This window comes from Vombatus ursinus, unplaced genomic scaffold (genome assembly GCF_900497805.2).
Source record: "Vombatus ursinus unplaced genomic scaffold, bare-nosed wombat genome assembly UNPS02014792.1, whole genome shotgun sequence".
Classification (NCBI taxonomy): domain Eukaryota; kingdom Metazoa; phylum Chordata; class Mammalia; order Diprotodontia; family Vombatidae; genus Vombatus; species Vombatus ursinus.
This window is the reverse complement of record NW_020954570.1, coordinates 16936207-17080385: the sequence shown is the minus strand read 5'-3', so window position 1 is coordinate 17080385 and position 144179 is coordinate 16936207. Positions and strand designations below refer to the sequence as shown.

At 35.2% G+C, this 144179-nt stretch overlaps 1 protein-coding gene, 1 non-coding gene and 2 pseudogenes across 2 annotated transcripts; 1 reads left to right on the top strand and 3 right to left on the bottom strand.

Annotated features, from left to right (window-relative positions):
* Positions 1–17462: 17462 nt before the first annotated feature.
* On the bottom strand, positions 17463–21067 carry LOC114048315 (annotated as a pseudogene).
* A 15238-nt stretch (positions 21068–36305) lies between these two features.
* On the bottom strand, positions 36306–83739 carry LOC114048314 (annotated as a pseudogene).
* Positions 83740–83869: 130 nt separating this feature from the next.
* On the top strand, positions 83870–108467 carry LOC114048313 (U6 snRNA-associated Sm-like protein LSm6). The gene is given in 4 exon segments (XM_027869190.1): positions 83870–83964; positions 92461–92599; positions 108215–108312; positions 108314–108467. Coding segments are annotated over 4 exon segments (486 nt in total).
* A 5359-nt stretch (positions 108468–113826) lies between these two features.
* On the bottom strand, positions 113827–113929 carry LOC114048368. Its single transcript, XR_003569743.1, has one exon. It is a non-coding gene; the product is annotated as a U6 spliceosomal RNA (small nuclear RNA).
* Positions 113930–144179: the final 30250 nt, after the last annotated feature.

Below are 144179 nucleotides of genomic sequence, written 5' to 3'. Positions count from 1 at the left end.
CCTCGTGGAATTTATCTCTAAAATACCAATTTTGCGTTCCCACTTTCAAATAATTTCTACATTATTGCCTTTTAGATCCTCCCCCCATTCTATCTTTTTTCCCCTATTGTGCCTCATTATTAGATGTATCAAATCCAGTGACAGTTAGAAGGATAGACATGTTGCTTTATAGTAAGCATTCCCTTCTATTTCTGATGTGCAGTTAAATTCTATCTTCTGTCCTCCTTAGGATCATTTTCTTTTTCATATGCCATGGAACTTCCTCCTTGTGCATATGCTCTTTCACTCTTTTGCTTGCTGGTCATTCCAGCACCTTTGATTTGCTTTCTTCTGAGAAGATGCTATTCATGGAGGCATGACACTCTCTCAAAGAAAGTAATTTCTATGAAACTTTCATATTATCCCCATTAGATCCCAGTCTCTTATTATAGAATAAATTCTCCCCCATGTAACTGTTCTTTAGCATGGTTCTCACCAGTATGTTGAGATCTCTTCCTTTCTTTCCCCATTTCAATCCTTCTCTGCCACCTCATTTTCCTATAGCTCTTCTTCTTTCTGTGACATTATGTGTGTTATTTTCCTTTCATTATTTACCATTAATTTGAATATGGTTCATTGGACATTTCCCTCTAACTTCTACCTCCCTTCTCTTCTTTTCTTCATTTTTGCATTCTGCCATTTAGTCACACATTCATTCACTTGTAAGAGGTAAGTTGTAAGGTTTGTTTGTGATATTTCAGTCCTGTTGTACTATTACTTCTCCACTTTCATCTTTATCCCCTCTTTTATTAAGATTCCATATTTCTTATATTTTCACCCTCTAGGCATATTTCTTTCTACTTTCTTCTTTATAATGATAATAATATTAGCATTTATATAGCACTTTAAGTTTTACAAAACATAATGCAAATATTATTTATTTCATTTTATCCTCAACTATTCTGTCAAGTAGGTGCTGTTATTATCCCTATTTTATATGTGAAGATACTGAGGCATATAGGTTATAAGACTTGCCCCAAGTCCCAAAGTCATGTTTCTAATGTCTGAGACAGAATTTCAACTCAGATCTTCCAAACTCCAGGTCCAGAACTCTATCTACTCCAACAACTAACTGCTTCATAATCTCTAAAAATGGGATTAAAAAAATACAGGTACTTTCCTTATTCATTGTTTTTCTCTTTTTTATGTTTCTGTTCTTTATGATATTAGCAAGTTTGAATAACCTATTCACATTTTTTTTACCCTGAGGAATGTATCAAATGTGCCCTTTTGTTGAATGACCATCTTTCTCCCCCCCCCCCCCCCAATAATGATTAGGCTAAGGTTTGCAGAATATGTCCCCTTAGGTTGCTCATGGATACAGAATGGTCTTGTATTACTTGAATTTCTTTTTTATTTAGTGTTTTTTTTCCTGGTCATTAGCAGAATTTGTTTTTTTTTATCATTCTAATTGTTAAATTTAATCACTATGAGTGTTGGAGGTTTTTTCTTCTTTTTGTTTTCTGGTAGCAATAAGTCGATTTTTTTAAGCTGGTATTTTGTTGTCTATATTCAGAAGTTCTGGGCAGTTCTCATGTATTATTTCTTGTATTATGTTCAGATTAAATTTTATGTTTGCATTCTGTCTTTGGGATCAACATGTTTTACTTATGCAGTGATCATTTGTGATTTTAATATTATTGCTTTTTGCTTCTCTCCTTCCAGATTGTCCTTCTCTTCATTTTATTTGTATTCCAAATCAGTTGTTCCCTCACTTCTTTGGAGAGACTTGTCATCCTGGATTCAGGTTTTTCTATTATGTTAATTATTTCTGATGTGTAAGATATCATTTGTTCACCTTTCATTCTGCTATGCAAGCCATAAATTCTGTTACTCATTCTCTATTCTTTTCTTTCAAGATTCTGATTTCTCTCTCAAATCTTTTGGGAACATTTCTACTGTGCTTCTCTGCTCTCTTGGCAATTCACAGTGTCCTCTATTTCAACAGTTGTTGGTTCAATTTTCTTTGTTGTGAAGTATTTAGTTAGAGATGTTTTTACTTGTTCAGATGTCTTAATAACCATCTTCTTTTCAGTTTTAAAAATCTTTTCTGTTGATGTATTGTTTTTGTGCTCTAGCTTTTTAACTGTTTTCCTTCTCCTGAGATTTTTGGTGGTCTTAGTTTTTTTTTTTCCTTCTCTTCCTTGTATTCCCTTTTTACTCTCTTTATCACTCTATTTAATGGAAGACAGCCCCTCCTCCCATACATCATCAAAGCTGACTCAGCTTTGTCCTACATTGAAGAATTCACTTTTCACTATCTTTGGTCCCTGGCTCAAGTGGTTTCTAGGATCCCACTGGATGCCAACTTCTGTACTTCAGACCTGATGCAGCCCCACAATCACAATGTTACCTTCAGCCAGTTCCCTTTATTCTCTAGTTCTCTGGTTGAATATTACCATTCAGGTCAGAGCACATTTTCCCACCTTCTTATACCACTTCCTCCACTGCAAGTGGCTGGGCAAAGCTGAGGTCTGTAGTTTGTTTCAACAGAAAGGAGTGTAAGGTGAGGAACATAGTTCCACAATTTTTTTTCTGTAAAGAGAAAGAGTAGTTTTCCAGCTCCATATCATTCATGTATGGTTACTTCCTTTCTCCTTTCTTTTCTCCCTTCCTTTCCCTTCTTTTCATTTTTTTGGCTAGACAATAGGGTTAAGTGACTTGCCCAGGTCACACAGCTAGCAAGTGTCAAGTGTCTAAGGCTGTATTTGAACTCAGGTCTTCCTGACTCCAAGTACATGGCTCTATCCACTGTGCCACCTAGCTGCCCCTTTCCTTTCCTTTTTTTCCCTCTTTCCTTCCTTCTTTTCTTCCTTCCTTCATTACATTTTTCCTTCCTTTTTCTCATTGTAGGTTCTTATAGCAGATTAAAGAGGGCATATATAAAGCTTACATATATGTTTATGGGTAACAATATTCATGTCATTCTTTTTTGGAGCATCAGAGAGGATGAAATCTCTGGCTTGCATGCCTATTGTAATATAGTACTCTTACACCTTTGAAATGATGAAGAATTTCTTCATTGATGACCAAATAGAAAGAGCCAATGGCTTAGTGAACCTTGAAAAGGGAGAGAGCTTTTGGTTCAGTCTCTTTGCTTTGACTCCTCTATGAGGCAAGTAATGCATCTTGTTTCTAAACTTCCCCAAGTGGGATGGCAGGGATTGACTGTGCTCTTTTCCTTCCAACCTATTGCTACTCCCATGGGAAGAATGTACTCAGATGAGTTTCTACCTGAGCTTATGGCTGCCTTTTCTGTTTCGTATTTAGTTTCCCAAATAGATGATCAAAATTGTTCTAGAGACTGATATATCCCAACTTGGAGGAAACCTGGTAAGTTTGAGAGTTGTAAAGGTCATAGAAGACTTGAGTTTACTTCTAGCCTCAGACACTTACTATCTATGTGACCTTGGGCAAGTCACTTAACATCTGTTTTCCTTAATTCAATGGAGAAGAAAATAGCAAAACACTCCAGCATCTTTGCCAAGAAAACCACATGGATAAAGAGTCAGACAAAACTGAATGACTGAACAAGATCAAAAATCTTGGGTCCTTTTAGGTTGGAGCTTTTGGTGGTCTGGTGAGGAATTTCCAGCAATGACTCCAGTATTCTTGAAAAAAGAAACCACTAATAAATGAGTTGTCCTGTTTTTACCAGTAGATATGTCTCTGCAATAGTTTGGAAAATGCGGAGGCAAGATGACATGTAAAATGCTTAATCAGAAGTTCTGCAAACTCTTTTATTATCTGATGATGTATGATTATCAACTTCCTTAGAAGTGGTAAAAATAGTTAAAATAAGTTACTTAATTCTCTTTCTTTGTATCAATTTATATTTTTACATTATATACATATATATTATATTTGTATATTGTTTGTTGGTATTATTTGTTAATTAGTTATTTCTAATTCTTTGTGGACCCCATGTGGGATTTGCTTGGCAAAGATACTGGAGTGTTTTGCCATTTCCTTCTCTGGCTCATTTTACAGATAAGGACATAGAGGCAAACAGGGTTAAATGGTTTGCCCAAGGTCACACAGCTAGTAAGTGTCTCGGGCCACATTTGAGCTCAGATCTTGACTCCAGGGCTGGCACTCTATCCACTGTGCAACCCAACAGCCCTATATTTATATGTATCTTTACTTTATAGCTTCTATATATTATTATTTTACTCACAGATATACTTTATATGAGTATATATATATATATTTGTGTCATTAAATTTTTGTATTTCCTTTGTGTTTAAGAATTAAATGTACAACTTATTCATATTGTACACTGAATAATTTTTACTTCCCCTTTTGAGGAACCCTAGACATAAATCCAGGTACGGTTAGGTAGCTTCATGAGTTTAAACCCGTCCTCACACTCTTAAATGTAACCCTCCCATTTGCTGGCCAGCACAAAGATCTGGCTCCTCTCAAAAAAATATCCATCCGACAATAGTGGAAGACAATTGTTTCTTCTTGAGGGGATTCTCCATAAATGAAATCTATTTTCAAAAAGGTTCCAAGGGAGATTCATATCAAGAGTTTCTAAAGTCTACTATGGGGACACAGTCAAATAAAGACTCATTACTCTGAGATCTTATCAAGTTGGTCATAGAAATACCCTGATCAACCCCTTACATTGAAAATAATATTCAATTTATTTTCCCCAAACTTTTTTTTCACATTGGTGGAAGACATTTAGTGAATAGTTAATGTGTTGAAAAGTGGAGTAAAGAAAAACAGCAGAATGTAATTAGTTGGATGACATTTTATGTTTTTTTTTTAATTTAAAATGTGCTACTTCTTACTGTTTGTGTAGTGGCATGTGGAAGGGTTTTAGAAAAAAATCTAATCTTTATAAATCACAAACAAGTCAGTATCCCTAAGAATTTTGATTATAGTTGAAACTTTCTCTTCTTGAAGTAATGTTTCTATTCATATATAAACTATTTCCTTTCCCCGGAATTTGAAATTTCTCTGTCAGCACAAATTTCTTCTGTGACATGCCATCAACACATTTGTCATTTCAGTGTTACACTTTCTTTTAGTGTTAGAATTTATCTAGAATATCATTTTCTGGGCATGTTCTGTTTACTGGATGACACTGGTCTGAAAAATTTAATCTTCAAAACTATGATCTTAAGTATGTATTTATAACATGGGCCAAAGTATCAACTAATCAATTTTTATTCTGGATCCCCAAACAAATCTTTGTATTTTAGTATAATCCATTTCCTGATCAATAATGTGGAGCTCATACTTTCTGTTGAGTTCAGTACTGCTCATCTAGTCTTATTGAGATCAATTTCTGAAAAGCTTCACTACATAATCTCTTACACATATTAGACAAGATAAATGTATGTTAAATCACACACATACAGATAAGACCCATCTGTTGTGTAAAATTTTATCCAGGCTTATGTCCATAGCCCCATTTTCAAGCTATGCTGTTTTTACATCAGAGTGGAATTATTTGTTTACTTCTGGAGGACAAGAGAGGAAATGGATGGATTTTCAGCAAAATCATACTAAACAAAGGATTTCTAACTTTGCTATGAAGGTGAACTTAATTTTTTTCTTAAAAACAAAATCTTTGGCAGTGTGTGAGATTAGGATATTAACAATATCAACATAATAAGAGTTAAAAGTATTTCCTATTCTCATCAGTTAATTATTTAGAACCAAAGATGTCAAAACAGCATTGCAATAGGAGTTGAAAGACTAAAAAGTTTTAACTCTGAGGCATTCTGCTAGCTTTAGTTGGCTGCTGCTTGTCTGCATGTGAGGGCTATGCATGCCTTAAATGAGCTGTCAGTCTCCCTGCAAACCAGTAGATAGCTCTGAAAAAGTTGGATAGTTGAAGTCTGGAAGATAGCTGTAGAGAACACTAAGATGACATTGCTAGAGGCCACTGGCAGCTCTGTGGTGTGGGAGGTGTGAGTTGCCTTGGCTTCATATCCCATTGTGTATGGCCTCCATAAAGAAGTTTTATTCATCTATGTGTTCCTGATCTATGTAAATGCTCTCTTCTTATCTTCCTTTAATATGTTGTCTTCCCTCATTTGAATTTAAGTTCCCAGAGGGCAGGGACCATATTGCATTGCCAGTTTTTAGAAAGCATTTGACAAAATGATTGTTGACTGACTGAATGACAGTGTCACTGTTGTATAAATTGTTCTCCTGATTCTTCTGATTTCATTCCTCATCAGTTTATATAAGTACATATGTGAAATAGTTCATTTTTATAATATTGGTACTACAATATAAATTCTTCTGGTTCTGCATTTTACTCTATATCAGGTCATTTTAAAATTATTTCCTCATCTCATATGAAACAATAGTATTCTATTAAATTAAGATGTCACAATTTGTTTAGCCATTTTCTTCAGTTTCCAGTTTCTTTTATCACCACAAAAAGATGATATAAACATTATCATACACATAGGGCCTTTTCTTCTTTCTTTCATCTGTTTTGGGTATAGGCTTAGCAATAGTATAGCTGGGTCAAATTATATGCAAGGTTTCATAATTTTTTTGTGCACACATTTTCAAATTGTTTTTCAGAATGGTTGTACCCATTCACAGCTCCATCAAGGGCACATTAATGTGCTTTTTTTCTTATAGCCCTTCAAGCATTTTCTTTTTCTTTCTTCCTTTTTTTAGTCATCTTTTCCAACCTGATGGGTGTGAAGCAGAATTTCAGAATTGCTTAAATTTGTATTTCACTAATTATTAATGATTTAGAGCAGTTTGTTTTTATGACTATAGGTAGATGGGATTTTCTTCTTTGAAAATTGCCTGTTGATGTTCTTAGACCATTTGTTAGTTAGGAAATGTCTCTTAATTTTATAAATGTGAAACTTTTCCCATATATTTTGATATGAATACTATATCAGAGGAACATGCTGCAAAGATTTTTTCTCAATTGATTTTTTCCTTTTAATGCTTGATTTACTTGTGAAAAAACCTTTAAATTTTGTCATTCAAGTTAGCCATTTTATCTTCTCTGATCCTCTTAATTGGTCACAAATTGTTTTTTCTACTTATAGATCTGATAGGTAATTTTTTCCTTGTTTCTCTAATCTATCTATGATGTGACATTTTATATGTAGATTAGATATCCATTTAGAATATGCTCTAAATATAGACTTTCATACCTTATGACAAAATGTCTTTCCTTTTAAACTAACATATTCTCTAATTGTCAAAAGAAAGTAAAAACATACACAACAGCTCATGATCTATGGTTTTGAGCAGGTGCAGGTTTTTTTTATCTTGAACCCTTCCAGCTTTTGGCTAATACACACAGTACTGTTGTGAATAATTTGATATTTGTTGGGCTACTGCTTGGGTAGAGAAGTCTAGCTAGTTAAAAAAAAACTCAGTTCATGGATTAGACAGATTTATCACTTGACAATTCCCCAAACAAGTTAGGTTCTTTAATAATATCAAACATTAAAAACTACATAGACATTCAAACCACATCCAAAGGGAAAGTTGAGCACATGTTTCTACCATACTACTCTGCCTCCAAGATGACCCTTCCCCCAACTCCAGGCCTAAGTTGCATGAGCTTATATTAACTCCCTATTAGGCCTCTAAGTAGAATTTGTATGATCCCCCAGGTCAATAGAATGATGATCATCTTTCCTTCCTTGTTCAGGACAGCAAAATGGACCCAAAAACCCCTTGTTGGTACAAGATATCAAAGACAGCTATGTAGGAGGCATCTTCTCTCCAAATCCAATTTTTGAGTATATTTATTCTCCATTCCTCATAGCAACATGGAAGTTTGGGGTATGAAGGGGAGCAGCTTCTGGTCATATATTATTCATTTCTGGGTTGAGTCCTCATGTTTGTCTGGTGAGCCAGCATTCCATGGATATACTAAATAGGTAATGTACTCTTTTCTTGATCTCTTTCTATGGATTTTAAGAGCAAGGATGATTCTCTAATCTAATCTGCCTATAGGGTAAGGTGTGTGTGTGTGTGTGTGTGTGTGTGCGTGTCTATAAGATGATCTATACTTCTATGCAGCCATAGTCCATGAACACATATCTTGCCTAGGCAAGCTGGTGCCTGGGGTGAAGCCACTACCCTTTTTTATCTTCTTCCCTTTGGTACAGTGCCAAGTGAGAACTTCAAAGACCTAGAGTCCTGTGGTAACATTGGCAGTATCTCTGACTAGTCAATTTTGATTCTACAAAATTAAAAGAAATAAATAAAATCAATGCATTGAAAATCAGAAGAAACATAGATTAGGAAAAAATATTTGCATTAATTATCTCTGATAAAAATTTGACACTCAAAATACGTAACTAATTGCTACAGATATTAAGAGTATCTCCCCAATTGATATATAATCAAAAAAGAAATAAAATCATTATTAATCACCTGAAAAAATATTCATAATCACTGAAATACAGTAAAGCACATTAAAATTACCATGAAGCATCACTTTATATATCTCAAGCTATCAAAAGGGGAAAAGATAGGAATTGTGGAGCAAGATAAACATGCTAATTTACTGCTGGAAGAACTATGGATTATTTCAACCCTACCATAAAATAGTACTGAATTATGAAAGAAAAGATGCTAAACTATTTATGTTCTTTAATCCAAAGTTCTTGGATTATATCTCAATTTATTGAAGAAATAAAAGATGCATATGTACAAAATATTCATAGCAAATTGTTTGTATTAACAAAAACCTGTAGACAAAATTTTTGTTTTACTATCTTAGGATGCAATATAGTCTTATGTGATTTAAACATCTTTCCCTTGATATGTAAAAGGTCTTCTCTCAGCTATTAGAAAGACTTGTTTAAGTCTGAAGCTCTGGACATTGACTACAACTTCTTTGTGTTGGTGACAGGATTTTTATTTACCTTTTAGTGTGCCTTTTGTTTCAAACTGTTTTCTTGTGTGATTTTCTAAAGTATGTTCTTTATTTTACTTTATTTTATTATGCTTTCTCCTCCTAAAAGGCCAATAATTCAAAGATTCTCTCACAATTAAGTCTTCAAGAGGAGTAGATTTGATTTGTAGATATCTGAGAAATTCTTTAATCCTTATACTGTTAGATTTTTATGACATTCTTCTATCTCAACATTTTTCATCCCAAACATATGAATTCCCTTTTTAGATAATTTATTGTTTTAGAGAGAAAGAGAGGGAGAGAGAGAGAGAGACAGAGAGAGAGAGAGAGAGAGAGAAAGAGAGAGAGAGAGAGAGAAAGAGAGAGAGAGAGGGAGAAAGAGAATCCGTCATTTGCTTTGATATTTACTCTCTTATTTTTTCCCATTCTGTTTTTACAAATTATTGTTTAGCCTATATCTTTTTAAAATTTTTTTATTTCTCATTTGAACTGTTCTGGCAGATCAAGAAGTTATTTTATTATTTTAAGCATCTTTATGGTGGCTTTTGTGGCACTTTTCCTTTCCTAAGATTTCCAAATTTGAAGCTTTCTTCTACATTATAGGACTTGTTCATTTTATTAAATCCCTCTTCTGGAAATACATTCTTGCTTTTGAACTTTTTTATCCTGTGAAGTTTTTCCTTTGTTTATTTTCTATCCCCTTTTTATTTGGGCAATTCTTTTACTCTACTTGGCATGTTTCTTGCTATTTTAATGTGATGGAGAAGGACTGGGTTAAGCTATGACATCTTATTTAGCCAACTTGTTCCATTTCACCTAGATTTTTTCAAAGCATTCTAACAAAGTCTCATTTTATCTTTGTGGAAAGATGTGGGCTAGTAGATTTAGTTAGATTCAGGGATAGTTGAATGGTGGACCCAATGAGTTATTAATGAGTTTATGTCAAGGAAAGATGTTCCTAGAGGGATGTCCCAGGGATCAGTGTTTGGGGACATTGAAAAAGTTATCAATAAACATGGAAATGAAGGTGATATAAAAATTAACATTAATACAACTTTAAGAATAAATTTTAAAAGATTATTTGAAGTAATCTGTGTGTGTGTGTTGGGGAGGTTAATGTTTAGCCTGGAGAACAAAAATGAAAGAGCTCTTTCCAAATATTTAAAGAGATATCACATGCAATAAAGATTGAAATTGTTCCATTTGACTTCAGAAAGCACAAGTAGGAGAAAAGTGTGATAGTTGAGAGGAGACAAAATTAGGTTTGGAAAATTTTCCTAACAATTAGAGTTGTCTAACTTTGGAATGGATTTTCTTAAGATGGAGGATCATGAGAGATCTTCTAACAAAGGTTGAATGACTATTTTCTGTGTATGTTGTAGAGGGTATGTGAATTGGTTTCTAAAGTTCTTTCCAGCTCAGATTCTATGATTTTGTAATTTACATTCCATAACTTTAATTTTAAGACTGCATCCTTTAAGGATTCCTATCTCCTTTCCCTATCTCCAAAATAAGAAAACACATTTTATATCTTAAGCAGAAAATGAAGATCACCACTAGTATAAGGAATTCTCTTTTGTTGGACCTATTTTAGACAGGATTTACTTAAAGAAACCAATAAAACAGCAACAACAATTTTATTTCCATGGAGCAAATGCCCTATTAATATCTGCTCCTTACTTCTCTGAAGGCCAAATCCATTATGGTCTAAAAATGAGTAGATATTCTAAATGGAGGATATGTGGTTGGGATGGTGCATCAAGTACATTTTTTCATATTCATGCTGTTGAATGTATGTGAGGGTTGGTTTGGTTCTGAAGCTCTGTGGCAATTAGATATTTTAGTGTGATGGAGAAGGACTGGGCTAAGCTATGGCCTCTTATTTAGCCAACTTTGTTCCATTTCACCTAGATCTATTCTTAGGAAAACTTGTATAGGTATAGTGGAAACACAAGTGATATTAATTTCATTTTTTCATATAGTATATTAGTCTTAGTTTTAACCCTGGAATTAGAATCAACATTTTTTTAATGCATGGAAGGTGCAGAGTACTATCCTCAGAGTTAAAAATGGCTGGCCTTTCCAGAAATCCTTTTGACCACAAAAAAGCATTTACCAACTTTACAAGTGATGAGAATTAAGTAGCAGTTTCATTGCTTTACTATATTAGAGAAATAACAAGACATATTACAAATAAGTGAACAAAGTTTACAAAGTGCTTCATGTATATCATCTCTTCTAATTCTCATAACTCCCATTTACAATAGGCACTACAAGTACTATAACCCCTAATTTTACAGATGAGCAAACAGAGCTGGTCAGGGTCAAGTAATTAGTAAATTATTCAAAGTAGGATTTGAACTCAGAATTTCCAGTTTCTAAGTCCAACACTCTATCAACAAAGCCACACTGTTTCTTGATGTAAAACTCTGCTAATAAGATGAAAATACTAGTTAAGGACCATATCCTCTTTTGGATAGCAACTGAAGATGCAAGATATCTGCCTATTACCTCTTGAATAATGTCATCTGTGGCAGAACAATTGGAAATTATGCAGCCATTATCTGTCTTAATAGTTTCTCTTTTGGAAAACAAAACAAAACAAAAACAAACTACCATCTGGATGTGGAAATACTCTCGATTATATATTTACATGTTGTTTAGCATGTATATAGTGATTTTACAATCATTTGTCTGCTTCTAAGCTAAGAAATAAGTATATAATCATTCTCCATTTTGTAAAAGAAGAAAGTTTGAATTCAATGATGTTTTTAACAAATGCTAATTATGTGCCTACTATGTGCAAAGCAGACAGTGGGCATACAAAAACAAAGAAATAAAAATTCCAAACAATAGTCTCTATAATCTAGGGGTAGAATTAAAGGAGAAGTTAATACCATGAACATATAGCATCACTTAGCAAAACTAGAAATTTCTTGTGTGTGTGTGTGTGTATGTGTGTGTATATGTATACACATGTGTGTATGTATGTATATATGCATGCATGCATGCATGTATGTATGTATGTATGTATGTATGCTCAAAATGTAATATAGGCAAAATTCCTTGAGACATTCTACCGAGTACTATTTTTAAAAATAGAAGTTTATAGTTAGAGAAACTGCCCTTTGGAAGTTCATAATCTGAAATAAACTCAAAAGAACAATGGATAATCCTAATAGTGAAATCCTTCTGATTTGCCATCCATAGGAAATGTACTTAGAGTTGCCTTGGTTCTTCTGACTCATATAAGTGAAGATAATACTGCATTCAGTACTGAAGCAAAGTGAGGTCAGGGAGTTAATTCAATTATTTCAATAATTTAGGTGAAAAGAACTTTTATTTGGCATCCTGAGGTTATTTATTGTTCATGAAATTCACCAAATAAATGAGGTTTCCATTCCTAGTCTGACTTCCCTCTGAGGATACTTCCAATCTATTCTGAATATTTCTTGTTGGTACATAGTTGTTGTTTTTTTTTAATTGTCTCCCTCACTAGACTGAACTCCTTGAGAACAATGACTTTTTTTGTGTGATGGAGGGAGGATGAGAATTTCTTTTTATCTCCAAAGCCTCAGCAGAACACCTGTCCATAATAGGCACCTAATAAAAGTTGTTGACTGACAAAACTCCTTAATAGAGGAGAGAAAGATAGACAGGGAGACAGAAAGACTGAGACAAGGAGACACAGAGAGACAGAGGCAGATGAGAGAGATAGAGACAAATAAAGACACAGAGATAGAGTATTTTTAATTTGTAGATTTATTTAATAATTATTAAAACTTAATTTTTCTTTTACTCAAGTTGAAATAATCATCTTGAGTGCAAAAAAGACTAAGAAAAGAAAATGGGCTTTTCCTAGTAGTATGAATTATAGTTTTCTTCCTTTATAATTAAGGCTATGTATTTGCAAGAAAATAGGCTGGACTTCAAGCTTTAATCTGTTGCCACAGAAAGGTATTCCTTTGAGCAAAGGGCTAAGCTGGGTTTGAGCCTTATTACAAAGATACACTATAGAGCCAGAGGTGGAGAACCTACAGCCATGAGGTCACATGTGGCCTTCTAGGTCCTTGGGTGCAGCCTTTTGACTGAGTCCAAGTTTTATAGAACACATCCTTTTATTAAGTGAACTTGTTCTGTGAAGTTTAGATTCAGTTGAAAGGTTGAACTTGAGAACCTAAAGAGCCACATGTGATCTGGAGGCCGCAGGTTCCCCATCTCTGTAGTAGATCTATGACTTCATTGCCAAAGGGAATTTCAGGCAATGAAACTCCCTCTAGCCAGGCAAATCAGAACCTATCTGAAGCTTATAGTCTTAGTGAATTGCCTCCATAATGGAGAGGTTAAGAGCCTTGTCTATCCATGGTGACAAAGCTTGTTACAGCGGGACTCAAACACAGGACTTCCTTCCTTGCCTGATGTCTATTACATCACCCTATCTGTCTTTAGTCTTATTAATATTCTTTAATGAACTAGACTTTTGTCCTTACTATTCTACTGAAAGAAAAGATCATCAATGTCCTTCTAATCACTAAATTAAATGACCTTTTATTACTTCTCAACTTCCTTGACTTCTTATTAGCGTGTGAAACAATTGAACCTAGGTCCTTGAACTTCCCTGCTTCTCAGTCTTTTGTGACACTATACTTCACAGGACTCCACAAGAATAACATGATTGTGTAAAATTTAGGTAAGCTATACATAAAGTTATTGACTTTAATTATCTTCAATTCTCTCACTGCTTAAAGCCTTTGTAATCTGATTTCTGACCTCTGTAGTCAACTGAAACTCTCAACCAAGATATCAATGATCATCTAATTGCAAAATTTACTAGTTTTTTCTTAACTCTCATCTTTCTTAACCTCTCCAACATTAGCCACTGTTGTTTACCTTCTCCTTTATGGTACTCTCTTCTTTGTAAATTATTATTAACCTATTTTGACTTAATTTTTATCCAACATATCTGATCTCTCCTTAGTATCCTTTGCCAAGCATCAACCATAGTTTCTACTTTCCCTTGAACTATGGGGTGGCCTTGTCCTAGGTCTTCTTTTCTTTTCCATTTATATTATCTTTCATGGTGATCTAATTTGCTCCAATGTTTTCACTTATCTCTATGAAGATGTTTTCCCAAATCTATATATAAAGCCCTAATCTTTCTTCTGAGTGCATGAGCACCTCACCCTCAGCAGAGTCATAGAACTCATTATATTTTCCCCACCTTCACTCAAATTTACTCTCCTCCTTTCTTCCCCTCCTTCTCCTTTTCCGCTTCCCTTCCTCTTTCCCCTTCTACTTCTTCCCTTTCCTTGCTTTCCCTTCTCTTCCCTTCTATAAGTGTTAAAAGTCACAATGGACTGACATTGTCAAGGAAAGATAAGAAAACATTTTTTCCTCAATTGGAAGAAAAAAAGAATAAAATAAGATGGAACAAATATGATGTCATGGTGAAATTGGCTTAAGAAAAAATGGTAAAACTGTCCAATTCCCCCCCCCCCTTTTTTTCTGTTTTCTCTGTCAATGATTTTTAGACGGGGTAGCAAGAATAAACATGGATATTAGGGAATTGATAGCCAAAGTAATCTAATATTCATATTTACTTTGTCTATCAATTCCCTAATATCCTAACTGTCAGAGACATCCAGATGACACATGGATAGAGTGTATGACCTGAAGTCAGGAAGACCTGTGTGACCCTGGAAAAATCACTTAACCTGTTTGCTTCAGTTTACTCATCTGTAAAATGAGGATAATAATAGCACTCTACATCCTACAGTTGTTATGTGGATCAAATGAGATCATTGTAAAGTGCCTAACAGTTCATCAAGTGCAGCCTGGGTCCTAGGTCCTCAAGGGCAGCCCTTTGACTGAGGCTAAACTTCACAGAACAAATCTCTTTAATAAAAGGATTTGTTCTGTAAAACATGGACTCAGTCAAAAAGCTGTACCTAAGAACCTAGAAGGTCACATGTGGCCTTGAAGGCACGGGTTCCACACCCCTGTGCTGGCCACTGTGCTAAATGCTGCAGATACAAAGAAAGACAAAAATAATCTCTTCCCTCAAAGAGCTTGAATTTTAATGTAGGTGCTATCATGTCAATCATTAGGCACATAAAAACGACCTAAAGTGAAATAAGCAGAACCAGGGGTAACATTGTATACAGTAACAGCAATAATGTACAATGATCAACTGTGATTGACTTAACTTTTCTTAACAATACAATGATCCAAGATTATTCCAAAGGACTCATACTGAAAATAACTGTCCTCTTCCAGAGAAAGAACTGATGGAGTCTGAATACAAATTGAAGGATATTATTTTTCACTTTACTTTTTAATGTTTTTTGGTTTTCATTTTCTTTCACAATATGACCAATATAGAAATATGTTTTACAAGATTGCACATATCTGACCTATATCAAATTACTTACCATTTTAGGGAGAGAGGAAAGGAGGGAAAAATTTTGGAACTCAAAATTTTTTAAAAAAACGAATGCTAAAAATTGTCTTTGCATGTAATTAGAAAAATAAAATACTATTAAGAAAAAATATGGTTTACATGGTTGCACATGCATAACCTACATCAAATTGCTTACCTTCTCAGACAGGTAGAGAGAGAATGTGGAACTCAACTTTAAAAAAATCATGTGTTAAAAATCTTGTTTTACGTGCAGTTGAGGAAATTTTTTTTGGCTAGGCAATGGAGTTAAGTGATTTGCCTAGGGTCACACAGCTAGTAAGTGTCAAGTGTCTGAGGCTAGATTTGAACTCATGTCCTCCTGACTCCAGTGCTGGTGCTCTATCCACTGTGCCATTAGCTGGCCCCAAAAATATTATTTTAAAAAGAGTAGCTGGAAGATTACCTTCAAGGAGAAGGCTTTAGATGCTAGGTGAACTGAGAAAAGTTGTTTGCTAGAGGTCACGTTTGACTTGAATGTTGAAAGAATTGAGAAAATCTAAGAGGTGGAGTTGTAGTGGGGAGAGCATTCTAGGTATAGGTATATGGCCAGTGACAAGGCAAAGAAATGGAATATGGAGTGTCATCTGGAAGACAGAACAAGTAGGCCTAGATGGTTGGATTGCAAAGTAGACACTACAAAGAGGCCAAGTATAAGAAGACTAGAAAAGTAGGAAGAGAGGACATAACATTTGATCCTGGAGGTAAGGGGGAGCCACGGGACTTTATTGAGTGTTGGGAGGGGATGTGGGTACGTGTGAGTTTTGAGGAGTGTAACATGGTCAGAGGAGACAGCTAGGTGGCTCAATGCATATAACACGGGTAGAGTCAGAAAGACCTGAGTTCAAATCCGGCTTCAGATACTTACTAAATGTGACCCTGGGCAAATCACTTAACCTCTATTTGCCTTAATCCACTGCAGAAGGAAATCGCAAACTTCTCCAGTATCCTTGCCAAGAAAACCCCATAACCGGGTCTTGAAGATTTGGACATGACTGAACAACAACATACATGGTCAGACCTATGTTTAAGAAAAAAAAATGTTTGGCAGCTAATTGGAGGACAGACTGGAATGAGAAGAGACTTCATTCATAGATTAAAAACTACTAGGTCTATTTCCAAGATGATTGGGGAAAAAGTAAAAGAGCCTATATGTTCTAGAATGCTTAAAGCAGCTCTCTTTGTGGTGGCAAAGAACTAGAAATTGCAGGGATGTCAACCAGTTAGGGAATGACTGAACAAGTTATGATATGTGATTTTTGATGGAATATTAAGTATTATAAGAAATGATGAGCTCTTGTTGGCCAAGATGGCAGAGTAAAAGCAGTGACTTGCTTGGGCTCTCCCCCAAAGCCCTCCAAATACCTGTAAAAATGACTCTAAACAAATTCTAGATCAGCAGAGCCCACAAAAAGACAGAGTGAAACAAATTTTCAGCCCAAAACAACCTAGATGGTTGATGGGAAAGGTCTGTTGCACCAGGTTGGAAGAGGAGCACAGGTTAGCATGGGCTGCACATGCAAAGATGGGGTCCCAGAAAACCTGGGGTAGGCCTCAGGGGACTGAATGAGGTCAGCTGTGGTGGTTTCCAGACTCCTCAACCCACAAATGCCAAAGCCAACTTAGAAGGTCAGTAGGAAAAGTCTATCGGACCTGGATGAGAGAGGAGTATGGTACAGCCCCAACCCTGGTGCAATGCTGGGATGGTGGTGCCAATGGCTGCTTCTGGAGCTCTTGGCCCACAGACAGTAGAAGAATTGAGTGGCTGATCAGAGGGGGATTGCAGGGATCTCTTTGCTGGCACTGAGGAAGAATTCTCTTCTTTGCCCTTACTTGGTTCTGGGTCACAATCCTGGGTGGCAGTCCTGGGGCAAGGAGGATTGTTGTAGTTGTAGAGTTTGTGGTGGTGGTGGAGAGGGAATCCTCCTCACAGTTTCAAGGCAGAAAAGAATGATTGTGGTCACTCACAGACCAGAGCACAGGCCTGGAAGGGTATAAACACCTCTCCTTTGATCATACCACCTTGGAAAAACTGAAAATTTGCAGGTCCCTAGAGGTATCTCTGAAAACAGCTGCACACTGTGCATACACAATACACAATGCAGGCTTTTTAAAGACTTCTCTTGTGTTTAAAGCTAAATCAGTGAAATGAGACAACAGTGCAAGAGGCGGAGAGATGTTAGATGACCACAATAAAGTCCGTTCCAGTAAAGTGTCTCTAAGGCTATAAGAAAGGGTTGGTTGATGAACTTCCTGTAGGAAACTGTCCCGTTGGTGCACCAGCCATGAAAGGATTACTAGACACTCCAGCAGCTGCCACTTGACCAAAAGGGGTCACCACAGGTTTACTTTGTCCAAATGCTGCAAAACCTGCACCATTGGGCTGCTGAGAAAAAGCTGTTTGTTGAGGAAAAGCTGCTTGGGCTGGGAAAGCAGGCTGCTGGAAACTGCCACTAAAGCTAGTCGGAAGACTGTAGGAGGCAGGCGTTCCAAATCCTGTTGGCATACTCATGGATGCTGTTCCAAATGTTGCCACTGTTGCTCCTCTGGCGTTAGTCTGGAATGGGTTTGTAGATGACGCCACAGAAGGACCAGGAGTAGCAACAAATGGATTTGTGGAAGGTGTAGCTCCAAATGGAGCAGGCACAGTTGAAGATGCAGGTTGTGTCTGTGTAGCAGCACCTACTGGTACTGTTCCAAAAACATTGCTGCTAACATTACTGGTAGAAGTATATGCATTACTAGAGGTTGCTGTTGAGCTGAAAACACTGTCTAATTCTGCTAGAGCTGCATACTTGTCTGACAATACGGTCGACTGACTTGGCGTTGAAACGGTAGCGCCTGTTGGAGCTTTAACTACTGTGCCGAAGCCACTTCCTTGGTCACCACCTTGCCCAGCACTGAAGATATTGTCTAAATTAGCAAGTGCCGCATATTTGTCAGTTGTCTGAAGATTAGCTTTTTTCGGTACAACTTTATTGATGGCTGTTGTAGTTTGATGGCTCTGGGAAGAACTGAAGGCTCCAAAATCAGCACTGGAGGATTTGGGGAAGTTATCAAAATGGGCAAAATTAGCATTTACTGATCCCACACTTCCACCTGTAGGTTGGGGCTGAAAAGGAGAGTGACTTGCTGTGGGGAAACCTCCAAAATTACTCGAACCACTAGACTGTCCAAATGCATCAAAGTTTGCAAAATCTGCATTTGCAGAATTCTGAGCTGTATGACTGTTGAAATGTGCAAAGTTAGCAAAATTTGCTGTAGCAGTTGACTGTGGAGTTGGAGCATCAAAGATGTCTGAGCCAAGGTCACTCAAGGTCACTTTATTAGAGCACTGCCCTAATAAAGAGTTAAAAAGTCAAGTAATTGGCTGGGAACATGAGCAAACAGCAGAAAAGTACTTGAATTGTAGAATCTTACTTTGGTGACAAAGAAGATCAAAACACACAACTAGAAGAAGACAGTAAAGTCAAAGCTCCTACATCCAAAGCCTCCAAGAAAAGTATGAATTGGTCTCAGTCCACTGAAGAGTTCAAAAAGGATTTTGAAAAGCAAGTAAGAGAAGTAGAGAAAAAATTGGGAAGAGAAGAAATTGCAGAAGAATTTTTAAAATGTCTGCACGTTATGATTTCTCAAGGTATCTTCCACATTAGGATATATGAGTTGATGATAAGAACATTTCTAAAAGAAAAGAAAGCAAACAAACAAAAAATAAACCTAGTAATAATCTGATTTTTTTTGATAAGAGGATTTGAGATTTTGAATGGCATACAGGATATACACATGAATGATAATCCTCTCAATGTTGTTCACAGACTTCCCTCTGTCATATCAGCAAATTACATCCAGTTCTTTTCAAACTGTAGAAATTAACTTCGCAAATGAAAATTTGTATAAAAAGCACCAACACAAAATGAAGGTCACTGGTACAAGTCTGAGCAATGAGATAATGATCACTTTCACATTGAAAACTATGTCTTCTTTTTTTTTCTTTTCAGTAATTACATTCTGTAAGATATTTCCTTGATTCTTATGCTTCCCCTTTGTGACATTTTTTGATTTGTTTGATAGCATGCTTTATTTCAGGAAAAAAAGGATTCCTGAAACAGAGAACTATACAGAATTAATCATACAGTAAAATGACAGATTTTTTTTTTCTTGGATAAGTTTTAAAAGGGCACATGCAAAATTCGTAATATAATAAACCAACTATCAGGGGAAACATTGAAAAAGCTTACCGAAGTAATTAATTTTACTTTAGATCAAGTCTTCATTTTGATTGTGAGTGAATCAAAACAACATGTTTGACCGTAAACAAAAATAGATTGAATTCTAATTTCTGAAATTTAATTTGGGAAAGAAAGAATAAGAAAGGGAAGGGAAGAAGGAAAGAAAGAAAAGGGAAGGAATCAAAAGAAAGGAAGAAGAAAAAAGAAGGAAAAAAGATGAAAAATAAAAAAAGAGAAGGAAGGAATGAAGAATCAAAGAAAACCTTTATTTTTAATATTCTGTCAATAATAAAAATGAAAATTTCCTTTAATGTAATCTTTTGTGTAAAATTTGTCCTTTTCTAACTTATTTTCAACACAATTAAGGTGAGGAAAAATATTCAATTTCTATTTAACTGAGTTCTTCCTTTCCATAAATTGTCTTGTCTATTGCAGTAGGGTCACTGCTGCTATGACTAAAACAATACTTTAAAAATATCACAGGTGATACCTTCGAACCTCACTCTGGTCTCAATTTCCATAGAACTTTACACAGCATTGTGTAGATATTAAAGACTCAATAAATGTTTGTGAAATTGAATGGAATTACAAAATGATGAAATTGAACTAGATGATCTCCAACTTCCATTTCCAAATTTAAAATTTTCATTCAAGATAATGCTATGTAACATTATAAATTCTGTGACCATTTTATATATAAGTGGTTAATGCTTCAAACACTAGCCCTGGGTGGCCCGAGGACTATGAAATATTGAATTCTGCACATCACAAATATAGCTACTTATCACATGCTGTCCGTTCAACTTCTGCCATGTCTCTTATGCCAGACATTTTCAGTCACGCCATCTACACTTCACTAAGGCCATTGTCTCCATTTCCTTTCCCTCTGAGAATATGAATCTGTTCAGGAGTCACCTAGGGCTTTAAAGGGTCAGTTTAGTCCTTATCTTGCCTTTACTACACTTCTTAGACATCTCCAGCCTCTTGATGGAGCCGTGTTCCTCCAACCTCTCCATTTCCAGGTTCCTAGCTCCTCGTTGTTAGTTTTCTTCCACCATTAGAATGTCAGCTCCTGAAGTGCAAGAAGTCTGTCTTTCTCTCTCTACCTCTGTCTCTGTCTCTCTCTCTCACACACAGTCTCTCTCCAAATTCTATACACTTTATTCCGACTACCATCACCCTTGCATAAACCCTCATTATTATTATTTTATAATTTATATAACATAACTTAATGTAACAAACATAACATAAAATAAGATAACATAATGTAACATGACATAACAAACATAACAAGATAATGTAATGTGACATAATATTACATCATAATATAATATAACATAACATAACATAACATAATATAATATATTATTATCCAGTGTCAAATATAGAATCCTCCTCACATACCTTGTAACCTCTACTTTCCATTCCATGCTTCACAAAATCATGCATAGATGTCGCCATGCCACGTGTCATTCGCTCAAAAATATTCAGCATTTCCCTATTGCTTACCAAGTAAATATCATACAACTACTGTGTGTAGTATTCAAGGTCCTCCATAGCCTGGCGATTTTTTTTCTTTCCAATTTTTTCTCAAGTTATTGCTCTTCACGTACTCTATGTCCAAGCTTTCTCACTCTAGCAAAGATACACTGACCTTAACCATCTGTTCACAGTTTCTTCTGTTTGTAGTACATTTCTACATAGCACAATGAATATAACGATGAAGCTGAAGTTAGGGATACCTGCATTCAACATGTGACTTTGGAAATTTACTAGCCGTGTAACCCTGGACAAGTCACTTAATCTCTGTTTTCCTCAGTTTCCTCAACTGTAAAATGGGGATAACAATAGCACCTACTTGCCGGGGTTGTTGTTCTACCTAGAGGTAGAAATAGCTGGACTTAGAAATTGTGGTGAAGAAGATGGGAAGACAGCAGGTTTTTTAGGCCATGTTTTTGCCTTTCTTTGTATCCCCAGCACTTAGCACAGCATCTGATACATAGTACATGCTTAACAATTGCTTGGTAACATACTGACAGAAAGGCATTTCTGTCTGTAAAACTGTAAAATACTTAGCACAGTGCCTAGAACACAATAGGCACTTCTTTTCTTCCAGTTTCCTCCTCTTTTTCCATGTACTCATTCATTCACCAAACATTTTCTAACTTCTTGCTGTATGTCAGGCACTGTGATAAATGATGAGATACAAAGTCAGAAATGAAATAGTCCCTGCCCCCAAAGAGCTTATTTGCTCCTGGACAGAAATACATATACACATGTATATGTATATGTATATGTATATGTATATGTATATGTATATGTATATGTATATGTATATGTATTTGTATTTGTATATGTATACACACATATACATAAACATATATATATATATTTACATATATGTATATGTAAGTTAATACATTTTTTGTCCTAATCGATGGTTTCATAGAGAACTCTCAGTGGCGAAATTATCTCCAATAATGTATTTGCAAGTGCTTTTCAATTTATAGATAATTGACTGAGGTACTAGTAGGTTAAATGACTTGACCAGGGTTACACATATAGTATGTGTCAAAGTATGTGTTGAACCTATCTATGTCTTTCCCATTTAATGCCAACACTCTTGATTCACTCTACTATACTTTCAATTAAATATATATGTACATCTGTATGTACATATATATGTGTATGTCTACATATGAATTATAGAGATAAATAGAGACTATTTTATGATTTCATTGGTCTTGGAAATTCCCAATTAAGAAAATTATTTCCAGTAATTCAGATTGGCACTTACTCTGCAACATATAGTCTCAGAGAATTGCCTACAGAATTGAGAAGTTAAGTAACTTGCCTTGGGTGATACAAGCACTATAGGCAGGGTTTGAAGCCTCATTTCTCTATCTTTGAGCTTTTCTCTCTGTTCTCTACAACATGCTGTCTCTATAATAAAGTGTAGCCAAAGTATATTCATGAAAAAAGGTGTATTCAAAGTATATTCATGAAGGAGGTGGCAAAGGAGATAAACCTGGAAGGAAGCCAGGTATTTATTTCAAGAGTAGGAGGTGAGATGGGAATATATTTCAGGCCCAGGGGCAGCATATGCAAAATGCACTGAGGTGAGAGATGGAATGCCATGTATTAAGAAATCAATAGTAGGCCAGTTTGACAGAAATATGGAGTGTGTGAAGGAGAGTACTTTGCAATAATCTTGAAAACATAGTCTGGTGCCAGTCTGTGAAACCCTTTAAATGTCAAACAGAAGAATTTACATTTGATCTTAAAGACATTTGGGAGCCTGTTGAATTCCTACCCATCCTATAATGCCCAATTCAAATGCCAACTCTTGCATGAAGCCTCTGTGAATCCTGGAGTCCATAATGATCTTCCCTCTCAGACTCTACATAGCACTTTGATTTGTAAATTTTAATGCATTTATCATGCAATAGTATATATAAGTTGTCCCAAAAGCTCCAGTAACTAAACTCTACGCAAAGACTGGGGACTCTCTGCATTATAGCCACCTGTGTTCAATTTAATGCAACAAACATTTATTTTGCTTAATGTATGCAAGATACTAGGTATTGACAATACAGAGACCTTAAAAAATCATAATCCATTTTCTAAAGGAAATTAAGGTCTATTATGTATAAAAATAAGTACATTTCAATATAGAATGTGATGGGAGCAAAGATCAAATAAAATATTCTAGAAAAATGTAAACAAGTAGAGATTGATGTCTTGCATCTGTGAGGACAAAAAAAAAGATTTCATAGAAGAGTAGTGACATCTGCTCTGACCCCTGACAGAAAATAATTTTTTTGAAGGGTGGGAGTGACTGGGGGGTGCTACATTGTAGGTATGGAGATGGGTTAGGCAGGATTGCCTATTAACAAATGTAGAAGAGTAAATAAACAGCTAGTTATCCCTTTGGGTTTGAATGTAGAGGACATGAAAGGGAGTAATGTGAAGTATCATAGGAAATTTAGTGTAGAAGTCAAATTGTAGAGTCCTTAACTGACACATTAAGGAGATTTTATTTTATCCTAAAGGCATTAAGAAGCCTGGAGGCTTTTGAACAGACTAGTGATATGTTTAGATCTGTGCATTGAGAAGATGATTTTTATAGTTGTGTCAAGGGTGAATTGGAAGGTTGAAAGCCTGGAGGCTTGGGTGGGATGGAATGGAATAAAGGGGATGAATGGAAACAAAGGGACAGGTATATACACATAATGTTGTAGAGGTAGAAATACCTGGACTTAGAAATTGTGATGAAGAAAATAGGAAGATGGCAGGTTTTTTAAGCTGTGTTTTTGCCTTTCTTTGTGTCCCTCGCACTTAGCACAGCACCTGATACATAACTGACTGACTGAAAAGCTTGGCTATGTTAAGTTTTGAAAGTTTGATAGTTTTTTCTTTCTCTATAATTCTATCAACAGAAATTAAGTAGTTGGAAACAGGAGAGATTTAGTGGTGTGTGTGTGTGTGTGTGTGTGTGTGTGTGTGTGTGTGTGTGTTATGTGGTCAGGGAGGGTGGCAAGGAGTGGAGGGGAGTTCCGTGTTGAAAGTTTTGAATTTGAGGTGCTGGAAAGAAATTAGGTGAGGATAAACAACAGGTTATTGGAAATGCAGGACTGGAGCTCAAAGAAGAGCATATGGCTCAATCTAGGTTTGGGAGTCACCAGTATAGAGGTGATTACTGAACCCAGAGGAGCAGAAGTAAATGCCAAAGGAGAGAACAGAAAGATATAAGATTTGATCTAGCACAGAGCCTCATGCTACAGATCGAGATGTGAAGATCCACATTTGGGTAGAATAAGAAGGGGATAATAAGCGAGTGAAGAAGATTGAGAAGAAAAAAAAGTTTTTCTCCTATACTGTAAACTACTTTAGGGTGATGTCTGTGGCTTTTAAACTTCATAGATCTGCCAGTTCATAAAACGAGGCCCTTCACATTAAACTTGAGTGCTTATTAATAAATCTCCTCTGTATTATACTGTCTCATATTCTAAGAAATTTTTTGCTTTCAAGTCACCTTCCAAGAAAAATTCTGCTGTTAAAAATAAAATTCCCAATAAAAATAGATTACATTAAGGTTTCATTTTATAAATTTCATGAGATGTTCCAAACGTATTTGAGGAGAAAATAATATGGTTAATTATAATTACTCAAATTCATACAAAAAATTTAAAATCATTAGGTATCTATTATTTGACTGCCATTTATTTATTAAATACAGATAATCTATAAACTTCTTGAAGTTGGGGCTATTTCTTTTAGTTTTTGTATCCCTAACACTTATCATAGTGCCTTGCACATTTTTTTGGGGTAGAGGGAATTTTGTCTAGACCTATGATCTCATTTCATTGATGTGGAAAATTTCCATTCTGGGAATGTCCTACACTGATTCAGACTTGTCAGAACGACCCCTTCCCCCCACCCCATACACACACACACACACACACACACACACACACACACACACACACACATACATGTTAAAGTTAACTTACCAAAAGTTCACATTGCTTGTATGACAGAAAGGAAGAAAGAATGAGTTATTAAGTGCTGTGTGGGAAGCACCGTGCTAAGCACTGGCAATGCAAATAGAGAAGAAAATCCTTGCTGCTCTCAAGGAGCTCACATTCTAAGACAACACATGGGGGAGGTTTTAGCTGAGAGTTAAATGGAAATGTCCCATGGTTCTTAGGGTATAACAACAAAGCTGGTAGATTAGTTTGCCTGCCCTGAGATTGCCAGAAGATTGGCAGTTGGGCATGGCTGGCCCCTTTCTCCACAAGAATCATCTCCACAGATGAGAGCTGTGTGGGATGGGCTGGAGGTAAGATCAGTGGTCTGGCAGGATAGAACCATTCTCAGGGCTTTTAGGACTATCTAATTGTCTAAGCAGTTGGTCAGAAGTTTTTGGTGATATTGAGCATGGCAGGCCCCTTCTCTACAGTGGTTTTTCCCTTTATTGATGGCTGGAGGGTTGAGGTAGAAACAGATCTAGTGTTTTGGGGGACACTGCTCATGCCAAGGCTCTTCTATTCAGGGTCCCGGCTGTCTGTATCAAGGCTCAAGGAGAGAATGAATGGGGTGGTCAAGGTGCTGATAGTGGTTAGACATGTCTGGTATACGCGCTGCCTCCCATCCCCACCCCACCCCCATCACCTGTTGTCCTCTAGGCTGCCTCACCAGTCCTGTGAGTGGCAATTATTTGACAGTTGGTCCACATGGCTGGACTCTTCTTCACGAGAGCTGAATTCCCAGGTAATGACTGTGTCTAATGAATTGGCAGCAGGACTAGTATGTGTATAGGTGAGGGGAGTCATGTTACCACTCTCAGGGCTCTCATGCCTATTTTTTATGAATCAAAGGCAGAATGTGAGCCTAAGCATTCCTCCCTCCAAGGTTTGTCCTGTATACACTAGGTCATACTACATCTTCCCTGTATATGTTAGGTACTTAAAATGATGAAACTGAACTAGATGATCTCATGAAATTAAATAGGGAATTGCTTTGATAGTCTTTAGCTCTAAAAAGATGAAAAACGGCAGTCACTGCACTCAATGATTTTAAAATCTAGTCATGGGGAGAGTGAGGATAAAATATGTACATAGTAACTATAACACAAATTTAAAATATTAATGAGTACAGAAAGATACAATAGAGTTGTCAGAAATATATGTTCCTAGGGAGATCAGGAAAAGCTTAATAGTATCTTGGAATAGAAGAAGCATGGAGATGGGTAGCAGTTTCTAAAGGCTATTTTAGCCATAATATGGGCAGGGGGAGGGGAGAGTTCTGTCTGGGGTGTATTGATATAAACGTGTTGGCATAATATTAACATGGAAATGTCCAGAAGAGGACTGAGAAATGTGGGATATGGTGATGTTGCTGTTATGGTTATATAAAGATTTCCTATGTATGCCCAGGTCACCTAACATGGGGGTACTATGCTTCCTCGATTTCCCCTACCACTGGTATAAGTAGCTTCTTTTGATTCTCGGCTTATCCAGGACAGGATCTATCTTTAAAATTGGCTAAACTGAGACAGTCATACATGTCTGCCAGCTTTCCACCTGCATCCAGAGGGTAAAGAACATACATAGTTCACCCTTAGCATAAGATGCCATGAATTGAATCTTGCGGGGAGATATAGTCTTCCCTCATCTCTTTCATTCAAGCTCAGAGAAATGAGCCTGGGAGTGCATGTTTCTGTTCTGTCTCTCAGTTTTAGGTGCCAGAAATGATCCCCACCTGACTCATAGTTCAAATCATGGAGACCTCAGAGCCAGAGTTGCAGGGATGTTTTGGTTAGCCAGCCAGCCTAGAAAAGGGAGAGGGGGAAGGATTATTCCCCCCAAATTATGTGGAATAAGTTGTTTGTATATATTTATTAACTCTTTAAAATTGTGTATATTTTCCCAATTACATGTTAGAACATGTTTAATTTTTTTTAAGTTTTGAGTTCAAAATTCTATCTCTCCCTCCCACCTCCTTGAGATAGTAAGCAATCAGATACAGGTTATACATGTACAATAAAGCAAAATATTTTCATATCAGTCATTTTTGTACAAGAAGACTTGAATAAAAGAAAAAGAATGAAAGAAAGTAAAAAATCGCATGCTTCAGTCTATAGTCAAACAATATCAATTCTTTCTTTGGAGGTAGATGGTATGCTTCATCATTAGTCCTTTGGGATTGTCTTGGATAGTTGCGTTGCTGAGAAAAGATGTCATTCATAATTCTTCATAGTACAATGTTGCTATTATGATATACAATGTTCTTCTGGTTCTGCTCACTTCATTTTGCAATAGTTTATATGTCTTTCCATGTTTTTTTTCTAAAAATCATTCTGCTTGTCATTTCGTATAGTACAATAATATTCCATCACAATCATATACCACAGCTTGTTTAGCCATTTCTCAATTGATGAACATCCCTTACAATTCCAATTCTCAGCCACTACAAAGAGAGCTACTGAAAATGTTTTTGTACAAATAGCCTCCCCCCCACACCTTTTTTGATGTCTTTGAGATATAGATCTAGCAGTGGTATTGCTGGATCAAAGGGTATGCACAGTTTTGTAGCCTTTTGGGCATAGTTCCAAATTGCTCTTCAGAATGGTTGGATGATTCACAACTCCACCAACAGTGTATTAGTGTCACCAATTTCCCACATCCTCTCCAACATTTATCATTTTCCTTTTTTGTCATATTAGCCAATCTGACAGGTGTGAGACAGTACCTCAGAGTTGCTTTAATTTTCATTCTCTAATCAATAGTGATTTAGAACATTTTTTTCATATGTCTATAGATAAGTTTAATTTTTTTGTTTGAAAACTGTTCATATTTTTTGACCATTTATCAATTGGGGAATGACTTTTATTTTTTTATAAATGACTCAATTCTCTATATATTTTAGAAATGAGAGATACTTGTTGTAAAAGCCACTTTCCAAGTTTTCTGCTTTCTTTTTAATTTTGGTTGCATTGGTTTTGTTTGTGCAAAAGCTTTTTAATTTTATATAATCAAAATTCTATATTTTACATTTTGTGATGCTCTTTATTTTTTGGGGGGAGGATTCTAAATTTTTCTCTTATCCACAGCTCTGAGAAATAAACTATTCCATGTTCTCTTAATTTGATTATATCATTTTTGTATGTAAATCATGTACTCATTTTGACCTTATCTTGGTATATGGTTTGAAATGTTGGTCTATACTGAGTTTCTGTCATACTATTTTCCAGTTTTCCCGGCAATTTGTGTCAAATAATGAGTTTTTGTTCCAAAAGCTTGGATATTTGGGTTTATCATGTACTAGATTATTATGGTCATTTAATATAATGTAATATGTACCTAATCTATTCCACTGATCCACCACCCTATGTCTTAGCCAGAACCAGATTGTTTTGATAATTACTGCTTTATAATACAGTTTGAAATCTGGTATGGCTAGACCACCTTCCTCAACATTTTGCATTTTGTTTTGATTGGTTTCCTTGATACCTTTGGACTTTTGTTTTTTCCAGATGAATTTTATTGTTTTTATTAACTCTTTTAAAGAAAACATTCTTTGTACTGCTAGCCTCAGTGTGATTGCAGTAGATGTTTTTGGTGCAAAAGTAGAGATTGGACATGGAGCAAGCAGGGCCACTGAGAGCACTATAATACTTACCTTGAATTTTCTTCACTGTCTGAGCATCATGGTATGTGTTTGGGGGAGGGGTGAGGAAAGGTAGGTATGGGTATGGATATGAGGGTGGAAATGAGTTGGAGAGGTTTTGTAAAGAGAGGTACTCTGGTATTTGTCCAGTCAGAATTTGTGTCCTGGGTTGCTATTGTTCCCCATACTTCCCATATCAGTATTTCCTGAAAAAATTTTGAAAGTTGTAGAATTAAATTCAGTTAATCTGATTACTAGGTACAACTGGGATTACTTCTGGTTTCATTCCCTAAAAAAAGTTTCTGAAGGGTGTTGAGGCATTGGATAATTTCACAGTTAGTAGGCAAAGGGGAAAGAATAAATAGAGAGGGAGTGGTTGATGATTACACAAAGGGTGGGGGTGATGGATGACTAATGGGAACTTATAGAATACTTTGAATCTGGGATAGCTTGTCTGGGCTGAGATACCCACATGTAGCCTAAAATTAATCTCTTCCTTTCATGACTTCTGAATCCAAATCTAACACTCTCTACAATCAAGCATGCTAATCTATTTTATGAGAATTTATGGTAAAAGAACATCACATCTAAGAAAGTTTTAGAGAAGGCTTCATGAAGAAAGTTACATATGACTTGGCTTGGTGGTGCATGCCTGTCTTCCCTGCTGATGAGCAAGACTGAGGCTAGTGAATTACTTGAGTTGGGAATTCTGAGATGCTGTAGAGCTAAAGTTGATATGGTATTTAGCTCTGATGTTGTGAGTACCAAAGAATGGAGGACCACCTGGCTTCATAAAGAGAGGTGAACTGGACTAAATTGGAAAAAATGGAGCAAGTTAAAGGTTTTATGTCAACGATTATTGGTGTTAGTCCCGTGAGTGGTGACTGTAGTTCAAGTTTGGATAGGATAGGGAGATATGAATTTTAAAAAAAGGAACAAAGAAAATAAAAATAAAAAAAATTTAAAAAGGAAAAAAAATACATATGAAGTATGTTGTGAAGGATAGGACTTCCACAGCCGGAAATCAGTTTGGAAAACATTCCATATTTAAGTTATAATGTGAACACAAGAATGGACATGGGAATGTGCTTAGGGAATAGTAAGCAGCCTGGTTTGACTCTAGTACAAGACATGTGAATCAGAATAATGTAAGATAAACCTGAAAACATATTGTTAAGGTGTTTAAATTCTATTCACTAGACAATGGCAAACAATTCAAGACTTATGAAAGTAGAGTCATCAGATCTATGAATTAGATTTATCTGGCAGCAGTATAAAAATGAATTGATGGTCAAAATAATTGGATAGTGAGAAAATTGTACATAGATTGTTGTAATAGTTGAGTCTAGAAGTAATGATGACTTACACTAGGCTGATACTAGTAGGAAATGAAAGTAGGAATATGTCAAGTGATGATACTGATGCAGAATCCATAGGATTTGACAAAAGATTAAATATGGGCAAGGAAGAAGAGGGAGTCAAAGGTAACATTGATTTTTTGAGTCTGTGTGACTAGAATAACTTTGGCACTACTAACAATAAATAGCCAAGTCTGAAGGATGGATGAGGTTGGGGGAAAGCTTAAGGGCTCCATTATAGAACATGCTGAACTTGAAATATCAGCAAGGTATGCAAGACATGACCAAGCGGGGAATATCGGTGTGGAACTTTAGAAATGTATCAGGGCTGGAAATGTGTTTCAAAAGAGGTGAAATTATAAGAAAATAATAAAAGATAAGACATTTACATAGTGATTTGTGGTTTATAAAGGACTTTATACACTATCACATGAAATTACTGAAGAAGAAAGTATAAGGAAAGACACCACAGAAGAAGCTTTAGATAATGTCTATGTAAAGTGTATTACAAATTTGAAGAGGTCTTGCTAATGAATTTACATATGAAAGGTCAGTAATATGATATAGGAGGTAATAGACATAACTTTAAACCCATGGGTGTAATTTTGCCAACTTAGATTTTCATGACATTCATTTGCAAAGAATTTTGGGTACCCAAATATAATGCAAAAGATACCCATCCAACTCTGTGGTGTCTCTGTGGCAGAGTTCCCCTAAAATGAATTTGTGTGCACAGAATTCACAATGGGGAATTAACCAGGGTGCAACAAAGATTGTCCAGTCATAAGCTGGATTTGGGATCTCTCTTGGAGATAAAATATTCATTAAAAAGGAAAAATAAAGAGTAAAAATAGATTTGTCTTAAGGTCCTAATTAGTTGAGAGTGAGTCTTCTCTTTTTCCCAAAGAACTTGGTGTTTAAGGCAAGGGCTCTCCATCTGGAGATCACAATCTTTTCTAGTCAAGATTCTGAAAGAGACAGACTCCCCAGATGGAAACAAATATACAAAAAGGCAGAGTCCCTACTTTACTCCCCCAACAAATGTGTCCCTAGATCCCAATTCGATGACTGTTTGTTTTGCCCCCTTCTGAAGGAGCTATAGAAAGGAAAGTCTTGTGGCTTTAAAGTAAGAGTCATACTACACCCACTTCATCCCGTTATAAAAGGTAGCATCTCATTTTAGGACTCCAGCTGAAGCTAGAAGCAGAGGGAAGCTCCGCAAAGAAAAACCTAGTAGACTCATGCCTGATAGCATCCAGCAACAACCAGGGGACCAGAAGAATAATGATGATAAACAGTCTCAAGAGACTATCAGAGAACAATGGCCAGCAAGGACTTCACATCCAGTAGAGGAAAGATGTCCAGTAGATGCTCCAGTCTACAGGAGACCAGAGGGGAGCAGGTCTGGCAGGAGCAATAAGATCATATCACCAGATGACATCAAAAGTTCTGTAACAGAAGAGGCATGAATTTCACCAACTGTACATGCATCCTAGTCACATCTGTTTTATATGTGTATGCTTCTCCTCACATATGCTTTGGTTATACATGCTTCCCTCCACTTGTCTCTTCACATATGTTACAAAAACGTTTACATCTTCCCATTTTGTATCTGTTGAAGAGAGTCTCCCAATACTATGAGAGAAATTGTATTTTTTTTTTTACTATTCTAGTTAATTGAATGCCTTTACTTCGCACTTATATCTTCTGACTGAGTGGAATGAATTTAGTCTCTGTGGTTAAAGGACATGGATTCCATCACAACTACTGATGCCCAGTGACTCTGATTTTACATCTGTAAAATGAAGGGTTGAACTACATGGGTTAGCTCTTCATACACTCTACAGTCAAACTGATGTTCTCTATCCTACATCCATGCTTTTGCATGGGTGGGCCATCCTTCATTCCTGGAATGTACTGCTATCATACTTCTGTCTCATAGATTCCCTTATTTTCTTTAAACTATAGCTCAAGTTCCAACTTCTATCAGAAGCTTTTCCATGCTGTCACAACTTTTAATATTCCTCCTCCTTGTATTTATTAAATACGTTGTATTTATTAATATTTATTAGTATATTATTATGTTTTTATTCTCTACCCCAGTAATCACTGTATATTTATTGTATACCTTTACATGAACACCTATATGTACATGTGATCACTGCCAACAGATGGTAAGCTTCTTTAGAGCAGGGATTATTTAATTTAAAAAAATATCTTTGTCTCTTCAGCTCCTAGAACAATATATGACACATAGTAAGTCCTTCATAATTACTTGCTGATTGATGATTGATTGGTTGGTAGAAGGCCTTGGAAAGCCATGATCTTATGATTTTTACTAAATGTGTAAAAAGATTAGCAGGCACTTCTGTAGATGTGGACCCAAAATAAATTGAACTGAGGTATTAGAATATTATAAAATGCTGTTTCCTATATAATACAAAAATATTTATGGACCATATAGAATTTGTGAGATCAAATCCGTCTGTGAATTCTGTGAAGACTATTTTTTTAAAAATTCACAGTGTTTACATAAAAGCAACCCTGTAGTTTAGTGGAATTAGTGCTGAACTTGGAGTCAGGAAGACCTAAGTTTATATCCTGTATCATATATTTACTAGGTCTGTGACCCTGGGTAAATCACTTAGCCTCTACCTAATTCTCCTTATCTGGGGCTAATAATTGTACATATCTCCCAAGGTTGTTGTGTGAATAAAATGTTTGCAAAACTCTTTGCAAACATTAAAATGCTATAGTGCTAGCTATTATAATTATTAAAAAAAGCTAAGCTATTTTATCTATGAGTTCCAAGTTCTTACAAATCAGTGGTCTAATGCTAACCAAGAAGTATGAATTGTGGGATGAGGTGGGAGAAGGATGACTACATGTACATATAGCTTTTAAAATGAGAAGGGTTGCCAGAAAAAGAGGCAAAGAAAGTGTATACAGAGAGAAAGGCAAAGGACAAAAAATAGTTTGATGTCACAGAATTCAAAGAAAAAGTAGGAGTGTATCTGCTAAAGTAAAAAGGTCACATTTGCATAAGGATTACTTATTTATTATCCTGTATTACACTATACTATACTGATTCAAATATAGGTTTTATTTAAATGTAGGTCATACTCCTAAAATGGAACTCTTTGAAAGGAAAATTAGATACAAATGATAAGAATATAGATTACATACACCCACACACACAAACACTCAAATTCAAACTTGTGAATTTTGGTCATCATTCTGTATTTAAGAGACCAGAACCTTAGGTATTGCATGTGTATCTTGCAATTTCTTTTGTTAGCAGATTTTCTTTTACACACCAAATATGACTTTTCTCATGACAAATATTGAAAGAGGAAGAAGGAATGTTGTTTTACAGCATTCTTATCTCATTCAGATTACAATGCACATTTTCAGAATATAAAGAGAATGGTTTTTTACCCCCCTGTGGAGTAGAAAATTGTCTTTTCATATTTTCATGCTTATATTAATGATGTTAGTGCTGGCACTTTCTCACCACATAGTTCATGTGAATACAGATATGATTCACAGTCCTGTACAAACTGGTGAAATAAACAAATGCGAAATCTACATCAGAGGTAGACAGGTTTTGATAGATTGGAGTTTTTCTTAATGTTACTAGCAGGAGAACATAATGGGATAGGTGAAAAATAAATATTGAACTATCAAAAAAAAAAAACCAAAACAACCTCCTAAGTTGTGTGATACCAAATATTTACTCACTGTAGTAGTTAGATCAAAATTTTAATATGAAAATGTAACTGAGAACATTTGAATTGAAAAATGTCTCATATGATGTTTTAAGTAGGGCAAAAAGTAGATAAGTCAGAAAGAAATGTGCTATATTCATCCTTATTTGACTTCCTTTGAGTCCAGGCCACATTCTTCAATAAGAGCTCTTTGAAAGGCAAAATATATCTCAGTGTACTGAATAACAACTGTATAATATTATCATATATTAATATATTTTCTATGAAAAGATTTCTTAAATTTAGTTCATATAAAGATTTTCCCCCATTTTCATAAGGTGTGTTCTCCTGGTCACAAAGAGAAGAGTGCCAATAAAAATGAACAAAAGTGAGATCCAATCTTAATGACATTATATTAGGGTTAGGGATACAGCTGATATTAATACTAATTTTTTTCATGTATTTCTGTACTTCAATGAGACATGCTTTCATTGGTTTAAAGACTCTCTTTGTCAATACAGACTTGGTAGACAGTCTTGAAGAGTTTCCATGGTTTAAAAATCCAACACCCCAAGGCAAATCAGATGATGAACCTTCCTAAGTTTACCTGGGGGTCTTGTATCATATATATGTAGGTCCATACTGGAAATTCTTTCTGTAAGATCTGCCAGAGGTTGGAGCCCTCTGGCCTACCCTTCTAGAAAGCAGTGTTATTTTGTAATCCTCTTCCTCCTCCTCCTCCTCTTCTTCCTTCTTTTTCTCTTCCTCCTCCTCTCTAGTTTATATCTTTGTGTATGCATGGTACAAAAAATTCCATTTTAAATTTGAGAATGTTTGCTTTCATATTGAAGTAGTTGTGTAAAATGCTTACTGAAAAACAAAGGGTAAGAGGAACCAAATTTGAGGAACCACTGAAACAGAGGCTAGAACATGAAAAGAAAATGAGGACAAAATACATGGATTCTACTTCCTGATTGCCTGCTTGGGTCCCAACAATAACACACTCATTAACTCCAAGGGAAAGAAAGACATATTGTCTCCAACAAGGTCTCTTTTAATTCATAAGATATCAGAGAACGCCTTTACTGAAGAATTTAGACCAATAAGATATTCAATTATCATTCAACATATTCAAACTTTTCATCATTAAGTGTTTGTTTATAGAATATATCTATGGTGTATGCTTTATGAAGTATAAGTAATATTTGAATACAAATTTTGAAACTTTTTTGTGTTCACTAGTATGGAGCCACAGTGAAATTGTCAATGATTTTCTTGTGGTATATAGAAGGAACATTAAGTCCTGGGTACTAGTTTTGACTCTATTAAGTCTCTGTGACCTTCTGTAAGTCATTTAATAGAATCATAAGATCACAGTGTAGGTGTTGGAAAGGATATTAGATGCCTTCTCAAACCTATTCATTTGATCAGGAAACTGAGAAGGCAAATAAACTAACCAATGTCACAGAGGTAGAAAATGGAAGAACTGGGATTCAAACTAAGATCTGTGACTCTAAATCCAGAGTGTGTGTGTATATTTGTGTGTGTGTGTGTTTGTAAATATGTGTATGCATGTGTGTGTTTTCTCCTATACCACTCAGTATCCTCATTTATAAACAAAGGAAATAAATTAAATGACAACTAAATATTTCTTCAATTTATAAGATTGAAATGAACATAAGTTGAAATTATGTTCAATTCATAATATAAAAAGAGATTAATGAATATCTTAAAAATTAAAAGCAATCCTGAGTACAATAAAATATATAATAGTGTATAATTCAATTATATTTAATGAATATAAATAACAAAGGTGTTATCTGGAAGAAACTGAATAATATGGACTCATATTTAAAAAAAGACATAGAAGAGATGAAAATAGTAAAGTTAGTTGGGGGGAGAATTAAGAAACAGACTTAGATCTTAGTGCAGCAGAGAAAATAGGCATCAACTAGAAAGTTTATGAGTCAGTTGCCCTAAGTCAAGGGAAATTCCAAGAAATAGTTCTACCAAATGAATAGAGTAAAAAAAAAAACTTCTTGGAAACAGGTTAAACAGCATGAAACAAATATCAATAATTGTAGAGTGTTGTATGAAAGGAAAACCTGGTTAGAGGTCTCACACGCAAAGCTTCATCTTGGTTTAGCAATGTGTGGTCTCTATGATAGCACCTTGGAAATTCTCCAGTAGCAACCCATTAGTTGTGAAAAGAGTCCTTTGAAAGTCCCCTTTATAAGTCTTAACCAGTCCTCTTGATTGGGTGATTACCTTTCAGTCTGTGAATCAAAAATATGAGTGTTTTTAAACTTTAAAAGTCAAGGTCATCAAAAGTTGCCCATAATTAACATAGTAAGTCAGTAAAGGCCATTTTATTCTTTTGGAAGGCTGAACATCTTTTTTTTTCACATTTTAGTGGCTTGGAGAAATTGTGTTAACATTATAATATAAATTCTAGTAATTTGACATTTTTCAGCCTTATTGATTCAACTTTGGAGTCTATTTTGGATCCCATTCCTCTTCCTTTTGTACCTTTTAGAAAGTAGTATTTGAGTTGTTGGGACCAGTATTTGTCCTAGAAAAACTCCTCTGGCTCTTCCTTTGCCTCTAATTCACAAAAAAAGTTCCTCTGGCTCCACTGACTCCTGGAAAACCTGAATATTCTTTTGGTTCATGGTGGGTTTTAAACTCTTTTTCTCTTTCCTTCTTACTTTCTTTTTCTTCTTGAGAGCTTGCTGAGGAAAAGGATGATGAAGAGGATGAAGATCAAGAATAGTTTTGCTCTTTGCTTTTATTTTTAATGTCATCTTTGTAAGATTTGTATTCTTTGTAATCTTTGGGCATTTTTTTTCTTGCTTTCTGGATCCACTGGATTCCCTGGAGCCCTTGGAATCACCCTGTTCTTTAATCCTTCTTTTCTACAGTGGTCAATGTCATGTCAAAGATCACAGAATCAACATCTTAATTTTTTTTATCTCCCCTTTTATTTTCTTCTTTAAAAACTCTCTCTTATCCTGATAAGCAGGTATGCTTCTGGGGACACTAGGAGAAATATCAATTCTCCTGTGTATTTCTGGGCTTTTTTGCTGGGTGCAATGTTCTTCAGTAGCCTTCTTATATGAAGTGAACCTTTCATTTAGGGTCATTGCAGCTGATCTGAAGTATTGCTCTTTAACATGATGAACCGAGGATACAATGTTCTGAATAAATGACTCTGAAGTGCCATTTTTGGCCTGTGGCAACTTAATGAGGTCAAAAATGGATCAGAATTTTCATTGTTTCTTGACAGAATAGACAAGTACACTAGCAAGCAGCCTGTCCTTAGTCAAGGAAACAGGTCTGTTGGAATCATCAAGTGGTAGAGGTGCCATTTTGAGTTTGGCTTCAGGGTGATAAGAATCACTGGCTAAAATTTTGATCCTAAGTGGGCTCTCCTCTCTGAAGGTAGACTTTTCTCTCACCTCCAGATTCTTGTGTAGAGGGGGACTGTAACCAAAGAGTTGTTTGAGCTTTTCAGACTTTACCTGCTCAGGTGAATGAGTTTCTTTCTTCACCATTACTCTTTCAGAACTTTTGTCATCTTCTTTGTGCTTATCTTTTATAGTAAATTTATAATTCTTCTCTTCTCTAAATTCATCACTTTCTCTATTGCCCTTGAGTGAAACTTTAGATTTGTACTTGTTTCTTTCCTCCTCAACATTCTGGTGAGATTCAGCAGCAAAATTTTCACCCTGATCAGCCAAGACAGACTTCCTGAACTGTTTTGTAATCCTCTGTCTCCTCTGTGTCATCCCTTTATGAATCATTAAACATTCATTTTCTAGCCTCTTTATCACTGAAATAATCTAAAGCTTTCTGATCTTTCTGTTCTTCCTCTGCCCTTCCTTTTTCTGTTCCATTCCTCCTTGGGGCCTCTTTCTCCCTGGTATTACCCCTATCAAGCAGGTATATTGTAGACTCTTCATCTGTGTACTTTTTAAAAAAACTTCCTAGTATTTGAAGTTTCCAGATCTCCACCATCAGGAGAAAATGAAAAACACATTCTAGTTTCTTCCCTTGGAATAGTCTGTAGTGGGATTGTCTTTGCAGGACTTCTTAAGTCAGGTATCACCTCCTTAATTCAAGAGTTCCTTTCTGATTTCCTCATCCTGCATAGATGTAAGTATTCAATGAATAGTCAGTTCTAGAGAAGTGGAAGAATAAGTTTGAAAAAGACTGAATGAATTAGTAAAAGTTTTTTTTTTTTAATCTGAAATGTGAATGATGCAGGAATTGTGGATGTAGTGAGAGGTGACTTAAGGCATTTCTGGGTGTTTTCTAGAAAGAATTAATTTTTTATACTAAAACATGTGACACATGGTTAGTTAGAGCCAAGGAATAGCTGGTGATTTGAATATATCTGTATTAGTCAAATTCCTAGTTAATGCCAAGAGTAGTAAAGAGTTACAAGTGATAACCAGCTGCCAAACTAGGAATCAGAGCCCATGGTTTTCTGAAAATCAAAGTAGATAAGGAAAATCAAGATTTATTTAAGAAATAAATGAGGGATGAAATTTAGTGGGAAAAGGTATACTTCAACTAATTAGTAATTTCATCAGTGTAGATACTCCTATCAATTAGAATACCACTTTACCTCTCACCTCCTTCCCCTCCTTACCACCAGCATGACTTAGCAGAAGAAATTTCATGATTTCATATGGTATAATACAGTAAATCCCACTTGGTGGTCAGCCTTTAGGTGATGATTTTTTTGTTAATTTTGTTAAGTTGATTGTTGGAAGATGAAAACATTGGCTCTTGCTAGGCTTAAAATTTGTGGTAATACCAAGAAAACAGAGAGGCTATCCATCAGTCTTCCCTTTCTCTCACTAAGTGAACCATTCATTTCCCCCTCCCACCAGTCATACATTTCTCATTTCTACCATCTGCTTAATTCCTCAGTCTGTTCTCTCCCTCATAAGCCTCTCCATTGCCCTTTGTATGATACTCAACTCCAATTCATCATATCCTATTTTATTCTGTGAATTACAGCAATACAACATCATTGAAGAATATTTCTTTTGAAAACATTGGCTTTAGTTTCAGGGAGATATTGAAATAATTAAAATATTTGTATAATTTCTAAAATCTAATCCAGCCTTTTCTCTTCCTGTAGGCCAAGCTAAAGTTCCTATTATCCACTTGTGATTTTCTTCCCAGATTACATACACATGCATATGTGTCTATGTGTCTGTGGATGTTGGTGTATATTATATAAGTTTTCCATTTGACTGGATATCATTGTTTGGACAATCAGTCCATCCGATAATAGGCATTCTTCATTAATTTGTCTTTTCCTGTATGTATTATTTAACCAAATTCTTTAGAGAGAGATCCTATAACATTGGGTTAAAGATAATAAAATTAAATTAAATAGGGATAAATGTAAAGTTTTATACCTGGGGAAAACAAAAGCAACATCATGAGTAAAATGTGATTAAGGCATAGTTAGATAGAAGTTGTTCTGAAAAAGATCTAGAGAATTTACAGCCCTTAAAATTTAATATGAATCAATAGACTGATAAGGCAGCCAAAAATAAGTTAAATATTTGCACTGCATATTAGTCTAATCATATGGATTGACAGGAATTGCTTCTAAGAATCAAGAGGTGATCATCCAACTGCTTTCTGTCCTCAGTGGGCTTCATCATGAGTATGGCATTCATTTCTGTGATCCATGTGATCCATCTAGCTAGAGGGTAACCACGATGGTTAAGGGCCTTGATTAAATGTCGTGTGAGAATTAGTGAAAGGAATTACACATACTTAGCATGTAAAAGAATAGGCTCATGGGGGACACAACATTTATCTTCAAGTACTTGAAGGTTGTTGTGTTGAAAAGTGACTAGACTTGTTCCCTTTGGCTCTGGTGGGCAATGTCTAGAAGCTGGAAAGTAAATCAATTGAACTTGATGTCAGAAAACAAAACATAACAAAACAAAACAAAAAAAAACCTCCCTAACAATTAGAATGCCTCAAAGTAGAATGGATTGCCTGGGGAGATGACGAGTTTCTTTCACCTAAAAAGCCTTCAATCAGGAATTGTATGATTATTTTCTAGGCTACCATAATGGCAATTCATTTGGTATATGGATTGGATTAGATAGCCATTGATATCCCTTCAAATTTTCAAGTTTGATTCTGTGATTCTTCTCTATGCTTCACATTGACTAACTAAGAAACATTCGAGATGACTTAGGTAATTTTCTTATGGAATCAGAAGTTTGTGGGCTAAAGCTAAAACAAGGATAGCACATTCCTATAATATTTACAAATTACTTCTGCCTGGTGTTTTCAGAGAATAAATTCTACCCTGTTAGCACCTGTGAAGCATTAGCTAAGACCTCTAAATTCTTTCCCACTGAATAAACATATAAGAGTTTCCCAAATCAGCATGCCATCAAGAAGAGTAGCTAGTTTAGACTCATTATACAAGAATGTATGGATTCCACTGTCAAATGGGGCATCATTTTCACTCATTCTCACTGCATCATGCTTCATATTGGTAGGCATCCAACAGATGGATTTGGTAATTGGCTCCTATTGGGATTATAATAGACCCCTGATAATGCACCCTACAGATTAAACACAAGGGTTAAGTCAAGCATGCAACATAACTGTTTTGGGTTAACAAAAAAATAAAATAAAATCTTTTGACTACAAATGCACGTAAAATCTATGTCTTCTGAAAAGAATATGACCCTTGATTCTCATTTCTATTTTTGGCAGAAGCATATATTGCTGTATGTTTAAATAATTTGGCTAAGAAGGCAATGACTGAAAAACCTAGCAATTTCAGTGATGAAAAGGATTTGATTTTTTTAAATACTCCAAGATTAGATATTAGCTCATAAAGCTAGCAGCTTGAAACTCCTGAAAAATGCATTTTCAGTTAGCCTCTGCTTGAAAACCCCTTCTGATTTTTCTTGATTTTTCAACAGAAATATTTATAGATTATTTCTACATAATGGTTTATAAATGTGAAATATTGCTTGACTTGCTTTGTAATAAAGTTCCTCCTATTTTTCTTTCTGGCACAATATTTCTGGTATTAATGCTACTTTTTCCAAATAAGTTCTTTTTTTTTTAGAATTTAGTTTCCTTTTTAAGAATTCAGAGTTTTAATTTCCTTAAAAACACTCTTAATAAATGTGAAAAAAATTCAATCTTTTGGGTATTTGTCATTTTCCCCCATCGTAACACTGCTAACCTTTTGCTCAAAATTAAAGTCCTTCCTACAAACAAAAGGGACTCCATTTTGCAAATCAAATGAAAATGATAACCCAATGTTAATTTTTTAAATTGTTCTCCATCATTTTGGTAAACTATTACTTATATGAATAAGTCAAGCCAAGACTCAGAAACTAAAACTTACATTAGAATTTTTAATGATACTCTGTTTCAGATCTAGCCCTGGCCCAACATATGGAGGCCAAATTTAGCATCCTCACCACTCTTTCCCATTCCCCTTATCCATAATTTCCTTCAGAACTTTGTTCTCAAATACTTCTATCCTTTATAACATCCACTGGCTGCCCATTACACTCCAGTGCAAGGCAGTAACTTGTGATATTTATCATTCCCTAATGCTTCTCCCTGTCACTCCATCAGGCCCATATGAGCCCTCTTGTCACTATTCTTCAAGATAATAGTGTAAAAAAGGGAAGGAAGTTAATCCAAATTATTCTCTGATTACCCTGAAAGGGAATGGGGATGGTCCTTGCTTGGGAATTTTAGTTGTATCTTCTTAGGGAGAAGATATCCCTTGAAGTAGGGAATGATCTTGGAATTTAGAGGGTGGAGCCACCCTTTGTATTGAACTTCCTCAATATTAGATTGGGACTTGGTCCCTTTTCAAAGACAGAACAGAGCTAAAAGCAAACTTGCATACTGGTAGTGGGCTGCAGAGTCTTTATCCTTGTCTAAGTTCATACAGGCCGACAAAAGTCAGAGGCAAATGGGAAATGCATATGTTCTTCTGGACCCCAAATATCTTGCCTCAAGGGCTTTCTGTAGAACTAAGGAAAGTTCTTGGGAAGTGCTATCTTCAAAGTTTGTATAAGGCCAGAACTTCAAGGGTTCAGCCTTGGGCACAGAACACTAATCATTTGCATATGCTTCATTCTTTATCAATAGACATGTGATTTCATTGAAATGGGCCCTCTTTCCAATATTGCTGATTAAAATTCACTCATTTCTTCCTATTTGATGTGACTCTTGTTTAAGTCTTTTCATAAGTCTTCTATAAAGACATTACTCAACATGCTAGAAGCTTTTCTTCAAGTCTTTTAATATTTCACGAGATCAATATAATGCTTGAGTTGTACATATGTTGTTTCCCATTCTTATTACATGACTGGGATTTCTTTCTTTTTTCCTATTATACTAATTAATAATTGATAACTAATTAATAGATGAATTTTAAAGTTATTAATTGTTTACTATTGCCAGGAATTGTGCTAAGTTCTGGGGATACAAACATAAGTAAAAACGATAGCCCCTATCCTCATGGAACTTATTAGTTGGAAAGGGTATGAGAGAGGATGGTGAAACAGCATGCTTTGCAGATGGCCATCAACTGGTGTAATGATCTGGTTCCAGTAAGATAAGGTGAAAACTCATGAATCAGAACTCAGGTTCTTGGGGGTCAGAATCCAAGTTCCAATAGGAGGAAGAAGAAGAAGACTAGAGTGAATTGTAACATGATTTGAAGATGTCCAGGAAGTGTTGTGATGACTTGGCTTTGGGCTACATCAGGTGAAAGTACATTTATCAAAATCCAGTGTCCCAGGATATAGAAGCTAGGCTATGATAAGATGAAGAGAAGACCCAAAGTAAAAGCAGCATGTTTTGGAGATGGATGTAGAGAATATCTTTTAAACCAATTCTGTAGCCTATTTACACCATTTGTTTATCTTTCTATTGCCTTTTGGGTCATAAATAATTTTAATTCTTGATGATTATACAGTTCCATGATCCATAGACACAGTTGTTAGAAGAATATTTGGTGCTGAAAAATGTAGATTTCTGTGTTAGGGAACAGATTGCAGTCATTGAAAGTGCTGTACAATTTCCCAAGTGCTGTTATCTATTCCACTCACTCTCTTCCTCCTATTCAATTAAAGGCCCAGCTCCTTGTCTGTCTTCATTGACTTCACTATATATATATGTCTTGATAAACTAACTCAATGGATTACCCATTCAATTGAACATCATTATATCTACAATAGGCATTCTTCAGATGTTTAGTGTTTGAATGGTCACAGATTGCACTGAGGCTTGAAATAATCAACATAATCATCATCTTTGTTTTTGCTTTTTTTTTGGTAAGGCAATAGGGGGTAAGTAACTTGGGGGTCACACAGCTAGTAAGTTACAAGTGTCTGAGGCCAGATTTGAACTTAGGTCCTCCTGACTCCAAGGTCAAAGCTCTATCCACTGCATCACCTAGCTGCCCCACAATCACCACCTTTGAACAAGACTATCTGAAGTATTTTATCATTTGTAGGGAGTGGCTTCTTACATCTCAGTGACTGAATATTATATGATTAAGGGAGTTGCTTTATTGGAAAAGAAACTTTAAGCATGTATTTACTCTTGATTCAAGAAAGAGACACTTTGGTGTTATCAACAAATGAAAAACAGTTGGATTCTACATTCTTTACATCTTTCAATTGATTCTGTGGCTATAAAGATAGGGCCTATTACATATAGAAAATTATCCACAAAATACTCCTTCTTATATTTTCATCAAAAATAATTTTAATATGTATGTGGTTTATATTCATAAGAATTTTAAAGATAAGAAAGTAGATATGGAGTGGTAATTTATGATGCCCCTTTGATATTGCCAATGTTATAACCTTAGGCTTCTATTTATTTAAAGGAATTAATCAATGCTTACAGTTGTTTCTCAACATTGGTGGTGGTTGCAGGCACAAGAGGACCCTTGTGAATGTGAAAAAGCATGAATAACTCTAGGCCCCACCCCAAAATTTTGTTTTTAATCATTCTGATCACATTTATTTAACACATACAACACATACAGTAAAACAATACACTGCACCCATAAAAAAGTTACAGTTTCTATATGACAGAGATTGGTACTTCATACACTATGCAACTTTTGCAAACACCAGTGCAGCAGCAGCAACTGCTTAACGAATTCTCTTCTCTTATGAAAAACACAAGAGACAATGATCATTGCTGGAAAAAACATGTGACTGAGTCTTGATGGTAGAGAGACAAAGAGGAGGCATTCACAAAGGAAATGTGTAGCTCATAGTTCTTTAGCACATTGAAACTTTTAATAAAATTTAACTGTGAATAATAGATACTTAAGAATACTTATGATAGTAAATGTAAACTAGATTAATAACATAGTATTTATGCATTTATGACTTATTTTTTTGTTTTCTTTACATACATGCATTGTCTGTGCTTTTCTGTAGCACTCTTCAAATCTTTAAAAATTCCCATTTAATTATCATTGGTCAACTCATAAATAACCAAAACTCTGAATGTTGAGGCATGACTAACACACACAAATGTGTGTGTGTGTGTGTGTGTTTAGATTTGGAAATAAATTTTCCTTAGAGGGCCTTCAGCTTCTAAAGTAATAAAATTTCTAACAAGGAAAGAGAAAAGCAAACATACCTTTAAAAATACATAAATATATTATTATAGAAAAAAAGAAAAGAATGATATATTTTGGAGCAGAAATATCATGCTTAAGCTATCCTATGTGGCAGATAAAAGATGAAATGGCTGAGGAAAACAAAGGTTTGAACTTCCTAAGATATTGATTTGTTAAGCAATGCATACCAATTGCATAATAAATAGGTATCAGTCACCTTCCTCTGTTTTGGCATGGGATCCTAAATACAAGAAGAGACAGATTTTATGCATTAAGACAATCACATAAGATCAAAGAAAACAATGAACTAGGATACAAAATTAGGCAATCTGATTTTTAATTAGAAGAAGGATTTGGGATTTTCCAAGTTAGGGTGGGGATGGGGTAGGTGGGTGATGATGGTGATGAGCAAACAGGTGCAATTCCCTGAAATCAGAAAAAGAAATGTCCCCTCCTCTCTCCCCAGGTGTCTGTATTCCATCAAAAAAAAACATGGAAACAATAACTAATTGACTAGTACAGGGCCAGCTTTCAGATAAGATATATGGGTTACCTGAGATGCACAATTGTGAGAAAATTCCTCCTATGAATTGTCAGATCTGACTGGGTTTCTATTAGCATAATCTAGGCCTTTAGTGAAGGGCTGTTAACAGCAGGGAGAGGTAGTCCAGCTTCCCAGCCATACAGGGTTAGAATCAAACAATGCAATAAGGTATTCTCACAATTCTCACAACTGAATAAAATTTTCTCACGAGACAGAAATTGGACTAGACCCATAATTGAACAGAAGGAGAACTAAGCTAGAGCCAAAACTAGTCACAAGATGGAGTTGGTGTGTTTCAGTCAATTCCCACTATCATTTGCTGTTTTAATTCCCTCAATTTTCCCTTTTGATTCATAAAGGAGGGGGCCAGTCTTCCCCCATGGATTGCTTATCTATAAGCTACACCTATATTTCTTATATTCATAATCAAATTTCTGTAAATCAGGTTACAGATCAAACTATGTAGAGGGTTCACAATGGACTAATTTTGAGAGGAGAGATTTACATGTCACCAAGGTAACCAAGAAAACTCAGCATAAACAAAATGAAAGAAAAGGCCAAAACAACACAATGATGATAATCAATATTAAATATCAAGTCTCCTTGTATCCTAATAACCCATTCCCAATGTCCATTTAATCATTTTATTATTGTCTTGAATCTCAGATGTTCCATGTAGTTATCTAGTCCTTGAAAATATCTTCTCTTTGATAAGGGGTGGGGAACCTGTGGCTTCAAGGTCACTTGTGGCCTTCTGGATCCTTGGGTACAGCCTTTTGACTGAGTCCAAGTTTTACAAGACAAATCTTTTTATTAAGGGAAATTAATAAACTTAATAGTAATAGATGTAGACATTCTAGAATAAGACTCCTTCTCAGGACAGCTTTAAAGGAGGCTTTGTTTCTCTGGTTCCAAATCACTTGGAGAAATTCCTAGATAATTTTGTTAAAATCTGCCAGTAACAATATTAATTGTTAAAATTAATCTGCCAGTTAAAAAATCTGCCAGTAACAAATTAATACAATCTCTTAAATTTGTTTTTTCAATAACTACTTCAAAACCAGCTCAAGCCTTATGTTTATTATCCTATTGACAACAAAGTTATAAGAAAACATCAATTAAGAGCCCATAATTCACCTGAAAATTAAGAGAATTTCAGTTTTTATATACTACTTGTTTTTATCTATACCTACAAACTATACCTGATATAAGAATCTTTTTAAAAAAATTATGAGGGTCTAACCGTAAAATGAATTCTTCTGTCTCTTAATATTATGAGATAGATACTTTAAAATTGGAAAATAATTTCAATTTCTATACAATTATTAATATATTTTATATGTAAAATATTTAATCCAATTTTAAGAACTTATTATAAAACATAATCTAAGCAAGAATTTTTATACTACATACATTTGGAAGTCAATCATATACATATGTATATAGTTCTCAGAGAAAGGTCTAATCCTATTCCTTTCTTAATATTTACTACTTCATTTATTACTCCAAGATTCATTACTCCAAAGAAAACATTCACATTACATCTTTGTCATATTACTTTGTCTAATCATCCCTTTAGGAGGATATCATTTTCATATTATAATCTGACCACAAATGCAGACTGCAATTTTAACATCTTTTTCATACTTGCATCATATTATGTAGATCATAGATGTTCTGATTTCGATCTATTGCTTAATGATTTTAGTATTGTACTTACAAACTTCTACTGCTTACTTGGCTTGATTACAGAAATATGATTTGAGAGGAAAATGATGTACGTAGTTATAAGAATATCAAGACTCTTGCCTCAAGAATCTGACATATAGTGTAACATGGAAAAAACTCCCTTAGCTCTGTTTGATTCTAGAGATGAATCATATTTGATAACCAATCACATAATCATAGGGTATAAAAAACCAGGTTCAGGATTAATCAGGTAAGGAAATTTCCTGTTCAGAAAGGAAATAGCACAATGGGGAAACTGATCAAGAGAATTATATCTTATGCCATGGCTAGGTTTCCTCCCCTTTTCTCAGAGACAGACATATAGTTATAGCAGTTCTCAAACTGCAGCACATGGCATTTTCTACTAGTGGCTTCATGACAATTCAGACAGGCAACCCTGTAATCAAAACTTGAAACAATAGTGGATCATAGTCCCAAGAAATTTTTACCTCAAATAGCACAGCTTAAAGCTTGAATACTATTAACTTCTATCATGTTTCTCTAACAGTTACTTTTCATTAAAGTTCTACTTGTAAATTAAAACTAACCACATTCTGGAGTTTCATACATACAGAAAATACACAATAGTTGACTCATATTAATGTACTGAAATTATATCTTTAAATGACCTCATACATTTTCCTAATTTTTATAAATGAAAAGCAAAAATTTTCCAATGAAAATTCAATCTTTGTTATCATAAGCTTATTATTATTTTTTAAAACAAAATATACCCCACCAAATATTCAACAGATTTTAAACATCCATTTTATCACATTCTTTTCAGAGCTCAATTCATAACCTAACAGCATCCAGATAAAAAGAGTTGTTTTTCTAACAGCATTTCTGATGCAACAATTTCCTAAATTTAATAATATGAAAGAATTTAGAAATATAATAACAGCATACAAAATATCATGGATTTAAAACATGAAACAAAACTTATTACCAATCAGATGACTTCAGTTCAGTCAAATGTATTTCTGAATTGCCTTACAGAGAAAATTATTAATTTTACCACCTTTTGATAATTTTTACTAATGACATCTAAAACTTGATGTAGAGTTAACAAATATGGAACAATTAAATCCAATTAAAGAAATGATAATAATGACAACAGTCAATGTTTATATAGTGCTTACAATATGCCAGTCATTGTGTAAAGCATTTCAAATCATTCTGTCATTTTGATCCTCACAACAAACCTGGGACATGGGTATCATTATTATTTTCCTCTTTCCCGAAAGAAACTGAGAAAAATAAAGATCTTATGAATTAATAGTTTCTTTGGTAAACTTGCTTCTGATTTGCCTAAACAATTAATTCTGTTATTTGAAGCTTTGAAAGTTATACTTTAGGGAGGAAAAACAGTGACTTGCTTGAGCTCTCCCCCAAACCCCTCCAAATACCTGTAAAAATGGCTCTAAACAAATTCTAAAGCAGCAGAACCCATAAAAAGACAGAGTGAAACAAATTTCCAGCCAAAGACACAATGAATGGTTGATAAGAAAGGTATATCGCACTGGGTTGGGAGAGGAGTGCAGTTTGGCGTGGGTGCACAGGCCTCAACGAACCTGGAGCAGAGGACTGAATCTCAGGCAGCTGTGGCAGTTTCTAGACTTCTCAACCCATGAATGCCAAAGACAACTTAGAAGGTCAGTAGGAAAAGTCTGTGTCTGCGGTGACAGAGAGAAGCACAGTCCCAGCCCCCAATCCCAGAGCATGACCCTGGGGTGGTGGCTGCCTCCAGAGCTTCTGACCCACAGACTGAGGAGGAATCAAATGCCTGATCAGAAGGGGATTGCAGGAATCTCTCTGGTGGTGCAGGATTCTCTTGCTTTGCCTGTGCTTGGATCTGGGCCACGGTTCTGGGTGACTGTCCTGGGGCAAGGAGGAGTGTTGGCATGGTGGAACTTGTAGTGGCTGTGGAGAGAGAATCTTCCTCATAGTTCCAAGACAGAAAATAGTGCTTGTAGTCACTCAGACCAGAGCACAGGCCAGGAAAGGAGTAAATACCTCGCCCTTGATCATAGCACCTTGGAAGAACTGAAAATTTTCAGATCCAAAGAAGTATCTCTGAAAACATCTGCACAAAACCCCTGAAGGTTGGGATGGTACATTCTCCACACTGGAAGCAGACTCCTACCTTAACAAATAGTTTATAATTCAAGTAATTGGCTGGGATCATGGGCAAGCAGTGAAAAAAGAGTCAGACTATAGAATCTTTCTTTGGTTACAAAGAAGATGGAAACATACTACCAGAAGAAGACCACACAGTCAAAGCTCCTACATGCAAAACCTGCAAGAAAAAATATGAATTGGTCCCAGGCCATGGAAGAGTTCAAAAAGGATTTTAAGAAGCAAGTAAGAGAAGGAAAGGAAAAATTGAGAGTGATGCAAGAAAATCACGAAAAACAAGTCAACAGCTTGCTACAGAAGGTCTAAAAAAATACTGAAGAAAATAACACCTTAAAAAATAGCCTAACCCAAATGGCAAAAGAGGTCCAAAAAGCCAATGAGGAGAAGAATGCCTTAAAAAGCAAAATTGGCCAAATAGAAAAGGAAGTCCAAAAGCTTACTGAAGAAAATACTTCCTTAAAAATTAAGATGGATAAATTGGAAGCTAGTGACTTTATGAGAAATCAAGATATTTGTAAAACAAATCCAAAAGAATGAAAATATAGAAAAAAAATGTGAAATATCTCATTGGAAAAACAACTAACCTGGAAAATAGATCCAGGGGAGAGAATTTTAAAATTATTGGACTACCTGAAAGCCATGATCAAAAAAGGAGTCTAGACATCATCTTTCAAGAAATTATCAAGGAAAACTGCCCTGATATTTTAGAACCAGAGAGCAAAATAGAAATTGAAAGAATCCACCAATCACCTCCTAAAAGAGATCTCCAAAGGAAAACTCCTAGGAATACTGTAGCCAAATTCCAGAGTTCCCAGGTCAAGGAGAAAATATTGCTAGCAGCCAGAAGGAAACAATTCAAGTATTGTGGAAACGCAATCAGGATAACACAAGATTTAGCAGCTTCTATATTAAGGGACCACAGGGCATGGAATGTAATATTCAGGAGGACAAAGGAGATAAGATTACAACCAAGAATCACCTACCAGCAAAACTGAGCATAATCCATCAGGGTAAAAATTGTACATTCAGTAAAATAGAGAACTTTCAAACATTCTTGATGAAAAGACCAGAGCTGAACAGAAACTTTGACTTTCATATATAAGATGCAAGAGAAACATAAAGAGGTAAACAGGAAAGAGAAATCATAAGAGACTTATTAAGGTTGAACTGCTTACATTCTGCATGGAAAAATGATATTTATAACTCATGAGTCCTTTATCAGTATTAGAGTAGTTGGAGGGAAAAATTATATATATGTATTTATATACATACATATATAGATAGATAGATAGATAGATAGATAGATAGAGGGCACAGGGTGAGTTGAAGATGAAGGGATGATTTTTGGGGGAATAAAATTAAGAGGTGAGAGAGGATTATACTGGGAGAAGGAGAAAGGGAGAGGTAGAATGGGGTAAATTATTTAACATAAAACAGATAAGAAAAGACTATTACAGTGGAGGGGAAATGGGGGAAAGTGAGGGGGAATGAGTGAATCTTATTCTCATCAGATTTGGCTTAAGGAGATAATAACATACACACTCAATTGGGTATGGAAATCTATCTTGCCCTCAGGAAAATAGGGGGAAAGGGGACAAGAGAGTAGAAAAAGGATAGAGGGGAGGGCAAATCGGGAGAGGGGATAATCAGAAGCAAGCATTTCTAAGGAGGGACAGGTTCAAAAGAGAGAATAGAATAAATGGGGGGTGGGATAGGATGAAGGGAAATGTACTTAGTTTTTCACAACATGACTACTATGGAAGTGTTTTGCATGGCTGCACATGTATAACCTGTATTGAGTTGCTTGCCTTTTCAATGAGGGTGAGTGGGGAAGGAGGAAGGGAGAAAATCTGGAACCCAAAGTTTTAAAAACACATATTAAAAGAATTGTTTTCACATGCAACTTGAAAATAAGATATACAGGAAATCGCGTATAGAAATCTATCCTGCCCTACAGGAAAATTGAAGGGGAAAGGGATAAGAGAAGGGGGGGGAGAGATAGAAAGGAAGGCAGATTAGGAGAAGGGGTATTCAGAATGCATGCCATCTTGGAGTGGGGGGAGGGACAAGATGGGGAGAAAATTTTGAACACAAAATCTTGTGGAAGTGAATGTTGAAAACTAAAAATAAAAAAATTAATTAAAATTGAAAAAAAAGGTATATTTCAGCCTTCCTAAAAGACATTCTTGGTTCTTGGTCATCTCTCCACTCCTATTATTGTGAATACCTATTCTGTTGTCTATAACAGTACCTGGGCCCAGTCATTGGTCTCTCTTCCCAGGCATCTTTCTAGTTTAAATCACACTTTTCATTCTTTAATTAAATTCTACTCATTTTAAAATTGCTCCTAATTTAAATAATCTTTCATGGTCAAGGAAGGGTTAACAAAAGGCAGCCATAAAATGCAAACCACAAGTATTTTTTTTTTTTTCACTCTGGAATTACTTTCAAACTAGTTGCCTCCCTTTATTACAGTTAAAACAATAGGTCTATCCATTTTCAGTTGATTTAAGTGCTTTTTACCCCTAAAACTTTTGCATAATTTAATTCTTATCTTTCCTTAAAACAAATTCTGCAGAGTGGTATCTCAAAACTCACTAAAATATTTCAGAAGGACATGAATTCCTGCAATTGCCAAAGGTCCCAGGAAATCTCCCTTACAATCTTGAAATTATTACTATAAAAACTTCTTAATGATTAATCTCCAAACCTCCCAAACAGTGTATTTTTAGTATTCCTACAAACCTAAAAAAGTTTTCCTTTCTTTGACTATCTGAAATCTCTGTAATCCCAGCATATCCAAGGCTGAAATGACAGAGAGACAGTATCTCACAGATTTTATTGCTTTTTTTCCTTTATAAACTAATCTCCTGCTGAAAACTAAAGTGGGAGTTAGTCCTGCTTACTGGGACAAAGAGTTTGTCATCACTTTAACAAGTAGGAAACTATGAAATTTTATTAATCTTCTCCAAATTAATAGATTCTTGGCTGCAGCATTTTAGAAGTTTTTCTGGCTTTCTGCATTTTTCCTTTAGAAAATGTTCAAGGTTGCATAATGTATAAACAACACTAAACATGACACAAGAAAAAGGTTTTCTTACATTTTACAAAGAAACAAAAACACAGACTAAATGATAATACAAACACATACTTGCTAGCCCTACTTTTTTTTCAGTTTTCAATAATAAAAAAAGTTGAATTAGGGCCAAAAATGATCAACTGAATCCTTTTCAGATTTATGTCAAATACCACATAATTCAATTTTGCACTATTTCCTAAATTTCCCAAATTTCCCTACCCTGGAGGAAAACCTAATCCTTAACTTCATTGTCCCTAACCCTTTTGGAGAGCCTAATCCTAAACTTCTTGTCTCCTGGGAAAAATCTAATTCTTTATTTTATTTCATTTATTTATTTTATTACAAACTTAAGAAATTTATTTTATTCCAAATTTAAAAAATAAAACAAGCATTTCCATAACATAGCAGGACAATAACAAAAAAAATGATTGCACATGAAACTGAAAATCTATTATGTATAACTTGCTATTCCTTATATATACCTACATACATATACACACATATAAAATTGTCATATAGCTTTATTTTTTTCCCTTCTTTTTCTTCTCTCCCTATCCCCCTTAGAGATTACAAGTAAATATGTGACAAATATTGGTGGGGGGAGATGTGAAAAAAAATGGTGGCAAAGGACTGGCAATTGAGTGAATGTCTGTCAATTAAGGAATGACTGAACGGTTTGTGGCATATGATTGTGATAGAATATTACTGTACTATAAGAAATAATGAGCTTGATGCTCTTAGGAAAAACATGAATAGATTTGCATGAAACAGTGAAGAGTGAAACGAACAGAGCCAAGACAGTGTTGTATAAAGTAACAGCATTATTGTTTTAAGAACAACTTTGAGTGTCTAGTCATTTTGACTATTATAAATACCCAAATTAAATATGAGAGACCTAAGGAAGATACTATCTATATTCCAGGGAAAACCTAATTCTAAACTCCCTCTCTTTTGAAGGAAATGCTAATCCTAAATTTGAACCTAAACCTTAACTTGGAAGAAATATGGATTGAGAACTGGAGTCTGAACATTGGGATATTTTCTATGAAAATGTCTCTTGGTGGAAGATTTACCAGAGTACTCTAGGAAACTTTTCTGAAAGGCTGTAAGCCCTAGGGATCAGAGTCCTGACTCAACTTGGTTGACTCTGCCAAAAACTGTAGAGGGTGAAAAATGAAATGATTAAAGAAACAAAAGTTCAAGTTGCCTAGCATAGTGATTTATTAAACAATGCTTGTCAATTGCATAACAAATTGGGATCAGTCATCCTCCTCAGGTTTGGCATTGAACCCCAAATATATAAGGGGACAGATTTTTATACATTAAATCAATTAATCTAATACAAATCAATTAAAAAACAATTAACTATAAATACAAAATTAGACAATCTGAGTTTTAATTGGAGGAAGAATTATGGATTTTTCAAGTGGGAGAAGAGAGAAGATCAAACAGGTGCAATTCTTTGAAGTCAGAAAGAGAGGTGTCCCACTCCCCTCAAGTGTCTGTGAACCATCAAAGAAACATGGAAACAATAACTGATTGACCAATACAAGATCACTTTTCAGATAAGATGTATAGGTTAAGATGAAAAATTGTGAGGAAATTTCTTGCATGAATCATCAGATCTGACTGGGTTTCTGGTCAGCATAAGTTTGGTTAAGGGTCTCTAATAATAGGTAGAGATGATCAAGCTTCCCAACTATTCAGGGTTAGGTTCAAACAATTCAATAAGATATTTTCACAATTGAATAAAGTTTTCTCACAAGACAGAAATTGGAATGGGCCTATAATTGAACAGAAAGAGAATTGAGCTAGATACAAAATTGAATCACAAGATGGAATCAGTGTGGTTCACTCAATTCCCATTACCATTTGCTGTCCTAATCCTTTCACCTAGAGACACTTTAAATTTATCAGGAGCAAAACTGAACTTATTATCTTTCTACCAAAAACCTTCTCTTCTAAACTTTACTATATCTCTTAGAGGTATCCCACTCATTCCTATCCTTCCTGTTTTTTAGTTATTTCCTATCTTTCAGCATTTTATTGGATTCCTCATTCTCCTTCAGCCTTCATATGTAATCAGTTACCAAAATCTTACCATTTCTACCTTTGCAGCATTTCTTTCATCCAACTCTCTTAATTAACTTATACAGCTATTATCCTATTTCAGACTATCATCTACCCTCACCTAGATTATTGTAACTACCAACTAATTAGTCCCTCTGACTCAAGTCTCTCACCACTCTAGTTCATCTTACACATTGTTGCCAAAGTAATGTTCCTTAAATTCAGATCTGTGTGACTCCCCTACTCAATCACTTCTAGTAGCTTCCTATTGTCTTTAGAATGGTTAGCTTCAAAATGTCTATACAACTTTTCCCCAACTGTCTTTCCAGACTCATTGTAAATTGTATCCTTACCCACACTTTGGGATAAAAACAAACTGATTTCCAGTTCCCATCTTTGTGCTTTTGTAATGGCCAACTTCATTAAAGTGGTCTGATCTCTCTTCTGTTATCTCTTTTCACCAAACCTAGACCTTAGTTATTGGTTCTTATCATTTCTTTCTTTTAAATCCTTCTTTGATGATCTATCCTCTGAAGCTTCTCTTGCTGGTCGGCTTTATTCAAACTTATAAAGATCTTAAAATACATAAGCATTCTTTCAGAATTGAAAGTCTACATCTATTAATAAAAAAATGAGAAGAGTGTTTTCCTTAAAACTTGTCATTGACCATCATAGTTAGCAATGAAAGATACCTGAACACTATCATTTTTTCTTTTTTCTTTTAAAAATGATAATACTATTCAGCAATTGGAAGAGATTGATCTGGGGAAGAAGTAATCTTCCACTTAAAATCTCACTTATGAGTCATGAGGTCATGGTGGGAGTAAAAATAAAAAGATCAACAGGATTTGTATATGGCTTTGTTCTGCTTTATTCTTTTTAAGAAATGAAAAAAGGGAGAAAGAAAAGAATACTCTAGGGAAGAAATAAGGAAGACTGAGAAAGCTATTATTTTTTATAACTTTAGTGCAATAGAAATTTTTTTATAAACATGGTTGAGAGGAGAGGGAGGATTGGCTATCTCACGGATCTCAATGTAATCTGAACCCAGGAAAAGGAAACTTTAATCTACATATGCATACACATGTACACACACACATACACACAAACACACACACAGTTTGGTATAGAAATATTTTAAAGTCAAACAGGTAAACAAATAGAAAGAGAGAGAGAAAAGGCATAGGGTTAAGAAGGAGAGTTTGTTGGGGATAGAATAGTCACAATCAAAGCAAACTTTAACTATAGAAGATAGATCATCAAAGAAGGATTTGAAAGGACAGAAAGAAATGATTAAAACCAATAATTAAGGTCTAGGTTTGGTGAAGAGAGATGACAGAAGAGATCAGACCACTTTAATTATGGATTACTAGGATTGATCTCAATCTTTTTATTCCTCCCCCTTCAACTCCCCCTTCTTCATTTCAAAAAGGGATATGAGAGGCAAAGGGAGAAAAAACATCATTATAGAAAATGATGGAGGGAAAACCTCAACTAACATTGGGAATGGGAATGAGATCAATTCATTCATAAAATGAGAAAGATTACAGAAACAATTAGAATGTAGAGTTGAAAAGTACATTATTTATAAGAAACACAATTGAAACATATTAAAATAGAATAATAATGATGAACTGGATCATAATTTGTTATATCTCAGGAAAAAAAGAAGTACTATCAAGATCTCAGATGAGGAACCAGTAAAATTAGACATTTTAAATGAGATTATCAGAGAAACCATATTGTTTTTAGAGATACCATAGATTATGAAGTAATATCACCTCTTTTTATACACACACACACTGAATGGTACAAATTATAAATATTTAAAGAAAAAAATGAATTTAATTATAAGGAGATGTAAATGGCAAAACTATAACAACTGGGGATCTCAGTGTGACCCTTTAAAACAAAAACAAATATTATTTTTAAAGATTTTTCCTTCTTTTTAAAAGGAAAGAATTAAAAACCCAAATAAAACTTTAGAAAGAGTGAGAGATGATAGTTCTCTAGTAATTAGTGAATAAGAATCAAAGGGCATAAACATGTTCTTGGCTTTTTATAGCATATTACAAAAAGTAAAACAATAAGATGAAGCATCACAAAACAATCATGGGAAATCAATATCTTTAAAAACTAAAAACAAAACAGCAGGAAGGAGTCCAGTCCTTTTCCTATTCATATCTTCCCCTACTGTTATCTGTATATAAACACCTGGAGGACAAGAGCTGCTACATTTTTGCTATTGTATGCCCACTACCTGCATGTAGCATACTTTATAAATTCTCACTGGATTGAATAGAATACTTTAGCTTGTCATTCTCTTATTTAATTGTGTTTCATGAGGACAGGAACTAAGTCTGATCTAAACTTTCTATTTCTCCAAATGCCTAGTATGGTGCTTTTCACACAATACAAGTTTAATCCTTATTGCTATTGATGAATATGAGCATGTTCTCATTTTGTGTTATAGGATTACAGAATTTGAAACTGGGAGGGATCTTAGAGATGATTGAGTCTACCTCTTGTTTTGCAGATGACAAAACCGGCCTAGAGAAGTAGTATAATTGGAACAAAAACCCAGATTAGCTGGTTCCAAATTTTTACCTTTTTACATGTTGTATCTCCCCAGAATCAGGTAAACTTTTTGAGTGAAGACCATTTTTGTTTTTTTTATTTTTTTCATTTTTGTCTTTGAATCCTCAGACCTGGCACAGTGTTTGTACATTGTAGACACAATAAAATTTTTAAATTAAATTAAAGTCCTTTTCTTCTTACTATATTTTTGTACATTTAATTTTTTGATGAAATCAGTTCTACATGAAAGCAAGCCATTTGAGGAAAGAGAAGATTGACACTAAAAAATTATAGGAAATGAGAAAAACTTTAAGTTACATAAATGTATGACAATGTGAAAGGAGTCTTTAGAATATTAGCTGATAAACTAAAGTAGTTAGGGGTGACACTATTGCAGAGTTCTAATTAATGCTATCCTAATTAATGAACATTTGCTATAATAAAAGCTGAACTAATATTGGGGCACCTAAGTGGCACAGTGGATAGAGTGCTGGACCTAGAGTCAGGAAGATCTGTGTTCAAATTTAGCCTAAGATATTTGTTAGCTGTGTCACTTAACTTCTGTTTGCCTCAGTTTTCCCATATGTAAAATGAAGCTCTTACTTCTCAGAGTTGTTGTGAGGATAAAATAAAAAAAAAATAAAGTGCTTAGTACAGAGCCTGGTGCATAGTAAGCACTATATAAGTGTTAGTTATTATTAATGTTATTGTGGAAATAACATAATGATATACATATGGTTTAGGAAAGTTAACTTATAAAGACTTGAAAAAAATCTATGCATTTGGTGGATTTTATAATTTTCCCAAATTAAAAAAGTCAATTATTTGACCAATTTTTAACAAATACTTTAAATGTCTGCTTTTCCAGATTTATAGTTCATTATCCCCTTTCACAGTGGAGTAGGAAGAGGATTGACATTGCAATGAGAGGGTCCAGGATCAAATTCCACCTTTGGGGCTTTCTACCTTTGTGACTGTGGGCAATTCAGCAAATAACCCTGGTTCTCAGTTTCTTCATCTATAGAATGAGGTATTTGGGCTAAATGGCCTCTGAGTTCCATTTTATTTCCAAATCTTTGATCCTATGACTTCTATGTCTTATCTAGTTCACATTATAGACCACCTGGTCTATTTGCTGTTCCTTGAATTTGTTACTCCATTTCTTGTCTCCAGGCCTTTGGACTGTCCTCCTTTACCCTTATTCTTCTCCTTTACCCTTATTCTCTCATAGTAGACATTTCCTTCAAGGCTCAGTTAATGTACCATCTCCTAGGGCAAGACTTTTCTGATCCCTTAGTTTTAAAGCACTTTCATATATGATGAATATCTCTAGTACAACATAAGTACCCTGAGGGCAGAGATGTTCTTCAAGTTTTTTTTCTCCCCATCATCATCATCATCATCGTCAGTATTTATAGAGCTCTTTAAGGTTTGCAAGAGACTTTATATAGTTATTTCATTTGATTTGTATGACAGCCTTTTGAGGTAGATAGTATTATTATACGTATTTTAAAGATATATATATATATATAAACTAAGGCTAAAAGAACATAAATGACTTGCTCAGGAATACATGGCTAATAAGTGTCTGAGGAAGGATTTGAATTCAGATCCAAATTCAACACTATCCACTGCACCACCTACCTACCAGACACTTACAAAATGCTTATTGAATTGGAGTGAGAAAACAAAAATGAAAACAAAGGCTTGGTCTTTGATTATACTTGACATACTCTCAATTTCTTAAAATGCTTTTAGAAGCCACACTCTCAGTAATTACAATAACCAATCTTGGTTTCAGGGAAGAGACAATGAAATTTACCACTCTCTTCCCCTGGAGAGCTCTGTTGCATATGATATTAGTCAATTTAGATTTCACTTTATGGCTTTTCTATGTTGGGGGTGGGATGATTATTGGGTGCATGGGTGCCAGAAATAATTGCCATGAATTCATTTTTTACATGCTACTGTTTGATTTAATACTTTAGTGGACATTGTCTTCATTTAACCCAAATTGTTCACTTTGGAAAAAACTTCCTTGGATACATGGGGCTGATGCAGGAGCAGAATTATGTACTCTGGAAAATATTACAAAATACAATCCACATATACAAAACTATCCATGGCCTGTGTTTAAACCACACCTGTGACATATACCAAGTCTTGTAACCCTGAGCAAGTCACTCAGTATACCAGGCATAACAAACATGAATTCTAGAGTAGTCTGCATTTTTTGAGTGATTTTCCTTAGTAGGAATACCCTGTGTCAATGAAACCACAGGTTCAATATCAAAAGAAAGAAAGGAAGAAACAAGGGAACAGAGAAAAAAGGAAGGAAGAAAAATAAAAATGGGAAGGAAGAAAAGAAATTAAGAAAGAAAGGAAGAGAAAGACAGAAAAAAACTATAAAAATCATGTTTTTAACATTTTAATATCTTCTCTATCTGAATAACCTCAAATGCTTTTTTGTCAGTTGGCATATGATTTTTTTTAAATTAAAGTGGAGGTGGAGGCTAGAGAAAGGTAAGGTGCCAATTAATCACTAGCTTTTATCATTATAGAAAACTAAGTAGAAAATACATTAAGTGATTGAATTACCAAAGTCACAATGGGGATCAGAGGATCATAGAACTTTTTTTTCTTTTAGGTCTTATTCCTTCTTGATTGTAACACTTATCTGCAATAGAGTGACTAATCCTGGGCATATACACTAACGATCATTTAGCACAATGATTCTCAACCTTTTTTCTTCTGACACACCAAAGAGAGATATAGAATTTTCATGTACACATATAGACAGATATAAATGGACATTTAAATAGATACAACCATTTGTGTGTATAATTACATAAATATCATCATCTCTAGAAGTATAGATACATGTGTTTCAATATTTCAAAAATCTATGACTTAATCAGTGTCTGGATTCCCCCATACAACACCTCTATGGCTTTAATAGAAGTTTTTTGCACAGGTTTCTGTGGACAAAACCATCACACTACAGCCATTGTGATAATGATCCTTTCTGAAGTTAGACTGCTCTTTGGACAATAGACATTGTTTATCACTACTCCCATACTTAAACATTCTATAACTTGGAAGAGCTGCCATAGCTTTTGCTCCAGTGTGCCAGCCTCTGAGAACTCAGGGTCACCTTCACTTTACTATACAGTGTCATAACATGATTTTTCCTGATGATATTGATATATGTATATATTTGAGTTTATTATATATGTTTGTATCCCTAGTAATACACACACACATATCAAAAAGAATTGTTCAAATTTTAGTCCAAATTTTATGGAACAAATCCTTTTATTAAGGGGATTTGTTCTGTGAAGTTTGGATTCAGTGAAAGGGTCTCACTTGAGGACCTAGAGGGCCACATGTGACTTTGAGGCCAAAGGTTCCCCACCCCTGGTCTAGTCAGTCAGTCTGTTAACCTTTATTAAGTACCTGCTATGTGCCAGACACTGTGCTAAATACTCAGTGTATATATGACTTATTTGTTCAGTTTGCCAAAATTCACTATTACTAATGTCACAAGATCACTGGATTTAAAAAGGTAATTTTCAGAATCAGTTTTACTATTCCATTAATGGTCCTGGTGGATAATTCTGGCATGTGTGAAGTATTAAACCTTTTCTGAAAACAATTCTGACAATGACTTTTGGTCAAATTCCTTGGCATTATCAAAATACATATATACACACATACATACATGCATACATATGTAGTCTGTGTGACTGAAATATCTAAACTTTAATGTCTTTACTGACCACATTGCTATGAAAATAGCTGTACTACCAAGCTTACTGGAAAACCATAGTCAGAGTAGTATTCAGAACCTTTGTGATTCTAATCAGTACTCTACTGGAACAAAAGCAATCTTGTTAATAAAACCAGCAATGGGACCTTCATTATGTAACTGGTAAATTTCCTCCCTTATAAGGATCAATACTTTTTTGATTATACATTTTTAATTGAAGTTATATCATTTCCTACTTTTATTTAAAGAGAGTTTTCGACAGATACAGAAATTTTAAGAGGGTTTTATTTTAATCTTTTACAGTGAGGTCTATTCCTTATAATCCTTCTTACTAAGTTTCTGAGGGCCTACATTATTCTTTTCCTTACTAGCTATTTTTTTTCTTACCTCACTGCCCAGTAAGTGCTGATTTTAATTTTGAAAACAACTTTTATAACACAGTGCCCACAGATAACACTGTGAAACATATAGTTGGCAAATGTCAAAGTATAATTCCTTTAGTCCCTAGTAAAAGCTCTTGACACATTAAAAAGAAAAATTTCTTGTCAGCAGAACATTGAAGATAAATAATATACTTCATATATCTGGAGCAATGTGCATAAATAAACCTTTTGAGCTAGAATGACAATCATTAACCTGAATGTGATATTAACCCTAGCTGTAGTTACAGCATAATAACACTTGCCACTCCTCTGGAACCTTTCTTCCCAGACTCACAAAACAATTTAAGAACCTTAATTCTCTAGTTCTCACAACATTCCTACAGGCAGGCAATTATTTTTGTTCTTGCTTTATTGATGGAGAAACTAAGGTAGCGAAATTTTTTCAAAGTCACAGATCTGACAAGAAGCTAAGAGTGGTGTGTGGGATTTCCTATTTCACACAGTACATTTTATTCAAAGTAGTGTTAGAAATTTTTTCTATTTTTCTCCCCAAGAAGTAATATAATTTATTCTAGTTTCCCAGCTTACTTGCATTATCTGCAGTAGTCACCTCAATAATAAAATAAAATGTTGTTCTCATAATAAAACATTGCCATATAGTTTGAAATAGGTGAAATTCAAATAGTCATCACAAAAATGTCTGTTATGAGACATCTTCACTATTGCAGAAGCAGATTCTGGAAGGAAACAAGATGGTGTTTATAATTCTGAATTCAATGTCTTAGAGTTAATGCACGTGTCAAGTATTAGATCCATTCCGAAAACTATTCTGATAATAGTTTTTGGTCAAATTCATTGGCATTGTCTATATGTAGTTTGTGTGACTGAAACATTTAAACTTTTATGCCTTTACACACCACATTACTACGAGAACAGCTGAACTAACTAACTATTGGACAATTACAGAGTGGTATTCAGAACCATTCTGATGCCATCAATATTCATATGATATGGACTTGAAGCCAGTAAGTCAGTCAACCAACAGGCACTTATGAAGAACTTATTATATGTGAGACACTGTGATAAGGACTGGGGATACAAAGAAAGACAAAAGTAAGGTCATTCACCATTCTAGTTAAATTGCTACAGATGCTCTTAATTTTATCAACATCCTTTAAATGTGGAGCCCATAAGTGAACAAAATATTCCCAATGAAGTCTTACTTAAGCATAGTGAAAGTAGCAGCTATTCCAAGAGACTGTTCTCCTTTTCTTATCCCCAAAGCCCCAAGAGCCTACTATTTTTTTTTGCATCATCTAGTAGTTCCAGTACTGTATCAAGTAATAGAGGAGAAAGGGTACATTTTTATTTTAACTCTGTACTGTCTGAGAAAGCTTCAAGTATTTCTAAATTACAAATAATATTAGCACTTCCTATCGTAGGTAGTTTTGTTCATATTAAATTAATGCTTTTTGATATCTATGCATTTTAAGGTTTCTAGCATAAATGATTACTACAGTGTTTTGCTGAAGGGTTTTTTCCCCTTCATCTATTGATTTAATCATTTGATTTATTTTTTTGTGATTAATAAGACTAATTGTACTGATTATTTAATGTTGAGCCATCCTTGCATCCCTGATAGAAATCTAATAAATAATTATTTCTAAAAATATTTTTGAGTATTCTCTTTGCTAAAATTTATTTACTTTTTACTCCAGTGTTCATTAGTTACATTGCACTATTTCCTTCCTTTTTCACTCCATGGATGAGGTATCAGGGCAATATTTGTCTCATAAAAGGATTCTACTAGATTGTCTTTTTTTCCCTGCATTTTAGTGTATTTTATTAAACATAGTAACTAATTACTATGTAAATATTTGATAGAATTCACTTAAAAATTCATCTGGCCCTAGGAATTTTTTCTCTGACAGCTCATTTATTATTTGCTCATTTAGTCTGATTATAGATCTCACTCATGCCTCCTTTGCTTTTATGCCTTTACCTTTCCTTTTTCTTATTTGGGATGTCTTATTGAGAACCTAAATCATAGAATTATTAATATTTAAATTGTGCTTTTTAAAGTGTCTATTTTTTGGTCTACTAATTTATTTTATAGTTCTTAAGGCAAGAGTCTATTTCTTTTAAATCATTGATTTTTGGTATATTCCTAGCCATAGCTATTTCTGATAATTCTCTTCATTTCGTCTCTATTCAGAATGAATTTATCCTGTTCCTTTGTAATTTTAGCAATTTGTATCATTTCTCAGTTTTGATCATTGGCTAATGATTTATCAATTCTGTTATTCTTTTGCAATAGTACTATTTCATGAGTTCAATAATCTTTTATTTTCAATTTTAACTATTTCTTAATTTCAAAAAAATTCTTCTTTTAGCTTTTCTTAAGGCTGATATTTATTTTCTAGATATTTTAATCATTTATTAGTTTATGTTATCTTTTTGTTTGTTAATATATTTTAAAATAGATAGATACATGTAACAGTAATTTATAAATATAATTAATGTTTAATATTCCCTTTCTTAAAAGAAGAAAACCAATTAAGCAAAAACAAGTGGCAAAATGATGGCACATGACATTAAATGTCCCAGATTCATGTCTCCCCAACATTTTACCAAAAAGAAGGAAGTGCATGTCTTCATTTCTTTTGTGAGTCCAAGATTAGTCATTATAATTACTAAACATCTTAATTATTTTCTATTTTGTTTATTTGTATTATTGTATTCACTGTATATAGTTAACCTAGCTCAAATTGCTTTACTCCATCAGTTCTTAAATGTTCACATGTTCACTGACTTTCTCATATTCATCCTTTCATACTTATTTTTGTTCAGTCATTCAGTCATGCCCAACTCTTCAGGATCCTGTGGACCATAGCACACCAGGCTCTTCTATCCTCTGTTATCTCCCAAAGTCTATCTGAGCTCATGTTCATTGATACCATGACCATATCTATCCATCTCATCCTCTGCCATCCTCTTTTCCTTTTGCCTGCAATCTTACCCAACATCAGAGCCTTTTCATGTAGCATGACAATATTTGTTGCTATTCATGCACTGGTTTTTCAATAATCCATCTGAAAGATTCAACCATATCATACAAAAAAAAGTACTGGAAATAATGTTTTGTTTTTTCTATATTTCCTTATTGAGATCCCAGTTTCATAGAATGATTGGCAAAGAAATAGAGCTGTAAATTATAGTACAATGTATAAGGTAGAATGAACATTTTTAAAAATAAGAAATATAAAAATAAATTTTAAAAAGTATATCAGCACAGCCTAGCCTTGAACAATGAAGATTCCTTCATATTTGTCTTCAATTATTTCTATACACAGTACTCTTTAATTATATTTGTTTCTTATATGTGTCTTACTAAGTAAACTCAAATATTTTATGAATTTTATAATTATTTTGAATGACATTTTCCTTTCTAGTATTTTGTTTTTGATCTGTTTCTTACTGCTATGTTGGAAGGCTAATGAGTTTATGCTTTTATTTCATATTCTGTTATTTTACCAATGCTATCAATGATCTTAATTAGTGTTAAGTGATTCTTGGAAATTTTCTAAGTCATATTATCTGCAAATAGAATGTATAATTTTTAGTAATGTTACTGTTTCATTGACAATAAGTGATTTATAAACAATGGAATTTCCTTCTTTATTTCTTTTGATATAATTAATTTTTTTTGGCTTCTATGCAATCATTTTGATAATGTCTGGGTTTTTTTTTTTAGTTTGCCTAAACATAACAAATTTTGCTGTAGTCTCCCATGTTCAGTGTTCAATTTGTTATCATTATGTTTCTTTCATGCAACACATTTTTAAGTTTCTCTGCTTTTTAAATCTTTTTCTTGGGAAATTTAATCCATTTTAGTTTAGTAATATACATTTTAAGATTTTATTGTCCATTTTCAAAATTCCCTATATAATTTCCCCTTTTTAAACCTTCAGTTAATTCTTATAATTTGTTTCATCACACTAATTTACTTTTCTTACACAATTTCTCTCTGCCCCCTTTCTCTAGATTACCAGGTTTCTAAATCCTTGCATGTTCTTGTACTACCATTTCTTCTATTCTTTCTAAACCTTTCTATTCCCAGTACCAATAAAAGAATTGCACAGCAACCTCCATGGCTACCTTCTGTGTATCTTAGATTTCTTCTAACTGGGGATGTCTTTTTCAGAAAGGATGCATATTCTTACCTTCCTTTAATATATGGTCCTAATAAAACACACTGTACATATCCAACTTTGAGAACTGTCTGACAGGCATTCAGTAAAGGGCATCTTGAATTTGTGAGTTGAACTTAGTGCTGTTGTTCTGTGTCTAAATATGTACAACATCTCAATCATTCAATTATTTTTGTAGCATTAGTACTGGGTGATACACTTGATAGAATGCTGGGCCAGAAGTCTGTAAGACCCAAGTTCAAATCTAACCTCAGGTACTTCCTAGCTTTGTGATACTGGGCAAATAATTAACACTCTTTATGCCTCAGTTTCTTCCTATGTAAAATGGAGACAATAATAACACCTACCTCACAGAATTGTTAAGATAATGTTTGTAATGTACTTTGCAAAAAGGGCTAGTTTCATCTACTGCTATTGCTACTACTACTACTAGAAGTTGTGTTGACACCATTTACTAACCTATTTCCTCAGGTAGTTCCTGAGGTTCTCCATCTAAAAGAGGGCAGTTCTCTAAGACTGACCTAAAAATGTTTGGGAATGGGGGTATGGAAAAATAGGTACATTGATGCATTGTCAGTAGAGATGTCAACAAGTTAACCATTCTGAAGAACAATTTAGAACTACACCCAAAGGGTTATAAAATCATGCATACCATTTAACCCAGCAATAATGCTACTAGAGATAAAAGAGATAAAAGAGAATGGAAAAGGACCCATACATACAAAAATAATTATAGCGGCTCTTTTTGTGGTGTCAAAGAACTAGAAACTGAGGGGATGCTTATAAATTGAGGAATACCTAAACTAATTGTGGTATATGAGTTTGTGTATAAGAAATGACAAGCAAATTCGTGAACAATAGCTTGATAGCATTGACTTTCTGACTTCTGAGTTCATCTAATATATTAAAAGAAGGAATCAAATACACTGCTTTGGTTACTTATACGAAAGACTTAGTGCAGTTATTTATATTTGTGTTGTTGGAGTGCAGTAGGAATAATATAGCTAGCATTCAGAATACTTGAAACCCATTGAAATGGAAATGTCCAGAACTGATTTTATCCTCTAGCAACTATCAGTTGGGGTTAAGTGACTTGCCCAGAGTCACACAGCTAGTAAATATTATATGTCTGAGGCTGGATTTGAACTCAGGTATTCCTGACTTGAGGACCGGTTCTCTATCCACTGAGCCATCTAGCTACTCCTTGGTTTAGTACTTCTTTGATGTTCTCTGTCACCCCTAGCTTCCATCTTATAAATTTCCACAGGAGATTCATGGGTAGTCAAAATGCCTAGGTATTGAGTCCCCCCACTTAACTTTCTACAATCTTCTGACAGTGCTTTGAATAGACTGGAGTTTATATCAATCACCACTGACTCTCTTGAGTTATTTACTTTGCCTAGACAAACAAGAACCTTTGTGTCCAATTTCTTTATTGTTTGTTGTGTTGTAATTCAAGTTTGGATAGGTCTATTTCTGGAAATTCTGAGAAGCCTCGTCCGTACTGTCTGTTGAATTATAAATTGTAATTGTCCTTCATAAAATGATTCAAATGCATTTGAGATTCAAGACACACTATTCAGTTAAGAAAAACACTTTATGTTTTTGTTTCTTATTGTCACACAGTAGATGCTTAATAAATGTTTATTAATTGGTTGGTTGATTGATAATTGTTACAGAATTTTGACTACACTCATAATTGAATAGAAAGAGAACTGAGCTAGCTCCAGAATTAAGTCACAAGATGAAGTCAGGGTGGTACATGCAATTCTCACTACCACTTGCTGATCCAATCCCCTCACACCTTGATACCTGAGTGGTGCCACTCTGTTGTTCCAGCAAATTCATCCAGACCATACACTCCTCATTTATGTCTCAGTTCTGGGCAGCAAGGAAACTTTTCTCTTCAATCTTGCAGTTGTAGGTGCATTCATATCATAACATCATATATGGTCTCCAAGACCATTTGATTTAGTTCAATGTAGCTCAAAGGTGCCATATCTTTGATCCTCCGGAGCAGACTCTCTGGCTCCATGACAAAATCAGAGAACTTCTCTCTTTTCTGTTAGGAGGCATATAAGAATTTCTAATATAAATCATTGGCACTTCTAGAAGTAAGGAACTGGCTATCTGGAAACATCAAATACCTGGGGCATTGAATCTTCAAGGTGTACATGATGTCAAATACAAATGCCCTGAAACTCTCTCTTACCTAATTATATTTCTCTACATTAGTTCTATATTACACCTATATCATATCCTAGAAATATTCTAGCCGCATACTAAAGACTTCTTTTTTTTTAATTTGGCAGAAGACCATGTTTCCCCTCCAAGTTGCACAGGTTGCCATATTGAGTCACTATAATAGTTTGTTAGGCTATCAGTTCTTCACAAGTAACTTCTGTCACAGAATCATTAGTTTCTGAGCACTGTGGATTCTAAGTCACTGTTGGGGGGGGTGTCACCTCTAAGTTGTGAACTGGTGGAAGCAATTTTGCTTCTGAATCACAAAATGAGTGTTGTTTTAACCATGAGGCCTCTTGTATCATCCAGAGTTGCTCCTTATTTTATTAGGAAGATTTTAAGAATTCTCTTTATTTCCTGGTCAGCAGTTGGGGTTTTTAATAACTAGATTCTAGAAGCCCTATTAACATTTATCTTCCTGAGGTTGCTGAGGTGTGCCACTCTTTTAGACATCTTCTCTAATTCAGCTATAACTTCATCTTCATCCTTTTATTCCTTAGAATTCATTTCACATTCCTTCCAAGTGCCAGAAGCATTGTGTAAAAGCCTTTCAATATATTCTATTACAATTATTGCTGCTCCCCACTTCAATTTATATGGTTCCATTATTACACTCAAATTTCCCAATAACTGAGTAGTCATGGTAGCTATTTGGTCCAATACTTGAATAAGCAAGGAAAACAATAATCCAGTTCAATCAAACAATAATACAAAGTCAATTTTTGACATAAAATGGTATTAGTAACTCTTCTGAAAATCAATGTGTCTGTCCTGGAAAAAGAAAATCATATCATAGGACTTTGCTGTATATGCTTTGTTTAGGGAAAAAAATTACAAAAAAAGAAGAAAAGAGTATGAAAAGAAATAGTGGATTCCTGCATTGCTAAAGTATCCCCAAAACATATATCCCAGATGTGTTCTATTCATGTGAGTGCTCCTCAGGTACTCATAGGCCCCTTGTTCTTTTAAGTCTCTTGTTCTTTTATGGTAGTTGTCCAGTGAAACCTGCTAACTCATGAACCAATAACAACATTTCATCCATTAAATCATAGTGAATGACCACAAATTTAGTGTAAAGACATTTAATGAAACAATTAGTTGGGATTAATGATGTGTAACCATTTCTAAATGATTTCCATCCTTCTCCCTTATTATGTCTTACAAAAAGTACTAGTGTTTTTCCTGATTAACCCATTAATAACTAGAATACAGATTGAGTGGATATACCCACTACTTATGGCAGGAATAAGGAGAATTTGTTCTAGGAGAATGACCAATATTAGCAGCAGAATGAAATTAGTTTTTCTTGGGTTACTTCTAACTTGCCCTTGGTTTCTGGTCATTCATACTTCTCCATTTTTCCTGTAAGAGCTCCTATAAAAGCTATCCTTGGCCACCTATCATTGGAGAGCCTCCATCAATCAGGATCTGGGTGATATCTCCACATTGTAGAATACCTACACTGGGGGCAGCTAGGTGGCACAGTGGATAGACCACTGGCCCTGAAGTCAGGAGGACCTGAGTTCAAATCCAGCCTCAGACCAAACGCTTGACACTTACTAGCTGTGTGACCCTGGGCAAGTCACTTAACCTTGTTTGCCTCAGTTTCCCTCATTGATAAAATAGGGGATAATAATAGCAACTATCTCTAAAGGACATTGTGAGGATTACATTAGATAAAATTTTAAAGTGCTTATTTTAGTGCCTGGCACATAGTAAACAATATATAATTTTAAAGAGAGTATTTGTGGACAGGATGAGAATTTACAGGCTGTCAACACATACAATTGGTCCATGTAGGAGAATGATTTTGCCATTCCTAGAATTCTACACAAAATATGTTGTATTGTGTCATTTAACCTGGGAAGATTCCTACAATATTATTCTATAACACAAACAAATACTATAGAACATGAATACAAACACACATTGATATATACATACGTCAATTTGGTAGAAATAATAATATTATTGTCAGAAAATGCTTACCTATAGTCAACAGGACCTCAAGAAAAAGTCATAACACAAGTTTGTAATACTATTTAGATGCATTTACCATTTTAAAAGTTAACTCATTTACCTGTATGAACTTTTGTGTCAGTGAATATCTTGACTATAAACCATGAACAGATTTATAATCAGTGTTTTGGTTTTCAATATTACCCTTATAAGTAAAACCTTTCATGATAAACACATAAAAGCAGTTGTTCTTTTTTATTTGTTGTTGAGGGGAGGGACCATGGGTATGTAAAATTCTTAGGGAAACAATCACTTAAACTCTTTGGACATTAATTTCTCAAACTGTAAAATGAAGAATTTGTATTATATTAGAATTTCAGACTTAGAAGAAACTTCAGTAGACATTGGATTCAACTGGAACCTGACCAAGAAGTCCTTCTACAACACTAATAATAAATTTTTAGTCATCTTTTTCTTAAGGGAGAACTTATTCCTTCCCATAGAATCCCATTCCATTTCAGGATTCTGCTTATGGCAAGTCATTGTGCTTCATATATTTTCTCTCTGTGTGTCTCACATGTTCAAGGAGGACTAGCCCTGCTTGTGTGAGGGCTCTCCCAACTCTTTTCAGGGCTGCTTATCCACATTTTGTATCCACTTTAACCTGACTCTCATGCTTCCAAGAAGCTGTGGTATGTGCAGTGGCCACACCGTGTCTTGGCAGGTTGAGGGCAACCAATAGGCCTGAAATCCATCAGTGAATTAGGGGGATGTTTAACCCAAACACGTGAAGGCTTCCTCTGGTTGAATGGGCAGATGAGAATAATTTGTTCCAATGGGCATGAAGGCAGCTGACGCAAGCTCTGTGGAGTGCTTGGAGTTTGGTCAGATATGTAAGATACCAAGGTCATCCACTCCATCCTGTGCCATTGCCATCCCTCTTGACTTTTATCATGCCATTGTACATTGATGACTCTGGACGAGAGAATGAGGCTGATGATTTGTGAAACTCTGCTTCACTTAAATCTAATTCATGTGCAAGTCAAACATCACTCCTTGATGTCATTGGCCATTTTGGAAAATGAAGGAAAAACAACAAATACATACATACATGCATACACACATGCATACACACACATACATATATAAACGTGCAATATATTATACATAATATAATAACACATATGTGTGATGTGAGTGTATTCATATATAAACATATATAAACATACACATATATAATCATAGACTTATCTTGTCTCTCAAGGATAACTATCTTATTAACAAATACTACTACATATACTTATTAACTTATTAACTATCTCATTAACAAATACTACTACATACACTACAAATACTACTACATGTACTACAAATACTACTACTACTACAAATACACAATAACAAATATTTGTAGTCAAGGGAAACAATTTTCTTCATTGACTAGGTCCAAAAATGTTTGTTTCATTCTGCATCTTTAATCTATCACCTCTTTGTGAGGAGATAGGTAGCATAGTTCATTATTAGCCCCCTGGAATCATGTTTAGTCATTGTATTTATCAGCCTTTTTAAGTTATCAAATTTGTTTTTCTCTACAATTATTTTTTTTTTAGGCAATTGGGGTTAAATGACTTGCCCAGGGTCACACAGCTAGTAAGTGTCAAGCATTTGGTTTGAGGCCAGATTTGAACTCAGGTCCTCCTGACTTCAGGGTCGGTGCTCTATCCACTGTGCCACCTACCTGCCCCCTTGTCTCTACAGTCTTAAACAAGCTTGTATTGTTATTGTGTAAATTATTGTCTAGTTTCTGCTCACTTCACTCTGTATTATAATTGTGGTTATTGTTCAGTTGTTTAAGTCATGTCTGAATCTTTGTGACCTTATTTGGGGTTTTCTTGGCAGAGGTGCTGGGGTGGTTTGCCATTTCCTTGTCTACCTCATTTTCAGATGAGGAAACTGAGACAAACAGGGTTAAGTGGCTCGCCCAAGGCCATATAGGTAGTCATTGTCTGAGGTCAGATTTTGAACTCAGGAAGATAAATCTTCCTGCCTCCAGACACTCCATGGCACCACCTAGTTTCCCCCCCTCCTCACAATCCTGTATCAGTTCACACAGATCTTCCCGATTTTCTCTGAACGCATCAATTTTGTCATTTTTTATGGAGCAGGTACTTACATTCTAACAGGCAGCAAGAACACACAGAGAGAAAGCTTATCAACAAAAGGTATTTTGTTCCAAGTAGTCACTATGTTGGTGAGTACAAAAATATGGAAGTTGATTAACAAACTCTTTTATTGGCAACAAAGTAGGTGGTGACCAGGGTGAAACTGGTTAGTATGAAGAAGTATGTATGTATGTGTGTGAGGGTGTATATGTATAAATTAATACACACACATATATATATACACACATATATAATACACATATGCATATATGTATATGTATATGTATGTATGCATATACTACTATAAAACATCTTACATCTGTAAAGCACTTTACAATGTGGTTTTCTTAAAACAAATCTGTGTTGTAGATAGTACAACAAATTTTACAAATTAGGCAACTATTGGTCTGGGAGATTAACTGACTGAATTTCATGGAAAATAAGTTAAAGAGATGAAAATGGGAAACAGATTCTGTTTCCGCTTACATCATCCATGATCATTATTTCATTAAATTTTATACATATATAATATATATACACCTTATGCATATACACAAACACACACATAACATAGGGGATTCCTTTATTCAGAGATTAGCAGATTCCAGTAAAGGTGAAAAAAATAAAATTGTTTTACTTCTAGATTGTAGATTTGCAAATCTATTTCTGTCTAAAGCAAATCATTGCACAATGAAATAAATCAAACACAGATTTGCTGTGACTTCACTACAAGACAGTATTATAAATAGACAATGATTCACAGGCCACCCAACTCTTGCAATTCTGAGAATCTTCTGATAAGAATAACAGCTTTTCAAAAACCCTGTGGGGGCTATTATGAGGACATGAAAGATGAGCATGTATAAGAATTTTTTAACTCGATTTTCTCCAGGTGACAAACTATCAAAACAACTTTCCTTTATAATCCTTGTCTTTATAACTCATAAGGTAGTGAGAAACTACATAAAATGTTTGATAAGTCAAGTAGACTCAAATAGTTACATTTGTAACACTAAGATTTTAAAAAAACATAATTATTATAATTGCTTATCAGATCACCATCAATAAAATATGAAGCCCACATATCTTTGTGGTGAAATGGCTTGCTATCTTCTACACATGTGGTACAGCATCCCTCAATGAAATTATTGCCTTATATTTCACAATGGCCTATTCATTGTTCTTTATTCCTTAGGCTCATCATACAAAATATGCAACCTTTAATACTGTAATATTCCATAAAAATGGTAATCCAAAAAATAAAATCTTTACTTTGGCATTACAGTGCTCTCTTCTAAACTCCACCATGATGCAGTGGAAAGAACACTGAATTTGAAGGTAGAGGATATAGTTTCACGTCTCTGGTTGGCCACTTATTACCTTTTTGACACTTCTTGGTCCCAGTTTCCTAAACTATAAAATGAGAAGATTGTAGTACATTGTCTCTTTTTCTATAAACGTTATTTGTATATAGTACATTCTCTGAGTTTCGTCCTCCCAACTCACACTTTGCACTAGCAGGTCTGGTGGGTCACTACTGCTTCTTGCTTCATGGTGTTAGGGGACCCAGAAGTACTAGATGGTGACTTGTTTTTCTGATGCTTTAGCTCATGAACCAACACCATATGCTTCCTAATTGAATATCAGTTGATAGTGGTTAAACAGTAAGATTTACTTAGTCTTTAGAAACATATATCCTAAAATGGTATAGTAATAACCTTTGGTATAAAACATGACCTGAAAGTCAAAGATATCCTCTTCTACAAGTACACAGAGAATCCAGAGGAAAGTGGGTTCAAACTTAAAGCATAGGTAGCAGTGGGAGTAATACTTCTCCTGGAAGGTGTTTTCTTCCCTTTATGAGATACTCATGATGTTCCGCTTAGGCATGAAATAGCCACCTACTTGGTTTCTTGTAGACTCTTGAAACTGCCTTTCCTCTGTGTGTCTAGTTAGCTGCTGAATCACAATTTAGGCACTTCTATTAGCAGTTGCTACCTTACAAAATGTAGAAAGCATCTAAATATCTTCTGAGACATATCCAGAATTACATGCAGCCCCACACCTTCCCACACACATATTTATAAAATCATCATTACAGGAAAAGGATAAAAAATTATTTAGAAGGACATTAGTTATTTAAGGTTGGGCTTCACAAATATAATAAGAAATTATGATGATATGTAAATTGATATATAGATTCCATACTATAATAATTATTATAGAAGTATATGGTAATAAAATTCAAGTACAGAAACAGAAGTTCTAGGATATTCAGGGAAGCAACAGGGAAAAGAAGGATTAAAGAAAGCGTAGCATTACATACAGACCTCAAATTACATTATCAATCAATAATCATCAAAACTCTTTCTAGAAAAAACTTTCAAAGTAGTTTGATTGAACAGATTTTAAAAAAGAGAAAAAAAACACTGAAACCTTACATTTGTTAAATGTAAGAACATAAATTTCTGGGAAAGAACTACCTATTTATATTGATGGAATTGGAAGTCTTTTTGGCAGAAATTAAATTTGGATTACCATCATTCAACAATCAATAAGCAACCATTAAGCTCCCATTGTAATACTGTTAAGTTTAAAGTTACACAACCTACAACGAAAGAAACTTAGGCAGAGCTCTGAGCCAATGGCACTTTATTAAAGGGTACATGGTCCCCTCTAATGAAGTGAACCTCAGATCTTCCTCAGTATTCTAGATGCCCCTGGTCCCCAGGAACTTTTTTTTATATGATTGGATACCCAATTATGCAAAAGAGGTATGATAAAATACAGAATCTCATTTGTTGATAGACCTTGCTCTTGGGGCCAAAAATGATGCATCAGCTAGAAATGGTGTATCAGTAGGGAGGGTCTTGGGTTGAGCCAAGCATGGTGCATCTCCACTAAGTGTTCATGAGATGGTCATAAAATAGTCACCTGTTCATGTTGGACAAGAGAGAGTCATCTGGAAGTACAAAAATAGGTTGAGGGACTCTCCATGTAATTGAATCATCTCTGCCACACTGGGCATGGTCACCATAACAAGGAAAAACAAGGGTAAAGGGCCTCTAGCTAGCTTCCTATGGTAATTAAGCAAGTGAATTTACAATCTGTAGTTCACCTTTCTAGACCTAATATATAGAATGTATAATTACTACACCTATGGAATCATATCAAACTGATTAACACTGATTGGAATAGAGTAGGGATTGAAATGAATCATGTCTCACACCATGTGCCAGGGTAGATACAGGGAATACCAACACATTTTTATATACGTGTATGTATATATGTATGTGTGTATGTGTGTGTGGATGTAAATATATATAATCTCAGAGTTTGCTTTCTATTGGGGAAACAATATAAGGATACTAATGTTTACATATGAGTGAAGACAGAATAATCAAAAGGAGTCTGTTTTCACAGTCTCATGAAATAATAAAATACACATTGCTACTGCTGCTGTTGACATACAATGAAATGGCATAATGTAATATACCAACCCTGGGCCAAATGACCCTACTGACATATGGAGGTTTTAAGCAATGTTTTAACCTAATTGGTTGGCATATATTAATTAATAGGTCATTAGTGGTTAACCAACTGCTTGCCACTGCTTTTATTCTTAATAATGTTTGCTCATCAATTTATTGATTAACTGTCTGCTCCTAGTTGTCTTGCTAGGAGGCTTGGGTCAATTTGTTATTGTAATTACAAAAAAAAAATGTGGTGATTTATGCCCTCTGGCTTATTGAACACTTGAGGAGAGCAACAACCTAACTCCTACCTCCACTTTGTGTGTGTGTGTGTGTGTGTGTGTGTGTGTGTGACTGTGTGTCTGTGTATGTTTTCTTTAAAGGTATTGAGACATTCCTCAAGCACTGTTTAATTCAAGAAACTAAGGATTCAGGTTGTTGAAATCACTTCATCCTCACCTGAGTACAAAATAGCCAGGAGGAGTTGCATGGGCTTTTCTCAAATGCTTCTCTGGTGAATCTCAATGGGAGCTTTGCTCAGTTAAATTAACTCAAGGGGTTCTTAATATCTCTCCTTGTTGAATATCTAACTCCTGCTATACCTAAGTAAATTTCCTTTATTAGCTGTTAATTGACCTACAGGTGTCTCATTTTGTGCTAATATTAAACCTAAACCTAAACCAGGGGACTTATCTGAGTCAAGCCCAGTCCAGAATAGTTGTCCACTAAATAGACATTAAAAGGAGGAACTTTGTGCTATAGAACTCTTCCTCTTATCTTAATTACCTGAAACATGTAATTATCTATTTCTGGAATTTCCTATCACCAGAGGATGAAGTTCACCTTCTCACATCAATAGCAGCTATGAACATGTGCTGCCTAGGCAAGTCTTTAGGCTTTAGTTCTCCTGCTGTATTTTCTGCTTAATGTCTTGCCTGATTATAGGTAACTGAATCTCAGCAATCTTGGGATGAATGTTTCTAGCCTTGGTGGCAACCTTTTGAGTTGGAATTATCCAAAGGAAGAGACATTCAAACCCAAGCCTCACTTGCTAAAAATAGGAATCTTGAGAGAGAAAGGCAGAACCAGGATGAAGATGAAATTTCTATTCATTAGTCCCCAGAATGCTTCCTGTTTTAATGTTTCAAGAATCCACCTCCTGGGAGAGTATAATAATGGTTTCAAATTACAGATACATGTTTACATCTTTGTCAATGAACATTTGTGAGTCTTTTGTGGGTTTGAGTATTTCTTTTGTGTGGAGGAAATATTGCACTTTACTTGAGCCATTGAATACCTTTCTACTCCCTTTGGTAAAGGCCCTAGTTATGAGCCAAGCCTAAGTTTTGAAAGATTTCCCCTGAGACTACCAAGTGGTATCATAATGGACTAAAGAGTTCAAGGGAAAAAAAAGCCTGATGTTTCTCTTTGGGAGTCAGTTTCATGTAGGATTGAACTGGTTTGTTGTTATGCTTGGTCTGTTGGTATGAATTCCAAGCTAAGGATCCCTCAGAGTTCAGAAGCGCACTGATAATTCATTTAACATTTATGTTGTTAAACTCATAATTCCTTGTTTGTAGTGTGTTGTTGTCTGTTAATGCCCAACATGTGAATCACCCTTTCAGTAAACCCCAACTGCAATTATTGGGAGACTGTAGTATGCATGAGTTGTAGCCATACAATATCATTAAAAGAAAATTAGAGTAAAATATTGATATTACATAAGAAAAATAATTTGTATTATTTAGAGAATTTTGTGATTTTCTAAAGACAATCCACTTTCCTTTCCTCTTCTACTCTGGGTCCAGCCCACTGTGGATTTATGGAGTTTTTCAAGACAAAATTATGAATGAATTCTATAAATTGTGCATTCAACTGAATATTCTAGTCCAGACAATAGGTATTCTTCATTCATTTTATTTTCTTGGGTAGGTTGTTGAGGTAAAATTTTGAGTGATGATAGAGCTCATTTAGTATTCTTTGTAGCTGATGCAATCAGCACAATTTCATCCACTAACAAGACCATCTGGTAGACCTCACCATATTTGGGAAATGTTTTAATAACTTAAATAAAGATGTAGTTACAGTATAACTAAATTAAAATTGCAAAACAAAATCTACCATATTCTCAATATGCAAATTTTTTCAGATTGCATGAAAAAAGTCAACCTCTCGTCTCTATTGATACAAATCCAAAATCCTTGCTAACAGCAAGACCAGCCTGTGAACACATGGTATTAAAAGAGCAAATATAATTAGACTGAAGCAAAGTCACCTGGAGTTTGCAAATACTTGGGTTCAAATCTTGCCTCTGGCACTTAACTAATGAAACTGAAATAAAATAACAATGGATTCCAACATTAACAATGCTTGCAGGAGGCATGACACTGTATAGAGCATTACCTGTGAGAATACTACAATGACAACATACTTAACTGCATACAGGATCTATAACACATACCCATTTTGCAAGTACATGTGCTTAGGACAGTGCATTCTGCACACTGGAAGCAGACCCCTAACTTAACAGTTTAAAACTCAAGTAATTGGCTGGGATCATGAGCAAACTGCGCAAAAAAAGTCAGACCATAGAATCTTTCTTTGGTAACAAAGAAGATCAAAACATACAGCCAGAAGAAGACAACAAAATCAAAGATCCTACATCCAAAGCCTCCAAAAACAATATGAATTGGTCCCAGGCCATGGAAGAGCTTAAAATTTTTTTGAGAAGCAAGTAAGAGAAGTAGAGAAAAAACTGGGAAGAGAAATGAGAGTGATGCAAGAAAATCATGAAAAACAAGTCAACAGCTTGCTAAAGGAAACACCAAAAAATGCTGAAGAAAATAACACCTTAAAAAATAGACTAACCGAAATAGCAAAAGAGGTCCAAAAAGCCAATGAGGAGAAAAATACCTTAAAAAGCAAAATTGGCCAAATAGAAAAGGAAATCCAAAAGCTTACTGAAGAAAATACTTCCTTAAAAATTAAAATGGAGCAATTGGAAACTAGTGACTTTATGAGAAATTAAGACATTGTAAAACAGATCTAAAAGAATGAAAAAAAATAGAAAACAATGTGAAATATCTCACTGGAAAAACAACTCACATAGAAAATAGATCCAGGAAAGATAATTTCAAAATTATTGGACTATCTGAAAGCCATGATCAAAACAAAAGAAAAAGCTTAGACACAGTCTTTCAAGAAATGATCAAGGAAAACTTCCCTGAAATTCTAGAACCAGAGGGTAAAATAGAAATGGAAAGAATCCAGTGATCACCTCCTGAAAGAGATCCCCAAAGGAAAACTCCTAGGGATACTGTAGCCAAATTCCAGAGTTCCCAGGTCAAGGAGAAAATATTGCTAGCAGCCAGAAGGAAACAATTCAAGTATTGTGGAAACACAGTCAGGATAACACAAGATTTAGCAGCTTCTCCATTAAGGGACCACAAGGCTTGGAATATAATATTCAGGAGGGCAAAGGAGATAGGATTACAACCAAGAATCACCTACCCAGCAAAAGTGAGTATAATCCTTCTGGGGGAAAAAATGGACATTCAGTGAAATAGAGAACTTTCAAGCATTCTTGATGAAAAGACCAGAACTGAATAGAAAATTTGACTTTCAAATATAAGACTCAAGTGAAACATAAAGTAAACAGGAAAGAGAAATCATAAGAGACTTATTAAGGTCAAACTGTTTACATTCCTGAATGGAAAGATGATATTTGTAACTCATGAAACCTTTGTCAGTATTAGGGTAGTTGGAGGGAAAAAATTATATGTATGTATCTAGATAGATAGATAGATAGATATAGAGCACAGGGTGAGTTGAAGATGAATGGGTGATATCTGCAGAATAAAGTTAAGGGGTAAGAAAGGATTATATTAGGAGAAGGAGAAGGAGAAAGGGAGAGGTAGAATGGGGTAGAATATCTCACACAAAACAGAGAAGAAAAGACTTTTACATTGGAAGGGAAATGGGGGAAAGTGAGAGGGAATGAGTGAATCTTATTCTCATTGGATTTGGCTTAAAGAGGGCATAACATATGCACTCAGTTGGGTATGGAAATCTATCTTACCCTCCAGGAACATAGGGGTGAAAGGGACAATAGAGCAGGGGGAATGATAGAGGGGAGGGCAGCTTTGGGGAGGGGGTAATCAGAAGCAAACACTTCTGAGGAGGGACAGGGTCAAAAGAGAGAATAGAATAAATGGGGGGCTGGGTAGGATGAAGGGAAAAAGGGGAAGGGGATAAGAGAAGTGGAGGAGAGATAGAAGGGAGGGCAGATTAGGGGAAAGGTATTCAGAATGCTTGCCATCTTGAGATGGGGGGAGGAACAAGATGGGGAGAAAATTTGGAACTCAAAATCTTGTGGAAATGAATGTTGAAAACTAAAAAGAAGTAAATTAATAAAAAGTAGGATTGGTCAAAATAAGGAAAAGGATGATTCACTTAGAAATACTGGCTATTGAAGACAATCTAAAAAAAAAGAAATGATGAGCACGTGGACTTCAGAAAAACCTGGAAAAACTTGTGTGGACTGATGTTGAGTGAAGTGAGCAGAATCAAGAGAATGTTGTGCACAGTAACAGCCATATTATATGATGACTATCGTTGATAGACTTAGCCATTCTCAGCAATGCAAGGATCTAAGACATCCCCAAAGGTCTCATGATGGAAAATGCTATCCTCATCCAAAGAAAGAATTATGGAGTTTGAATGCAGATCGAAGCATACTATTTGCTAATTTTTTCTTAGGCTTTTTCCTCTTTCTGGTAGTTCCTCCTATTGGTGCTAATTCTTTCTTACAACATCACTAATGTGAAAATATGTTTAATAAGAATGTTTATGTATAGCCTATATCAGATTGCATGTTATCTTTAGGAGGGGTTAAGGAGGAGGAGAAAAATTTAAAACTCAAAAACTTGTGAAAATGGTTGTTGATATGTCAAAATAAATGAACTAAAAAATGAATGTTAAAAATTATGAAAAGATCAGTTCGAATCAATGATGACACTCTAATCAGTGTTGGAGTATCTGGACATAGTAGAGGCAGAATCTACTTACCTTTTTTTCTTTTGAAAATTTTCAATTCCAAAATTTTCTCCCTCCCTCTACTTCCCTACCCATAAGACAAGAAATATGATACTTATTATACACATGAAGTCATGCAAAACATTTCCACATTTGCCATGTTGTAAAAAAAAGTAGGAAGAAAAATAAAGAACATGAAGAAAACAGGTTACAATCTTCACAGTGAATCCATCAGTTCTCTAGCTAGAGGTGGATAGCATTTTACAGCATGAGTTCTGTGAAATTGTCATAGATCACTATATTGAGGAGAATAGCTAAGTCTTTCACAGTTGATTATCATTACAATACTGCTGTTACTACATATAATGTTCTCTTAGTTCTTTTCAATTCACTTTGAGTCAGCTCATGTAAGTCTTCCTAGGTATTTTTTTTTAACATTACCATCATCATTTCTTACAGCGCTGTTTGTTCAGTCGTATCCAACTCTTCATGATCTTTTAGGGTTTTCTTGGCAAAGTTGCTGGAGTGATTCACCATTTCCTTCTCCACCTCATTTTATAGATGAGGAAACTGAAGAAAAAAAGTGAGCAGTTTTTTTCCCAATAATTTGTTTTAACCAAATAGTGAGTTTTTGCTCAATTGGTTGCATTTTTCAGTTTATCAAACATTAGTACATACTATACCTAATCTCTTCTCTTGGCCAACTACTCTATTTCTTATCTACTACCAGACTGTCTTTATGAATACCATTTTATAGATTTCAACTTGATTGCTTTACTGCACTTTTTTTACCATTGATTTCTTTGATATTCTTGACCTTTTGTTTCTCTAAAAGCAATTTATTGTTTTTTTCTAGCCTTATAAAATACTTCTTCGGGGGTTTGACTGGTTTTGCAATAAATTAGTTTAGGTAGTATTATCATTTTTATTATATTGGCATAGCTTACCTATGATTAATAAGTACTTTTCAATAGTTTAGGTCTGTTTTGCAATTGTGTTCCTATAGTTCCTCTGTGTGTGTATGAGTGCGTGTGTGTGTGTGTGTGTGTGTGTGTGTGTGTGTGTGTGTGTTGGCAAATAGAGTCCCAAGTATTTTATACAGTCTAGTTATTTTAAATGGAATTTCTATTTCTATATCTTCCTGCTGTGTTTTATTGATTGTAGAAGTGCTGATGGTTTATGAATGTTTATTTTATATCCTGCAACTTTGCTAAAGTTGTCAATTGTTTCAATTAATTTTTAGTTGATTTTCTTGTGTTCTCTAATCATCTGCAGAGTCATAGTTCTGTTTCCTTATCACCTATTCTTATTCCTTCAATTTCTTTTTATTGTTTTATTAGTATAGTAAGCATTTCTCATAGAATATTGAATAATAATAGTGATAATTGACATTCTTGCTTCACCCCTGATCTTATTGATCTGGTTCATACCTATTACATATAATGCCGGCTCTTTGGTTTCACTAGATACTACTTATAATATTAGGAAAAGCTCCAATGATTCCTTTGCTTTTTATTGTTTATAATAGGTATTGATGTTGTATTTTGTCAAAAGCTTTTTCTGCATCTATTAATATAATCAAGTGAATTTGTTATTGATATGGTCAATCATGCTTACATTTTTCCCCAATATTTAACCACCTTACATTCTTGGTATAAGTCTGGTATATGATCTTTGTAATATATTGCAGGAATCTCCTTGATGATATTTTGCTTTAAATTTTTGCATCAATATTCATTTGGGAAATTGACCTATATTTTTTCTCTGTTTTGGCTCTCCTTGGTTTAAGTATCAAAACTACATTTGTATCATAGAAAGAATTTGGTATGACTCCTTCTTTCCCTATTTTTTAAAATAATTTTTATAGTATTACAATTAATTGTTTTTAAATACAATTCACTTTTAAATCCATTTAGTCTTGGGAGTTTTTCCCTAGATGAATCATCAATGAATTGTGCAATTTCTTTTTCTAAGATAGGGTTATTTAAATATACTATTTCTTCTTCTATTGATCTGGGCAATTTATATTTTTATAAATATTCAGCTATTTCATTTAGATTGCCAGTTTTACTGCCATATAATTGGCTAAAATACCTCCCAAATGCTTAACTTTCTTCCTCATTGGTGGTACATTAATTTTTTTTTTAATTTTTGATGCAGGTAATTTGGTTTTCTTTTTTAAATTAAATTAACCAATTGCTTATCTTTTTTTTTAAATAAAACCAGCTCCTAGTTTTATTTATTAGTTCCTTTTTTTATTTTCAATTTTGAAAATCTCTCTTTTGATTTTTGAGATTTATATTAATTTTGTGTGTTTAATTGGGGATTTTTAATTTGTTTCTTGTTTCACCTTTAGTTGAATGCCCAATTCAACAATCTGTTCTTTCTCTCTTTAATTGATGCAAGCATTAGAGAAGTAAAATTTCCCCTAAGTACTGCTTTGACAAAATCCCCCAAATTTTGATATGTTGTTTCATTATTGTCACTATCTTTAATGAAATTATTGATTTTTTTGAGGTAATTGGGGTCAAGTGACTTGCCCAGGGTCACACAGCTAGTAAGTGTCATGTGTCTGAGGTCAAATTTGAATTCAGGTCCTCCTGACTCCAAGGCCAGAGCTCTATCCACTGTACCACCTAACTGCCCCAGATTGTTTTAATTATCTATTATTTGACCCAATTATTCTTTGGGATTAGATAATTTAATTTCCAACTAATTTTTAATCTGTGCTACCAAATCTCTTTATGAAACATAATTTTATTCATTATTGTCCAAATGGAATATATATTATATTTTAACATTGCTTAATTTGTTTGTGATCTTTTTATTCTCATGGTCAATTTTTGTAAAGGCATCATGTACAGCTAAGAAAAAGTTTTACTGTTTTTTCTTCCCATTTGATTTTCTCTAGAAATCTATTGTATCTAACTTTTCCAAAATTCTGTTTATTTCTTTCACTTATTTCTTATTTATTTTATATTAAGTTTTATCTAGTTCTGAGAGGGGTAAATTAAGGTCCCTCACTAGTGTAGTTTTGGAATTTCTGCTATATTTCATTTGTTTCCTTAAAGAATTTGTATACCATGACATTTGAGTATATGTTTAGTATTGGTATTAATCCATTGTGTATGGTACCTTTTAGCAAGATGTACTTTTCATAATTATCTCTTTTAATTAGGTTTTTCTTGATACTTTGTCTGAAATCATGATTGTACTTTTACTTTTTTTTTTCAGATAAGGCATATTATATACTAGCCTCTTATTTTTCTCCGTATGTGTCTTTCTGTTTCAAGTGAGTCAACAACATATTGTTGTATGTTGGCTTCTTATGCATTTTGTTATCTGTTTCCATTTTATGGATGAGTTCATCATAACATACGTAATTATGATTGCTAAGTGTGTATTTGTGTCCATCTTATTCTCTTATGGGTATCTATCTTTTTTTTAATCTATCCACTCCTCAAAGTCTGTTTTGTTTCTGACTACTGACTGCATCCCTTAATCCGACCTCCTTCTTATCATCCCTCCTTTTTCTTAGCCATTTCCCCTCCTACTTCCTTTGTGGATAAGAGAGATTTTGTGAGGGAAATGATTAATTATATTGTTTGGCACAATTATTATGCTGTTTAAATGCAATCTTATGTGATTAAAAGTTGTCACACTCAGAATGTCACCTGACCCCAATAACTTTCTGGAAATGCTGGGGGGAGGAGTGTTTAGGAAGGACTAGCATCTCTGGTATGAGGGTTTGCTAAGCCCTTTTCAGAGCTATTCATCCACCTTTGGTGTCCTCTTGTCACCCAAATCTCACCTGTGGTTCCAAGATGTTGTAGTACATGCAGTGGCCACATGCTGGTAAAAACATCTCGGCAGATTGGTTAAACCAGGTTGAGGGTAACCACCAGGCCTCAAACCAGTTGAATCTGGGAGATATCTACTCCAAGAATATGAAGACTTCCCCTGGCAGAATGGGTGAATGAGAGAAATTTGATTCAATGGCCATAAAGGCGGTCAAAGATGGTATTGTGGAGGTCTTGGAGCTTGTTCAGACATCTAAGATGCCAAGGCCATGCATCCTGAGCCATCATCAGTAATCTTGACTTTTGTCTCCCTACTAGACTTTGATGACTGAAAAAGAAATCGAGGCTAATGACTTTGCACAACTCTGCCTCACTTAAATCCAATTAATGGGCAAGTGAAGACATCATCCATCATTCATTATTTTACAATTTTATTACTTTATCATCTTACTATTTTGTTATTTTACCTACCTTGAAGTCCTGTGCCAATAGGTGAGTGATGAAGCAACAGGTACAGATATACTGAGAGCTGTATTCACCACCCTGTACACAGGTGACCCAGGGCATAAGGTGCTCTTCTCACTGGATTGAAGCAGCAGTGAGATTCAGCAGTCGCCTGGGTATCAGAGCAGCTTTTTTAAAAAAAATATTTATTTGTTTGGTTTTAGTTTTTGACATTCACTTCTATAAGATTTTGAGTTCTAAACTATTCTCCCTCCCTTCCCTCCCCCCTCCCCAAGATGCCATGCAATCTGATATAGGCTATACATGTACACTTACATTAAACATATTTCCACATTAGTCATGTTGTAAAGAAGAATTAGAACTAAAGGGAAAAATGAGAAAGGAGAAAGAGAGAGAGAGAGAATGGTATGCTTTGATTGGCAGTCAGACCTCATAGTTCTTTCTCTGGATGTAGATAGAATTTTCCATCATGAGTCTTTTGGAATTGTCTTATATCCTTATATTGCTGAGAAGAGTTAAGTCTATCAAAGTTGATCATCGGACAATGTGGCTGTTACTGTGCACGATGATCTCCTGGTTCTGCTTACTTCATTCAGTATCAGTTCATGTCTTTCCAGGTTTTTCTGAAGTCCACCTGATCATCATTTCTTATAGCACAATAGTATTCCATTACATTAATATACCACAGCTTGTTCAGCTATTCCACAGTTGGTGGGCATCCCTTCAATTTCCAATTCTTGGCCACCACAAAAATTGCTGCTATAAATATTTTTGTACATACGGATCCTTTTCCAATTTATATGGTCTCTTTGGGATGCAGGCCTAGAGGTGCTATTGTACTTTTTTATAGTCACTTGGACATAGTTCTAAATTGCTGAGCAGCTTTTTTAAAGACTACATTGCTCACCTCCTGGTACAAAGAAGGTGTTAGAAAAGGTACTCTAAAATTGTCTGCTTTATCCAACCCTGGCCTGCTTATTGTGGCAGGCAGAGATTACACCCTGTATAATCACTGTGGTCAAAAGACAAAAAAGTACAACATTTTTTGCAAAGATGATTACACTCACAATTGGTACATGGGATGTGTGAATACTCATGGACAACATGAAATTCAGTAGAGTGAAAAATGAACAGCTCTTCTTGTAAGAGGAATCAGCAGGTACCATATCCAAATAGCAGCCCTGAGTGAAACAAGGCTGGCAAATGGAGGACAGGTTACTGGAGTTGGAGCTGGATACACATTTTTTTCTGTAGTGGCTGTTATAATGAGGAAAGAACAAAGCTGGTGCAGGTTTTGCAATCTGATCTAGTCAACAATCTTATATATCTACCAAAAGGAATGAACAACAGGCTCACGACAATGTGGTTTCCACTTGCAGGAAGGTGTCATGCCACTACCATCAGTGCATATGTTTCCACTATGACAAACCCTGATGAGGTCAAAGAAAAATTTTATGGAGACCTGGAGACCCTAATCATCGATATGTCAAAAGAAGACAAGCTTGCAGTTCTGGGTGACTTTAATGTCAGAGTAGGCACAAACTATTAGACATAATAGAGAGTCCTTGGGAGGAATTGAGTTAAAGACAGCAATAGCAACAGTCACTTTTACCAAAGACCTATGCCCCTCATGCCTTTCTCATTAGCAACACTGTTTTCTGTTTACAAAAAGCAATGAAATGTCATGGATGCACTCTCACAGCAAACACCAACATTTAATAGACTAAGTCATTGTAAGGAGAAGAGATAGGCAGGTTGTGAGAGTGATGAAGGTGATATGTAGCACAGAATGTTGGACCAGTTATAGAATTATCCCCTCCAAGCTAAACTTTCATGTCCAGCAAGTCAGAGGACCTAAGGCATAAAGACTATCAGAAGATTCAATGTCAGCAGATGACAGCACTTCTCTGTGGAGTGAAAACTGAATAAGCATGCAGTTAGCAACAGTGAAGCAGACAAGCAGTGGTCAGCTTTCAGAGACTTGTTATATAGCACCACATTTGCTCATCTGGGCCAGAACACTAACAAACATCTGGGTTGGTTTGACAAAAATGATAGGGAAATTTAGAAGTTGCTAAATGAAAAACAAAGACTCTGTAGGGTTTAACAGCAGGAAAGTTCATCTATCCCTAAGAAGGCAGTGCTCAACTCCTTCAAAAGTAAAGTGCAAATGGAGCTTAGAGAGGTGCAAGATTCTTGGCTCAGTAAGAAGGCAGATGAGATTCAGTTTTACACTGATAGCAACAATTCAAAGCATTTCTACAATGCCCTGAAGGCTATTTTTGGGTCAAAGACCTCTGGTGCATCTCAACTACTCAGTGCTGATGGAGCCACACTGATCAGTGATAAGAATATGATCCTGGAGAGGTAGACTGAACACTTCCATAGTGTTCCCAACAGATTGTCATCAAGCAATGCTGAAGTCATATGCCTCAGGTTGAAGTCAATCTCTCTCTAGCCGAACTTCCAGCTGAAGACAAGGTTTTGAATGCCATTAGATACTTCTTGTCTGGCAAAGAGCCTGGTCCTGATCCCATTCCAACAGAGATCTACAAGGCAAGGAGTCCATTGCTCATACAGAAGCTGACTGAAATCTCCCAGGGTATATGGCAATAGGAAGTTATCCCCCAAGAGATCAAGGGTGCTTCCATTGTCCATCTCTATAAAGGAAAAGGAAATAGCTTGCCCTGTGAAAATCATGGTAGAACAGGATGTCTCTTTCTTTGTCACTGCTGGCTAGATTCTTCTCAGAATCCTTCTTAATTGGCTGACCCTTTTCTTGGAAGATGGTCCTCTATCTGAGAACCAGTGTGGCTTCAGAAATGACTGAAGAATGGTAAACATGGATGTTTGCTGCCTGACAACTGCAGGATAAATGCCAGGAGCAGAACAGCAGGCTCTACACATTATTTGTTGACCTGATGGAGACCTTTGTTGCTGTCACTTATGAGGGTTTGTAGAACATCATAACAAAATTTGGTTGCCTGGAGGAGTTCATTGGTATTGTATGTCAATTTCCTGATGGCATGTTTGCACACATTCTGGATAATGGACATTGCTTTCATAGTTTTCTGGTCACCAATGGAGTGAAGCTTGGCTGTGTGCTTGCTCTTATGCTTTTTAGCATGATGTTTCAGCGATGTTTCCAGAAATCTTTATCAAGAACAAAAATGGCAGAAAGGTCACCTACCACAGTGATGTTAAACTATTTAACTTGAAAAGGCTTCAAGCCAAGACTAAAGTGGAAGGAGAGGTGGTGCATGACTTTTTGAAGAGTAAATTGAGGCAAACAGGGCCAAGTGACTTGCTCAGGGTCACATAGCTAGTAAGTATCTGAGTCCAGATTTGAATTCAGGAAGATGCATCTTCCTGACTCCAGGACTGGCACTCAATCACTGTACCACCTAGCTTCAGGATGGCTAAAGTAAATGCTGTGAAGTACTTAGAATTTGGTCAGACATTGAAGATGCCAATATCATCCACTGGGCCATCAGCAATTGTCCTGGCTTTTGCCTTCAGAGTGAACTTTAATGTCTCTGAAGAAAGGGGCTGATGATTTTGTGTAACTCTTTCTCTGTTAAATCCAATTCATTCCCTAGTCAAGACATCACCCTCACAGTATATTGTCATTGGTTCTCTTAAAAAAATGAAAGACAAACAACAACATCATCTTCTCATTTGAGAATGAAAAGAATTTAACCTTATTAAGTTTGTTTTGATTTCTCATTCATGTTTAACTTTTTGTGCCTCTCGAGTCTTTTGCTTGATGGTCAAAATTTCTCTTTAGCTCTAGTCTTTTCCTAAGGAATGCTTGGAAGTCATATTTCATTAAATATCCATTTTTCCCCTGAAGGATTACAATTTGTTTTTCTGGGTAGATTATTCTTGATTGTAGTCCCAGCTCCATTTGCCTTCTGGAAAATCATATTCCAAGGTCTCTGTTGCTTTAACATGGTAACTGCTAAATATTGTGTGATCCTTATTGTGACTCCATGATATCTGAATGGTTTCTTTCTGACTGCTTGCAATATTTTCTCCTTGACTTGGGAGCTCAGTAATTTGGTTGGGATATTCCTGGGAGTTTTCATTTTGGGAACTCTTTTAGGAGGTGATCAATGGATAATTTCAACTTCTATTTTGACCTCTGATTCTAAGAAATCTGAATTATTTTACTTTATTATTTCTTGAAATATGATATCTAGGCTATTTTTGAAATAAAAACCCATTTTCTAGGTCATTTGTTTTTCTGATGACATATTTCACACTTGTTTTTTTCATTCTTATTACTTTTTGTTATTGTTTCTTGAGTTCTTATGGAGTCAATAGCTTCCATTTGCCCAATGTTAATTTTTAAGAAATTGTATTGTTCAGTGAGGTGTTGTTCTTCTCTGGCCATTTGGCCAATTCTGACTTTTAAGGACTTACTTAATACATTATTTTTGTGTCTTTTTTTCTAAGCTGTTAATTCTTTTCATAATTTTTTTGAAATATTGCTTTCATTTGAGTTTAAACATTGAATTTGAATGGAAACATTGTTTTCATTTCTTTTACAATTTTTCCTCTGCCACTCTTATTTGACTTTAATACACACACACACACACACACACACATATATATATATATTGCTCTTTTTAAAGTTTTCCTTTAACTCTTCTAAGAATTTTTCTTTGACTTGTGTCCAATCTGCATTTTTCTTTAAGGCCCTGTTTGTATATGTTCTCAGGTCATTGTATTCTTCTGAGTTTGTGTCTTGAATTTCCCTGTTACCACAGTAGGTTCCTATGGTCAGATTCTTTTTTTTGCTGTTTCCTCATTTTCTAACCTATTTCTTGACTTTTTTTCTTTATGTAAGAGCTGGGCTCTGCTTACTTCGGAAGGAGTGGGGTGGCAAGGGGTGACTGTCATGAGCTTCAGACTTTTATGTCCTACTCTTTCCACATGTATTTCTTTTAGGTCTGTAAATTTTTGGTACTGTCAAGGTCATATGATTCAGGAGGAGGCATGGTCAGTACTCTCCTTTTTGGTGCTTTGGCACTTACCCAGGTAGGGCCTCTAGTCTCTAGAAACCACATCTCTTCTCTAACCTGGAACTGTGACCCATACTCATATAGGTCCCCTGCTCCTGTTGCAACTGTAAGTGTTCCTCTCTGCCCTGGATTTGTGATCCAGAAGTGGATAATGATCAATGAGTTGCCAAATGGCAGTCAGTCTTGTTCCCAGTGTTAGACAAGGGGTAGTCCATACTTTCTTTCTGACCAGTTGTTCAGTACTCTCACCATATCTGGGTGCTGAACACTCTTCTTACCACTGTTGCTACTGGCACTGCCCCTCCAAGGTTCATAGCTGATGCCACTTCCACAGCATTGCACTTCCAACCAAGCCCCATCCCAGTGCCACAGACATTTCTTTCTATCCTTCTAAAATGTCCTAGATGGGGGAAAATACTCACTCTGTATTTTTATTGGTTATATAGTTTGGGATTTGTGTTGATGCTTTTTGAAAAAAGTTGTTTAGAGAAGAATATTGGAACAACTTGGGGAAACTCTCCTTTTACTCTACCATCTTAGTTCTGTTCCACAGTGTCCCTTTTTCTATACATGCTAATAACTTTCTTAGGAAATATTAAGCTCACGTAGATGTATCCCATGAATAGATAGTCTTTATCACTCAAACCACAAAGTCCAAGTCCTGTCATATGCTTTAACATTATTTTACCCAAACCCCTGCCATAAAAAGATTGGAAAATTATGTTAACTTGAAATCTACTGTCCCAGGGTAGCATTGTAGTCCATATTCTTAATTTTTACAGAGTCTGCATAGATCATGATGACATCAACTACATGAAGGTCATTGTACCAAACCCTGGAACAATCTCTAAAGTATAACTTTAACTATCTATCTATGCATTTTTGCATTCTTAGTGTCCGTAGGATCTTTCTGTATCAGTCTCTGCACAGAGAGGAGGAACTCAATACTTTTTTTTCCTGCATGGTATGAAAGACAAAATTAGCACAGAAGTCTTTAGATCTATCCCCCTCAAAAATATGAGCTAAAATTTGTATACACTCCTGTCAAGTAGCATCTGACCTTTTCTCTGTGAAGGTATTGATTGCCTTTACAGCTACCTCCCTTAACCTCATCACTTTGTCTATCTCAGAGGCATTCTAGTGTCCCATGCTCACTTTTGCTTGTTCAACCCATGTCTTCCAGTGTTGTTCTGGACTTGTGATTCCTGTTCAGAGAAATTGTCATTTTTTTGGTAATCATATGTGACAGGGAGTAAAGCCTCAACCTCATTCATGGATAAATGGAGTTGTTGGGTATTATTTTAATATTCAGTCTCTCTGTACAAATTTTTCCTTTGATCAGAAGGGCTTCCACTTCTTTGTGGGGGGGTCAGGTGAGTTGAGGGTGGGACTCCTACTTCTTTAAACAATTCCTCATTCTAAGCAGTTGGACAAGTCTGAAAATCTCAGGACTAACTTCCTACTATCAGTTCCTCAGATGTACCTCAATGGTCAAAATTCTCAGGCTGGATTAGAAACTTCCTGAGCAGTCTTACCTGCCATATCATAAGTGGCTTTAATTGTACATTCTTCTAATCCTTTCACTCTTCTGCCCAAATTTTTAAAATGTCCTTAAACTTAAGGTCTGCATAAATTTCTGATATTAGGAGACCTCTATTATTTTCATCTGTAAGAGCAAGATAGTGCCCCTCATCTTTTCTAGACACCTGTCATCTTTTCTAGAGACTGTTCCATGTGTGCTCACATCAATACACTAATATTCATGCACTTAACAAATGTTCAGAATTACAGAAACAATGGATTAACATACTGTGTTTAAGCAATAATATAATGCAGCAAAGACATGAATTCAAATCATGAAAACAGTACCAATGACTTTCACGTGTCAACATATAATAAGTAGTTATGCACTCTACTAGTAAAATTCAGATTTTTTTTTTAGGAAGTTAGGGTTAAGTGACTTGCCTAGGGTCACATAGCTGGTAAATGTCAAGTGTTTGGCCTGAGGCTGGATTTGAACTCAGGTCCTCCTGACTCCAGGACCGCTGCTTTATCCACTTAGCATTCAGATTTTCAAGAAACATACATTATCAACAAATGCAGCAATTACATAATAGTAGGATAAAGTAATATCAAGATAAGCTTATTACACACCCCAAAAGCCTAATAAAACAAAATAAAAATTACATTACACCTTTTTCCTATGAAGAGAAAAATAAAAAAAAAAAGATGAACAAAAATATTTTCCAGAATTAGAAGACAAAGTTCTGCTTTCAAAATAGAAATGATGATAGGAAAATGCCAAAAATTTTCCTTCTAACTCAAAGACATTTCCCTGGTCTCAGTGCTAGGGGACAGGTAAAAAGTGGAAAAAAAAAAGATAACCATAGGAGTCACTTTAAAAAAGAATCATTTTGGAAAGAAAATATCCTCCAAAATTCATTAGCTTACAAGTACAAAATTTAAAACAGGTTGTTAATAGAAAAGAACTGCTACTTAAAGGCATTTCAAGGCATCAAAATACACATAATGAGCCACCCAAGGCTTGGGCTAGAGGCCTTTTTATAGGCCATACAATTAAAGCTTGAGGGATTTGTTTTTGAAGGTGTTTTAAAAGTATTGCTGTTGTTCAGTTCTATCTCTTTGTGAACCCATTTGAGATTTTCTTGGCAAAAGGTACTGGAGTGGTTTGCCATGTCCATTTCCAGCTCATTTTACAGATGAAGAAACTGAGTCAAATAGGTTTAAGTGCCTTGCCCAAGATCACATGGCTAGTAAGTGTCTTAGGCTGGATTTGAACTCAGGAACATGATTCTTACTGTCTCCAGATCTGGCACTCTATCTACTGTACTACCTAGTCAAGTAGCCCTATTTAAAATCCAGAAGGGAGAATAACTTCTGGAAGCCAAGATGGTGGAATAGGAAGTAAGTTGCTCTCATGTTCCCTTATTGACCTCTAAAAACCCAGAAAATATTGCCACAGGAAAAACCCTGGAAAAAACCCTTTCTGCTGAGCCAGCAGAAAGATGAGTTGCAGCAGTCTTGGGGAAGTGTGGGGGATTAATGGGAAAGGTCTCTCTAACTCTGGTGGAAGGGGAGCAGTACAGAATGGGAGGTGACCCAGCAAACCAGAGTCAAAACCCATTTTGGCAAGTCAGTGAGAGATCCTGAGCCCCAGGGTGGTGGAGCAGGCAAACAATAACATCAGTACCCCCAAAGTACCTTGTCACAGGCAAGGGAACTGTAGACTCCAGCAACCAAACCTTTGAGTACTTCAGAGCACCCATCCTCCAGGGAACAGAACCCCCTTGACCCCAAGATCTTCAGTGTTGCTGACCCCAGCTCAGAACCAGGTAATCTGCCCAACCCTTATAGCATCCAGGTGCTAGAACCTAAGGCCCCAGCACACAAAGCCCCAGCAGAAGAAGTGTGGGTTTGTGTCCCTGTGCTTGATCAGGAGAGCTAAACTTTAAAAGCAAGAAAATAGGTAAACATCATGAGCAAAAAGCAGAAATGGACCATGACCACAGATTCTTACTGTGGGGACAAGGAAGATCAAAACACAAATTCAGAAGAGGACAACATTGTCAATATACCTACATTCAAAACCTCAAAGGGGAATGTGAGCTGGTCTCAAACCCAAAAAGCCTTCTTGGAAGAGTTTAAAAGGATTTAAAAGTAAAATAAGAGGGGTAGAAGAAAAATTAGGAAAAGCAATGAGAGGCATATAAGAAAGAGTCAATAGCTTGGAAAAGGAAGGACAAAAAAATGACTGTAGAAAACAAGTCCTTAAAAAATACAATTGGTCAAATGGAGAAAAAAAAAGTAAACTGAAGAAAATGACTCCTTAAAAAGTAGAACTGGCCAAATGGGAAAAGAGGCACAAAAACTCACTGAAGAAAGAACTCCTTCAAAAGTAAAATGGGCCAAATGGAAAAGGAGGTACAAAAGCTAACTGAAAAAAAACAACTGACCTAGAAAACCAATCCTGTAGATATAATTTAAGAATTATTGATCTGCCTGAAATCCATGATAAAAAAGATCCTGGAGAGCATGTTTCAAGGAATCATCAAGGAAAACTGCCTTGAGGTCCTAGAAGCAGAGGATAAAATAGTCATCAAAAGAATCCACCAATCACCTCCTGAAAGAGATCTCAAACTGAAAATGCCAAGGAATATTGTAGCCAAATTCCAGAATTATCAAGTCAAGGAGAAAATCCTGTAAGCAGCCAGAAAGAAACAATTTAAATATCATGGAACTGCAGTCAAGATTATTCAGGACCTTGCAGCTTTTATATTAAAAGATCACTTGGAATATGATATTCTGTAAGGCAAAAGAGCAAGGATGAATTACTCAGCAAAATTGAGCATAATCTTTCAGGTGAGGAGATAGATATTCAATAAAATAGGAGATTTCCAAACCTTCCTGATGAAAAGACCAGAACTCAACAGAAAATTTGATCTTCAATACAAGACTCGAAAGACATAAAATGGTAAACAAGAAAAAAAAAAAAACAAGAGTAACAAGTTATTCATTAAAGGCAAACTGTTTACATCCCTACAAGGGAAAGTAATACTTGTAACTCTTGAGAACTGTATCTTTATTATGACATTTAGAAGAAGTATAAATAGATAGAAGGCATGGGTATAAGTTGACTTTGATGTGATGATAAAAAATTTAAATAAGTGGAGAAAATGGATTGTACTGGGAGGAGAGGAAAAGAGGAGGCAAAAAAGAGTAAATTACATCACATGAAGAGGCACAAAACCTATTACAGTAGAGGGAAAGAAGGGAGGGAGATGAACATTGTTTGAATCTTATTATCATCAGATTTGGCTCAAAGAAGGAATAACATAATCAGTTAGGTATAGAAAAATCAAAATTACCTTATAGGAAGTATGAGGGGAAAGGAGAAAGAAAAGGGAGAGGGTGGATAGAAGGGAGGACAGATTGAGGGATGTGGTGGTCAAAAGCAAACCTCTAGTAAGAAGGGAAAGGGAGAAAGGAGAGAGAAAAGCATAAATGGGGGGAAATAGGTTGGAGAGAAAAACACAGACAGTATTCATAACTGTGAATGTGAATGGTATGAACTCTCCCATAAAATGGAAGCAACAGAGTGGGTTAAGAATCATAATTCTACAATATGTTTTTTACAAGAAACACATTTGAAGCAGAGGGATACACACAGAGTAAAGGTAAAAGGCTGTAGTAGAATATATTATGCTTCAGCTGAAGTAAAATAAAGCAAGCAGGGGTAGCAATCCTGATCTCAGGTAAAGCAAAAGCAGAAATAGATCTAATTAAAAGAGATAAGGAAGGAAACTACATCCTGCTAAAAGGTACCATAGACAATGCACTAATATTATTACTGAACATATATGCATCAAGCATATATAGCATCCAAATTCTTAGAGGAGAAGTTCAGGGAGTTATAGAAAGAAAGAGACAGCAAAACTATACTAGTGGGAGACCTCAACCTCCCCCTCTCTAGAACTAGATAAATCTAACCATGAAATAAACAAGAAAGAAGTTAAGGAGATGAATAGAATTTTAGAAAAGTTAGATATGATGGACCTTTGGAGAAAACTGAATGAAGATAGAAAGGAATATACATTTTCTCAGCAGTACATGGCACTTACACAAAAATTAATCATGTACTAGGGCATAAAAACCTCATAATCTAATACCGAAAGGCAGAAACATTACATACATCTTTTTCAGATCATGATGCAATAAAATTATATTTAATAAAGGAACATGCAAAGATAGACTAAAAATTAATTGGAAACTAAACCCTAAAGAATGAGTGGACCAAACAATAAATCATAGAAACAATCAATAACTTCATTCAAGAGAATGACAGTAATGAGACAACATAACAAAATTTATAGGATGTGGTGAAAGTGGTTCTTAGGGGAAGTTTTGTATCACTCAAAGCTGATATGCATAAAATAGAGAACAAGGAGACCAATGAACTGGGCATACAACTAAAAAAGCCAGAAAAAGAACAAATTTAAAATCCCCAATTAAATACCAAAATAGAAATACTGGAAACTAAAGGAGAAATTAAGAAAATTGAAATTAAGAAAACTATTGAACTAATAAATAAAACTAACTGCTGTTTTAATGAAAAAAGAATAGCAATAAAGTAGATAAACCTTTGGTGAATTTGATTAAAAGAAAGAAAGAAGAAAACCAAATTACCAGTATCAAGAATGAAAAGGGTGAATTCATCACCAGTGAAGAGGAAATTAAAAAAAAAAAACAATTAGGAACTATGTTGCCCAAATGTATGCCAATGAATTTGACAATTTTAGTGAAATGGATGAATATTTACAAAGATATAAATTACCCTGATTAAGAGAAGAGGATAATAAAATACTTAAATAATCCCATTTCAGAAAAAGAAATTGAACAAGCCATCAACAAATCTCTAGGGCCAGATGGATTTCCAAGTGAATTCTGCCAAACATTTAAAGAACAATTAATTCCAATACTATACTAACTATTTGGGAAAATAGGTGGAGTCCTACCAAATTCTTTTTATGATACAAACATGGTACTGATACCTAAACTGGGAAGAGCCAAAACAGAAAGAAAATTATAGACCAATCTATTGAAAACTGTCAGCAAGTATTATATGTAATAAGGATAAGCTAGAAGCATTTTCAATAAGATGGGGGGGATGAAACAATGATGTCCATTACCACCACTGTTATTCAATATTATACTAGAAATGTTAGCTTTAGAAATAAGAGAAGAAAAAGAAATTGAAGGAATCAAAATAGGCAAAGAAAAAACAAAATTATCCTTTGCAGCTGATATGATGGTATATTTAGAGAATCCTAGAGAATCAAGTAAAAAACTACTTGAAATAATAAACAAATTTAACAAAATTGGAGGATATAAAATAAACCTACATAAATCATCAGCATTTCTATATATTACTAACAAAACTTAGCACCAAGAAATAGAAAGAGGAATTCCATTTAAAGTTACTGTAGACATTATAAAATATTTAGGAGTCTACCTCTCGAAACAAACCCAGGAACTCTATCAACACAATTACAAAATACTTTTCGAACAAATAAAGTCAGATCTAAATACTTGAAAAAATATCAATTACTCATGGGTAGGTCGAGCAAATATAATGAAAATGACAATTCTACCTAAATTAATTTACGTATTCAGTGCCATACCAATCAAACTACCAAAATATTTTACAGAACTTAAAAAATAATAAAAAAATTTATCTGGAAGAACAAAAGGTCCAGAATATCAAGGGAATTAATATGCAAGGGAAGGTGGCTTAGCCTTACCAGATCTTAAATTGTATCATAAAGCAGCAATCATCAAAAGTACCTGGTGCTGACTAAGAAATAGAGTGGTGAATCAGTGGAATAAGTTAAGTACACAAGACACAATAATCAGTAACTATAGTAATCTGCTGTTTGGTAAAAACAAAGACTCCAGCTTCTAGGATAATAACTCACTATTTAACAAAAACTGCTGGGAAAACTGGAAAAAAAAAAGCATGGTAAAAACTAGGCATAGACCAACATCTTACACCATATGCCAAAATAAAGTCAAAATGGGTACACAGTTTAGATATAAAGGTTGATACTATAAGCAAAGTGGGACAGTAAGGAATAATTTACCTATCAGATTTTTGGAGAAATGAAGAATTTATGACCAAACAAGAGAGAGAGAACATTACAAAATGCAAAATGGATATTTTTTATTACATCAGAATGAAAAGTTTTTGCACAAAGAAAGACAATGCAACCATGATTAGAATGGAAGCAGAAAGCTGGGAAACATTTTTTTACAGCCAGTATCTCTGATAATGGCCTCATTTCTAAAATATATAGAGAACTGAGTCAAATTTATAAGACTACAAGTCACTTCCCAATTGATAAATGGTCAAAGGATATGAATAGATACTTTTCAGAAGAAGAAATTAAAGCTATCTATAGTCATATAAAAATGCTCTAAATCATCACTGATTAGAGAAATGAAAATCAGAACAACTCTGAGGTATCACATCACACCTATCAGATTGGCTAATGTGACATAACAGGAAAATGATAAATGTTGGAGAAGATGTGGGAAAATTGGAACACTAATGAATTGTTGGTGGAGTTGTGAACTCATTCAACCATTCTAGAGAGCAACTTGGAACTATACCCAAAGGGCTATAAAACTTTGCATACCTTTTGACCTAGGAATACCTCTTCTAGGTCTGTATCCCAAAGAAATCATACAAATGGGGTAAAGGACCCACATGTACAAAAATATTTATAGCAGCTCTTTTATGGTGACAAAGAATTGGAAATTGGGGGGATACCCACCAATTGGGAATGGCTGAATAAGTTATGGTTTGTGAATGTAATGGAATATTATTGTACTATAAGAAATGATGAGCAGGCAGACTTCAAAAAATCTGGAAAGACTTACATGAACTGATGCTGAATGAAGTGAGCATAACCAGGAGAAGATTGTATACAGTAACAGCCACATTGTGTGCAATGACTAACTTTGATAGACTTAGCTCTTCTCAGGATCTAAGACAACGCCAAAAGACTCATGATGGAAAATGGTATCTACATACAGAGAATGAACTTTGGAGTCTGAATGAAGATGGAAGCATATTATTTGCTCTCTTTTTGCTTGTTTCTTCTTTCTCATGGTTCTTCCAATTGGTTCTAATTCTTCTTTACAACATGACTAATGTGAAAAATATGTTCAATATGAATGTATGTGTAGAGCCTATACCAGAGTGCATGCTGTGTTGGAGAGATGGAAGGGGAGGGAAGGCGAGAAAATTTAGAACTCAAAATCTTATGGAAGTAAATGTTGAAAACATTCAACATAAATTAATAAGTTAATTAATAAAGCAAATAAAAATAAAACTGAGGTGGTCTTGAGAAACTAAAATACTGAAGAAGAGCAGGAAAGAAAGTAATTTGCCCCAGCTTTTAGAGAAGGGAAAAGGAAAAATAAATAAATAAACTAACCTTTAAAAAAATCTGTATTATCTTGCAGAAATAAGTGACCAAAATTATATTCCTATGGACAGAGCCCCTAAATGTAGGGAAATGAAGCCTTGCTTGTAAAGAATGCTTGTGTGTGGCAAGGTCTGCCATTGTGTGGCTCCAAGTGAGGCAGAATAGATGTCTCTAGCCTTATCATTTCCCCTACCCCTCTCCAAGGCAGACTTTCTTCCCTGCCAGGAAGGAAAGTAAGAGGTTGGTGTTAGAGGCATCCCTGCTCTCCCTGGGAGAGGAGTACTGAGCTAGAAGTATATCTATCTGCCCCCTAAATATTGTTGGTCTAGCAGTTATGATTAGGTTTGAGTTAACTTTTAATTGCTTTGTTATTTTGGGGAGAAAGGGGGACTGCATAGGCTGGCAGTCTCCATGTGCATGTATTACTTTTCTGCTTAATAAAAAACTTTCTTTAACTTCACAGGCATCACCTGCCTCTGGTTTTCTTCCCTTCAGGAAAAAGGAGGATTTAATCATGACAACTAGCCTTTGTGTCCTCCAAACATCTTTTGCTTTGGGGGAAAGAAAGATCTAAATTCCCTCAAGAGAGGTTTGCCTTGGTTTACACAGTCAATAAAGACTGAAGGAGCATTCTCATTGGGAGAAAGGTAACTCAGCTCAACCAAGAGATAGGGTCTTGAATCCTATCAAAGCGAGAACTCCCTGCAGTCTTTTGAGTAGCAATCTGGGAATAGGGATGTGATAAAGACTGTCCACTCTTCCCAGTTCCATCTTGTTCCATCTTCTCTTCCCAAGTTGGAAGCTAGGAGTTACTGAAATGACTTGAAACTCGAAAAAGACTTGAAGTTTGAGCATTTCCAAAAAAACTGGCCCTGAAGAGTGGCAAAGTGGGAATCCTCCTTGAAGAATCCATAAAGGGGACCAGCCCTGAAGAGTGACAGATGAAGGTTGGGACTCTTTTACCTCAAACTAACTCCACCCCACCCCTCATGTAGGGCAGGGCCTTCATCTCCACCAATAAAGAGAGAGTCCCATGCCAATGGGCTTGGGACAGGAGTTATACTAGTTTACTACCTCAATCCATATAATTCTTCTGAGTCTTAGTTGTCTTATCTGTTAAACAGAAAGAGAAACCATTACCTCATACTCTTGTTTGGAAGATCAAATGAAACAATATAAGAGAAATTTTTGACAAAGTGTAAGTGATACATAAATTCCTGCTTTTATTTTATTTCAAACTTGCTGACTGGTAAGGATGGAATAAAGGAAGTATTTTTGTGGCTAATTAATTAACCTGTGTAGCCAAGATTTTAAAATATCAACGTTACAATTTTGGACATATGGGGAATTAATGTGTTCTCTCGATTGTTGTAGACACTTGATGAAGCTTTTTGCATCAGAGCATATTCTACAAAGTGCTCTATACTCCAAAGTTTAAAATCCCCAGATCCTGCCTCCTTTCCTTTCCTCCTTCCACCTCATTACAAACAAGAACATCATAATCTAAAGAAAGATTTTACAGCAGCAATTTTCTCAAAAAATGAGAACTCAACATGTTGACTTTGACTAGTTTGGCTTCCCTCATTACCCTGAATCCCCAGAAATACACGCAAGTAACCATTTCTGTTTTACTTTTCTAAATAATAGTAATAACATATTAATACATGCACAGAGACATGTGTGTAGCTTTGTGCCAGGCAACATGATAAGCACTTTACAATTATTATCTCATTTGATCCCCACAACAATCTTGGGAGGTGGGTGCTATTATTATCCTCAGTTAACAGATGAGAAAAATGAGGCAAATAGAGGTTAAGTGAAATTTGAGCTCAAGTCTCCCTGACTCCAGGTCCAGTGCTCTATGCATTATACCATCTACATGCCCATATAGACTATCAAAGGAACTAGGTCAAATAAGTAATATAATAAAGTATGATGGCAGCTTATGTTATTATTTAATTCCCTGCAGAAATCCCAACTTTTTTAGTTAAGGAGTTACTCAGCAGAGGCAGATTAAAATACTTATCTGCTTAGTGGTTCCTTGAAAGCTTTGGAAGTACTTCCCCAGTGTTCAAAGAATAAATTTATTTATTTTTCTGAGTTTGAATAATTTCCAGTAAGATGTCTGTGTCTTCAGATAAAACAGATTAAAACTGGCAACCATGGTAAGCATATTAACTACAGAATGAACTTTTAGATTGTTTCCTGAATGCTGGACCCTGAACACGTCAGTATATTATTTCCTTGGAGAGATCTGGTCTGAAGATTGTCTGAATCTGATCCATATTTAGGAGGACATCCGCATTATTCCAATTAAGAAAGTGACAGCAATTACAGTTGATTAGCTAAGTGAAAGACACTGAAAATATTTATAGTATTTCCTTTTTTTTCTTGCTATGGTTCTTTATTCAAACATTACTGGGCCATTTGGAGACCCAGTTCCCAGGCAAATGGAAAGTGATATAATATGCCAAGATGAAGAAAATTTTTTCCTACAAGATAAGTAGATTTATCACTAGTAAGGATGATGGTCCTAGACTTCCCCTTCTCTTTTTTTCCCTTTGGTTGTTGTTGTTCAGTCATGTCCAACTCTTCATGATGCCATTTGGGGTTTTCTCAGCAAAGACACTGAAGTAGTTTGCCATTTCTTTCTCCACCTTACTTTACTGATGAGGAAACTGAAGCAAAAAGGGTTAAGTGACTTGCCCAGGGTCATATAGTTAATGAGTGTCTGAGAGCAGACTTGAACTTAGGAAGATGAGTCTTCCTTTCTCCTAGCCTGGGGCTCTATACACCATGTCACCTAGCTCTCCTTCTCCCTTTGGATGCTGCATCAATCCAGAAATACAGTGCTCTCATTCTGAATTTTGGTTCTTTCCAAGCTACCGTATTTTAACACTTTACATAGGTTATATCTCTTATTTCTAGCAAAGGCATCTAAGTGCATAGCAGATAGAGCTCCGGAAATTTTGGGTTCAAATCCAGCCTCAGGCTCATACTGGCTGTTTGACTCTTAGCAATTTATATAACTTCCTGTCTATTTCAGTTTCCTCATCTGTAAAATGAGGATAATAGTAACAACCTCACAGTTGTTGTGATGATCAAAGGAGATATTTGTAAAATTATTTGGAAACCTTAAAGCAATATATAAAAGCTAGTTATTATTGTATTCCCTCCCATCCAATAAATAATTTAATATCCTCTCTTACACTGAGACATTATGCTATACATCCAAATATTATAAGTAGTCCGACCTCTTCATTCTACATCTAAGAAAATTGATGCCCAAAAATGTAGGACAATTTGCAAAAGCTCACAAAGATAATAAGTAACAGAGCTGGGATTCAAGCATTTATTAAGTGCCTACTATGTACTGTGAACCCAAACCCAAACCATTTTCAACCCCCAAGACCTGAGAAAGTCCTAAAACCTGTATTGGTCAATCAAGAGAGACATTTTGGAGCACTCTGAGTTTAACCTACCATAATGCTTTGCATGCTCTGGCATAACAGACATGCTTTGTTTTGCTCTCTGAGTGAACCCAGAATGATCCTCCTTGTATCAACAACTACATGGCTGGATGAAGCTCATCAAGAGCATTCTTCTGTTTATGACTGTCCAGGGCAGGATGCCTTGATCCGGAAATGTCTTGAATAATGGAAATTTTTCTTATCTTGGTCTTTTATGGACATACATTATGCTATATATAGTCATGTTAATGATATAAGAAACACAGACATCCTGGATCTATAATTTCAATTGACACTTTGACATTCTCTTATCATATTGTATTTACAATCTACAACTTACAATCTAAATTTACAATTTACAATCCAATTAAAAATTCCTTTCACATATTATGATTAACACAAATGGAGACTATAATTTTGGCTGACACAGGTATCTTGAGCAAGGAAGGGCGTGAGGGGTGAGAGGGAATTCCTCTCAAGATATAAGATCTCCTTTATCTATCTGTCCTTGGGCTCTTTGAGCTCCCATGCATATCTCTATATACATGTTCTGCAAACTTTGAGAGAATAAACATGCACATGCAGCCTAATTTTGTTTGTCTTTCTTAGAACAAACTCAGTAATGGTTGACAGTGCCAAGCACCATTTAGATATACAAAACAAAGATGAATTAGTACCACCCCTTAAGTATTTTGCATTTTCTTGGGTTACAAAATATAAAAAATATATATATATTTGTGCGTGCAAGCATGCATGTGTGTGTGTGTGTGTGTGTGTGTGTGTGGGTGGGTGTGTGTGTTCAAAAGGAAAATCGTTTGGGCTTTTACTCTGATTGTCAAGGGAAAACTCAGGACAAAGGGAATTAAAAGGTTATTATAATAAGTACATTGAGGCAGCAACACATTGGAGCAGATCACTGGAGATCAGCTAGGACTCCAAGGTGGGGCCAGCTTTTATTGATAACTTTCATAATGAGATAAAGACAATTCAGGTAGATAAAGGTCAGCAAAAGAGATTGGGCACCTGCATCTCAGTTCCTTCCCAATGTAAGTGGCAATTTCCAGGTAGCAACTAGTAGGGCAATGACTACGTGACAAATATCAGGAAATACTAAATTACAGATTGAGTGATGCCTCACTTTCAACCCTCATCGACAAACATGGCTGGAAACAATGGGTCACTGAGTTAGTATATACACATATGTGTTCATGTGTATATGATACAAAGCAATTTTATGGGGACACTTGATATTAGAGAGATCAGAAAAATGTCCCATGGAGGAGAAAGCTTTTGATTGGAGGCTTGAAGGGATCTAATGATTTCAAATAAAAGAGATGCAGAGAAATTTGTTCTAGGCATGGGAACAGCCAGATCAAAGATCCAAGTGTCAGGTGGCCAGTGGTATTTCATGTGTGAGGAAAAGCAAGCAGCCTAGGTTTGCTGAGAAATAGAGTACGTGAAGGAGAATATGTGTAATTAGCCTGAAAAAGCAGACTGCAGCCAGACTGCAAAGGGTTTAAATGTCAAACAGAGGACTCTATATTTTGTCGTAGAAGCAGTAGAGATTATTTTAAGTTTCTCAGGCAGAGGAATACCGTGGTCAGATTTGTTTGACAATGATGAATTTGGTAGCTGTATGGATAGATTTGAGGACAAAACCAAAAAGCTTGGAGTCCTATTAGAATGATCTTTCATTCAGTTCAGCTTTGATCAGCTAGAGATGATGAGGGCCAGAAGCAGGTAAGCTTTGTGAGTAGAATAAAAGCTACATATCTGAATAATATTGTTGAGATACAGTCAACAATACCTAACAAATGTTTGAATTGGGGGGAGGGGAAGGGAGGAGAAGAAAGAGAAGAAAAGTGAAGACCAGAGGTTTCAAACTCATGAGTAATTTAATGTATGTTGTCAATATCTTAACAGTTCTTCAAGGTTTGGTTCTAATGCCAAAATCTGCTTTAAATTTGCCAAAATTTTTTCCAACTAGATGCTTTGTGCTCCATTGTATATCTTTTGTATTCTTAAGGCATTACCTCTAACTATTTCACACTGTAGCTATTTGTGTGCTTGTCTTATCTGCTTTCCAGTATATAAGCTCTGGGGGCAAGAACTTTGGCTTCCTCATCTTTTAATCCCTTACAGTGCTTAGCAAAGTGTTTTTAAATATTTATAGAAGCAAACTGAATTGAATTGGCCTCCCTAGTGCTCGACTATTCTTCCTGAACATACTTGGATTAATCTTCCTAAAGTGCAATTTTTTATCATATCTGTATTTTTTTTTGGTGTGTGAAATGTTTCAATACTTTATCATACCTACAGAATAAAGTCCAAATTTCCTCTATTGTTTGGATTTCAACTGCCAAGTATAAGTAACTGAAGTGGGTATTGCTATAGGTCCCTCTTTCTGACATCACTCTAATCTTGTTAGTTTGAGTTTTGATGCAGTACTTAACCCTATAGAAGAATTTTGCTTCTCATCGCAGCATATTTTTAACATAATGATTTATGAATGCTCAGAAAGGGAGACAATGATCAGTGAAAGTCAACATGAGTTCAGCAAAGATTCATAATGCCAGACTAATTTCATTTGTCGCTTTGATAGAATGACTAGATCAATGGGAAAGGCAAATCCTATTGATATAGCATATCTTATGGGACAAGAATGTAGTGATTTATCATTGTACTGCAAGGAATGATGAAGATAAATTAAGAGACAAATTAAACCTGGAAAGACTTGTATGATCTGATGCTGAGTGAAGTGAGCAGAACCAGGAGAACATGGTACACAATAACAGCCATGTTGTGCGATGACTAATATTGATGGACTTAACCCTTCTCAGCAATACAAGGATCTAAGAAATCTCCAAAGGCCTCATGATGGAAAATGCTATACGCATCCAAAGAAAGAACTATGGAGTTTGAATGTAGATCGAAGCAAACTAGTTGCTATCTTTTTTTCTTCTGTTGTGTTCTGTTTCCTCTTTCTGGTGGTTCCTCCTAATTGGTTCTAATTACAACATCGCTAATGTGAAAATATGTTTAATAGGAATGTATATGCATAGCTTATAATATATTGGACACCATCTTGGGGAGGGAGAAAACTTTAAAACTCAAAAGCTTATGGAAGTGATTGTTGATAAATCAAAATAATTAATTAAAAGAATTATATTAAAAAAAGGGATTAGAGGGCATATAAAAGTATTCAAAGTGAACTAAGTACAACCATGATAATAATATAATAACAATAGCTGACTTTATATAATGCTTTAAATTCTACCTTTACACACTTTTTTTTCCATTTTATCCTTGTATCAGCCTCTAAGCTAGATACTATCATTACTCCTATTTTGTAGATCAGGAAACTGAGACTGAATGACTTTAAATGATTTACTTAGGGTGACAGTAAGTTAGCAAATTTCTGAGACAGGATTTGAATTCAAGTCTTCTTGAATTCTAGTTCTCTTTATACTCTTCCTAGCTACACTATTGACTAAAACATTGCAAATTGAAAGAATAATTATAACAAAAATAAAATTGAAAAATGTTAAATTATAATGGCCCTAAAGAAGAGATTAAAAAAAACCAAAATGTCCTTTCCTCCCTTTTTTGTGGTGTTGGAGGAAAATGAGTGTGGAATATTTTATAAACTATCAGACTGGGTATGATAAGTTGATTGCTTTTTCTGAATTGCTTTTCTTTTATTATTTTTATTCTTTTTAAAATGAAGAATTTCTCAGTGGACAGCAATACATTCAGAAATCATAATTATGTAAAAATAAAAGATAGAAATAAAAAGTAATTTTAAAACCACTGTGCTAGGGTTTAGCAGAGACATACAACAAAGTTTCCCCAGATGTCATTGTGGACAAGATACAGAATTTATAAGCAAGCACAAAATGGACTTTTATCATCTTTTCTAATTTTCCAGTGAGAATTGAAGCCTCAGAGTTGTTTTTATTTAAATTTCTCTTATTATTAGAGATTAGTAGTGTTAGGGGAGAAATATCTTCTCTCTGGATTAACGTGGTGGGTAAGTGCTGGCAAATCTGTATTTACCACAATACAGAAATTATGAAGGAAAAACCCTAGGTCTTGTTATTATGCTCAAGCATAAGTTCAAGCCCCACAGAAAACCGGAACAATTATGAAGATTCTGCCAAAGTGTCTTATAAGAAAAATTACTTCAGAGTGATACTGAAATAATTCATTTATATGTTGTAATCCTGTACAATCTTCTTAGGCTATAAAAGTTAGAGAGGAGATAGCTGTATTATCCTCTTCTTCCTTCGTGTTATGAAAGTTAAACAGACTTAATTAAACAGTCATAATATCACACATCCCATAAAGAGAAAAAAAAACTTCATCAAATAAACTCTATAGGTAAAACCAAGTCAGGTTACAGATTAAACTACATTTAGAGGCTTCACAATAGGTTGATTGAGGAGGAGGATTTACATGTCACATAGGAGTCAGGGATAGTTAAGAGTATTGCTCTAACTCCTTTTCTAAAGAATGCTTAAGACTGTAAGTAAAATTTTATATGCTGTGGGACAGGTTTTGGTCTGGGTATATTAATATTAACCAAAAGATGCAGGAGGAATGCCCCTGAATACTAATAATAAAAGGAAAATTTAAAAAAAAATCCCATAACAGGATTTGAACATGATTTGAAGTTCTTATTCTGAAAATTTTATTCCTATCTTTGGACCACTATCTATTTAGAAATGGCTCTTGATTTTCTACCTTTGTGTTGATTCTCTCTATATAGTAGTTTTGGCTATCAGATCTCCATCAGAGATATTTGCCTCTAATATTCTTGTTTTCAAATTGAAAGAAATCTATTCTTTTTAAATCAGGCAACACTGATTCTTTTTTGTGCAAAAGCTTCTGAATTTTATGTAATCAAAGCTATCTAGTTAGTATGTTGTAATTTCCTTCATCCCATTCTTTTGCTGAGTTCTCCCTTTTCCCAAACCAAATCATTTATATTTCTTTACCATGGAAAGTTTTTATCTGTACTTTAACTAAAAATGAGATTTCAACTCCTATTTAAAAAAAATCAGTCTATGTGTTGTCAAATTTGATAAAGCCTTTCATTTCATTATGTGTGTGTATTTTTAGGTTTCTTTGTAAGCAGTAAATTGTTGGAATTTGTTTCCTTATTCACTCTGATTTTGTTTCATTATTAGATTGTTGAATACATTCACATTTAAGGTTATGATCATTAGATTTTTGTTTTCTTTTTTCTGTTCCTTTTCTACTGATTTTTGTCCTTTCTTAAGTTGACACTTTGTCAAGATTATTAGGTTTGTTTACTTTAACTTCTGTTCCCAGAGATTTTCCCCATCTTTATTTGCATTTACCTGAAAAATTAAAAGTTCTTTGAATTTTTCATTTCTTTTTCTTACATTTAACTCATTTAAAATTACATTCCAATTCTCCATCCAGATAAGAAATTGGTTCAACCATTCCACATCTCAGCCTCAATAACATTTTGAGTGATACTTTTTCAAGAGTTTTTTTTTTAATTTACTGTCTCCTCATTTTTTACCTCCCTAGTTCTGATTTTTGTGTTTTCATTTATGGTCTATATATCCTTACTTATTTTTTTCTTTATTCTCTTCTTGTCTCTCATTATAGGTGGAACTTTTGAAGTAACAACAACAACAACAACAATATTAATAATTCACCTGTGATCTCATTTAAACCTCATAACTCTGCAAAGTTGGTACTATTATAATCTCCATTTTATAGATCAAGAAACTGTGACTAAGAGAGGTTTAAGTGCTTTATTCAGGGTCACATGGCTAAAAAATGTCTAAGGCAGGATTCAAAATCATGTCTTCTTGGCTTCAAATCCAAGAATAATTATCTCCCCTACACCTCTAGAGTACCAAATATCAAATACAGAAAGCACCCTCCTCAGTCCCATTTTTGTGTTACTATATTTGTAAATCATACACCAATGTTCATGTTCCTTGCTTGCTTGTTTGTCATTTGGGGTGGTACCTTCTTTGGTAACTCATGGAAATATCAATTCATGAAAGAGGCCCCAAAATATGATAGGAATCACTACTTACCCCAAATCACGAGATTTAGTTCACTTTCTGCTCTTATCACAGCCAGTTAGTTACTTCCCATAAAGACAATGTATCTTAGCTCTGAAATAATTTACCTCTACCAGAGATGGCCATCTCTCTTGGAGCTCTATCCTTTCTTTTTCCTGATATGAAATGTAGTCCTGGGGATGAGTAGGAGCTCCTCTGTAAGGTCCATTGCCTCCAGAAGTAACTCACTATAGGGCCTCTTTCTTTCATCCCTCCCCAGTAACCACCATAGGAGTTTTCTATGTGAGCTTCCTTTCAATTTTCCTTCTAGGGTGAGGTTTATTTCTCATTTCTGGCTTTTCCATCCACTCCCAGTGGCTTTACATCTAGTTGAGAGTCTGCCATCAGGTTCCCCAATCAATAGTCAACTATTTTTTACATATAAAGATAGAGTCCTTTTTATTTCCTCTAGTGTTTGTCTTCTTCCCAGTGACTTCCAACTTATTTTGTTAAAAAAAAAAAGATTCTTTTTTACCCCAAACCATTCCTGAATGGACTGACAGGGAAGCCGGTGATGGTGAAGCTTAAGTGGGGAATGGAGTACAAAGGTTACCTGGTCTCTGGATGGCTACATGAACATGCAACTTGCAAATACAGAAGAATACATAGATGGGGCATTGTCTGGACACCTTGGTGAAGTTTTAATAAGGTGCAATAATGTCCTTTACATCCGAGGTGTCGAAGAAGAGGAAGAAGATGGGGAAATGAGAGAATAACATCTTTTCTGGGGTGGGGTGGGGTAGGGATTTCTTTTGTATATTTCTAGAATCTAGAAAATCTCAGGATTGAGGCATTTAAGTGCTATAGAAGTTTTTGGATTCTTTCATTTCTTAATTTTGAACTCAATTTTGCAGAATACTTTCCATTATTTTTCTCCTTTTTGCCCAACTTCACATTGAAATCACCAAACATCAAAGTATATGTTAACTTTGTAGGATTTTATCTTCATTTTTGCAGAAATCTTCTAATTATTGAAGCTGTGTGACAGATGCTTGTACACAAACTACAGTTATGATCATGAGTATTTGTCTACTTACTTATTAAGGACGCTGCAGATTAAGATATTCAAGAACCCCATAATATTTTATTGTCCTTGTACATATAATGAAATAGCCCCTGCCTCCTTATTTCCATAGCTGTCTGAAAAGAACCTGTGAGCCATACTTAATTTTGCTGTCACTTCTTTATAACTTCAGGAGGTAGTGTGATTTAGAGGAAAAGGCAATATCTTGATGTCAGAAGGATCTCTGTTCAAAATACATCATCTCTACTTACTAACTAAAAGTGTAAGGTCAGATCACTTAATTTTTTTAAGTCTCAGCTTCCCCTATTATTAAATGGGAATAATAATACTTGCTCTATTTACATGTAAAAGTACTTTGCAAACACTGAAGCACTATAAGCTTTGCTCTGTCATCACTTCCCTTCTCTTTGTACATTCTCTGTTTTGGTGATCTCATCAGCTCTATGAGGTTTACTTGTCTCTATGCAAAAAACTCCCAGCTCCAGCTCTAGTTCTCCTGACCTCCAGTCCTGCATTACCAAATGCCTTTTTAGTAGTTCAAGCTAGATGTCCCAGAAACATCTTAACTAGACACACCTAAAATAGATCTCATTTTCCTTTTTTCCCAATCCCTCTCTTTCTATTTTTTTTCAGAGCACCACCATTCTTCCACTTTCTCAAATTCTAAATCTTGGTATTAATGTTGACACATTCTCTTTTCCCATATTTCCAACCAATTATCAAATTCCCAAAATCTCTTTCATGTTTTCCCCTTCTCACCGCTGACATAGTGACTATCCCAATTTAGGACCTTATAACTTTTTGCCTGGACTATTGTATTGTATTGTATTGTATTGTTTTGTATTGTGTCATATTGTGTTGTGTTGCATTGTGTCATATTGTGTTGTGTTGTATGGTGTTGTATAAGTGTTTTGTTTCATAATACAAAATTTCCAGATTAGCACCACCCAGTGAGATTTCTTCTGCAACAAAGTAAAACAATTAAGCAAGAACAAAAGTGTGGTGACCTCTTCTGAAAGTGCATGCAGCATTCCACAGATGTAGTCCTCCCAATATCTCTCTTTTTAAATGCTTTTAAAATTTTTTTTTTGGCAGAAATCTATTTTCTTATATTCCCCAACCCATTGAGGAAAAAAATAAGAAAATAAAAAACAACTAAATCCCTTATAACAAATATACATTATTGCAATGGCCTACTAGTTGGTCTTCCGCCTCAAGTCTCTCCCTGTTCCACTCTGTTCTTTTCCTTAAGTTCTTGCCTTAGCACGTCTCCTGTCATCTTAATAAGCTTCATTGATTTTCTATTACCTCTAGGACCAAATTCAAGCTCTTTTGTTGGGCAACTAAAGTCATCCACAACATATCCCTTTCCTTCATTTCTCTTCTTATATTGTATTCCCCTTCTCCCATTCTATGATTCAGTTCCTCTGACTTAATATTCTTAATACATGACACTCCTCCTGACATTTATGCCGTTGCAGTCAGTCAATAAGTCTATATTAAGTACTTACTATATGTCAGGAACTATGTTAAGCACTTAGGATGACAAGTTCCTGCTCTTGAGGAGTTCAGAGTTAATAGGGAGACAACATGTAAGCAACTGCATAAAGATAAGATATATGACAAATAGGAGATAAAGAAAATAAGGGACTAGCAATAAAGGGGATCAGGAAAGACTTCTTGAAGAAGGCAAGATTTTAGCAAGAAATGAAGGAAGCTAAAATAATAAATAGCATCTACCTAAAACCTTCAGCAAACATCATATGTAATGGGGACAAGCTAGAAGTATTTCCAATAAGATTGGGGGTGAAACAAGGATGTCCATTATCACCACTGTTGTTCAATATCATACTGGAAACTTTAGCTTTAGAAATAAGAGAAGAAAAATAAATTGAAGGTATTAGAATAGGCAAAGAAAAAACAAAGCTATATCACTCTTTGCAGATGATATGATGATATACTTAGAGAATCCTAGAGAATCAAGTAAAAAACTACTTGAAATAATAAACAACTTTATTAGAGTTGTAAGTTATAAAATAAACCCACATAAATCATTGTCATTCCATATATTACCAACAAAGCCCAACAGCAAGAGATAGAAAGAGAAATTACATTTAAACTTACTGTAGACATTATAAAATATTTAGGAGTCTACCTGCCAAAACAAACCCAGGAACTCTATGAACACAATTACAAAACACAAATAAAGTCAGATCTAAATAACTGGAAAAACATCAGTTGCTCATGGGTAAGCTGAGCTAATATATTAAAAATGACATTTCTGCATAAGCTAATTTACTTATTCAGTGCTATACCAATCAAACTACTAAAAATAATTTTATGGAGTTAGAAAAAATAATAGCAAGATTCATTTGGAAGAACAAAAGTTCCAGAATATCAAGGGAACTAATGAAAAGAAATGCAGGGTAAGGTGGCCTAGACATTCCAGATCTTTAATTGTATTATAAAGCAGCAATCATCAAAACTGCTTGGTGCTAGCTAAGAAGTAGAGTGGTGGATCAGTGGAATAGGTTAAGTATGCAAGAAACAGTAGTCAATGACTATACTAATATATTTTTTGATAAACCCAAAGACCCCAGCTTCTGGGACAAGAACTCACTCTCTGACAAAAACTACTGGGAAAACTGGAAAAGAGTATGCCAGAAATTAGGCATAGACCAAAATCTCACACCATATACCAAATAAAATAAAAATCGCTTCATGATTTAGATATAAAGGCTGATACTATAAGCAAACTAGGAGAACAAGGAATAGTTTACTTATCAGATTTATGGAGAACAGAAGAATTCATGACCAAACAGGAGACAGAGAACATTACAAAATGCAAAATGGATAACTTTGATTACATTAAATTGAAAAGTTTTTTGCACAAACAAAGACAATGCAAACAAGATTAAAAGAAAAGTAGAAAATTGGGAAAGAATTTTTTGCAACCAGTGTCTCTGATAATGGCCTCATTTCTAAAATAAATAGAGAATTAAGTCAAATTTATAAGAATATATGTCATTCTCCAATTGATAAATGGTCAAAGCATATGAACAGGCAGTTCTCAGATGAAGAAATTAGAGCTCTCTATAGTCATATGAAAAAATGCTCTAAATCACTATTGATTAGAACTCTGAGGTACCACATCACACCTATCAGATTGGCCAACATGACAGAACAGGAAAATGATAAATGTTGGAGAAGATGTGGGAAAATTGGAACACCAATGCATTGTTGATGGAGTTGTGAAATGATTCAACCATTTTGGAGAGCAATTTGGAACTATGCCCAAAGGGCTATAAAATGTGCCTACCCTTTGACCCAGAAATATCACTTCTAGGGCCATATCCCAAAGAAATCATACAAATGGGAAAAAGGACCCACATGTACAAAAATATTCATAGCAGCTCTTTTTGTGATGGCAAAGAATTGGAAATTGATGGAATGCCCATCAATTGGGGAATGGCTGAACAAGTTGTGGTATATGAATGTAATGGAATACTATTGTGCTATAAGAAATGATTAACAGGCAGACTTCAGAAAAACTTGGAAAGACTTGTATGGTCTGATGCTGAGTGAAGTGAGCAGAACCAGGAGAACATTGTACACAGTAACAGCCACATTGTGCAATGACTAATACTGACAGACTTAACCCTTCTCAGCAATTCAAGGATCTAAGACCTCTCCAAAGACCTCATGATGGAAAATCCTATCCGCACCCAACAAAAGCACTATGGAGTTTGAATGCAGATTGAAACATACTCTTTGGTATTTTTTTTCTTCTGTTGTGTTTTGTTTCCTGTTTGTGGTGGTTCCTCCTCTTGGTTCAAATTCTTACTTACTACATCACTAATATGAAAAATGTTGAATAGGAATGTATATGTATAGCCTATATCAGATTGTGTGCCATTTTGAGAAAGGAGGTGAGGAGGGAGGGGGAGAAAAATTTAAAACTCAAAAGCTTCTGGAAGTGATTGTTGATAAATCAAAATAAATTAATGAAGTTAAAAATTTTTTAAAAATCCTTCACAAAAAAAGAAAAATGAAGGAAGCAAGGGAAACCAGGAGGCCAAGATAAGAAGAGAGAAAATTCCAGGTATGAGGAGCAGCAAGTGAAAATGTATAAGAAAATATATTTCTGTTAGCCAAAACAAAAACATTAAAAAAGAGAGAGGCTGAGAGGACTACAGGTGTAGAATGCTCTATGCAATTTCAGAAGCGGTCACTACATCTTGGTTCTTCTTAATTATTTTACCTTGTTGCAGAAGAAATCTCACAGAGTGGTGCTAATCTGGAAATTTTGTAATATAGAAACAAAACACTTCAATACAATATGACACAATTCAAATCAATTCCCCCTTCATAATTTCTTACAGCACAATAGTGTTACATCACAATCATATATCATAACTTGTTCAGTCATTCTCCAGTTGATGGACATCCCTTCAAATTCCAACTCATTACCACCACAAAAATAGCTGTTATAAATACTTTTTGTACATACAAGATGTGTTGCTTTTTCTTTGATCTCTTTGGGACACAGACCTAACAGCTGTATTGCTGTTCAGATGGTATTCATAGATCCCTTTGGGCATAGTTCCAAATTATTCTCTGTAATGGTTGGACCAGTTCACAACTCCATCAACAAGGCATTAGTGTGTTTATTTTTCCATATCCTCTCCAGTATTTGTCATTTTCCTTTTCTGTCATGTTAACCAATCAAATAAGTGTGAGGTGGTATCTTAGAGTTGTCTTAATTTGCATTTCTCTAATTATTTGTGATTTAGAGTATTTTTTTCACATGTGTTTAGATAACTTTGATTTCTTTTTTTCTCTCTAAATTGTCTGCTCATATCCTTTGGCAATTTGTCAATTGGGGGATGGGTTTTATTTTTATAAATTTAACTCAGTTCCTTATATATTTGAGAAATGGAACTTTCATAAGATAAATTTCCTATAATTTTTCCCCAGTTTCCTTTAATTTTAATTTTGTGTAAAACTTTTTTTTAAATTTAACGACATAAAAATTATTCATTTTATGTCCCCCAAATATGGAAAATTGTATGAATTTGTGTGTCATTCTTGCACAGGGGTTATGGTAATCTTCTCTGTATCATGGCAATTTTAGTATAGGTGATGCCAAAACAAAATTATTCTAATATTCTTAAACATCACTTTTATGAGCTCAGTCCCCTACTTAAAAGCCTCCAGAAGCCTAGAATCATTAGGCTAACATTCACAGCTATTCACAAGCTAGCCTTGACCTGCTTTTTTAAAGCTGTCTACTGCTACTTTTGAATATGTGTTGGTCCACTTAGTATACCTCAAACATTCTTAGCTCCATTTTTGTTTTTGGACTGTTCTCTCCACCTAGAATATCTTTTCTCTCCACTTCATGAATCCTTATCACATTATAAGATCCAACTCAATTCCTAACTCTCTTATGAATGTTTCCTATACTACTTCAATCACATTGACTTCTCCCATTATGTTAAGGCCTATTATAGATGCTGGCAGCTGTCTGCTGTGGTCCATCTTACAAATTCAAGATACTCTGATATGTAAAGTATTGAAGGGATGGGGTTTGGAGAGAAGCCCTGAGTGAATATCAACCTGTGTATTGTGCTGAATGTGCTTTAGAATTTGTAGACTGGCTCTGGAGAGTTGAGTTGTCAGAAATTTAAAACATGAAAAAACTTAATGGCACCCTTGTGCTTTTTGGTAACATTGTATTCACTGAGCCTTAAAACTTTAGCCAATCTATAGTTATACATGTCACTGTGGAGTAATAGTCCCTAGGCTTCAGGAAATGTATAGATGAATGTTTCAAAAATACAGCCAAGGTCATAAGAACAGGTATTATAAATACGCAAAATCATATGATGAATAAGATTTCATCTCTCTCTTCTTTTTCTACTTCTTTTCATATCCTCAACCAATTACAGTTTCAGCATCCTAAAGTGTATATCTGGGATCAAAGGTAACACACACTACCAGGCTCCATTACTAATCACTGCCCTAAAATCATTTTAAACCAAGAAACTGAGGGAGTATCCTTAGCAAATTCAGATGTAGGGACTGTTTGGTATTTAAAAAAATACATACGGAGCTATCTTTGGTGCTGCATTTCCATTAGCTTATTTGACACCATAGGAGCCTGTTCAGACAGTCAGTTGGGGCCAACCTCAAAATGCTGATCTGATAGTGTCATAAAAGGAACGCTGATTCTGAAAATGAGAGAATCTGGGTAAAATTTTGACCTGAAATGACATATATGACCTCAACAAAAGCCACTTAATTTCACTGGGCTTCAGATTACTGATCTATAAAATGATGGTAGATGAACTGGATCATTTTAAGTTTACTCTAAACCTGTGACTTATATCACCTGCTGTTTCTATAGCTCCTGAAGCCTCGGTAAATATGTATTGTTGCAATGAATTAATTCATTTTATATCTGGAATTTTTCCTCTCTTTTCCTTTTTGGTCACCAACTTACTCCCCCTCCATACTAATAACAAGAACAACAAGAACAACAAAAACATATCATTCATTTAGAGACACATCTGCTACTAAATGTAAGAAGCAAAAGATAAAGTCTGGTCAATTCTTCTTTTCATTTTATGAAAAATCTTACAGATACAAGTAGCCTTGATTTATCCTTCTCTAAACTCCCATGGCATTTCCTAGCTGTAGGAATATAGGAATACTTGTCACTTAATATAATGCTGTGCATTATTTTCCAAATTTTCCTGCATCTATATTTTATCTTTTTAACTAGAAAGGAAATGCTTTTTTTTCCATTTTTTTGGTATCTATGCAGTTTGTCAAAAGCCAAATTATTTTTTAAATAAATGGTATTACAAAGCTAGCATAGAAAAGATAATTTTCACCTAACTGCAGGAAAGGATTCGATCAATCACACTCATGCTTTATATAGATGCGATGTAGAAGATGCAGAAAAATACTTATAGGAGTTAGCCTACCAAACCATGTTTGTCTCAATTCTCTTAATATTTCACAAGAATCTCACAAGAATAAAGTCATGCAATGTTATAATCATTAGTAAGGAATGGGGCAGCTAGCCTGCCCAGTAGGTAAGAATAGCTGGCCTGGAGTCTATAAGACAAGAGTTTACATCTGGTCTTAGATATTTACTAGCTGTGTGACCCAGGAAAGGTCACTTAACCCTGTTTGCCTCAGTTTTCTCATCTGCAAAATGAACTGAGAAGGAAATGGCAAATTAGTCATGTATCTTTGGAATACATCATGTTGTGACTGGACTATTTATTTCATTTCCTGGTTTGGTTACTAAATGATTGTTATTTTGATTGGTAAAACTGAAACATAAGATTTCTAAGTATTCCTATTAAGTCCTTATGACCTACCAACCCATAGTCCCACCATTTTGACTATTAAAGATAATTTGTGAGCATAAGATTTTTAATGAGTCTTAGAGGTCTGTACATTCCTTGTACTGGATTACAAATGATTGGTTCTAAATGATGATATCAAATCTGGGGCCATAAATGTGAGTGACAAACACCCTAATTGGAATGGAAAATAGCTTCCCGTTAGGCATTAATAATAGAGAGGAACTCAAATCAATCAACTAATAAATTATAATCACTATTTCCTTCATTTCTCTCTTTAAAATGAATATTTTTGAGAGAGTCTGTATTTTTACTATTCTTAGATCAATGATGTCAATCTCAAATAAAAAAGGGGGTCAGTAAACCATATATTGGGATCCCTATGGGCCACATATTGACAATTTTATCTATGTTTTCTCATATTTTAAAAAATTTATTATTTCCCAAGGACATTGTAATCTGATTCAGCCAGCACTCAGGAGTGTTATGAGCTACATGTGTACCATGGATAATGTGGAAGCCCAAAATGATGAATATATGCTTTTCTTGAAAACTGTTAATTCCCCAAGGCTATTTTGTTCTTTAATGAAAATGATGATGATTATAATAACAGTCACTGAAATTTGTATGACATTTTAAGATTCCCAAAGTGCTTTAAATATACGTGATCCTCATACCAAACCTGAAAATGAGTTGTTAATATTCCTTTATTGATGAGGAAACCAAGGCTCAAAAAGATTGTAACTGTCTAGGGTCACACACCCAGTACATACCTGAAGAAAGATTTGAATCTAGGTCTTCTGAGCTCTGAGACTAGCACTTTACTCACTTCCCTACCGCTTGCTTAAGAACAATACTCACATGTATTTGCATGCTCTCATGCTCATATATGAATGTAGAGTCTTTCTGTCAAAGTACTTTTGGCACAATATTTTTATAACTAGTTTTAAAACATACAATTATGCAAATGCAGTAAAATATTATTTAGAAAACATCTAAGGGTTCATTGTGAAAGAAACACTGCTTACTTCCTAGAATATTTAATAAGAACTAAAATGTTTCCAAATGGGAAAACATTTAATATTGTGTGTCAGAATAAACAATAACATCCACCTAATTAAAGATCAACCTCAAATTTAATTTACTCTGTGTGGCTATCTAGAAGACTCACTGTTATGAATGAGAGGCTTCTGCTCATTTCTGGTGTTATGCATATATTTCATAGTTATAAATATCTATCTACCATCTAGGAAGTCATTAACCACCAACATAAGCAGCAGGAAAAGAGAGTTTTGGAAGAGGAATGCAATGCCACTGTACAAATAGTTGTCTGAGATGTAAGTACAATTCCACCTGGGAGTTACTTCAAAGCTAAATGTCATCTATTTGTTGGTAGTGTTTCTTGAACTGTGTGTGGGGATTTTCCTTAATCATAATTCTAAAACTTCCACAGGATTAAAAAAAATATTTGAATGGTGATCAAGTAAAGTCATGTTTTTGTAAAAGCAATATTTTGGCCTTCTATCATAAGCAAGTTAGGCAAGTTTGGTGTCATTATGTGTTTTGAAGGGAGGCATAATAGACATGTCTAGTCTCTTTTCCTTCTACCCTTCTCCAAAACAGACTTTATTTCTTGCTAGGAAGGGGAAGCAGGAGGTTGGAGCAGAAGCTTGCCTACTCTGCTTTCCACAGAGAGAGTGGTAGCAGGCTAAAATTGTATCTATCTACTCCCTCAAATATTATTAATCTAGATGATGCACTTTTCAGGTTCAAGCTAATCTGACCAGTGTTTGCTTGTTTTTTGGGGGAGAAGGAGGTCTCAAACTTTATAGCCAAGGCTTTTTCACCAAATACTAGTTCCACAATGAGCACACATAGAAAATAGGAAATAAACCCATTTATCCAAATGGAAGCAAAACAGAAATCTGAAAAGGTGTACATAAAATGATGCATGCCAGACAATACATAGTGAAAGAGCTGTACCACTGGAATTGAGATCAATCAACTGAATTGAAAGAGAGCCCCAAATTTCATGCAACGGGAAATTTCCTGAAGTCTCTAGTTTAACAAGTTGAGTGGAAGGACATGATCAAGATTGGGAGCTCCTCTCATGTCATTTTCTTCCCAGAGTCTTATTTTCACTTTTGTAACCTCAAATAGCATTGTCTTCATGCCTCTTCTCTTTCAAAGCTGGAAGCTAAAAGAACTTGAAGCGACTGCAAAGCCTAAAACTTGAGAGATCTGTAGGGGCTCAAGAGCTTTAAGAGATTGAAAAGATGGAAGCCCTCTTCTCTTTCACAATCTTGACAACTCCATCCTGCCCCTCACATAGGCAAAGGCATTGATCACAATCAATGAAGAAAGAGTCCCAATGGCTTTAGAACTCAGGTTATACTTAAAAGGTATTGAGACATTTCTGGACACTCCAGAGACCAAGAACTCAGACTGTTGTCATCACTTCCTCATCATCTTTGTACAAAGAAGAAATGAGGAGGAAGAGATGAAAGAAAAGCAATGATGAAAAAGTGGGAATATGGAGGGAGGCCTGGGGTTGAGGATGACTCGTTGCTTGGCTAGTGAAACATGATGGGAGATTTACTCAGCTGAATCAACTCAAGGGGTTCTCAATGTCTGTCTTTGTTGAACGGACTTCTCTCGCTATACCTAAATAAATGTTTTTGCTGATTGGTGATACAGGCATCTAATTTCGTTTCATTATGAAACTTGAACTATCTTGGTACTAGCCTGAGTCAGGAAGATCCCAGAACTCTTGCAAATCTAGATTATGATCCTTTAAAATCTCCACACAACAGAATATAGTTCATGGTTTATGTACTGAAAAGCCAAGCAGCTGCCAATAACATAGATTCTACAAGAAACTACCGATTTAGCTTTGGGAGATGACTTTTTCCATATATATTTGACCTCTTTGGGTTATGTGCCAAGAAGTGGTATTACCAGTTATAGGTTATGAATAACCTAGTTATTTTTCTTGCTTAATTCCAAGTTGAATTACAAATATTTGCTTATTTCTGCTTTAGATCACAATTTTCAACTAACAATAAAATACTCTGACTAATGAGAAGGCAGTGTAAGCTAGTAAATAGACTGTTAGACCTGGAGTTAGGATAGATATAGAATCAAGTCCAGCCTCTGTCACTTACCAGTACTGTGTTGTTAGCTTCAATTTCCTCTTTGTGAAACGGGATGAATAGGACCTGTAATAATACAGCTTAACTTTGTTATAAGGCTCAAATGAAATCACTTATTGATGTCAGTTTTGTTATTTCCCAATATTTTGAATAGTGCATTTGAAAAAAGCATTGTAATTGCACCATTATTAACAGATTTGGCTTTGAAATACAGCTTTTAAATCTTATAAATTGTACAGCTTTAGACATGACACTCTTCCTCTAAATTTCCTCATCCTAAGATTCATGGTACCTTGATTTAAGTCCTAGTTTGGGCCCATGGTATTTCTCCCACTAGACTGTAAACTTCTTGGGGGCAGTGATTGCTTCTTTTTTTGCCTTTATTATCTCCAATACCTAAGGCAATGCTTAGTATGTAGGCAAATATTCTTATTAAATAATAAATTTCATAAATTATCATAAAATCTTAATAAATTAATAAATTCTTATCAAATCTTTGATTCTGTAAAATAATGAGGGTAAAGTAGGTGATTTCTAGGGTATGGTTCCCTCTAGCTCTAGCATTCTATGAGCTTTTGAATATATGAAAGAGAATAGAAAATCATGGAAGCAGAGAGTATCATCATTGTCCAATCTTTAAGAAGTGATTAAAAATTGCTTTTGCAGCTCATATGGAGAATTGAGAATTAATACAGTGGGATTGGAAATGTAATCTTTCTTTTTCCCATGTAGGAATTGGGTTCAAACACCATCTCTGTCATTATCTGTGTAACATTGGGGCAAGTCACTCAAGCCCTTCAGGCCTCAGTTTTTTTCGTCTGTAAAATTAGGAGAATGGACTAGATGTGCTCTATTTAGATTCTACTGATTTAATTCTATCATTCTATGAGATATTCCAAGCTGTAATCAATGAAATAATATCAGCTTACTAGGCAACTCCAAAAAAAAAAAGAGTTATGCCTTAATAGTTCCTAGACAAAGTTGAAAATTTTTTTTGACCACTGGACAATGCTAAATCTATTCATCTTTGCTTGGAAGAAATGAGTAGTGACATTTATAATTTTACAAACTAATGGAATCTGAAATGTGAAACAAGGCAGCTAGGAAAAGCACAAGGAAAAAGGATAAGAATCTTGCAAAATCACTTTCATAATTAAGCCATTTTAATAGGTACATAGGGTGGAGGACAGGTTCTGTCTACTCTTACTCCCACTTGGTGCCAAAGGCTCAAATTGCAATGGTTCTAAGAATGGCTGAATCATTAACATGCTCCCTCTCTCTAGCAGTAGGAATAAAAAGGATGGTGATTGAAAATACATACTTCTTAATAAATTAAAACAAGAGGCAGAGGGCTTATTCCTCCCCAGTAACTCCTTATTGGTACCAGGAGGAATTCTCTTGATTTCTAACCAGCTATACCTATGTTAATAGACATGTCAAGTTATTTTATTAGTTAGTCCCTATTATTTTAGTAAATATAGGTCAAATATGTGTTAGGAAGTGATTATTTTTTTCCTATTATTTCTATAAAACTCAAATTGAATTTGCAATTTCTTGTAATATTGGGAAATCTAGATGCTAAGGAAACATTTAAAAAATCACAGATTTTGCTATCACCCACATCTTCACTGTAGAAACTGATAAGTTTCTAATTATAAAGTCATTTATGAGTTTTCTGGGTATTGGGACTGAAAGTACTACTGCAACATCTCTAGTGGCCTTGGAGTGACATTGAGTTGTCAAAAGCTAAGCCAAAAGAGTGGAAGCCATTTCAGGTTCAACATAATAGAAAATCTTCAAGTATGATCCCACTGAAATTGAGTCTGATGTTTGAGGACCAACTAAACTAAATACACAGATAGTCATCACAAGTAGATCAGAAGCTACATAATAAATTAGTTTACCATGGTAAATCGTGAAATGAAAATGCTAATAAGAAAACACACACATGCACAAACAAATGGAGTTTAGGCCTATGTCTCTATATTTCTTCAGTGATGATGGTGGAACAGTAGAGAAAAGTATGCAGGTTCCTACAAATTACATAGGCTAGTATGTAAAGATTGACTTAGTATCTATTATGCTTAATAGCTAAATACGAGATCTTAATCTAGTGGAAAATGAATTGACATATTATTGGAAAAATTGAATCTTATCATTATTGAAATTCCCATAATAAATAAAACCAAAAGACTTAAGGAAATTATAGCATAAGAGATGGACGGTTCTCCTTTAAGTAGCAGCTAATGGATTAAATAAAGTTGATTTAACCCAAAAACTAAAAGAAACAGTTCAAAGATATTTGGTAATTACACTTGTCAGTCGGCAAAATGGCAGTCAACAAAGATTTCACCATAAAAATAATTGTAGCTTATGTACTAGAATCTTTCATAAATGATGAAGAGGTAGAGATGTACTTTAAAGAACTTGATAAGGTCATACAAAACAAATAAAAATATACAATAATAACTAGCATTTCAATGTAAAGATGGCAATAGAACAAGACGGTAGAAAATATGTTGTAAAATATTGTTCATGGTCAAGAACTGAAAAAGGCCAAAGTTTGCATACTTTATAGAAGCATCCTGAATCTATAACATGAATATATTATTGAGAAAGAAAATCATAAGCTACTGGATATGGCAAGCATCAGACAATATCACCAAAAGAAAAGAATTGTTTATGTTTTACTCAGACAAGAAATTATTTGTTATGAGTGTATAAATCATTTATGATTCAGCTGTCAGTGTGCAATTATGCCATCAATTAATTAGAGTAAAATTCAAAATCAACACCAAGCTAGGAAAAAGAACAAAAATGAAATGTCACTGCTGGCAATCATGTCAACTTTAACTTGGCCTAAATAAATAAGCTGTTTATGATAAAACAGGAAAAATAGATAAAGGACAAAAATCAACATAACCTACATATATTCTCTATTAAACTCTAACCTGTACAAAGCAGTAACTAAAATCAAAGTCCAAAAAATAGCAGAAAGAGCCTCAATCAGAAAATGTTTGTTCTATTTGTCTGAAAGACACTGAATCATAGCAATGAAATTATAAACTCATTACCAAAAATAATATACATGAGGATGGAGAAAGATTATGAGTAATATTCCTCCATAGTAGGCAAGAAAAGTAGGGAAGTATAATCAGTCTGTATAAAACTTGGAGTGAGATTCAACTAAGCTAGGTTTATCCTTAGAACACTTATTGAAGAAATTTGGAGGATAACAATAATGAGACAAAAAAAAAAAAGAAAGAGAAGAAAACTGCCAGGTTTACGTGTATCCATTTCTATTATCCATGGCGAAGAACTGCTGTATTTGCACTGAAAAATCTCAGTATGTAATACGATGAAAACAATATGGCACCTAAGATAATGAATGATACCTGGATTCAATGAATACACATAGAAGAAATCTATGCTGGAGGCTACACAATTTCATGAGCATTGAGGAATTGATTTTGAAGATGTATGAAAAAGAGAAGGATGCCAAATGATTAGAAAAATTTTCAGATGGTAGAAGGGGTCAATAAAGGTGACTGAGAGGACATCAATGGCTACCAATCAGTATTTCAAAGGATTTGTGCCCTCATTTTTGTGGATTCTTCATTCCAATCGTGTAAATCATAATCCATCTCTATTTTCACATCTTATGAAACTATTTCCCACAGAGGGTTCACAATGTTTTCAGGTCTAGATCTCTCTATGTTCCTCTAAATCTCTTGACATTACATCATATCAATAGAACATTAAGATTGTTCTTTGGCTATTCCTTCTGAACACTACATGATTGGCCCACTTCTTTTGATCATACTTTTTTTTTATGATGCCAACTTTTATCTCACTTTTGATGTATCATTCTTCATTAGAGTATATTTCACACTACTCACAGCCCCTCCATTGCCTTTTGGATGACTCACAGTTTTAATTCTTCAGAGATTTTGGTGCTCCATGACTTGCAGAAGGATATTTTTGAAAGAACAAGCTTTGTTTTCAGAGAGAAGATTGATATTACCAATAAGATTATGTAATTTCCTGAAGACAATCTGGCCTGCTTTCCTCTTCCTATTCAATTCTGGGACCAGATCATTGTTCAACTACAATGTTTATTTTTTCCAAAATTCTTCATTATAGAATTAAGTTGCCCTTATGTAGAGCTGTTTTCAGAGATATTTTTAGGGACCTGAAAGTGTCAGTTCTTCAAAGGTGCTATGATAAGGGGAGAGGTGTTTCCTCTCCACCACCACAACACGCTCCACCATGGTACGCTCCTCCTTGCCCCAGGACCACCCCTCAGAACTGCAACCCAGATCCAAGCACCTGTAAAGTAAGAGATTCCTGCCTCAGCACTGGCAAAAAGATCCCTTCACTCCCCCTCTGATCAGCCACTAGACTCCCCCTCAGTCTGTGGGCCAGAAGCTCAGGAAATAGCCACGGCCCGGGGGAGGGGGGCTGAGACCTAGTTCCTTCTCTCATCCCAGTCACAGACTTTTCCACTGACCTTCCAAATTGTCTTTGGCATTCATGGGTTGAGAAGTCTGGAAACCACCACAGATGTCCATGATTCAGTCCTCTGAGGCCTGCTCCAGGGTCGCTGTGGCCTGAGCGCCCACGCTGCACTGCGCTCCTTTCCCTGGAGAGATATAACTTTCCGATCAACCATCTAGGCTGTCTTTGGCTGGAAATTTGTTTCACTCTGTCTTTTTGTGGGTTCTGCTGCTTTAGTATTTATTTAGAGCCATTTTTTATAGGTATTTGTAGGGGTTTGGTGGAGAGCTCAAACAAGTCACTGGTTTCCCTCTGCCATCTTGGCTCCGCCTCTTAGACTACATATTCTTTAAGGTACCTTTTTAACTCTAAGATGTTATGACTATGTATAAGTGTGCTGGGTAGATGTAGCCTTTTTTTATGGAAGATAGTTGAGAACACAGGCTGAGAATAAAAAAAAATTATCACTGCAGAAACCATGAATTTTCTGGTCTTAGTTTCATTACTCATAAGGAGAAGAGGCTTTAGAAATAAAAGCTCATGATATAGGTAGGCACTTTGGATATACTTAGAGGTTTGGTATTCTACTTTAGGATACGAGTCACCAAACTTTGCAATTTGAACAAACTCATTATGGCAACAGTTCATAAAAATCCTTTATTATTTCCTGTAGCAATTAAATAAGTTTCTCCACAATTTCCTCAAAGCAATTATAGAAAAAGTCCGTTACCAAGAAACTTTTCAATATCATAAGTAATGCCACTATGTATTACATTTTATTTTCTCCAAGGGGCTCCATGAAAGAACATGTACCACAGAAAAGAATTTTACTTTGCAAAGCCTTAGGTGAGATTGCATAGTATATGCAAGAAAATAATACATATTTTGTATCTAAATTTCACATATCTATTTCTAGAAGAGAAAAATTATATCTTCATGAGGATCATAATGATTATGAGTTGTGATGTGCACTATTATAGGTAGCATAGCATAATGAAAAAAAAAGAGTTGAATTTTTAATCAGAAGACTTGAGCTGAATTCTTGCTATTTACTAGATGCATCAACATGGGACAAATCACAATTCCTCCTGTAAGGAGAAAGAGTGGGCCTTGCAGATAAGAAATAGAGAGGCTCATGTGTGGTAAGGAGAGGATGGTTAATGTGTGGTTTAAATGGAGGCAGAATAGATATTGCTAGCCTCTCCTCCACCCACCCTTCTTAGTGAAGACTAGAGGCCTTCACTCTGCTCTCCTCAGAATGAGGGGGTACCAAGCTAGAAGTCTGTCAATCTATTTCCTTATAGTTCATCTAGGGGATATGATTGGGTTCCATCTAAGTTTTGGTTGTTTCAATTTGAGGAGAGAGAAAGAAGACTACAAACTCTATATCCAAGTCTTGAACCCTTTCCCCCCTAATATCAGTTCCACAATGAAACTACATAGTGAATAGCAAAGAAATCAATTTATCCAACTAATAGTAAATCAGAAATCACAAAAGCCATGCATAGGATAATATATACCAGACAATACTGAATGAAGGAGCTCTTCCATTAGGAATAAGATAACTCAGTTCATCCAAGAGAAAAAAGTCCTAAATCTCACTGAAGAAGAGATTCCTTGTGTCCATCTGGGAATAGGAATAAGATGGAGACTGACCATTTCTCTCATGTTTTCCCAGAGTCTTTTTACCTCCCCTGAAACCTGAAGTGAGGTTGGTTTCTTCCATTTTCTGTCTCAAAATTGGAAGCCAAAAGTTCCAAAAGTGACTGGTCACTTATAGAATCCAAAAAATTGGTGCTCCAAGAGTCCCAAAGGGCTCTGGACCCAAAGTGTCCTGAAGTGGAACTCGTGTTTGAACAGTTTCCAAAGAAAGCTAGTCTTTAAAGAGTCCCAAGGGGACTGGTTAAGTCTGGATCTCTCTGGTTTCTTAATAATTCTTTCCCATCCTTCAAGCAGAGCAGGGCTTTCATCTTTACTAATGAAGAGAGAGTCTCATACCAATGGGCTTTGGAACAGAGTTACACTATGTAATCTTTGTTACTCTCATTTATAAATCAAGGGATTTATACTGGATGACTTCCAAGTTCCCTTTCTTCTCTTCCATTCTATGATTCTGAATTCCATTCTTCCTTTTGGATCAACAAATCAATATTGTCTGCACCTTCCTGACTTGTAACCCTTAAGTCTCTCCTAGAGCTTTTACTTGAGCAGAGCATTATTTAACAATTGTCCTCTCTTCCCTTTACCCTGCCATTCTCCTTGATGACTTCAGGATTCATGTGGATGACCCATCTAATACCTGACCTCACAACTAACCTCCTCCATTCCAATGATCTTCAGTTCTCTTTTACTCCATCCTATATCAGCCCAGCCATGTTTTGGAAGTCATTGTCACTTGTATCACAGACTCATGATCTTTTTCTTAGAATTCAAACCCTTAGCTTCTTCTTGACAACCATTAACTCCTAATCTTCCATTTCTCCTATTTCAACATTCTTACTGAACCTCTTCTTTGTTTTCATTTTTCTCCTGACCAAACATGAATCACATGCTTGGGTCAGCCATTTAGATAATGTCTCTGTTAAAATAGAAAAACAGCTAGTATTTACAAAGTACCTTAAGGTTTGCAAAGCTTTTTACAAATATCTCATTTTATCTTCACAACCACCCTGATAATTAGGTTCCATTATTATCCATAATTAATGGATGTTTAGAGTGGAGATGTCTCTAAATTTGTGCATCTCATGTTTCTTTTGAACTACTATGGTTCTGCTTTGCTTGTAGAGCACAAAACCTTCTTTGATGAAGGAATGTCATGTTGGGGATGATTTTGTGCCAATGTCTTCCATATTTCAAGATTGATTCTGTCACCCAGAAGGAACCAGCCTATAACCTGTGGAGAATGGAGTTGAAATAATCAGTACAGAGACAAGAGAGTCAGCAATCAAACAGAAGTTTAATTTTAAAGTCAGGGAAATGGCTTGCAAGCAAGGACACGTGCTGGAGTCCCAGACCTAGTTGGAGGGGGGGAACTAAGGTAGTGTGGGGAGATCTCAATACTTATACCAATGGCTACACAGTGAGCTGTAGCCCTGACAATGAGGGGTAACAACACCAATGTGACAAGTTTGATTAATAACAGGGCTTCATGACCAGAAATAATTCTGGGATTTTGCTGTGGCTGAGATCACCCGAAGAGTGAGTGCAATGGATTTTTATGCCAAGCCCAAGGCACAGCTTGCTTGTTGGGCCTTAGCTCTGAAAAACAGGTTGTTTCCTAGTGTCTGGACAATTCCAAAGTCCTTCAGAGAGATCTTGAAAATGTCTTCATATTGCTTCTTCTGACTTCTGTTTGAGCACTTGCCTTCATAAAATAGTCTTTTAGGCAAATGGGCTTTTGACATTTGAGCAATGTGGCCAGCTCATCAGAATTGCACTCTGCAGTACAGTTTGAATACTTGGCAGTTTAGCTCAGGAAAAGAACTGTCTTTGGTACCTTATCTTGCCAGGTGATCTTTAGAATCTTCCTAAGACAATTCAAAAGAAATTGATTTGAGTTTTCTAGCATGGCACTGATATGCTCTCCAGATTTCAAAGGCATACAACAATGAAGTCAGTATAATGGCTCTGTAGAACTTCAATTTGGTAGGTAGCCTAATGCCTCTTCTCTCCCACACTTTCCTTCAGAACCTCAGTATCTATGTGTATATCTCTGGAAAATATATTGCCAAGGTAAGTGAACTTATCCAAAACATTCAATATTTCTCCATTTGCTATAACTGGTAGTTCTATATATTGATAGTATGATACTGGCTGGTAGAGAACCTGTATTTTCTTGGTATTAAGTGTTAGGCCAAAATTAGCACAAGCATCAGAGAATCAATTCATGCTTTCTTTTATCCCAGCCTCAGAGGTTGCATTGAGTGCATAATCATCGAGAATAAGAAGTCATGCACCAAACTTCCTTCCACTTTAGTCTTGGCTTGTAACCTTTTCATGCTAAATAACTTACCATCATTTAGGTATCTGAACTTGATGCCATTTTCATCATCACTGAGAGAAAAAAAAGACATGGGAGCAAGCACACAATCCTGCTTCACTGCATTGGTGACTGGGAAAGTGTGAGAACACCATCCATTTTCTGAGACCTAAAAAAGCATGCTATCATTAAACTGACATATGGTACCGATGAACTTTCATGAGCAACTAAATTTTAACATAATTTTCCACAAGCCCTCATGATTGATAGTATCAAAGGCTTTGGTCAGGTTAACAAATGTTAGGTACAGATCTCTGTTCTCTTCCTGGCATTTGTCCTGGAGTTGTTGGCCAGAAAACACCATATCAACTATTCCTTGGTCCTTTCTGAAGCCACACTGGATCTCAAAAGGGTGACCATCTTCCAGGTGAAGGATTAGCCTATTAAGGAAGACTCTGGCAAAAATCTTGCCAGCACTGACTAAGAGATCCCCCTCCACTATAATTGTCACAGAACAACTTATTTCCCTTTCCTTTATAGAGATGGACAAGGAAGGCCTTCTTGAACTCCTGGAGGATAACCTTCTCTTGCCCTATAACCCAGAAGATTTCAGTCAGCTTTTGCATAAGCAGTGGACTCTCTGCCTAGTACATGTCAGCTGAAATTGAATCAACACCAGGTGATTTGCCACAAGATGTCTTTTGAATCATTCATAAATTGGATTTAAGTGAGGCAGAGTTGCACAAAGTGTCAGCTTCATACTTTCTTCCAGAATCATCAAAATCCAGCAGCAAGACAGTCAAGGTGACTGGAGATGGATGACCTTGGTGAATTAGATATCTAATCCAACTCTAAGCATTTTGCATATCCTGCTTTAGCTGCCTTCATGGCCATTGAAATAAATTGTTCTTATCCACTCATTCCCACCGGGGGAGAGCAAATTACCCTTAATTTCACAAGGAGAGACAAGGGCTGAAGAATTGTCTTTTGGAGAGGGACTCAGCCTGAACTGGTTTTCATTTATAGACAACAAGCAGAAGTTCCATATTTAAACTGGTTAGTTGAAAGAATAACATAATCATTCTTTAAGGCAATTCAAACTGGGAGAGATTTCATTTTTGAGCTTAACTGAGAAATGGGGTTTGACAAAATGGGGAATAATGTCTATTATAGAGTAGAATCAATTATAAAATGATACAGCATAATTTTAATTTCCTTATACCTATTTTATTAACTCATTTTCCCACTCTCTGCAGGGGTACTTTCAAATGTTTTCATCCCTCCTGAAACCTATAATGGCTTCCCCTTTCCCTTGCCTTTTAGCTAAGAACCTTGTTTCATATTTTACTGAAAAAAAATTGAGGATATTTGTTGAGCTCCCTCTTCTCCTTAACATTTCTTCTCACATTGCCCACGTGTTTCTGCCATTAACTCCTTTTCCCCCTCTGTCTCAAATAAAGATAGGGTCTTTTTACTTGCTAACCCCTTTACATTTATGAGTGATCCCATTCTATCCCATCTTCTCCAACAGATTGCTTCATCTATCATCCTTTCTCTTATCTTCAGTCTCTCACCATCTAGTGACTGCTTCCCTTCTGCCTACAAACATGTCCAAGTCCATCCATCCCCACAAGCTCATGTGTCATGTCTCTCCTGCTTTTTGTGGATAAACTCCTTAAGAAGGCTGTCTACACTAGAGGCCTCCACTTCCTCTAGTTTCCTCCATTCTCATTCTCCTAACTCTTTGCAATCTGACTTGCCTAATTATCATTCAGCTGTAACTGTTCTCTCCAAAATTACTAATGATCTCATACTTGCAAAATCTATTTTTTTCAGTCTTTATCCTTATTCACTCTTTGTAGCCTTTGCCATTATTGATCACCCTCTTATCCTTGATCCTCTCTAGGTTTTCAGGATACTATTGTGTCCTGTTTCTCCCCCTACCTATCTGATTGCTTCTTCTCACTTTCTCTTGCTGGATCTTCATCCAAGTCATGCCTACTAACCATGGTGCTTCACTGGGGTCTGTCCTGAGCCCTCTTCTCTTCTCCTTTGATACTGTTTTACATGGTGTTCTTTCTCATCAGTTTCTATGGATTCAATTATCATCTCTATGCTAATGATTCTCAAATAGAGTGTCAAAAATGTAAACAGAGAATTTTCAGGAGACATAATTGTCAATAATCTCTTGGGGGGGAAATTATTCAACCTTACTAATGAAGAGATGCAAATTAAATAAATAACTTTGAGATGCTACTTCACTCATCAAACTGGTTAAAAAAATGAAGTTAAAATGATGCTGGTGGGGTGGCAAAGTAACATATTCATTCCTGGTGGAATTACAAACTTTAACCTGTAGAATTTCACACCTTAAATCTTTGAGCAAGAGCTACCTGGAAATTACATATTAATTTATACTTAAAGAGAACTAAAGATTCCAAGGGGCAGAAGTGAGCAGGAAAGGCATTCTAGCTAGCAGGACAAACCTGTAGAAAAGCAGAACTAAAAATCCAAGGCTATTTGTGGGCAACAGCAAGGAAAACAGTTGGACTGGAATATATAATGGGGAATAATGTGGTATCAGTTTAGAAACAGGTTGAAACCAGACTGTGAAGGACTTTAAATGACAAAAAAAGATTATATTTTATCCCAGGACAATGGGTAGCTACTGAAACTTCTTAAGCAAAAGATTGTAAAAGTCAGAAATGTTTTAGGAATGTCAATTTGCCATTTATGTGGAGAATGGATTGGGAAGGGAGAATAATTAGAAAGTTATTATACTAGACCAAGCAAGAAGTGCTGAGGGTCTTAACCAGGATGGTGGCCATATTAATGGAATGAAGAGAGAGATGGAAGGGCTGTTGTGGGGCTAGATTCAATAATATTTTGTGACTGATTGAATGTGGGATTTGTAGGAGGAAATGAAGTAGTGGAACAAATCATGAATGACTCAGATTGTAAACTTGGGTTACTAAAAGAATGGTGTCTTTGAAAGAAATAGGGAAGTTAACAAGATAGTTGGATTTGGTGGGAAATAGGTATTCTATTTTGGACTGAATTTGAGATGCCTCTGGGACATCTAAGTAGAAATGTCTAGCAAGAAGTTAGATGACTATAGACCAGAGGGTTAGAGCATGACTAGAACACAGAGAAGAGATAACATCTAGACCCTTTTCTCTCCTCCTTTGATACTACTTTACATGTTATTTTTTCTCATCATTTCCTATGGGTTGCACTAATTTACATAAAGATGAAATTTTTGAATCCATGAGAGTTGATGAAATCACCAAAAAGTTAGTTCATAGCAGGAAGTGACAACACTCTGGGGTATAGCCACACATAAGGTATCAATCATAGATGGTAATCCAGTATAAAGGAGGTGACCAATAAATACAACATGGAGGACTCATGGCTAAACAGCTTCTGTTAAAATATCTGGGTAGTTAATGGACTGAGATCTTACTTAGTATGGCTCAAAAAAATCTGCTATCTGAAGTTGCATAGTTAGATATATTGTCCAAGAATAGAGGTGAAAGAACACTATTCTCTTTTGAGGTCAGACCCATGCAATATCATGTGATTTGGAAGAAAATGACATAATCAAAGTCACATTTCCCCCAGGCCCTCATTAGAATAGTTCTAACTCTCATAATATTCATTCTGTCATTGCTTATTAACCAATTAGAGTCCATTGACACCCTTGGGAACATCTTTTCTTGCAAGGGCATTTAAGCATTGAGAGGATTCCATGAGTAGGTTTTGGCATTCAAGAGTGTCATTGACTCCTTTTATTAATTATTGCTAGCATAATTAATAAAATGATTAATTACCAGAAACTATATCTTTTGAGCTTTTTATGCATTGCTTATCTCTGGAATTCTCTCAGTAAAAACTAGATGGCTACTTGTTTGGGATGTTTTGGAGGGGTATTTTCATCAGGTTTGGTCATATTATATGGTCTCTGGGTTCTCATATCCCTCTGAGATTCTGTGACTGATAAATTTAGCTCTAATGATTATGCAATTTTTGCATCTGGGACTAGCCCATGGGAATGTTTCCTTCAGGCTAGCCTTAGGACACCTATAATTTATAAGCCTAATGATTTTTTAAAAAACTCTATGCAAAGCAGAGCATTGTCTGGTTATAGGGACTTAGAATTCAAAGTGTGAGCTATCCTGACAAAAGAAAATGAAAGGATGAAATGAGATGGATGACTACCCAGAGTGCCAGACTCCAAATGGTAAGAGAAAGTGGGAGGGGAGGGTGAAAAATCAGCAAAGTGAAAATTTTAAAAATTATAATAATGATTATAGACATCCAGAAATTTCTGACTGAGACAGTGAAACTAATGGAAAGCTTTTTTTTTTTTTTGTAATTCCCAGTTACTAAATCATCAGTAAAATCATGGAAGGCACTTTTAAATTTATTGAGGTTTTAATAGGATCTAAGAAATGTGTTACTTGTATGTTTTTTTTTTCATTTTCTGTAACATATTTTCCTTTTTCACCTATCTCCACAGATTATTTATTTAATATTCAGTATAGTGGAAAGAATATTGAATTTGCAATCACTTGAGCTCCATGAGTTTGAATCCAAGTTTTGCCAGTTTTTATCCATATGACCTTGGGCAAGTTTCTTAATCTATTTGGGTTTTGACCTCAACATCTGTCTTTGTTTTATTGTTTGGTACAGTGTCATGAATAATTGAATAAAGCATTTATTAAACACTTTCTATATGCAAAGCACTGTGCTGGGTAAGAAAAAAGTAAGATAGTCCTTATTCTCAAAGAGCTTATATACTACTGGGCATAGAACAGTTAATCAGTCATCAAGCATTATTAAATGCCTACCATGTGTCCACTACTCTGCAAAGTATTAAAGATTAAAAAGAAGCAAAAAAATTAATATGTTATATATTATTATGTAAATATTTATAATTAACAATAATATTCATATACCAACAATACAATAATATAAAAATAATGGTATACTAACATTAATGTTATATATAATATAGTAATATAAAATTAATAATATAAAAATTAATATATAATTAAGGTATTGATAATATAATAATAATATATTAAATAAATAATAAATTAAAATAATTTATTCTGAAGGAGCACACAGTCTATCTAATACATATGGAAGGTTTCAACCATCATTTAGAAAAGTCCCATGATCCTTAGGGCACAATGTAAAAGCTTATGCCTCTTCTTTATTGTCACTTCCACTGATGAAATCATACCAGTTTCTATGTTGAATATTTTGACCGTGTCAAAGACTTTGGGGGCAATAACTTTCTTTTCTGATTCTTAAATAGTTGTGCCTGTAGCACTTGCAGGAGCAAGGATAAGGGTACATTTTTGTTGTTGTTATTACACTGTAATCACAATGTATAGCCAAAGTCCTTCATGTTCGCTTAAGCATAGGAGGTTAAGGAGTTTGATAGATACCAAATGGGTGTGTGTGTGTGTGTGTGTGTGTGTGTGTGTGTGTGTGTGTGTGTGTGTAACAGAGAGTGAAAGTGAGGGGGGGAAGTAATAGCTATGGTAAAGTGGTTTCTCTAATTTATTTAGTAAATAATACTTAATAAATAGAGTGTTGTGGCTAGGAGATAATGAGAGATATCGCAATTTCAGCAACTAATAAGGAAATATCAGAAAATAATCATTAATTTTATTCCAAATTCAAAAATGAATAAGAATGATGAGCAGGTAGCAAGTAGAGAAAGAAATGATTACTGCCTTTTCTCTCCTGATTTTGCATGGAATTGGTCAACTATGAAACTCTGCTACAGTAGATGAGGCAGTAAATGTATGGTGAGGTTCACACAGAGGAAGCACATGTGACTGAATTGCATTTCTAGATGAAAGCACAAATCCTCTGGTGATATCACCACACAGCTCCCACTGGGCATCTTCCCTAATGGTCTTGAACAAGATACATTCTGTTCAACACATGCATGATAGCAAAAATAATTATAACTAACATTTATATAGTGCTTACTATTTACCAGGCATTTTGCTAAATGCTTTACAATTATTTTTTCATTTAATCCACTTACAACCCTGAAAGGTCGGTACTATTATTATCTACATTGTACACTTGAGGAAACTGGGGCAAAGACATTAAATGACTTGCCCTGGGTCATATAGCTAGTATAGTCTGAGGTCATATTTAAACTCAGGTCTTCCTTCCTCCAGGCCTCAACAATCTATCCACTGTACCATACTGCTGCCCAGGTATGAAGTCTGCTACTTGCATGAGTCTGGTGTGTAATTTTTGCAGGGTTTTGTTCCACAATGGTTAAGAACTAGTTTTCAGAGTGGATGGGGTGGGGACACATACAACACAGTTTTAAATTTGATCTTCATTATTAACATTTTCTCAATCACTTTCTGAAGTCTACACTATTAACAAAACCAGGCTTAAGTGGAACATGATAGTTATATTCAAGTGTTTGAATTACTGTCATGTAAAAGGGCCTGAGAGGGCAAAACTAGGAGCAATGAGTGGGAGTTGTAAACAAGAACATTTAGTCTTAATTCACTTCAGTTCAATGAAATTAAATCTGGTTTAACAAGTGTTTGATTTGTTGACATCAACTTAGTGACCATAGCAGAGGAAATACAAAGTGTGGCTTCCACTAGGGAAAACACAAGTATAAAATACAGATAAATAAATATAAAATATATACAAAATAAGCAGAAATAATTCACTTTGAGACAGCAGTGCTGCCTACACACCTCCACCCTTGGCTACCTCACTATTTCCCTTTCTCTTCAGACTTCTCCAAAGGAAGCATACTTTCTGCTTCCACATCCCATTCATTCCTTATTCCTTCTCACACATTAAAAAATAAAATCAAGAATTTATTAAATACTTATTGTGTACAAAATATTGTGCTAAGTACTGGGGATACAAATAGAAAATTGTCACAATTTCTGATCTTAAGTATCTTATGCTCTAATTGAGGAAGACCACAAATAATATGAAGTTCAATTATAGAAGAGTAAAAAGGCTAAGAAGTCCTAAGACTTCAATAATAGGAAAGATGACAAAAGATCCTAGGGTTCTTCATTCACATCAGTAGGTCAGAAGACTGCAGGGTGTAGATGTAGGGTGGATGATAATTCTTGATGGTCATTCATCTATTTAGAAATTATAGAGTTGTTGACATTCCTTGTATCCAATTCTATGAACAATCAGACCAGGAGAAGGGGAAAGGCAAAGTGGAGGAAAGGAGACCTTTTGTTGCCTATCATTCAATCCATATTTCTTGCTGAAAAGCTACCTGTGACCTCCAAATCACCAAATTAAAAAAATCCAACTTTTCCCTCAGTTCTGATTCTTCTTTACAATTTTTCAGCTGTATCATTCTGTCTTCTTGACTTTGAGTAAGTCACTGGGCCTCATAGGACCTCAGTTTTCTCAACTATTAAATAATGGGGTTAGACTAGGGAAGCCAAAATTCTTTTCCATTCCCAAATCTATGATTTTGTGATCTATCTCATTAGGGTTATTATGAATATTGGGTTTGATAATATATTTGAAATAATTTGAAATGTTAAAAATCCTATGTAAGTACGTAGCTCTATGTCTATGTGAGTTGTAATTATAAGGTAGAAAAAGTTCAACTATTTCACTATCACAGAGGAAAGGTGTTTCTGTCTCTCTCTCTCTCTCTCTCTCTCTCTCTCTCTCTCTCTCTCTCTCTCTCTCTCACCACTTTACCTTCCATCTTTTCAATTTCCTATTCAGAAGTAATGAAGTATGGAAAGCATAGCAGTTATGATCCATCAAATCTCCATCTAAGTCAGCATTAGTATTAATTAAACAAACTTTAAAGATCATAACTTTAGATTTAACATGTGCTTACTTGGACATCAATGGGAAGGAGAGGTACACACTTATCCATCACTTATTCTCCTGAAAAAGAAAGTCAGTGACTCAGACAGCCTCTCCTGGATGCCTCAAAATGTCTCATGTAGCAGCTTAAGGTGGAAGCAGTTATAGTACCTAGAGCTCCAGAAGCAGTACCTTTTCAATGGCTCCTAGTCTGTAGTCTCCAAAACTCACATTCCAAATTGAATAATGCATTCAATGCCTCCTCTAACTTCTTGCATTGCCTTCCACATCAACAGCAAAGGGGAAAAAATTACCTGTCCCTTTAAGATTCACTCAGTTCCTATGTGTCACCTAGAGGTCACGTAGCCAAGTTCTGAAGGCTCTGTCTGAAGAAAACTATCCCCCAATGCCCTGCTAAAATATAATTAAGATGTCCTATCTTCTCTACTTGATTCTAAGCTTCCTTTGGTCATTAATTCTGTCCTAATCTTCTTAAGTCTATCCTGTCAAAGTGGGAAGTAAGGGCAGATAAAGAAAGGAAAGTGATATTCCAGGCCCTGAAGTTGGGTAGAATTGGTAGCATCTCTACTCACAGAGTTCAGTGAGGTAGCTGAAAGTCATAGGTGAATCATATCTAAGTTATATAACTAAGTTAGAGTAAGAGATAAGGTTATCAGAAATGAGCATTGGCCTAATTAGAGTACTTTTCCTGAATGGAATGAAGAAAACAAATAGCAGTGAAGCAAAAAAAAAATGCTCAGGTGCCATCTCAGGATCCAAGATGATTATGAGAAATTGGGAATAATCATCAAAGTAAATTCAGGTTTCGTAGCTGCTGGATTTGATCATTTAAGTGATACAAAGTCCGCTGGGTAGCATCACTTTATTTCTTCCCATCCTGCTTAATGTACTTTTTAATGCCTTGCATTATATACTTAATGGATAGTGGATATTATTGATGCATCTAAAACTTTTAAATTTCAAATACAAAACCATGACTTTCTAAACCTCATATAGGGCAATCAACAATTTTAGACAAAGCTGAATCTAGCAAAGCAATGAATTGATCCAAGAATTCCAAAAACATAACCTACATAATTGATCTCTTTGATACATTTTCAAGAAAACAAAATTTTCAAAGCATAGAATAATTTTGATAAACATAACCAACTGAAAAGAGCAAAACACAATTTATTACAGTCTACTAGAGATATTTTAAATTTTTATTTTTAACAATGGGATTTAATTACTTGTTGCATTCAAATAATATAAAACTAATGGTGTACCAATGATACAACTTAGAGCTAATGCATCAAGGAAGTCTTTATATTTTATCTTCTTTAGTCACCCCAATATTAAATCAAAGAATGAGTCCAATCTATGACTTATTTGCTACAAAAATGGAAGTAGCAAATGTGGAAGTTACTTCTATTATATTCAGTGGCTACTGGCAGATTTTTTCCATGTTTTACTTTCACTACCAAGACTATATTGAAATGTTTATTTATTTGAGGGAAAAGAATTCTTCTGTTAATCAAGCCATAGTACCAAAATTAGAGGAATCTATACAATAAAGTACACATTTTAATCATTCCTTCAGAGTTCCTTGATTTCTAAAGTAGTGAACCTCAAATACACAAAGGACATTTGCTGAATGCATTTTATCCTGCAAAACTTTCACTCTTTCCATGTTAACTGCAGTTCCTGTAGCAGCAATTCAAGCAGAGCTCATGAATTTTCAGACATCATTCTATTTTCCTAGCTTCCATCAATCTCCTAGTTAAATTCAAGAACATAACATTACTCAAGAAAAGATTTATTTTTGAGTTTTTCATGTTTAACTTTCATAGGCTGTGGCCTAAAATGACTCCATTGTTCCCTCATCCTCACCTAAGGCTGATTTTCATATAAATTACATAGCATATTATAATCTATCCTGTACATAGATGATTTTTTTTCTTTCCACTGAGATCTTCATCTGATGTAAGAGATGTAAGAATGAAGGGAGGTAGGAAAGAGTACAAATCTATCTCTAATAAATAAAATATTTCAGACCAATTCCAAAATGTGAAATTAGAAGCCTTTTGAGTTGACTGTGTGCTAAAATTGAAGCAAAAAGCTAACCCCTGGCATAACTTTAACTTATTGGACCATGACCCATGGGGGCCTGCTACCCACTTTCCAGCTGCTCCTGTATTATAAAGGTAACAATGTCACAAGGATGAACAGTTCACAAATATTTTTAATAATTTCTTCAATTTGAAGAATGATTTGCTGTTTTTTTTCCTCTTCTGAAAGACACATTTATCTGCTTCTTTATAATTTATAAAATATATGTGTATGTATATGTATGTGTACCACCTCCTCTCAACCTCTTTAAATTACCTTGCATATATTTTTCTGTATATATTTGCACATGTTGTATACCCTTCTCCCTTCTCTAACCCAATAGAAGGCAAAAAATATAAGAAATAAAAATTGCAATTAAGGAACATAAGATTATTTCCATGTGAAGCAAAACTTGGCTCTAGGCAATCTTATATATCTGTTCATCTATTTCATTTTATTGGAATATTTTAGTTGAATAAGATTTAAAATGATCAGTGTTAAGATTGTGTTTTCCTATATTAGATTCTTTATCATTGCTTTATTTTCCCCCCTTCCCTTCTTATTTTAAGTCAGTACTTTGATTCAGCTAATGGTTTTGTTTAAATTGTTTTCGTGCTTCTCTATTTCCAAAGGCTTTCTCCATGTCCCCAATCCCCATTCACCTGCCTTTCCCCAAAATTGGGAGTTGTATTTAATTACTGAGATTTTTTTTATTTCTTTTTATATTTCTTAGCTTCTTTTCCCCATCTATTACCCCATTTTAGTTAAGTAGTTAGTTCAAAATCAACCTTCCTCCATTTCTATACAACTTCTTATATTTGTTATCTTTTGTTGCACCTTTTTTTTGTCTAAGAAGTTTTACTCTGCTTTGTTCTCTCAATTAATTCTCTTCTCTTCTAGTCTATCCAAACATCCTCCCCCCATTATTCATGGGTATAGCTTTAGTTAATCATTCTTTGGTTATGTCTGTGTTCTTCATGTGGTTAAATCTTCCTAGGTACAGGGTTTTTAGTCCCCCATTCCAACCAATATATGTTTTATTGCCTTTAGAAGTCTTTTCCCATCCTCCCTTTTTTTTCGTATATGCCTCATTTTAGAAGTATCCATCCATGAAAGAAGCAGTGTTGGGCAGAAACAGTGCTGCAGGTTAGAAATTTCCCTGTGCCCCACATAATGAAACCCAATATTACCCCCTTGCCATCAGCATGATCAGTTTCCTCATCAAATATCGTCCTACTTTATCTCTGGTTTTATGTCTCTCATAATTATGGATGCTAGATACTCCTATAATTTCACCCATTCCTTATGGTCAAGGATGCTTCCCCATTGAGACACAACACTCTCTGAAAGGAACTGTTCTCCCGAAGTAACAGTTCCACCCAAATCAAACCCATCATTAAGCCCCTATGACCCAGTGTCAACATACAACTCTGTACCCATAGGATTGCTCTTCAAAGGTCCCTACTCCCTACTTTTGTGGTAAGGTCCTCTCATAATAATCTCTTAAATCAGGAAGCATTTATTAAGGACTATCTTCAAAGCACTGCTAAGTCAGAGGTAACCCATTCGTCCCACTTTTCTTGAAACCTCCCTCTTCTGAACCAGAGACTATGGGCATCACTATTCCGTTGTCATGGACATTGAAGGGTTACATTTTCTACCACTCTTCTCCCCATTTATGTAGCCTTTTATTCTGCAATCCTGTCCCACAAAATGTATGGGTAATCAATGTGTTTAGTCCATAGTGCTTCAGTTCTGCTGCTCCTTGTCCTGTTCTTTAGTTCCACTTACATTCATAACCTATTGAATCCATTTTTATCCCTTGATAAACATGTAACAAAAATTCCTCTCCTCTCCTCTTCTCTCCTCTCCTTTCCTCTGGTCTCCTCCCCTCCCCTCTCCTCTCCTGTCTTCCCCTCCCCTTTCTTCCCCTTTCCTCTCCTCTCTTCTCCTCTTCTCCTCCACTTCTGTCTTTTTTCTTACTTATCTGTGGCTACTCTCAAATGATTCTTTTCTTTATTCAGAACCTCTGGACAGTTTTCTTGTATTATTTCCAATGGCACAGCGTTCTGTTTTTTTTTTTTTCGTGGGAGGCAGGATCACACGCCTTTCAAATACTTATGATGCCTGAGTTATCACTGTTTTTTGTTTCATGAAGATCATTTATTTTATCTTGTATAAAATTCATGGGTTCTTTTAGGTTGTTGCCTTTTGCCTCTCTTTCACCAAATTTTCCTCCTCTTCAGTACTTTTTTTCTTCCAATTTTATTTAGTTTCTTTCATCCTTTTAAAAGTTTTCCATTGTTAATTTAACTTTTCTCTGATCTAATTGAGTTTTTCTAGCTCTAAGTTTTTACTTATATTAATTTTTAATTTCTCCTATGTATTTCATTTTTCTGTTAAAGTAACTCTAGAGTTTCTAGGTGTTCTAAGCTCTTTTCAAAATATGCAAAATTGGGGCAGCTAGGTGGCACAGTGTATAGAGCTCTGGCCTTGAAGTCAGGAGGACATGAGTTCAAATCCAGTCTCAGACACATGACACTTACTAGCTGTGTGACCCTGGGCAAGTCAAGTTAACCCTCATTGCCTCGCAAAAAAACAAAACAAAATACACAAAATTATGTGTATCATCAGTGTTGATTCACATTTGTCGTATTTTTTAAGTATTTTAAAAATTCTTTAATGATTTACTATTTATCATTATTTTTGATTTTGGGATTCTATCTGTTGGTTTGTCTGCTTGTTTTCTGGGCTTTTATTAGGCTCTTTCCTCTTGAAATTTTGTTGCTTCAGTCATCCTGTGTGTTTATATTTTCATGTGACTCAATTTCCAGTTCCTCCCAATTTACTGCTAAGTATTCCCTGGACTCTACATTGCAGGGTGCCCCAGCCTTCCTGTATTGGTGAAAAGGTTGACTGGTCTGGGTCTCTGCCCTGACTATCTTCTCAAGACACACAGCCATATGCTATTATAATACTCATCAGGCCCATGTGGATACCCACCCTGGCATCTAGTTATTTTATTCCTTTGTTTCACATCACTTTCTTCTTGTACCTGGGCTCAGTCATTGTCTATTGATTTGTGCAGGGCAAGGAAAGAACAGAAAGTAGGTTCTGTGCCTAATCTCTGCAGTAGTAAGAGAAATAACAAGATGGTCCTTTCCCCAAACCTGAGATTTAGTTGCTGTAGGTGTGCAGAGACTAGTAAGGGAAGGTTATTGAGTGATCACATTAAGATTTAGAGTTCTCTGATTTGTTTTTTGGGAAGGGAAAAATTTTACCTTGTGTGAGTTTGTCTTCTTTGTCTTGGATATTTAGCTGCAATTGCTTAGTATCTGATGCATAAATATTTTCACTGGAGGACTAGATTATTGAAGTGGTTAAGATGAAATAACAAATCTGTCATCTTTCTGGTGACTTCATATGCAAGTGTAATTTTATTGTCAATATCACAGCCTAGACCTTATATGTATACTCACACACACACACTTTTCAGTTTAGTTTTTTTCCCTAACCATCTGTCTTATCAATTAGCTGCAATTAAGCTTCCCTATTGTTTTCTACCCCATTGTATTGGTATAAATAAAAGGTTGTCATGAGGAAGACACAGTAGCCTTCTTCACTTTGGTCCCAGAAGGCAGAACACATAACAATGGATAGAAGATACAAAGAGGCACATTTAGGCTTAATGTAAGTGGAAAACAAAACAAATAATAAACCTTTATAAAAATTAGAGCTATCCCAAAGTGGAGTGGGTAATCTCAGAAGGATGTAGGTTCCATCTCGTTGGAGGTTGTCAAGCAACAGTTGGATGGCTACTGGTTGGTTGTGTTGTTCAAGGCAATCCATTAAGGTTTCATGTTGAACTAGGTGATCTATGCAGTCCCTTTCAGTTCTGAAATTTTTCAATTTTGCAATTAAAGATGTTCATAATTAACTATAAGTTTCATTTGCGACAAAATCCCCAGCTGAAAAGCCCACCATCAGCCTCTTTGATAAGAATATTAAAACTGTGAGAAGGTCCATCTTATTCCAGCCTGATTCCAAATCTGCACAGGTATTAGTGATTTTTATCAGATTGTGTTCTGTTTCAGCCCAGACTTTTTTTTTTTTAACGGCATTTCCCCCTAAGGTGCTTTTAAAAGACAGCCATCTAAAGAAAAACTGCTGTAGTTTATCCTGGACCATGAATTCTCATCTTAGCCTTAGGATTTGTTGTAAGAGATTTTGTTGGAGTTGACAATGCTTTTTGATCTTGTTTTGGGGTTCTTTGAATCCCACCATAGAGGAATGGACAAAATGTATTATTAGAATATGGTCCCCTGCAGAATATGTATTTATTATTCACAACATTGCCAAGAGTGTAAAATTTCACAATGTGCTTAGCCTAATTATGGTATTGGGGTGCAGATCTAAGGAATTAAATGTTTCCTTGGCAACATTTGATAGGATGCCTGAGCTGTTAAGAAAAAAAATTTGCAATTCCAAGGCCAACTTTTATTGTGCAACTAATCCAATTTTCTTCATTAGCCTAGATAGTCTGAAATTCAAACTTTTGTTCAAGTCCTTGCACATTTCATTCTTTAAGAGAAATTTTACATTGAAAATGTTTCACAGGGTCTCTATTCTGATTAATTTATAGTGGTTTGATAAATTACAAACATTTGCCATAATTGTATAAAATGGCTGCAAAAAGTAATTCCTGATTTCAACTAAAAATAGCATAACTTGACAACAAAATAATGAAATGCTATCAGTCAGAAGAGCCATGTCTTTTTGAGAGATAATTAAATGATTTAATTGGATAGATATAGTTGGAGAAAAGGGAAAATAAAATTTTAAAACGTATATGAAGAAGGAGAGGAAAAAACTCAAGCAAATTGAGTGACAGTGGAATTAAATAAAAGGTAGTAAAAGGTGGTAGGGAAGGGTGCTATACACAGTGGGGATGAAGTAGTAAAAGGAGGTAGGCTGCAGTAGATTGAGTAAAATGTCAAAGAGATGATGAGAGGAGATGTGAAGCCAAAGTGAGACTCTGAGGGGTAGAGGTGAGACATGAGTGGGAATAGGTTTGTAGAGAAAATGAGGAGTCTTAAAACCAGTCAGAAGAATCTAATTCATTTTTATGCTTTGGCATCTAACAAGCCAAAGGTTGGTCTTCAAAACTGGTGAGGGTCATAGTAAATTTAAGTGTACTAGAAAGGGCACTGGACTCAATTCTAACCTCTAATTATCTGGTCATTGTAAGAACTGGCTCCAGCACACCTCTGAGCCTGACCCTGAAGACTTGCTTGAAATAGTAAGGAAATGTGAAAAGTCCTTAAGGCACTAAAGGCCATTGAGTACCATGAGGAATTTAGGTTTCTCAACTTGGACAGGTTATCATCCTTCAGCCAGCTTTTGGCAGCTGTCAGCAGGTCCATTCAGAGAGGATCTATCTTCATTCCTCTGTATAATATGTATGCATGCATATGTGGGTGGATGTGTATGTCTTTGTGTATGTGGATATGAGCTGTTGGAAATATTCCCAAGATCTCACAGACATAGGCAAGGCATCTCTGAAGCAACTTTTCAAAGTATTTTAAGTTTAATTGGACATAGGATTTCCTTATATAAGCACGTAATAAAAACAAAAAAAGCAAACAAAAATCCACCACAGAGGTAAATTGATGTCTTCCTAATGAGCTTCACAACCACACAGACCCTTCTAGAACTAACCACTCAATCATTTGTAGGAAGGCTGTCTTTATTATGGTGCCAATTCTGATTTTTATCAGCAAAGTAGGATAAAGGGTTGGGGTTAAGGTGAGGGGAAAGTATGCTGTACTAGCGAGGATTTCACCTGGTGGATCAACAAGTGAATAGATACAAAGGGGACACATCTGTTAGAGGGAGGACTAACACAAGCATGCTCTTAGTTCAAGTTCAGTTTTACATCAAATGAAGCACTTGAAAGCCGTTAAATAGGTAACAAAAAGGAGGTTTACTTTTCCCTAACACAGCAAGATATGAAGCAAGAATACACTGTTCCTTGTCTTTAGCTTTTGCAGACTCAATCTTCCTTTCCTGCTTATGTAAAAGCTTCTGATCAACAGGTCATTAGGTTAAGGTATGGTCAATCTAGTGGTCTCAGATACCCATTAAGTTTGAGAAGTTCTGACTACATCTTCATGGGACTTTTTAATGCTCTTAGGTGACTAGCCAACTAAGTCTGGGAAGAGAAAGTCAATCAGATCTGTTTTGTCTTCTTTTAGGGAAAACTAATCCCTCTAGCAGGAAGGATGAGGAGATATGTACCTAACATGTGCTGTAGGGAACTAGTGGAAGACATGAGCCTAATCCATGTTGTCAAGAAAAGTTAGGAGATATTAATCCTGTTGCAAAATTCATCTTGTCTGGCCCCAAATCATATAGGTATAAAAATTTAAGTGACTGTC